Below are 136,404 nucleotides of genomic sequence, written 5' to 3'. Positions count from 1 at the left end.
GACACAATTCAACCCATAGCATGGCTCTTCTCTTGCATCAGTTGTTCTCACATTTGGGGGAGGATCAGAATCAGCATCAAAGAACACAGAGGCTCAAGTTTGTTGACACAGGATGGGGACCAGGTGATTCTGATAGTACCACGTGTGCCACCTCCTCTCCTGGAGCAATTTTAACTGGACCTCAGGTGCAGTGGGCTGAGCTGGTTACACATCTCCCATCACCCCACTGTCAACAGTCCAGGCAAGGCTCATTTCTTATCACCTTTGTCCCTCTGTTCCCTGCCTCCTCCTTCCCCTTCTCCATCAGTGCCCACTCCAATGTGCCACGTAGATATTAATTATACATTAATATATTAAGGTAGGCTTGAAAGTTATATCGTGCTGTTTCATCTATGCAAGTGTTTTAAAATTATACACGTGAATGTGTTCTGTGGATGTTGTCTTTTTCTGTGTCTATTCTTTTAGGCTTTTAAGACCAGTCCACACGAGAGTTTCTCTGGGAGTTGCATTTCTAGGTCATCAGATTTACACATAACTTAGTTTCGCTGCTTTGCCGGATGGCTCTCCCGAATGGCTGTGCCCATGTTTACTCCCACCAGTTCCCATGTCTCCACAGACCTGTCTTTGGATGGGTGCAAAGTTACCAGTGAACATCTTCGAAAATTCTTGCTAGCCATTTAACTTCCATAATCTTTGCCTATTTTTCTTTGGGTGGCTTGTCTTTTAAAAATTGATTTGCAGGGGCTTCCCTGGTGGCACAGTGGTTGAGAATCTGCCTGCCAGTGCAGGGGACACGGGTTCGAGCCCTGGTCTGGGAAGATCCCACATGCCGCGGAGCAACTAGGCCCGTGAGCCACAACTACTGAGCCTGTGCGTCTGGAGCCTGTGCCCCGCAACGAGAGGCCGCGATAGTGAGAGGTCCGCGCACCGCGATGAAGAGTGGCCCCCGCTTGCTGCAACTAGAGAAAGCCCTCTCACGGAAACGAAGACCCACCACAGCCAAAAATATATAAATAAATTAATTAATTTTAAAAAAATGGATGCCATTATTTGGCATCTATATTAAAAAAAATTGATTTGCTGGAATTTATTGGATGTGAATCCCTTGTCAATTTCAGATATTGCAAATATGTCCAGCTGGACACCCATATCTTAATTGTCTCTGCAGTGACCTTTGCTGAACAGAAAAAAATTTTTTTCTTTCCCTTATACGGTTTGTGTTTTAGAGCTCCAGTTCAAAAAGTCTTCCGCTATACAAAAATCTCGAAGATACTCTCCTACATAATCTTCTGTTAGTTTTGTAATCTTATTTTCCACATTTAGGTCTGGGCCTACTGGGAGTTCACCTCTCTATATGGTGAGTCAGGGGTCTGTAGTAGTTTCCCATTGCTGCTGCAACAAATTGCTACAAATTTAGTGACTTAAAAACCACACAAACATGGTGGAGTAGGAGGATGCGGAGTTCACATCTTCTCACAACTAGGGCACCTACCAGGCACTGGTGGGGGACCTCGGACACGTAAAGGGATGGGAGGAAACCCCACGTGACTGGGTAGGATGTGGGGGTGGGGAGGAGGAGAAGTGGAGGCCAGGTGGGACCAGTGCCCCTGAGGGGTGGCTGGGGTAAGGGAAGGGTTCCCACGCTGGGAGAGGCCCACTCACCATGAGGGGATCAGTGGGGATGGGGATAGACCTTCAGGGGATTGGAAGATCGGAGGGGAATGCAGCCAGTGTTTCCCCTGCCCGCTCTGTCTCAGGGGTCAGCCTGCTGGGGTCCCAGGCCTAAACCTCCACCCTCCAAGGCCCCCTCCAGCCGTGCTGAGCCTAAGCCCTGCCCCACCCCTCCCCCCTTCCCCCTCCCCGGACATTTTCCGACGGCTGGTCCTGAGCCTAGGCCCTGCCCCTGCCTAAGCCCCGCCCCCTACAGCCAAGGCCTTTTCTGGCCCCTTTCTTTTCTTTTCTTTTCTTTTTGCTGTTGTGGTTCTGTTTTGCCTTGTTGTTGTTGTTTCATTTATATTTTTATTTTTTCTAATATATTTTTTACTTTTCTAATATTATTATTATATTTTATTCTTTGTTATTGTCCTGCTCTTCTTCTTCTATTTTTTTTTTTTTGCCATGCCACACAGCTTGCGGAATCTTGGTTCCCAGGCTGGGTATCAGGCCTGAGCTCCTGTTCTGGGAGCACTGAGTCCAAACTGCTGGACTAACAGAGAACCTCAGACCCCAGGGAATACTAATTGGAGTGAGGTCTCCCAGAGGTCCTCATCTCAGCACCAAGACCTGGCCCTACCCACTGCCTGCAAACTCCAGTGCTGGATACCTCAGGCCAAACAACCAGTAAGACAGGAACACAGCCCCACCCATCAAAAAAAAAAAAAAAATGAGACGACAAAAAATATGTTACAGACGAAGGAGCAAGGTAAAAACTTACAAGACCAAATAAATGAAGAGGAAATAGGCAACCTACCCGAAAAAGAATTCAGAGTAATGATAGTAAAGATGATCCAAAATCTCAGAAATAGAATGGAGGCACGGAGCAAGAAAATACAAGAAATGTTTAACAAGGACCTAGAAGAACTAACGAATAAACAAACAGTGATGAGCAACACAATAACTGAAATGAAAAATACACTGGAAGGAATCAATAGCAGAAGAACAAATAAGTGAGCTGGAAGATAGAATGGTGGAAATAACTGCCTAGGAGCAGAATGAAGAAAAAAGAATGAAAAGAATTGAGGACAGTCTCAGAAACATCTGGGACAACATTAAACACAGCAACATTTGAATTATAGGGGTCCCAGAAGAAGAAGATAAAGAGGAAGGGTCTGAGAAAATATTTGAAGAGATTGTAGTCAAAAACTTCCCTAACATGGGAAAGGAAATAGCCACCCAAGTCCAGGAAGCACAGAGTCCCATACAGGATAAACCCAAGGAGAAACACACCAAGACACATATTAATCAAACTAACAAAAATTAAATACAAAGAAAAGATATTAAAAACAGCAAGGGAAAAGCAACAAAAAATATACAAGGGAATCCCCATAAGGTTATCAGCTGATTTTTCACCAGAAACTCTGCAGGTCAGAAGGGAGTGGCAGGACATATTTAAAGTAATGAAAGGGTAAAACCCACAACCAAGATTACTCTACCCAGCAAGGGTCTCATTCAGATTTGATGGAGAAATCAAAAGCTTTACAGACAAGCAAAAGCTAAGAGAATTCAGCACCACCAAAACAGCTCTACAACAAATGCTAAAGGAACTTCTCTAAGTGGGAAACACAAGAGAAGAAAAAGACCCACACAAACAAACCCAAAACAATTAAGAAATGGTAATAGGAACATACATATCAATAACTACCTTGAATGTAAATGGATTAAATGCTCCAACCAAAAGACACAGACTGGCTGAATGGATACAAAAACAAGACCCGTATATATGCTGTCTACAAGAGACCCACTTCAGACCTAAGGACACATACAGACTGAAAATGAGGGGATGGAAAAATATATTCCATGCAAATGGAAATCAAAAGAAAGATGAAGGGGACTTCCCAGGTGGCACAGTGGTTAAGAATCCACCTGCCAATGCAGGACACGGGTTCGATCCCTGGTCCAGGAAGATCCCACATGCCACAGAGCAACTAAGCCTGTGTGCCACAACTACTGAGCCTGTGCTCTAGAGCCCGTGAGCCACAACTACTGAGCCCGCATGTCACAACTACTAAGCCCGTGCACCACAACTACTGAGCCTGCACTCTAGAGCCCATGAGACACAACTACTGAGCGCATGTGCCACAACTACTGAAGCCCACGTGCCTAGAACCCATGTTCCACAGCAAGAGAAGCCACCACAATGAGAAGCAATTGCACTGCAACAAAGAATAGCCCCTGCTCACCACAACTAGAGAAAGCCTGTGTGCAGCAACGAAGACCCAACACAGCCAAAAATAAATAAATAAAATAAAATAAATTAATTAAAAAAAAAGAAAGCTGGAGTAGCAAAACTCATATCAGATAAACCAGACTTTAAAATAAAGACTGTTATAAGAGATAAGGAAGGACACTACTAATGATCAAGGGATCAATCCAAGAAGAAGATATAACAATTATAAATATTAATGCACCCAACATAGGAGCATCTCAATACATAAGGCAAATGCTAACAGCCATAAAAGGGGAAACTGACAGTAACACAATAATAGTGGGGGACTTTAACACCCCACTTACACCAATGGGCAGATCATCCAGACAGAAAAGAAATAAGGAAACATGAGCTTTAAATGACACAATAGACCAGATAGATTTAAATGATATTTATAGTTCATTCCCCCAGAAAGAGGCAGAATACACTTTCTTCTCAAGTGCACATGGAACACTCTTCAGGATAGATCACATCTTGGTTCAGAAATCAAGCCTCAGAAAATTGAAATCATATCTAGCATCTTTTCTGACCACAATGCTATGAGATTGGAAATCAGTCACAGGAAAAAAACTGTAATAAACAAACTCATGGAGGCTAAACAGTGCACTGCTAAATAACCAAGAGATCACTGAAGAAATCAAAGAGGAAATTAAAAAATACATAGAAACAAATGACAATGAAAACACGATGACCCGAAACCTATGGGACACAGCAAAAGCAGTTCTAAGAGAGACGTTTATAGCAATACAATCCTACCTCAAGAAACAAGAAAAATCTCAAACAAACAATCTAACCTTATGCCTAAAGCAACTAGAGAAAGAAGAACAAAAACCCCCAAAGTTAGTAGAAGGAAAGAAATCATAAAGATCAGAGCAGAAATAAATTAAGTAGAAACGAAGAAAACAATAGCAAAGATCAATAAAATTAAAAGCTGGTTCTTTGAGAAGATAAACAAAATTGATAAAGCTTTAGCCAGACTCATGAAGAAAAAAAGGGAGAGGACTCACATCAATAAAATTAGAAATGAAAAAGGAGAAATTACAACTGACACTGCAGAAATACAAAGGATCATAAGAGACTACTACAAACAGCTATATGACAATAAAATGGACAACCTGGAAGAAATGGACAAATCCTTGGAAAGGTACAACTTTCCAAGACTGAACCAGGAAAAAATAGAAAATATAAACAAACCAATCACAAGTAAATTGAAACCGTAGTTAAAAATCTTCCAACAAACAAAAGTCCAGAACCAGATGGCTTCACAGGTGAATTCTATCAAACATTTAGAGAAGAGCTAACACGGATCCTTCTTGAACTCTTCCAAAAAATTGCAGAGGGAGGAACACTCCCAAACTCATTCTATGAGGCCACCATCACCCTGATACCAAAACCAGAAAAAGATACTACAAAAAAAGAAAATGCATACCAATATCACTGATAAACGTAGACCCAAAAATCCTCAACAAAATACTAGCAAACAGAATCCAGCAACACATTAAAAGGATCATACACCACGATCAAGTGGGATTTATCCCAGGGATGCAAGGATTCCTCAATGTATGCAAATCAATCAATGTGATACAGCATATTAACAAATTAAAGAATAAAAACCATGCGATCATCTGAAGAGATGCAGAAAAAGCTTTTGATAAAATTCAACACCCATTTATGATTAAAAAAAACTCTCTAGAAAGTGGGCACAGATGGAACCTACCCCAACATAATAAAGGCCATTTATGACTAACGCACAGCAAACATCATCCCCAATGGTGAAAAACTGAAAGCATTTCCTCTAAGATCAGGAACAAGACAAGGATGTCCACTCTCACCACTATTATTCAACATAGTTTTGGAAGTCCTAGCCACAGCAATCGAAGAAGATAAAGAAAAGGAATACAAATTGGAAAAGAAGAAGTAAAACTGTCACTGTTTGCAGATGACATGATATTATACGTAGAAAATCCTAAAGATGCCACCAGAAAACTAATAGAGCTAATCAATGAATTTGGTAAAGTTTCAGGATACAAAATTAATGCACAGAAATCTCTTGCATTCCTATACACTAACAACAAAAGATCACAAAGAGAAATTAAGGAAACAATCCCATTTACCATCACAGCAAAAAGAATAGAATACCTAGGAATGAACCTGCCTTAGGAGGCAAAAGACCTGTACCCAGAAAACTATAAAACACTGATGAAAGAAATCAAAGATGACACAAACAGATGGAGAGATATACCATGCTCTTGGATGGGAAGAATCAATATTGTGAAAATGACTATACTACCCAAAGCAATCTACAGATTCAATGCAATCCCTATCAAATTACCAATGGCATTTTTCACAGAATTAGAACAAAAGATTTTACAATTTGTTTGGAAACACAAAAGACCATGATAGCCAAAGCAATCTTGAGAAAGAAAAACAGAGCTGAAGGAATCAGGCTCCCCAACCTCAGACTATACTACAAAGCTACAGTAATCAAGACAGTATGGTATTGGCACAAAAACAGAAATATAGATCAATAGTACAGGATAGAAAGCCCAGAGATAAACCCATGCACCTATGGTCACCTAATCCATGAAAGGAGGCAAGAACATACAATGGAGAAAAGACAGTCTCTTCAGTAAGTGGTGCTAGGAAAACTGGACGGCTACATGTAAAAGAATGAAATTAGAACACCACCTAACACCATACACAAAAGTAAACTCAAAATGGGTTAAAGACCTAAATGTAAGACTGGACACTATAAAACTCTTAGAGGAAAACATAGGAAAAACACTCTTTGACATAAATCACAGCTAGATCTTTTTTGACCCACCTCCTAGAGTAATGAGAATAAAAACAAAAATAAACAAATGGGACATAATTAAACTTAAAAGCTTTTGCACAGCAAAGGAAGCCATAAACTAGACAAAAAGGCAATCCTCAGAATGGGAGAAAATATTTGCAAACAAAGCAATGGACAAAGGATTAATCTCCAAAATATACAAACAGCTCATGCAGCTCAATATCAAAAAAAACAAACAACCCAATCCAAAAATGGGCAGAAGACCTAAATAGACATTTCTCCAAAGGAAACATACAGATGGTCAAGAGGCACATGAGAAGATGCTCAACATCACTAATTATTAGAGAAATGCAAATCAAAACTACAATGAGGTATCACCTCACATTGGTCAGAATGGCCATCATCAAAACATCTGCAAACAATAAATGCTGGAGAGGATGTGGAGAAAAGGGAACCCTCTTACACTGTTGGTAGGAATGTAAATTGATACAGCCACTATGGGGAACAGTATGGAGGTTCCTTAAAAAACTAAAAATAAAACTACCATATGACCCAGCAATCCCACTATTGGGGATATACCCTGAGAAAACCATAATTCAAAAAGACATATGTATCCCAATGTTCATTGCAGCACTATTTACAATAGCCAGGACATGGAAACAACCTAAGTGTCCATTGACAGATGAATGGATAAAGAAGATGTGGTACATATATACGATGGAATATTACTCAGCCATAAAAAGGAATGAAATTGGGTCATTTGTCGGGATGTGGATGGACCTAGAGTCTGTCATATAGAGTGAAGTAAGCCAGAAAGAGAAAAACAAATATCGTATATTAACACATGTATGTGGAATCTAGAAAAATGGTACAGGTGAACGTAGTTCCAGGGCAGGAATAGAGACGTAGACGTAGAGAATGGACGTGTGGACACAGCAGGGGAAGGGGAGGGTGGGATGATTTGGGAGATTAGGTTTGACAAAAATACACTACCATCTGTAAAATAGATAGCTAGTGGGAACCTGCAGTACAACACAGGGAGCTCAGCTCTGTGCTCTGTGATGACCTAGATGGGTGGGATGGAGGGGAGGGAGGTCCAAGAGGGAGGGGATATATGTATACATAAAGCTGATTCACTTCGTTGTACAGCAGAAACTAACACAGCATTGTAAAGCAATTATACTCCAATTTAAAAAACCCCGCAAACTTATTATTTTACAGTTCTGGAGGTCAGAAGTCCAAAATATATTTTGTGGGGCTAAAACCTAGGTGTTAGCAGGCCTGTTCTCTTCTGGAGGTTCTAGGGAGAATCCATTTCCTTGCATTTTCCAATTTCTAATGGCCACCTACATTCCTTGGCCTGTGGCCCCTTCCTCGATTTAAAAAAAAAAAAAATGATGTGATGCTTCTCTCCCTCCGACCACAGATAAGGTTTTCTACTTTGAAGGATTTATGTGATTAGATTGGACCTACCTGGATAATTCAGGATAATCTCCCCCTTTTGCAACCTCTACTTAATCACCTCTACAAAATCCCATTTGCCATGTAAAGTAACATACTCACAGGTTCTGCAGATTAGGATGTGGACATCTTTGGGGTACCTTTGTTCAGCTGAGCATAGAAACCAACTTGATTTTTGCTCCATATGGTGAGACAGTGTTCCCAGCAGCATTTACCAACAGGTCATTTTCCCCTATCAATTTGTGGTGGTGCCTCTTCCATATGCCAGGTAGCTGCATTCACACAGATCTGATTCTGAGCTCTCACTTCTGTTCCAGTCTCGTTTATCCGTGCCAGCACAAGTATCAGTGCGGTTTTAGTGTTTTTGTTTTTTTTTTATTACCTTGGCTTTATAAAATATTTTTTAAACTAGTAGAGTGAGTCCTCCTTTTCAACATTTTCTTAACTATGTAAGGACTTTATTCTGCCATATAAATTTAGGATTGCGTTTAATAGATTAACTTGGGGAGAGCTGTCATCTTTGCAGTGCTAAGTCATCATATCCATGAAGACAGTATATTCCACCTTTTATTCGGGCCTTCTTTAAAGTGTCTCAAGGGGGTTTAAACTTTTTCTCTGTAAGGGGGTAAGTGTTCAATCATCAACCTCCTATGTGTGTGTGTTGGGTTTTCCCCACATCAACAAGCAATTCTTTGACACCAACTGAGTGTCTTACTATTCAACTCAATTTTGACACTGTCTACCTGAAGACAGAGTCAGATTCCGCAGGTAAAGGGGTCAGTCCTACAAGACTGCCCTCCACTTCAGATGCCAATCCCAAGTCCAGGTTGCTATCTATATTCGTGATCAACAGGCTATAAATCAGAGGTTCCCATGACCTCCTCCTTAGGTTCAATTAATTTGCTAGAGTGGCTCACGGAAGCCAGAAAACTTATTTACTCAATAGATAACCGGTTTATTACAAAGGTTATTAAACAATATGAATCAATAGCCAAATGAAGAGATACATAGGGCAAGTTCCCAAACCAAGGAGCTCCTGTCCCCATGAAGTTTGATGCTGGCACAGTGGCACATGGAAGAGTTCTGGTTCACCAACCTGGAAGCTCCCAAACCGTCCTTCGGGATTTTTATGGAGGCTCCATTACATAGGCATAATTGATTAAATCACTGGCCATTGACAGCTGATTCAACCTCCAGTCCCTTTCCCCTCCCTGGAGGTCAGGGGGATGGGACTGAAAGTTCCAACCCTTTAACCACCTGGTTGGTTCTCCAGGCAACCAGCCCCAAATCTTAGGTGGGGTCCAAAAGTCATCTCATTAACCTAACAAAAGACACCTTTAAGGCTCTCATCACTTAGGAAATTCCAAGGGTTTTAGGAGCTCTGTGCCAGGAACTGTGGACGAAGATCCAATATATTTTTCTTATTCTAAATCACAACATCACAAGAAGTCACATCGATTCCACTGATGGGAACAAGCATTCCCCAATGCTCGTGTTTCCACCAGGTATTTCTCCTGGATCTTACCTCCTTCCTACACTTGGAATGGTGAGTGACAGTTATTTGTCTAAATCTCTTGAATGATTGTGCCAACCATTAAAAGGCTTTAAACATTGGGATTTATGACTCTTTTTCTTCTCCCTTCTGCCCTGGGCAGTGTGAGGGAACGGTCAGTCGTGAGTAAGTGCCTCTGATGTTTAGGGTCAGGAAGATAGGAGAACCCAGAGAAGGCGTGGGCAGGGAGGTAGGAAGAAAGCCAGGAGAGTAGGGAGACCAACACGCCAGGAGGAAAGAGTTTCAAGGAGGGTGGATCTCCTCTGCCAGACGCGGAGTAAGAGGAGCACAGATGAAGTGAAGATCGTTGGTGACCTTGACCAGAGCCGCTTCCCGGGGAGTGTTGAGAACAAAAGCCCAATTATAGTCAGTTCAAGAGAAAAAGGAAAACAAGACAGGAATGATAGGGCGTGCGAAGTCAGGCGGGGGACTGGTTTTCTTTCGTCTTAAGACGGGAAATATGCTAAAGCAGGATCCAGGGGAGAGAAGACAGGTGATGCTGCAGGAGAGAGGCAAATGCAGAAAGCCACGTCCTTGACTAATTGGCAGGGGGTGAAACCCATCAGTGCCGGGCTGAGCCAGATTGAAGCCTGAGGCCAAAGGAAAAAATCAGTAATGCTGATTCTGTCTTGACTTAAAATTTTGATATTTTGTTCATTATGTATTTTTGCATTAATTATAATTATTAAAATATTATTTATGTTGATTAATGGAATTTTTGGTGTTCCTTTAGATTCTGCACCTGAGACACTGTGGAGGGGAATCTTTGAGAGAGATATTCTAGTATAAGAAGGAGGTTGCAGGAAGGGCCCCTGTATAATAAAGGGGCACAGGGCCTCTGATGATTGGCAAGGGTGGCCCACAGGCTGACAGGCACCCCCAAAGCCCAGAAACAAGGAGAGGTTGTTTGTACCCACCGCTTGACAATGGACGGTGTCCCAGAACATAGTCAGCTTCAGCAGGGATAGAGCTCCCCCTGGTGGGCCTGGCTGGGAAAGACAGCTCAGAACGGATGGGGCGGAGAGTCTAGGGCTTGCTTGGGCTGAAAGCTGCAGAGGATGGGAAGCCCGCTGACTGAAGGGAAGTGGTCCCAGAAGGAGGAGGAGGAGCAAGTTTTGAGAAAGGAGTGATCAACAGTCTGAATTGCCAGAGAGGCCTCCATTAATTTCGGCCTGGTTATTTACACAGGTGCCGCAAGAAGTGTCCATTTACGTGTGTCAACCTCTTCAAGCATAGGGTATTATGCAAACTAAGATGAGAAAGTTACCTTTTATGTGGAAATTTTCTAAAGGAATCTTCGTTTGGACCTTTAAAATCTCTATTATTTGCTCTTTTCTCCTGAGTCTAGGATCAAGACCAAAAAAGTCCCTTCACACGTGTCACCTGCAGTGCCTGTTAAGTGGAAGTGAAGTTCTGTCTCAGAGATATTCCCAACACTTTATAAGGGTCTTACTATCAAGGAGTGGTCTTCCTTACCACTGTGAGGCGGGGACCTTACAAAAAGATTTTAAAAATGTCAGCGAAGTCAAGGAATGTAAAAGGTAAAAGGAACCCACTATCAACCTGGGTGGCAAGGCAGATTTTGCTGTCACTGGGCATCTGATCCTGGATCTTTTGCGCTGGGCAACGAGGGCTGGCTGATCAGTGACCAGATGGATTTTGAGTGACTCAGAGCAACTTCAGTTGCTATAAGACTGACTGAATCCCAGACTCACACCAACAAGAAAATCACGACTGAGCTGGCAGCTTTACATACAGAAGGTGAGCAGGAATTTAGAGACTGCAGCCAGACTTGCCTGGACAGTTGGAGGTATGATTCTACTGGAGCAAGAGATAAGTTTCAGTCATGTTTCTTAGCGAAAGTGGACACTTCCAGCCTAATGGGTTTAGGATACACACAGACCTAAAGCAGACATCCAGCCCACGTTGTCGGCTCCGCTGGATGGCAGGAACACAAATGCCAGGGCCCTAGGCTGGGTCTGGCTCTATAATTTTACTTTTAAGTGACTATTATCCAATAATTTCATTTTAAATTATTTTGCAGCATAACTACGTCCAGAATGTAATGGTTCTTTTTAATGATACTTGTCTGGGATGTAAATATTGCTAAGTATCCTGTGAGACTCGCATGTTGGTTTCCTCTGGAAAACTGAGGGAACCCAGCAGAAAGTAAAAGCCAGGGGAGACGTGAGTATAGCTGAACCCCTGATGTGTCCCCCAGCCCACGCACAGGTCACACACATGTCACTTGGCAGAGGGTGGAAGCCTTAAGTGCTCCAGGTATTTGGGCACAACCTCTGCCCAAATCATTGATTGACAAACAACTAAGCTAAGCAGACATGGGGAGATTCCCAAAGTCAGACTAAAAAATAAGAAGAGAAAAACCAAGTGGAGATATCAGTGACCTCACACCATGGAGAAACGAAATCCACAGCTTAAGGCGAGTCTAGTTGCTAAACAGCAGCATCAGCAAAAACCCTCAGCACTTGGGCTTCCCTGGTGGCGCAGTGGTTGAGAGTCTGCCTGCCAATGCAGGGGACACAGGTTCGAGCCCTGGTCTGGGAAGATCCCACATGCCGCGGAGCAACTAGGCCCGTGAGCCACAACTACTGAGCCTGCGCGTCTGGAGCCTGTGCTCCGCAACAGGGGAGGCCGCGATAGTGAGAGGCCCGCGCACCGCGATGAAGAGTGACCCCCACTTGCCGCAATTGGAGAAAGCCCTCGCACAGAAACGAAGACCCAACACAGCCATAAATAAATAAATAAATAAAATTAAAAATTAAAAAAATAAATAAATAAATAAAAAAAGATGGTAACTTTAAAAAACAAAACAAAACAAAACAAAAACAACCCTCAGCACCAAATACTCCAAGATTCGCAGAGAAGCAGGAAAGTGTGACCCATACTCGGGAGAAGAGTAGTCAACAGGAACTGGTTCTGAGCAGGCCCAGGGGTTGCATGTAGCAGACGGATACTTCAAAGCAGCTATTAAGAATATTTGCAAAGAATTAAAGGGAAATATGATGACCATGACCCCCCAAATCTTAGTAGATTAAAAGAGAGAGAGAACCAAACGGAAATTCTGTGGTTGAAAAGTAAAATAACTGGAATGAAAAATTCATCGGAAGGGCTCAACTGCAAATTTGGGATGGCAGAAGAAAGAATCAGTGAACGCAAAGATAGATGAATAAAAAATCCAATCCTAGGAATAGAGAGAAAAAGAAGTGAAGAAGAATGAACAGAGCCTCAGAGACTGTGCGACAGTGTCAGGCACAGCGATGTACATATAATGCAGAACCCAGAAGATGGAGAGAGAGAGAACGAGGCAGGAAAAAAATATTCTTCAAAAATGAACACAAGCCCTCCTACACTGTCGGTGGGAATGTAAGTTGGTGCAGCCACTGTGGAGAACAGTATGGAGGTTCCTCAGAAACCTAAAAATAGAGCTACCGTATGATCCAGCAATCCCACTCCTGGGCATATATGCAGAGAAAACCATAATTCGAAAAGATACATGCACCCCAATGTTCACTGCAACACTATTAACAATAGCCAGGATATGGAAGCAACCTAAATGTCCATCAACAGAGGAATGGATAAAGAAGATGTGGCACATATATACAGTGGAATACTACTCAGCCATAAAAAACTACGATATAATGCCATTTGTAGCAAAGTGGATGGACCTAGAGATTCTTGTACTGAGTGAAGCAAGTCAGACAGAGAAAGACAAATATGATGTGATATCGCTTATATGTGGAATCTTAAAAAGGGGTATGTAGGGCTTCCCTGGTGGCGCAGTGGTTGAGAATCTGCCTGCCAATGCAGGGGACACGGGTTCGAGCCCTGGTCTGGGAGGATCCCACATGCCGCGGAGCAACTAGGTCCGTGAGCCACAACTACTGAGCCTGCGCATCTGGAGCCTGTGCTCCGCAACAAGAGAGGCCGCGATAGTGAGAGGCCCGCGCACCACGATGAAGAGTGGCCCCCGCTTGCCACAGCTAGAGAAAGCCCTCGCACAGAAATGAAGGTCCAACACAGCCAAAAATAAATAAATAAATAAAATTAAAAAAAAAAAAAAAAACCATTCAAAAAAAAAAATTTAAAAAGAGTCTGAGCTCTGGAATCAGAATGCCTGGATTTATATTTTTAAAAAAAGGGGGTACGAATGAACTTATCTACAAAACAGAAATAGAGTTACAGATGTAGAAAACAAACTTATGGTTACCAGGAGGTTGGGGGGGAGGGACAAAATGGGAGATTGGGATTGACATATACATGCTACTATATATAAAATAGATAACTGATAAGGACCTACTGTATAGCACAGGGAACTCTACTCAGTACTCTGTAATGGTCTATATGGGAATAGAATCTAAAAAAGAGTGGATATATGTATACGTATAACTGATTCACTTTGCTGTACAGCAGAAACTAACACAACATTGTAAAGCAACTATACTCCCCCCAGAAAATGAACATGACTTCTTCAGCCACTTCTGGCACTGCTTGTGGCCCATTTGGTGGGGGTCTGGTATCTCTTTTGTAAAAGCAGAAGCTGAGGAAACTTCATTACTACTTGCTATGATGGAAACTTGGTCCAGCTCGAGAACAATGTTGACGTTAATGTGAAGGTAGTTGAAGACTGAGGCATATACCACTTAGTAGACTAATGAAAGCCTATTTTGAATGACAAGGTGGGTCAGTGAGGCAGATCAGATTCTGATCTGATGGGCAGCCAACCAATGAAACAGACACTCCTGCATAGTTGAAACTGGAGGGCAAAGATACAGTTTCTAGGATTCCTAGAGCAGACGGGAAGTACCCACTAAAAAGAGAACCTGCCACTTTGGTCCAGAATTCTGTTTCCACAAGCCAGCAACGTGTTCTCAGTTGGAAAACTGTCATTTTGCCCCACAACATCCTGAATAATTTCTTCTATTCTTTCATTTTTCCCTCCCCATTCCTTCATTGTATATGAAATGACTGGGACGTGTGCACAAGCCTCTTGCTTTTTTTTTTTTTTTTTTAGCTAAATGGCCAATGATATATTTTCATCAACATCAAATGGAGGTGAAGTCAGGAAAAACCCTGTTTCTGTGAAAATACTTCCTTTTTCTGTTAGGAACAGGCTCATTTAACGCCCATCTTCTTATTCCAAAAAGTTATTAGCTCTAACAAAAACCAGTAACAACAACAACAAAAATCCTGCATATCTTGTTTGGAGAATTTCAATGTTTTTCATTTGTCATTAGAAAATCAAGGGCAATTTTGTAACTTTTTTTTTTTAGTATGTAGCTGTTACATGTATGGTAATATGTCTTTAGTGATACATTACTTTTAAGGAAAGGTAGTTTTCTCTTTGAGTCAAGCACATTGTTTAAATAAATTTCTTATTTAAAAAAATTTTTAAATTAAAGCCAAAATATAAGACATTCCCAGATAAATACAAACAGAAATTGTTGCTAGCCAAACTATTTTACAGAACAAAGTCCTTCAGATTGAAAAGGAAGGACCCCAGATGGTAGGTTTAAGTTGCAGGAAGGAAGAATATGGGAAATGGTAAACTTGTGGGTAAATACAAAACACTGATCTATATCTTTCCTTCCCTTAATGTCTTTTAAAAATGAAATTGTTTAAACAATTATTAAAAGGCTGTATTGTTGGGTTTTTAACATATGTAGATGTAATAGATTTGACAAAAATAGAATAAAGAAGGGGAGGGGATAGAGCTATGTGGCTATATTTTATTGGATTTAAGTCAATATTAACCTGAAATAGTTTCTCATAAGTTAAAGATGCATATTATAGTCCCTAGAGCAATCACTAAGAAATGAGTTTAAAAACATAGAAACAGTGGAATTAAAATAATGCAATACAAATATCTTTAACACAAGATAAGGCAATAAAGAAGGAACAGAGTTTCTTTGTGTTTACGGGACAGTTCTGTATCTTGATTATTGTGGTGGTCGCATGGTGGTCATACTTGTGATAAAATTGCATAGAACTATACGCAACACATACACACACACTTGAGTGCACGTAAAAACTGGTGAAATCTGAATAAGGTCTGTAGTTGAGTTCACAGTATTGTGCCAATGTCAATTTCCTTATTTTTATATTGTACTACTGTATAGCATGATTATGTTGATAATTACTTGACTATATACATTGTCAAAACTCATTGAGCTCTACATTTATTATTCTTTTAATAAATTTATTTATTTTGTTTATTATTTTTGGTTGCGTTGGGTCTTCGTTGCTGCACACGGGCTTTCTCTAGTTGGGGAGAGTGGGGGCTACTCTTCGTTGTGCTTCGCGGGCTTCTCACCGCAGTGGCTTCTCTTGTTGCGGAGCATGGGCTCTAGGTGCGCGGGCTTCAGTAGTTGTGGCACGTGGGCTCAGTAGTTGTGGCTCTAGAGCGCAGGCTCAGCAGTTGTGGCTCACTGGCTTAGTTGCTCTGCAGCATGTGGGATCTTCCTGGACCAGGGCTTGAACCCGTGTCCCCTGAATTGGCAGGTGGATTCTTTTTTTTTTATAAATTTATTTATTTTATTTTATTTTTATTTTTGGCTGCGTTGGGTCTTCGTTGCTGCACGTGGGCTTTCTCTAGTTGTGGCGAGCGGGGGCTACTCTTCGTTGCGGTGCGTGGGCTTCTCAATGCGGTGGCTTTTCTTGTTGCAGAGCACGGGCTCTAGGCGTGCGGGCTTCAGTAGTTGTGGCATGTGGGCTCAGTAGTTGCGGCGCACAGGCTTAGTTGTTTTGCAGCATGTGGGATCTTCCCAGACCAGGGCTCAAACCCGTGTCCCCTGCATTGGCGGGCGGATTCTTAACCACTGTGCCACCAGGGAAGCCCAGCTCTACATTTAAATTGGTGATTTTCATTGTATGTAAATTATACCTCAGAAAGCTAATTTTAAAATATAAAACAATTTTAAAAATAAACAAAATAAAACATAAAACAATAAATACTACAGTCATCTAAAGAGGAAGGAAAGGAGGGAAGGAGGGAGGAAGGAAACCATAACTTGGAGGTAACAGATACTGTGCAAGATGAAGAAAACTCACACACACACACACAGACACACACACACACCACCACACCACCACCAACAACAATAACAACACTATCGTTTACATCCTCAGAGAGGTAAGAAGATACTGGTACAAATAGGGTACAAAAAAAAGGAACTCATAAATTAACATTGGGACAGCAGATTTGAAAAAACACAAGGATTGAAAGTTCAAGTTGGAGAAATTTTCCAGAAAGTAGTACAAAAAAGAAAGAAATGAAAAATAAGAGAAAAGGTAAAATCAGAGGACCATCCGGGAGATGCAACCTCTGAATGATGGAAGTTCCAGACAGGGAAACAGAGAAAACGGAGCGGGAGAGAATCAACAAAATACTTTAGGAGAATTTCCCAGTCCTGAAAGGCACATCGACAAGTAGACAAAAAGTATGTGTATACTATAAATACAATATGTCAGATATGTACAAATATATGTATATACATATATATATAGAATTGTGTAAAACATACTCATGTGGACATAGACCAAAGGAAATACACATAGGAAAAAAGTTATTTTGTTTCAATGATGATAAGTGTTTCAAATTTTAAATTATGCTTATTTGTATAAATTAAGATTAAACACCTTTGCTTGTCCCCACTCCCAAGTACCTGCACAACAAAGTCCAAACTTGCCTAATAAAAATTCTATAATGGCTCCCCGTTACCTTAAGGCCTTACAGGATTCTCAACAGGAAATTTTGAAGTTTGTTCTGCCTGCCTGTTCCCATCTCCTGCCACTTCCCTCCACCTGCCTGCCCTCCAGCGGTATCAGAACATCCAGCAGGAGAGGCATCTTGAGGAACCCCCAGCATCTGGCAGGAACTCCTCCTCCTCCCGGGTCTCCAAGGTAACACTTACCACTTGGTTGTAGCTGAGTTATCCCTTGCCTTGGAAGCCTGTTCTCAGGGAGGAGAAACTGCCTTCCTGGGGCCTGCCACACTGTAGGCCCTTTAAGCAATTGTTCAATGTTTGGGGAGGCGGAGTAGGGCAGGCATTGTAATGCCACCCCTTTCATGTGGCCTTTCTGATTCCCACACCACCACAACACCACCATTCCAGGAGAAATCAGACTTTCCCTCTGTGTTGCCGTAGCACTTTATGTGACCTTGGATGAATTATTCTCTCTATAACTCAGTTTCCTCATCTGTAAAATGGGGCAAGAATGGTACCTATCTTACGACGTTACTGTGAGGATTAAATCAGGTTATGTTTACAGCACCCCATGCCAAGCTCATGGTAAACGCCCAGGAAAAGGAAGCCATTGTGATGATTACTTTGACATCTTAATATGACATTTGTCTGTTTCCTATGGCAACATGTACAGATCTCACCTCTCCTATGTGATTATAAACTGCCCGTGGGCGGGGAACCTATCTTGTTGATCTTTGTCTATTGCACAGCACATGGCATGCTGTCTGACTGCAGCAGGCATCCAGAAAATCGTCCTTGGATATGCACAGACAAACACACATGGAGCCTTACACATGTGCAGATGTGTGCACACACTTAGGGACACACATGTGCCAATACATTTTTCTGTGCTCATCTTGGCTGACCGTCAGGTCTGTAGCATTCAACTGCGCTGACCACCTCCTCCTGGAAGTACAGCATTCTCCACTCCTGGCTCCTGGGACCTACTCTTGCCTGGATTTCAATCTACCTCTCTGGAAGTACCTCTCAGCCTCCTTCACGTCCCAGCTCCTCCCCAACTTGCCCTTAAATGTCTATGTTCCGCATAGTGCCATCTCGGCCCTGCTCTTCTCACTTTGGACACTGTTGGGTGACTTCATCAAAACCAAAGATACATTGCAAAAGTCTAGAAAAGTCATAAGCTGGGTTATCAGCAGCCAAGCTCTCCGTCCTGACCTCCAGACCTGCAAAACCTGAAGGACTTCCTACCCTCCTTCCGGCAACTCCCTCCACAGGGACAGTCACAAGACCCACGGCTTCTTTTACCTGCAGCCGCTGCTCACACGTGAGGCTCCCATCCTCCACCCTCCTCTCTGCCCCTAGTGGCGCTGTGTCAGCTCAGACCCCTCCACGTTTCACCTGGACCCATGGTCAGGCCCCCCCTCTATCCTCTTGGCCGCTGCCAGAGTGAATTCTCACCGGTTCTGTTTCCTCCCGAAATCCCATCACTGTGGATAAAGCGATGCATACATGGGTAGCTGTGTGATGAATCAACTACGGCAAGATGTTAACTGTAGAATCTAAGGGGTAGGTACAGGGGTGTTCGTTCCAATCCTTTCAACACCTTTGTGCTTCAAAATTTTCAGAAGATGTTGGGGGAAATATCCTTCAATGGTTTCTTTTGGCTTTTTGGATAAAACTCAGACCCCTTCATGTAGAACATAAGGGCCTCTGTGACCTGGCCGTTGCCTCTCCCTCATCTGCTACCACTCACATGTCCCTTTCCCACAAACCATCCTGAATTACTTGGATCCCCCAGCAGGGTCGTGGTATTTCATTCCTCTGAGCCCTCGGACTTGCTGTTCCCAATTCCTAGAATGCCCTTCCCTGCGTTCTTCTCAGGTGATCCCCAACCCCCATGCACTCTTCTGACTCCTCTCAAGTGACGCCTCCTCCAGGAAGCCTTTGCTGACTCCTCAGTTTGAGGCCCTTTATCTGGTTCCCACAGCCCCTCCCGTATCTCAGCAGAGATTTATGGTACGAAGGGCCTCACCTAAGACTGGATTGGCAGATATGCAGCAGCGCTGGAACCCGGGTCTGAGGACGGGGCTCTAGTTACCCTACGTCTCCGAATCACCTATGATCTCTAATTTCTTCCCTCAGCGGACGCATCCTCAAGCATCTGGCCTGCCTTTGCGACAAACACACTTAGCAGGCTGAGCGAATCCTCGAGCTCAAACTGACAAGCCAACCTCAGCAACTCCAGCCGCGGAGGCTGCCCTGGCCCCGGAGCCCTGGAGCCCTGCAGGCGGGGGCTGTGCCCTGCTGGTGGAGGAGGCCCCAGAGGAAGAGCTCCAGGCAGGGTAGGGAGGAAGGCGGGGCCTGCGGCTGTACAAGTCGGTGTCCCCGGCCTGGGACGGAAGTTGCAGAAGTACAATTAGTTTCAGTTTTGTTTCTCTTTCAGGAGCCCAGCAACAGCAGCGCCAGGGCCTCGGGGGGTCCCCACTCCGGGTCCTGGAGCCCCGGCTAGGTAAGGAGAGGGGCTTGGAGGGCGGTTGAAGGGACAGCTGAACTGGAGGGAGTGGGGGAAGGGAGAGAGCGGGAGGAAGAGGAAGGGAGTGGGGAGAGGGACCCAGAAGGCGGGAGGAGAGGGGAGGCTTCCCCCGCGGGGCCAGAGATCTGAGACTTCCTGGGGAAGACCCCCTCCCACTGTCTGAGGTCTCCTCCCAGCCCCTGCTTTCTGAAAGTTTGGGGGAAATCCCCCAAGTTTCTTGCTCAAGTATTTCACAGCCACTGTGCAGGGAGCTGGGGGCATTCACAGATGATCCTCATGTGACTCTTACCCTCCAGAGGCTTCTAGGAAAGCAGGAGGCCTCTTGCAGCAGGAAAGGCTGAAAGAAAAGGGCTGGAGGAGATGGGGCAAAGGCTACGGTGACCCTGAGTTTGAGGGCTGGAAGGAAAGAGTGAGGCAGCCCCTTTCTCTCAGGCATCCTTCTGCCTGTTCATTTCAGGACAGTTGAGGCAGGAAGAGGGGCCCTCACAACCCGTGATGCCACTGCCAGGGCCTAGGAGGCAGGTGTACGGGGCTGTGGGAATTGGGGTCCCTCATACTCCCCCACCCTCCAGGAGTCAAGGCACGTCTGCCCACCCAGACCCTCAGCTGGTCCTCTCTGCCCTCCCCTCACCTGGCATCCCACCCCCAGCAGGACCCCCAGGATCTATTCACACCAGACTCGAACCCCATGTGCCACAAGGCCTGTCAGTGGGGGGCACCGATCATTACACCAGCAGGTCTCTAAGGCTGGGCTTCTTGGTGTTGTCATATCTCGCAGGGACTGACATGCAAAAGTGCCCTTTACTTTTTCACATTTGCTGAATGTCTGCAGGGAGGAGGGAGGCGGCTCTTTATCTCAAGAGACCAGAAGAAAATTCCTGGCCATTCAGGTGAGACCCCAGACCTGGTGGGGCTTGAGGATGGGGGAGAGGCGAGAGGGCAGGTGGGGGCCACCGTGGAGGTGCCCTCTGTCCTCTGACCCCGACCCCTCGCTTGCAGAATGGTTTCCCAGGGCTCCTCGCCCTCCCTGCTGGAGGCCCTGAGCAGCGACTTCCTAGCCTGTAAAATCTGCCTGGAGCAGCTGCGGGTGCCCAAAACGTTGCCCTGCCTGCATACCTACTGCCAGGACTGCCTGGGCCAGTTGGCCGAGGGCAGCCACGTCCGATGCCCTGAGTGCCGAGAGTCCGTGCCTGTGCCGCCCACGGGCGTGGCTGCCTTCAAGAGCAACTTCTTCGTCAACGGGCTCCTGGATTTGGTGAAGGCCCGAGCCGGTGGAGACCTGCGCGCAGGGAAGCCGGCCTGTGCGCTGTGCCCGCTGATGGGGGGCGCCAGCGCCGGGGGGCCAGCCACAGCCCGGTGCCTGGACTGCGCCGACGACTTGTGCCAGGCCTGTGCCGATGGGCACCGCTGCACCCGGCAGACCCACAGCCACCGCGTGGTGGACCTGGTGGGCTACAGGGCAGGGTGGTACGACGAGGAGGCCCGGGAGCGCCAGGCGGCCCAGTGTCCCCAGCACCCGGGGGAGTCCCTGCGCTTCCTTTGCCAGCCCTGCTCCCAGCTGCTGTGCCGGGAGTGTCGCCTGGACCCCCACCTGGACCACCCCTGCCTGCCCCTGGCCGAGGCTGTGCGTGCCCGGAGGCCCGGCCTCGAGGAGCTCCTGGCGGGCGTGGACAGCAATCTGGCTGAGCTGGAGGCCACCCGGCTGGAGGAAAAGGAAGCCTTGGCCCGTCTGCGGGAGCAGGCGGCCAAGGTGGGCACGCAGGTGGAAGAGGCGGCCGAGGGGGTCCTCCGGGCCCTCCTGGCCCAGAAGCAGGAGGTGCTGGGGCAGCTACGGGCCCACGTGGAGGCTGCCGAGGAGGCTGCTCGGGAGAGGCTGGGGGAGCTGGAGAGCCGCGAACAGGTGGCCAGGGAGGCGGCCGCCTTTGCCCGTCGCGTGCTCAGCCTGGGTCGCGAGGCCGAGATACTCTCGCTGGAGGGGGCGATTGCCCAAAGGCTTCAGCAGCTGCAGCGCTGTCCCTGGATGCCTGGGTCAGCCCCCTGCCTGCTGCCCCGGCTGGAGCTCCATCCTGGACTCCTGGACCAGAAGTGCCACCTGCTGAGGCTCTCCTTTGAGGAACAGCAGCCCCGGAAGGCCAGCGGGAAGGACGGAGCCAGAAGCCAGGGAGGCGACGAAGCCCAGCCCCAGAGCAGGGATGGAGCCCCGACCCCGAAGCAGGACGGAGCGCAGACGCCCCAAGAAGATGGAGCCCAGACCCTAAAGGCGGAGAGAGCCGAGACTCCCCAAGAAGACGGAGCCAAGACCCTGAAAGAGGGCAGAGCCCAGACACCCCAAGAAGATGGAGGAGCCCAGTCCCCAAGGGGTGGCAGATCCAACAAGAAGAGGAAATTCAAAGGCAGGCTCAAGTCCATTTCTCGGGAGCCCAGCCCAGCACCTGGGCCAAACCTGGAGGGCTCGGGCCTCCTCCCCAGGCCCGTCTTTTTCTGCAGCTTCCCCACGCGGATGCCGGGGGACAAGCGGTCTCCCCGGATCACTGGGCTCTGTCCCTTTGGCTCCCGGGAGATCCTGGTGGCAGATGAGCAGAACAGGGCCCTGAAGCGCTTCTCCCTCAATGGCGACTACAAGGGCGCAGTGCCCGTCCCTGAGGGCTGCTCCCCATGCAGCGTGGCCGCCCTGCAGGACGCCGTGGCCTTCTCGGCTGGCGCTCGGCTCTATCTCATCCGCCCCAACGGCGAGGTGCAGTGGCGCCGGGCGCTGAGCCTCTGCCAGGCCAGCCACGCCGTGGCCGCCATGCCGAGCGGGGACCGGGTGGCCGTCAGCGTGTCAGGCCATGTGGAGGTGTACAACATGGAAGGCAGCCTGGCCACCCGGTTTATCCCTGGGGGCAAGGCCAGCCGGGGCCTGCGGGCACTGGTGTTCCTGACCACCAGCCCCCAGGGCAATTTCGTGGGGTCGGATTGGCAGCAGAATAGCTTGGTGGTCTGTGACGGGCTGGGCCAGGTGATTGGGGAGTACCGGGGGCCGGGCCTGCACGGCTGCCAGCCAGGTTCCGTGTCCGTGGATAAGAAGGGCTACATCTTTCTGACCCTTCGAGAGGTCAACAAGGTGGTGATCCTCGATCCGAAGGGGTCGCTGCTCGGGGACTTCCTGACGGCCTATCACGGCCTGGAAAAGCCCCGGGTGACCACCATGGTGGATGGCAGGTACCTGGTCGTGTCCCTCAGTAATGGGACCATCCATGTCTTTCGGGTCCGCCCTCCTGACAGTTAAAGGGCTGGGACTGGGGAGAGACCTCGGGGTGGGGGGACTGGGGGGGTAGAGAGAAGGGAAGCAGGGCGGCCCGAGGGATGTGGGCATTTTCCCAGAGAGCAGGGGTTGGCAACTTTTCAAGGTGAAGTGCCAAACAGCTCTTCAGGTGCGCAGGAATAGGGACCAAGGGGCGTGGCGTGGCGTGGCCATAACCCTCAGAGGCAGAGGAGGAGGGGTTGGAGGGGTGCTGGGCATTAATGCTTCTTGCTTTTGCTGGGGGTGACTGCCGCTGCTGCCACCGTAGAGTCTAGGTTTCCAAGATGTGTAAGCTAGTCCTGATTTGAGTTCTTCTTTAAAACCATTCCTGATGGGGTAGCCCAGGGAGAGTCTTGGGGAAGTGGGTAGAAATAGTCCTTTAAGCCCAGGGCTTGAAGGGTATGTCAGGTATGTACTTTCTGGAAGAGAGCTGAGAACCCCCTCCCCTCCGACTTGAACGGGACGCACCAAGTCAGAAGAGGTCTGGGATTTTGAACCCGGCCATAAATGGCATCTTCCACCAGCCTCGGCTGGGAAGTTGAGGCTCCTCTGATAATGGCGTCCCCCAGTGAAGTGCGGGGTGGACTTCATGGGGGACCAAGTATAGACAAAAGCCGAGGCCAACAGGCGTTTACCTTGAAGTCCGTGAAGAGAATGTGCTACTAGAAAATGGAACCCGGCAGGGTTGGAGTCTAAAACACAGGGTTCTGAGTGTGAGACGAGGGGAGACCCTGGGTCTTACCCCCCAACTTCCACCACCCCTCACCTCCAAGCCAACCTGAGGCCAGACCTATGTAGGATATAAAACCTTTTCTTTTTTGATGTCTTTATACTTCCTGGAGTTTATTTTTAGCCCCCTCTTAGTTTTCTGGCACAATTCCTTTTGAGAAATTTTGGCTGAACTAAGGGGTTGAAGGCATTTGTCCATATTGCCATTATGGGTGGGGAAAAAACCTAAGCCTAGACGCCAGGTGTGGGACTCAGGGGCCAAACCGGTTGGAAGACCTGGGAAGTCGGTAGTGGGGCTGGGATGGGCAGAGGGGTGAAAATCTCATGGAGGGATCCCGTCAGAAGTGAGCCATGACCACCGGCCTTTTGCATAGGCTGTGGCAGCGGTGGAACTGAGGTGGACATGTTTAGCCAGGGGCTGTTGAGAGGTGACCAAAGGGAATAATATGTAAGGATCATGGGCAATGAGTGTTCATGGGAACCAGAGAGATTTTGGACAAGTCCGGATGGAAAGTGCAGGACATTAGGTGTAGGGAAAAGAAAATCTTTTTCCAGGGAGGTCATTGATTGTTTAATGAAGTGAAAGGGGAAATCATCAATGTCAGGTGGACAAATTCAATTATATAAAATTTTGAAATGTATGCACAGGAAAGAAGAACGATGATTAAAGGAAAATCAATGAGATGAGGAAATTACGGAGCATTGATCTGAGGAGTCTCCAGTATATGCAGTGACTAAACAGATCTACTTGGTCAAAGGACCAAATAAGCCGTATACCCAAGAGAACGAATGCACACAGGCCAGGACACATAAAATGAAAAATAAAATAAAATCGACCACTTGCATTCGTCAAAAATACATTAAAAAAAATATGTCGTGGGGAAATAGACCCCTGGCACTATAAATGATGCTTCCTGGTGAACAGTTTGGCAGTTCTTGACAAGAGTCAAAGAAGTGATTATAAGACGAAGTTATCTCACTTTGGGGAGTACATTCTGGGAAAAGGATTCAAAAGGAAAAAAAGTATCTGCACACAGATATTTGTGGCCACCCTATATATTACAGTCTTTGACAGGAAACAGCTCCTGTTCCTGTTTCCAAAAAATTGGCTTCGCTAGCCAATTCTGGCTAGACCAGAATCTAGCCAAGTAGATTGTGGTCTAGCAGGGCAATGAGCTACTGCCTTCATGTATGACAATTATGAGAACTATTTAGAAGAATATGATGCTATATGATGCAATCGTAAGCCAAAAAGAAAAGATTTTGGCTTTCTGATCACGTAATGATAGCAACAAGGTAAAAGCATGTCTGAATAGTTACCGAGTGGAAATAGGTTCAAAATGTGTAAATAGTCAGTGATTGGGGAGATTGGGTTCTTTTTATTTCATGCTGTTATTCATATATGCACATTTCTACTTCAGTTATTATTGTCCATTAAATAACATATATGCTTGACTACTTCAGAAAAATACACTCAAGAATAACTACTGGATTTGTAAATGAATGTGTCAGAATAAGTGAGACTGTCCTATCAGGGGTAGGGGTCGGGGGGTAGGCAGGAGTCAGGAGGAGAATCCCAGCCGGTCAGGACCCAGCAGGGAGGAAGGGTCGTCAGAGCAGGGTCCTGTCTGGTGACTGACCAAGGAATCTGCCCTGGGAAGTTTGCAGAGCTCAGGTGGTCCCCGTGGGTGATCGGTCACTGTGGAGTGTCCAGAGGCAGGGGAAGGTCTTATTGAGTTCACCAACTAATTCAGACCAACTGGAAACCAAGTGGCGGTTCTGCGGAACCAGCTAGTTTAAGATGAGTTGCACGAGTGGGGTGCTGTGTCTGTCTTCTTGTAGCTCTCTCTACTGAGTCAGCACAGTGATGGCTCCTAGTAGGTGCTCTGTAAACGCCTGTGGAGCGAATTGATGTCTGGAAAACGCCAAGTTGTCCAAAACTTTGGCTTGTGGGAAATCTCCAGTAGGGGGCACTGTGGACACAGCCTACCATAAGCCTCCAGGAGACTGGCTCAGCTCTAAGTCACAAAAGAGGTGAAATTCAGGTGTCCTGCTTATACATCCTGGGTGTGGGGCGCGGTCCTGGCCTCTAGGGGATAAATACCTTCAGGTTGGAACAACAGGTTTGCAGAGCTGCATGGGAACCGCGTGCAGAGGGCCCGGCTGGTGGAATGGCTGCAGCCAAGTGGCTCACGCCTGAGGCGGGAATAGAGAATGTCCGGAGGGAAATATCACCTGGATGCAGGAAGAGAACCCCACAGGTGCTCTAAAGATGCAGGGCACATGGGGCTTTCAGGACGCTGTAAGAAGCCTGGGGAGTCGGGCACTGGACGATTGACAGACATACTGAATTTTCCTCGGGAAGGGGTAGGGGTGGGAAGGCACAGAACACGGCAAAATGTGAAACGGATGAGAAGTATAGCACTGAGCATAATTTGGAGGTAAAATCCCCAGTGCCCCAACCGTCACCCGGGAATCCTAACAAATCCCGGCACAGAAAGCACTGCTCAGTGCGGAGAGAGAGTTCTTGGCTCAACTACAGATGTTAAGAAATCAGGAACATTGTGAAAGATCCAACATCCCCACCCTGCATTAGACTATGGCAATTAACTTGATCAATCATTCCTTGTGCTGTCTGGAACTTTCCAGATCGTGTAGGAATGGAGAATGCCGTTCGGGTAGAGAGAAAGGGAGTAGAGAACCTTGTTCATATTCTTTGGGTTTAAAAAAGGAAGGTGAATGAGGCAGCGGAGACCTGGGTTGAGTGCTGGCTCTTCCAACTAAATAGCTGTGTGATGTTGGTCTAGCTCCCTAACCTCTCTGAACCTCAGTTTCTACATCAGTAAAATAGCGATAATAATATCCACCATGCCCACCTCACGGGGTTGTGGTGAGGACTGGCTGAGAGGCATAGAGAAGGATTTTGTACCCCATAAAGCTCAAATCTGCAGTCTTGGTTAGGAAAAATTTTAACCGACTTTAGTACTGACTTATTTTCCATCAGGGTAAGCGTGAATGGGGATGTTGTGTGCATGCCTTGTGAGGGGAAAACTCGAGAACGTCTGGGTAGAGTTGTGACCTGCTTCTCCTTTGGAGGAGACTTATGTTTCGCTTTCCAGCACTTATTTGGAGAAGCCATTTGCTAAGACACAGCAGTGACCATAAGAGCGGAAGGGACCAATGGCCAGCTTGCTAAGACTCAGTGCTACTCCTAAAAGCCAGCTGAGAATCAGGCTGTACTAATGAAGGCCTGATAACCATAGGTATTTAGAAGAAATTCAAAATGGCAAGAGTAGCCCAATTTTTTGGTAATTTAGAGAAAATATAATTTGGGAGAGAATAACTCTTCTTTCGCTGTAGTCTTACTATTACTGTATCTATAAAGCCATGTCATAGAATAATCTACAGAGATAATATTCCAGAGGGGCAGACATTCAAGAGAGAAGTCAGAAGTCTTCCGAGGAAATTGATGAGATTGGTGACCTGAGCTGGGCAAGATGTGATAAGTGGATGCCAAGATCAAGGTACTTGACCATTTCTCCTGGGCAGGTCAGCTGAGAACTAGAGTTATCCTGTAAGTTAAGTGGGAGATTGGATGGGGATGCAGAGTTCTGTTTGGGGGAGAAAGTAGTCTTGGACTAGCTGGGGCAGGGAGCTGCCAGAGAGAGTGCTCAAGAAGACGTTCCCATTAGGAGAAAGGTCAAGTTCAGATGCAGGCTTAGGAAAACAGGTAACTTGACAGAAGGTAACAAAACCAGCCTACCCAACCGATTCATGAATGTAGTTTAATTAAATGAATCTGGATAGGAACAAAAATAGGTCTAGGAACCACAGAGTGACTGGACGTGTGGAGAAGGCTCACCAGGGTCTGGCTGACCTCACCCTCACCTGAAGCCTGGGTGAGGAATCTTTGGGACCGGGTGGAGAGGGGACCGTATGTAAAGAGGCAATTAGGAAGTAGTTTGGGGAGGTTTTGGAAGGCTATCTGACTTGTCTTCAGAGAAAGTTTGAACTGGTTGCATTAGCAGCTAAGAGAAATGGGATTGAAAATGGTGGAATTGGGGCCTCTGTACCCGTGGTGTCAGCCCAGCAAGTATTTCTTTGTTGCCACCAGGTTGAAGAATCTGTGTTGTAAACTCTTTCATTCCTTTATACTTTGTATCTTTTTTCTGTTTCTTAATAAATTCTTTTGAAAAATGTGAACTTTCTCTCAGATGGTTCATGGGTATGGGAAATGATCAACACCCAGGTAACGGACTTCCCTGGCGGTCTAGTGGTTAAGTCTCCGCACTTCCACTGCAGGGGGCGCAGGTTCGATCCCTGGTCGGGGAGCTAAGATCCCACATGCCTCGCGGCACGGTCAAAAAAAATAAAAATTAAAAAACTAAAAAAAACCACAAAACCCTGGTAGTGAAGGGAATCAGATATCATGGCCATTCCCTGCTGTAGCTCCAAAGATGCTACACAGAATCCTTGGGGACATTTCAGGAGCACGGTGATCAACACTGTCATCATCTGTGGTCCCAGCCCTCATCCAGGGCCACTCCCACCTGTAGGACAGAGGGGCCCTCTGGGCAGAAAGCATCTTCCAGGCTCACATTTGGTGGGAGGGAGCCCTCAGGTGATCTGGCCCAGCAGGACCCCGTGGAGGTGTATATGAAGGAGGTGGGCCAGGGGTCCAGGTCAGGATGGCTGTGCCCATCACTGGTCTCTGCTTGTTTTCTGGTTTGTGGGCTCCATCTAACGTGCTGCATTTGTGATCCCACAGTGGCCCCTGCAGGGCTGAAAGGTACCCAGGCTCTAGGAATATCTGCCTACTGGCCAAACCCAACCCCTCTGACCTACTCTCCAAAGCCCCTCCAGGAGCTCCTGACCCTCCCTTCTGAGTCCTGAGCAGGAAGAGAAAAGATCTCAGGTCTTTATTTCTAATTCACTCAGCCTCCGGCCTCCCCATCAAATACAGGAGTCAAACAACAGTTACTGAGTGCCACTTACCTGTGCTTCACATACATCGACTTCCGGGATGGAAGTAGGCACCATCAACGTTATTTTACAGACACGGAAACCTAGGCCTGCGAGGTTTGCTCATTTTAAGTAGATTTCGTTTCTGACTCCAAAAGCTGCCCTTCCGACCAGCTCTGAATCCTGAGCGTCTGAATTCTGAGCCTCATTCATCGATGAGAGAGCTGAACAAAATGAGACCTGAGGTTCTTCCCCGAGCCAACAGGCCAGGACCTATCCCTAAACAGGTCCAGAGTCTAGACCCAGGAAGGGAAGCTCGGTGATGTCCCACGCACCTCCACCACCATCTTCTCAGTGCCAGAGCGGCCCCGCTTCCCCACGGAGCAGGAATGACAAGCCACAAGAGAATGCTCTAAGCGGCTCAGTGGGGAAGCAGAGGGTGGGGATGAGGGCCCACCACTGCTGCGGCGACAGCCTGAATAAGAATTCCGCAATTCGTCATCTAATGACTCAGCCTGGCTTTGGACCAGAGCCTCTGTGAACCCTGGGGAGTGTGACTCAGCAGCTGAGGGGGCCGGGCGCAGGGGAGCCTGCGGGTCCATGTGAGCGGTGACTGTGGGGAGAACGGCCTGTTCTAGCTCCAGACCCCAGGGCGAAGCGTCTGCCCCTGTGGTCAGGCACACGTGTCCTCGGTTCCCAGCCATGCGGCCCAGCCCCCTCCCTCAAACCTGGGTTTGTCTCTCCTCTGCACTGGAGACGTCGCAGCCCCGGAGGCGGCAGGCCCACTGCCTCTGCTGACGGGGTCTGCAGCAAGTTGCCAGGCCACAGACTCTGCAGGCCTCTCTCCTCTTCGCTGCCCTGCTGGGGTCAGGCCACCTTCGAATAAGGGCAGCAGAGGCCACACTGTAGGGGTGGGGAAACAGGGCTATGTCACAGGCTGGGCACACAGCTGGACAGATGTGCACTGCATCCCTCCTCATCACTGGGGTCAGGGGAACGGGCCTCTGGGGTCTTGATTTTGCTCCAGGGTCAACTCAGAAAACGTCTCTTCCCTATCAGAAAGGGCAGCGCCTGTTTCCTCTCCCCTGAATACTAAGTTAGGGACAGTCTCACCAGAAGAAAAGAGCCAGAGCAAGGAGAGACGGAACAGCCCCCCAATCCAGCGAGGGGCCAGGGCACCGAGGCCAGAGGTCAACGTGCAGGGCGGGTGTGCACAGACCCGCTTCTCCCCGCCAGCGCCTGCTTCCCTCCCGTCTCTGACGGCCCTGACTACTTTCTCACCTCGATTATTCACACGCAGCTCTTTCCTCACCTGCAAAACCCTTCAGGACAAGAACTTCTGATTCACACTGAATTTTCCATAACCAGGTGTTCTATAAATACCGGTGAGGGAAAAGAACGAATGAGTGAATTTGGGCTAAAATCTAGTCCCTGTCACTTACATCAGCTAGAACACGGAGAGGAGCTGGAAACATTGCTGGGGCAGGCCCGGAGGCAAAGAGGGTTTATCCCTTTTCCTTAGAAGGGAACATGAGTAAGAGTGAAGTTATCTGGAAAAAAAGATAGTAATCTCACTCCGTTGTACTTCTCCTATGTTCCATGGCACTTTAACCTTCTAACATACTATTCCATTGAATTATTTGTCCTACTTATTGTTATAATTTGTCTCTTCCCCCAAATTCTACCCCAGGTAGAATGCAAGCCCCAGGATGGGGCATTTTGCCTGTTTTGTGCACTAATACCTTCTATGCCTGCAGAATAGTGCCTGGGATACGGTAGATTCGGAATGAATGAATGGTATCTATGAAACATTTACTTGGAGGCAGGTCCCTCTCCGCCCGCTATGCATTTACGTGTACTAAAGTCCAGGAGGTGCATAGTATTATCACCTCTGGTCTAATTATGGGGACAGTGAGGTTAGAAGATTATGTGACATGAACAGGATCACCAGGAGCCGGGAGAGGAGCTGGGCAGAGGTCAACACCAGCCTTGGCTGGCCTGGGGCCAACTCCCCAGCACTCCCTGGCGAGGTGATGCACACGAAGTCTTCCCAGGAGCCACACCCTGGTCCAGCTTTGCTGGGTGAGGCTTTTTTTCTTTTTTTAAAGATTTTTTTTTTTTTTTTTTGGCGTGGACCATTTTAAAAGTCTGTACTGAATTTGTTACAATATTGCTTCTGTTTTATGTTTTGGTTTTTTTGGCCACAAGGCATGTGGGATCTTAGCTACCCGACCAGGGATGGAACCCACACCCCCTGTATTGGAAGGCGAGGTCTTAACCACTGCACGACCAGGGAAGTCCCCAAGGCTTTTTTTTCTTTCTCTTCCTTCCCACCAACTTCCCACACGACCCCATTCTACCCCCCAAAAGTTAGCTCTGCCCCAAAGTACAGCTTCTTGTCAGTTGGAAAGACTTTTCTTGGCAGGAGGACCACGGAGACACGGGAGCAGAGCGCGGGCCGGGGAGCCTGGGCCTGGCTCTCCCTGCCCGGGCCCTGCAGAGCTGGGACAGGGCCGTGCCGTTCCTGCTCCCCACCACCTCCCTCCCCCCACCCCACAGACTGCGTGGGAGGCTCCCAGGCCCAAGCTGAGGGCAGGAGGAACTCCCCAGATCACTTTTCTGTGCGTTTCCTGCTGCTGGGAGCTGAGCTAGGAACTAAGGAGGTCCCTGCCCACCTCAAGGCACGAGGGCTCCAGACACTGTGTCCTCTCCAGGCCAGCCCTGCAGGGCCCAGGCAGGGAGAGCCAGGCCCCCTCACTTTCTGCCTTGCTCCCCAGTTCCCTTCTTGGCTCCCGTGCCTCCGTGGTTCTCTCGCCAGGAAAAGTCTTTCCAGCCGAAGAGAAGCTACACTTTGGGGCAGAGATATCTCTTGGGGGTGGAATGGGGTCGTGTGGGAAGTTGGCGGGAAGGGAGCTATAAAGAAAAACATCACCCAGGAAAGATGAGCTGGGGTGTGGCTCTTGGGAAGGCCTTGTGCGCTTCACCTCCCCAGGGAATGCTGGAGGGTTGGCTCCAGGCTGGCCGCGGCTGGCGTTGGCCTCTGCCTGACCACTCGCTCCTGTGTGATCCTTGGAGAAAAGAATAGAGACCCAAGAACACCAGGAAGCAGGGAGAAGGCTGCAGAGACTTGAGGACACACACATCCAAGCTCAGGGAGACACGACGCCATATATCTCCATCCGAGGCCTCGGGGAGGCAGCAGGAGAGGAAGGGAAGAATGCTGGCGTGTCTGAGCATCGTCTGGAAGTGGTCCATCAGGGGAGGCGGAAGCTGGATTGGGGTTTGTCATCGAGAATCTGCGTCCAGATGTTGAGAAGCAGTGCCACACCCTACGTATGGGTTTGTGGGTGTGGCCAGGGCCAGGCATCTTTGCTGGTGTTTAGATGAGGTGTATCTCTATGCTCTGCAAAGCACACAGGGGTGGGGGACCTGCTGTCAGGGTGTTCCCAGGCAGGGCACCATGTTCCCAGGCAGGGCACCATGCCAACTTTCGCCTCATTAAAGAATCAAGACTGGAATTTCCCTGAAGCTCATTTCCTACCACTTACTACTTAGCGGAGGACCAGAGCTGCCACATCTGTCCTCCGAGGGCAGATGCTGGGCGTGGGCAAGGAGCAGAGCCCTCCAGGAGTGCCTCCATGCCCCGTCCACCTCTCCACCCAGAGGCCCGTCTCCTAACACAGAAGCACACGTGCCTTCCCTCTTGGATTCTTCCTCCCTCTCCTCCAAAAAAGGGAGTCACAGGGAAGAGATCCACATTTAGTCCCAGCTCCACCCCTCGCTAAGCAGTGACCTGTGTGCAGAGGTTCCTTCACCTCTCTGAGCCTCCGTTCCTCATCTGTAAAACAGATGCAGTAAGACAGCACAGAGGTTCCCAGATGAATAAACAAGAGGAAGAACATAAACACAGACGGTGCCTGGCACGTGGAGATGTTCGGTCCATGGCCACCCGTTCACTCCTCCCCTCACCCAGCCCTTGGGACCACAGGCCTTCTCTCCATCCTTTCAGAGGCAAAACACCCCATGCACCCATCACTCACTCCACCATGCAGCACGTATTTATTGGACCCTGCCTCTAAATAACCAATGCAAACAGCAAGTGCAAAAACGTCCAGGGGGAGCTTCCCTGGTGGCGCAGTGGTTAAGAATCCGCCTGCCAACGCAGGGACCCAGATTCGATCCCTGGCCCGGGAAGATCCCACATGCCTCGGAGCAACTAAGCCTGTGCGCCACAACTACTGAGCCTGCGCTCTAGAGCCTACGAGCCACGACTACTGAGCCCGCACACCACAACTACTGAAGCCCGCGCACCTAGAGCCCATGCCCTGCAACAAGAGAAGCCACTGCAATGAGAAGCCCGTGCTCAGTGCAACTAGAGAAGGCCCGCACGCAACAATGAAGACACAACGCAGCCAAAAATAAAATAAATTAATTTAAAAAAAAAGTGTCCAGGGAAGACACGGCCGGGGCGGAAGGTGGCCGGTCTCCCAGACGAGGCAGCTTTATCATGGCACTTCATCACAGCCCAGCACCTCCTTCTTGGCTACATGTGCACACCTTGGACAGAGCAATCTCAGGTCCAATTAACATGAACCGGACGCACAAAGAATAGCTTACAGACCCCAAATGCTGGCTTGTTAATTTACAAGCAGAGTCACATCCCCAGGCACCTGGACACATGTCTCCTGGGGGCCTCAGAATGTGGCTTTAGTGTGGAATCAGAACAAAGTCAGGACATTGGATGATCTTAATGGCAGGATGACAGTCTGAGGCATCCTCTGCACCTCCAGACACACCCGTCCTGGGTCCTAGCCACTGAAGTTTGCGGGACGGGACACCAGTTATCCGGCACAGCCTGGAGCCCCAGCACCAAGTTGGGTCTCCTTGGATCCCCCTTTATGATGAAGAGGAACTTTCCCCTCGTCTTGGCATTTTCCCTCAGACAGAAGACAATGCAGTTACTTCGCTGAAATGCAATCGCAATCTTATCTGCTCCTCTATGTCTCCTTAATTAGATTTGGAATATTCACAGACAGACAGTCTCCTAGGTAATTTCTACAGAGGGCTAATATCCTCTCCTAAACTGAGTTTCTGCTTAATTGAATTCTCAGAAGGCGATGTTAACTTCAAGGTATTTGGCTGTCAGGCCCAAGTCCCGCCCACGTGGGGCAGTATTAAGGGACACAGGAAGAAAGTTTACACCCAAACAGTTCCTACCTCTAAACGATGTACAACCCAGTAGGGAAAACAAAACAAACACATGCAATGCAGTCGATGAATAATCCAGTGCTGAATGTGTGATTGTGTGGGTCTGATTGTAAAAGGGATCAAGTTCAAAGGACAGACAGCTTAGGATGGCCTGGAGGAGGCTGGGAAGGCTTTGGGGAAGAGGCAGAAGCTAAGGCATCTTGGGAGGCTCTGTGGACAGCTGACTTACATAAGAAAAGCAGGGGAGGTGGAACATTCCAAAGGCAAAAAATAGGTGGGAAAAATGGAAATCAGATGGTCTAGATGGAAGGGGGACAGATGTGACCAATTCAGATCCCGCCCCTGTGATGAATGGCTTCCCGGTTCCCTCTTTCACCCCCACTGTTCCTGTTCCTCTTCCCCATCCATGAGCTGGGCTTGCGGAGAAGGTCAGGGAGGCCCATCTCCCCCACCCTCCCCAACATACACAAACACATGCGTGTCCAGACGCAGCAGAACTAACGGTCTGCTGGACAGGAAAGCCCTGTCAGAGTGCAGGGAACCTCCACCCCAGGCCAGGAGGGACAGCCCTGGGCTTTCCACCTGCTGCACTGATCACAACCTGATTCAGCCCGGAAACCAGCCCCAGGTGCTAGACACAACATGACCTCTTCCCCTCTCCTACCAGCCCCTTGGGATTCTCAGAAGTGATAACAGGGAGTTCCCGAGTCAGGGGCTTTCCATCTGGGCTCTGCTGCTGGCTCCCACCTCCACCTCCACTTCCCTGAGTAAGCTACCAGCACAGGCAGGCAAGGGCAAGATGGAGTTTGGCATGCCATTTCCAGAAAGAGGGAGAACTGGAGGAGAAACCCCCTCAGAGCCCCGTTCTGGCGGTTTAGGTTCAGGACCAGACCCTTGAGACATCCAGAGCAGAATGGTTTCCATTAGTGCTAGTCTAAAGCAGGAGCTCAGAATGAGAAGGGGTGCCCCCCAATTTCCTGGTGTCCCCTCTGAAGGAGCTAGACCCTGGAAACAAGACAACGGCCCCTCTGCTTCCCCAGACAGCCTGGTCCTTAGGCAGAGCTGGCCAGTGTGGAACTGAGGACTCAGGAGGGCGAGGTCTCTGCCTGCAGGGCCCGCAGCTCCTTCCAACCCTGGCATGACTGAGGCTGTCTGCGTCTGGGACCAGCCTCGCAGAATGGTGAGCTGGCAGGCCGGGCTGCACCCTGGGAAAGAGGGAGTGGGCCCCAGGGAGCCAGTTGTTGGTCTAGGCTGTGAATAACGGAGGCCTCATCGGCGCCCCAGAGCCCCGGGGCAGAAGCACCCAGCACAGGGACTGACTAAGAGAGCAGGTCCGGGCGGGTGGACGACACAGGTCGGGAGGCTCTGTCAGGCTACACACACACACACAGACAGACACACACACAGACAGACAGACAGACACACACACACACGAGCAAATCTCCCGGCCTGCTCTTTGGGGTCCTTCATTTCCAGGCCCTTCTACCCACACGACTCTCTGCTCCTCCAGGCTGACTCGTCCTCCCTGCATGCCCCTCTGCCCTATCCCAAAGGTTGGGGCCCTGGACTTCTCCCCCCCTGCCCCAGGCCGTGGCTGTATGCCTGATTTCATGTGTCACTCAAGAGGCATTTGACCCAACCTTCCTTGGAACTGCTTATCTTTAGAAATGCCTGTCTTTCTCCGGAACAGAGCCCTGAGTCCCTCCAGGGCTGGAGCCATATCTCCAGTCCCAGCACTTTCATATGCCCAGCGGGCAGAAAACACAATGAAAGCACCTCTGCAGGAATGCCAGCAGATGACAATTATGATAGTGACCTTCATTCTTCACAGGCCCTGCCCCACAGGGAGCTTTCCTGAGCAGTTCACAGCGTGGCTCTTTCAAGGCATTCGAGGCATGTTCTGGCTCCTCCAGCCCTGAACCAGCTTCTCGTCTCCTCTCTCCCTCTCCACCCATCTCAGAGTTGAGCCTGAAGTCCAAGGTCAGCAGAAAACCAGCTCACAGACATGAACAGGGCAGGAAAAGTGCTCACGGAGCAACTGGGTCAAAGTTCAGCATGCCCATCCTCCTCCCCAGCTCACCGCCAGAGGCTGCAGCTCCCTGTCGCCAGGTGACCCAGCCTCCAGGCCTAGGGGAACACTGACCAGCTGTCAGGTAGACTCCTTCAAGTGTGATAAGGGGGCTCTGCCTCCAACAGCCTCCCCAGGGCAGCAAGTGCCTGACATTTCATGTCACTGGCTCATGGGGTCTAAGGTCATAGTCTCAATCCTAGAAGCACCTGAAGAGCTAGTAAAAACAAAACAAACCCCAGAATCCCAGGATTCCAGTTCAAGATTCCAATCATCAGGGGTGAGTCTGGGTCTCAGGACTTTTCAAAAGCTCTTGGCGGGGGTGGGGGATGAATTTGGAGATTGGGACTGAAACATACACACTATTATATATACAATAGATAACTAATAAGAACCTGCCGTACAGCACGGGGAACTCTACTCAATTCTCTGTAATGACCTATATGGGAAAAGAAGCTCAAAAAAAAAAAAAGAGTAGATATATGTATATGTATAACTGATTCACTTTGCTGTACAACTGAAATTAACACAACATTGTAAACCAACTATACTTCAATTAAAATTTAAAAAAAAATTAAAACAAAACAAATGTTCCTGGGTGAGCCTCAGGTGCAGTGGCGGGGCTGAGAACCACTGGATCAAGGCACAGAATATCATAACTCCAAAGTGAGTGTGACTCGGGAGGGTTTAAAATGGTGAATCCTTAAGACCTGAGTTGGAATCAGTTCCTTGCTGGGCAGCAGATCTGGGGGGGTGCGGGGAGGGGAGAGGGGATGCGACCAGGGTCAGAAGAGTTCTGAAGGAAAGAGTCAAGGGTGGTGGGAAGGGGACAGTGGGACATGCAGTGAGGGAGGGGCATGGACCCATCCTGGGTTGGGAAGTTAGGGGGGACAGCTGTACAGCTATGTGGACAGGTGAGGCACTGAAAAACAGAATGGAGTTAAGAGCTGAGGGATCTGGAGCCAGCTCCTCTCATTAGCTGAGTGAGCTTGAGCAAGAAATCCGACTCCTTTGTGTGTCGGTTTCCTCATCTGTAGAATGGGGACATTGCCACTCCCCGACTCTGAGCCACAGGAGAACGAACTAAGGTGATGAGTACCAAAGAGGGCCTGGCAGATGGCAACCACTCAGCATACCGTAGCCATCGTTACTGCTGTAGTTTGGGGAAGAGAGCAACTCCTAAAACCCTAAAGAAAAGGCATGCAGACCCCAACACCTTAGAAAAGAATGGATTTGCAGATCAGAAGCTGCCTCAACATACTAACAGGGGCAGTCACAAATCCAGGCTGCCTGGCACGAGTTTTCAGAGGCTCAGAATCCATCCTTCCTCCAGGCTTACCAGCATGGGAGTCTGGGAGGCTAGGGGCCCTGCAGCCCTGACGTGGGGGTTGCTTCTCCCTGTCCCTTTCGGATGTAGGCTTCTTCTCTAGCTCTGGGACTTGCCACATTCTTGCTCTTTCTAAAGGCCCTGAAAGAGGACGGAACTTTCCCCTCTGGTATTGCACACAGTGTGGGACCCCGGACAGGCCTCCACCCTGTCCCGGCCATGACCTCATTCATCTCTAATGAAGTTCCTGCAGGTTCTAGCTTCTGCAAATCCTGCCCTAGAACCTAGAATTGTCTTACTTGATTTCCAGCAGCCAACTGGCCATTCGGGGGCTGTGACGGTCCCAGCATAGATGGGTTTCTTTACCAGATGCTCCTTTGGTTCTCCTGGGATCTGCCTGACCTTGGCAGGGGACCCTGTTTTCCCCCCTAGGAGCTCATCTGCCTAAGAAGGCCAGCAAAGGGGGGGGGGGCAGGGACCATTTCTCCCAGTCACTACAAAGCGGGACTCAGACCTCCAGCCTTCCACTCCAGAGCCCATTCCTGGAAAACAGTTCACGCTGGGGCATCCCCAGGGTTGTTTACCTGATTGGAGCAGGAAGGCGCAGTCCCTTTCCTTTCCCCCTTGTTCCCTGGTAGGTGACTCTGTCCCTTGTGCATTGTTTTCTTTCCGGTGGAATTTCTGCTCTTGAAGACTCAGCGTTCTGCGTTCCTCCCACGGCTGCCGTTCCTCACATCCTGGTTTCCTCCTGTCCAGACAGCGCTGGCCATCGGCCAGGACCTCGGCCATTCATGGAGAGGGCAAGGGCTGAGGACAGCAAAGGGTGGAGGCGGGAAGTGGGAAGCTGATCATTCCTCCTTCATCGGAGCCTCAGGCCTCTTCTGCAGGGCCTGCAGTGTGTCCTCCATGGGCAGTGTGTCCACAGTGGGTGGCATGTCCATATGGGTGGCGTGTCCACCATGGGCGGTGTGTCCACTATGGGTGGTGTGCCCACCGTGGGTGGTGTGTCCACTGTGGGTGGCGTGTCCACTGTGGGTGGCGTGGCCACGGTGGGTGGCTTGTCCAAAGGTGGGTGGCTTGTCCAAAGGTGGGTGGCGTGTCCACGGTGGGTGGCTTGTCCACGGTGGGTGGCATGGCCACTGTGGGTGGCGTGTCCACGGTGGGTGGCATGTCCACCGTGGGTGGCTTGTCCACGGTGGGTGGCATGTCCACTATGGGTAGTGTGTCCACCATGGGCGGTGTGTCCACAGTGGGTGATGTGTCCACCATGCGCAGGAAACCCCTCCCCCCCTGCAGTGGGCAGTGAGGCCCAGAGAGCAAGCCTGGGGTGGACACATGGGGAGGTTCTACACAGACCGGGACAGACCTTGGACTTCCCACTCCCAAATTAGTTCCTCCCTGGATTGGGTACAAGACCCGCCTGGCACTAAGGCAGGCAGGGAGCCCAGACGGTCAGGCCAAGATTGAGGCTAATCTCCAGTGTGGTCTCAGGACAGCGGTTAAGGGTGGGCGCGGGGTGGCAGGCAGTACTGACCAACTTGTGCCAACTCGCCTGCCCATGGCACTTCCTGTGGGGTTGTGGAAGGTGGGGAGAGGGGGAAGGTGTTTGAGCGGGGGTGGCTCATGCTTCCCCTCTCCTGACCTGGACCCTAGCCCACAGGCCAGTTCCAGGAAAGAGCCCAGGTCTGATTCCTGGGTGTTAAATGCAGCCCAGGTCAACCTGCCCCTCCAGCCATGAAGCAGAAGGGGCCCCAGAGCCTTTGTCAGGTCTGGGCCACCTCACGTCTGCCACTCAGCTCCCCTCTCTCCAGCAGCCCAGCCCCTCCTCCACCCGTCCCCCCAGGCAGAGCTGTGATGTGAATGACAGTTACGCATTTGCCTGCATCAGCCTTTAATCACACAGCCCTGTTAGTTCCTGACACTGATGGGAGTGGGGGGCACAGCAAGGCACCACCAGGCAAGGGACTCAGGACAAAGCCATGTTATAATTCTGGGTCCTGGGAATAAGAGGGACAGCAGGCATTGCCAGCTCTGAGCATCTGCTTTAGATCGAATTTCTTAACTTGGTAATGATGTCTTTTTCAAGCATCTGCAGGAAGCCTGGTCCTGCCCTGCCAGTGCCAGACATGGGCCTTCCTTGCCCCAGTGCCCCGGCCCCACCTGCTGAATTTCTGGGGTTCCTTACCTGAGGACCTGATTAGCTAATCCCTTCTATCACAGGAGTCTTGGTCTCTACCCTCTACCCTCAGGAAACCAATGGGCTCAAGAGAGGACACACACACACACACACACACACACACACACACACATTTTTTTTAAAGTCAGCTGAAGCCTATTGATTGCTTTCTTCCTATGGATAGATACACCTGGTCATTTCATTCAAGCCATCTTTTGAAACCCTAACAAGATAGTTATGGAAGTGACATCATTCTTCCCATTTTGCAGAAGAGAAAAGTAAGGCTGTGGGGAGTAAAAAAGTTACCCAGAGTCTCCTGCTAGTCCTCAGGCCACATCTGCCTCTTTCTACAGAAGACATCTTGTTCATGCCCATGGTGTCTGTCTAGAGAGACTGAAGCATTAGGAAGGGAAGATGATTTGCTCACGACCATGTGGATAACTGGAGCCAGGATGTCTGGTCACAGTGATGACCACCGGGGAATCCTGACGTGTTGAGAGCAAACACATGTGGCCCAGTAAGCAGGTCTGATTGAATACAGTCTTCCCTCGGTATCTGCAGATTGGTTCCAGGACCCCCGCAGGTACCAAAATTCACAAATACTCTAGACCCTTATATAAAATGGTATAGTATACTCTGTCCTCCGTATTCGCACGTTCTGTATCCACAAGTCCTGCATCAGGGGATTCAACCGACTGCGGATATGATTGGTCGGTTGCATCCACGGGTTCGAACCCACAGATGCGGAGGGCTGACAAGAAGGGGAGGGGAACCTTCTGGTGGTGAGTCTCGTTGGGATGCCTTTCCTAATCAGGGTGGGGTCTCTGAGGTCAGGAAGAGGCAGCAACGGGGATCCAGGAGAGAAAAAGCAGGTCTCCGAGGATGACGTAAGGGACAGGAGCGGTTGCAAGGAGGAGCCCGGTGCTCTGGAGAAGGGAGTGGGCCCAGGAAACCAGGGATCAGGAGGCGGGTGTGGACGGAGTCGGGGAAGTGTTTCTATGTGGCCTCCAGCCTGCAGAGGGTAGAGGGTGCTGCTTAGGACGGCGACTGCGGTGCAGTCTCTGAAGGCATCTCTGAATGTCACATCAAACCCATCCCAGAAGAGATTCAGAGAAGCTCCTTTATGAACAACTGAGCTGGCGGATGAGGGGAAGGCAGTCGTCCTGTGACTCCCCGGATCAAGCTAACGCCCTCCTGCTCCCTTTTCTTCACACACTGCACTGCTCTCCCCAGCCCTTTCAGCAGCCAAACGACATGGAGGGGCAGAGGAAGAGTTCTGGGCCCCCCACGGATCCAAGCAAGCCAGCAAGACAGCCACCAACTGCCTTCCTGCTCACCAAGCCAGCTGAGGCAGCCCGGGGTGACTCAGATGAACAGACATGCAGAGAAGGCCTGCTTCCATATGGCGAGGAAGTAAGAGAGAAGGAATAGTCAGTGACTCGGGACGTCCCTGGCTCCCCACTGGCAAATTCCATCTGTGCTGCATCACCAGGCTGCTTCGTTCCTGGGACCTCTGCCCCCCACAGGTTCCCCACTGACCCAGGGTCACTGTTTATCTGGGCTTCTGCCCAGCTCAGTAAACTGGTTGTGTCCAGAGCCAGGATGCAGACTAGAGCAGGAGCCTCTACTTCAAGAACCTGGGAAGAGGCTGCAGTAAGAGTAGACCTAGAACACGAAAGCCCATGAAGAGAGCAAGACGGAGATGGGATGCCTCAGGCAGAAAGGGTTGCTGCCCGGAGATGGAGACAGGTGGAGAGAGGATGGGAGCATTGTCTCCCCTCCCTGTCCTGGGATCTGTGACCCGCACCCCCCACCCCCACCCCGCCCCATCCATGCTGCCCTCTGCTTCTCCCTTGCAACCCAGCATCAGTACCTCTTCCTCCGGGAAGACTTCCCTCCACATTTGGGCCCACACCCTGATAGCCCGAGTCTTACAACTTTGTATACAGAGTTTGACAGATGGTTTTAATCTAATCATTGCATGATGTTAATCTTCTGTCCCAGGACGTGTGTCTGTGCCTTCGGAGAAGGGAGAAGCTTATGTTTCTCTGAATCACACCATCGGGCATTGATTGTCAATAACCATTTGGCCATTTGGGGGAAGAGTCACACAACAGCCAGGGTAAAATGAAAGAGGATGTGTCCAGAGAAAGTGATAAAGGGAGATTCAGGAACGCTGGGAATGAGGAACAAGTTCTGGTAAATAGGAAAGAAGTGAATCAGAGTTAGACAATCTACGTACGTGGAGAGAGAAGTGGAAGGAAGGTTAGGATGGGACTGCGGTAGACCCGGTGGGAGTGGGAGGTTCCCAGGCCTGCGCTACCTCATTCTGGCTGCCACCGGCAGGCTCTGCGGTCACACCTACGCCAGAAATCACACATGCCATCTGCCCCATACTTCCCCCTGTGGCCACACTGGGCCCCGTTCTCTCCCTCTGCCTCTTTCTCCCAAGAGAACAGGCTCTTTCTTGCCTGGGGGCTGTGGGGGGGGTCTCTGGTGCTCACTGAACACTGACAGTATGAGAGGCCACCCCCAAGGGAATACTGCCCCCCAACACCCCCCCTCCGAGAAATAAGGATAAACAAGACATGGCGATGGCCACAGTAAAGTGAAGGATAAGCACAGAAATGACTGTAAGAGAAGGGGATGTTTGTAAAAGTGGTTCAACTGTTAGGGCGTGTTACAGGGGAATCAACAAGACGTAAGGGATGTGGGTGGCGGAGAAGGGGACAAAAGGGCCAAGACCAGAAGAGTAGGTCAAACTCTACTCCATTTTCACCTGCTGATAAAACAAGCCTCCGTCCTTCCTGGTATGCTGGAGGGTTCAAGACACGTGTCAAATGTCAGTGGGGTCCACACGTGACCCCACAGCTCAGAGAGGAAAATCTTCCCAGGATCTAAAGTCTGCAAAGTCGGCCAGTGGGAGCATGTCAGGATCAGGGTGAAATCAAGAAGATCTGGCCTGAAATGGACAGAGGGGCTGACAGCCATTCTCCTGGGTGACCAGCCAGTCTGCTTCCCCAGGCATTTCATCCACTCTGCTAATCACCGAGAGACATCAAAATATATAACAAGGCGCTTGCCTTATGTCAAAATTAACAGCTCAAGTTGTCTGGGTTCCTGTCCTGGTTCTGCCCCAACCGAGAGTGGCTGCCACTTAATGGGAGCCTGGAATATGCCGGATGCTTACAATATTTCATTTAATCCTCACGAAAACCCTGGGAATCAAGGGTGGGAATCAGTGTCCATCTACATACCTACCTCACATACAAAAACTGAGACCCGCAAAGTTTGGTTTTGCCCAAAGACACATAAGTAGCTAAGTGTCAGAGCCCTGACCAGGCCGGCTCAATGGGCACTGTTCTCCCATTTATGGTATGTCGCTGTGTGTTCTCAAACACATCCCATGGCCTCTCTGGGCCTCAGGTCTCTTACCTACAAATTCAAAGGACCGGACCAGATGGTTCTTAGAGCCCTCCTGCTCTGAAACTGAAACATGATTGGAAAAAAAAGCATCCCACGTTGGGGGATGCAGGTTTTACTGTTACGGGAATTTAAGGCGAGATGGCTGGAGGTGGCAGCTGGAGAAGGTGTAAAGGAGAGGGGCTTATGGTGGCAGATTAGGGGGAAGTCAGGCTCGGCACCAGCGTGAGGAGAGACCCTGGACAGGCTGAGGTGGCCCATGTCTGTCGGGCTGTCCCAGGGTCGTGATCTTCAAAGAGAAGAAACTGACACAGAGCCCAGGCCTCGGCTCACTCCTACAAAATGGGGCCAAAAGCCCAGCCCAAACACAGGCTATTTTGGGCGTTGTATTCTTTGGAAAGCCACCAGGCCAGAAATAGCGCTGTGAGTTAGTAGGACCCTGGCCTTCTGCCACCCCCGGCTCTCCCAGTGAAATTACCAAGAATCAGGAGGCCGGCTCTTAACATTCCAGGGAGCCTGTGTAACTGATAGGAGGCAGCCTCTTCTCCCCACAGGAAGGCCTGGAGCAGAGCATTTGACTGTAAAAGGGATTCTGCACAAGGAGAGGAGAGGGAAAGAGGGATTGAGTCACGGAGAGCAGAAAAGAGAGAAGGGGAAAATGGGGAGAGAGCTCACATAGCTGAGACTAGAGGAGACGGGCGAGAGGGGATGGAGATTCCCAGTGGATGGAGGGATGAGTAGAAGAGATAAGAAGAGGGAGTCTAGAGGGAGAAAAGGAAAGAGAAAAAGAGGGTGGGTGCCTGGGGCTTGGAGAGCAAAGGGGAAGCAAAGAGGAAGAACAGAGAGCAAGAGGGCAGCTGGAGGGCAGGAGGTAAAGCGTTGGAGGGAAGACCAGCATAGCTGAGGCCCCAGTGGAACCAGGGCTACTGGGGTGGGTGGGATGGGGACAGGGATGGGGGACAGTCACGGAAAGTGTGAGTCTGATCTCGTCACGAAACACCTGCTCAGGGCAGATGAAAACATCTTTCCCAGTTGGCTAGAACTGGAACTTCCCCCAGAAATCCACAGCCCTGTAACTCATCCTGTTATCTCTGACCCTCCGGGACTCAGAGATCCAGTTATTTCAACAGTAGGGACTTTTGATCCCTTAAAAAAGAGCCAACGCTTGAAAGAGGTGACGGGGTCAAGGCTGTTAGTTTGGTGTTCAGGGAAAGGAGGGAAAGTGACAGCTCCTTGAGTCAGGCTGGATTCTGAGAAGGACGTTGCAGGGAGGTCTGCTTTGGGGCAGCGGGCGAGCGGACTGCACCCTGGTGTGGAGAAGATCTCCTGAGGGCAGACCAGGGGGAGGCAAGGCCATTTCACGGAGAAGAGAGGCGGGGACCACGATCAAGTCTGGGTTTAGATCATCTGGCGGCCCCAAGTGATCAGAAAGTCAAAGGGAGGGTCAGAAAACCCAGCATGGTACAGTTACACTAGGCTTTGCCTCAGTTTCTAATCCACACCCACCAGACACCTACAAGTCTCCTCCAGTTTGGGAAAAGACCCCTTAGTAAGTCAGCCCTTTCTGTTTCCAAGGTAAAGCGTACCCCTTCTCTCCCCAACAGGACATAGAGCTGCTCCCAGGTGCTCCTGTGCCCAGGAACAGAGGGGATTTTCTGGAATGGCATCAGGATCATTCAGGTCCAGGGGTGGAGACAGAAGTGGTCACTGCCCTGGCAGGACCCAGGCGGTCCCAGAAAACAACAGGGCTTTTATGGCTGAGGCTGAGCGAGGAGAGAGACAACAGCTTCTGGAACAGTCCACGGAGGAAGGGATGAGGCTCATCTGAAGTGGCTGGAGAGGCCGGACAGCGGGGCACGTGGAGGGCAGGTCCAGCCACCTCTTGACCCACTGCTCTTCCAACTTGGGGCTTGGCACTCCCAACACAGACTCCCAGGTCCCTGTCCCCCTGTGGCCCCCAAGGGTGAAGGGCAAGGCATTGGGGCCTTTCTGGGGTTAGGAGATGGCTTGGAGGCTTCCCCTTCTCTCCGTGCCACCCCACATCCCCACCTGGTTCCCAGGGGCAACAGGGAAAACAAAGGCGGAGGCAGAGTGAAAATGGGAAAGTCCTCCAGCTGCAGTTGCCCTTGGTATCTGTTTACTTAAAAAATCCAAAACAAACATCCCGACACATCCACCCACTTAAACTTCCTGTGATGCTGCTACCGGCTGTCTCCACGGATGCTCCCAGTTGAACCCCAGCACCTACACAAAACATGACAGTGTGTGGACTCCCCCACCCAAGTCAAGGGCACCATCCCCCCCAGGACCCCTCTGGCACTACCCTGTCCACAACATCAGGCTACACAGCCAAGGGTGCCACCAGACCCCTAAATGCACCAGCACAGTCCTACAAACTAGCCTCTAGCCAACGTCCACCATCTATAGAATTCTTTGGTCACTTTGCCACCCCTAATCCCGGTGCCCTAGAAGCACATCCCGTAAACCCGCCATGAACTGACGCCCTTACTTCCATCCCTACTGCCGCCACTCCAGCCCTCCAAATGTCTGCATCTGGAGGAAAAGGATAAGACGTAATCCTCCCCAGTCACAGCAGGGAGCTCAGAAAAATGAAACCTACACACTGGGCTCCTAATTTCCCGCCGAGGCTTTAGCCCTTTACCCCAGTTACCCACCACCCCGCCCAGCACACCTCAAACCCCAGCCAGACAGGACTGTTGACACAAAGAGAGCCCTGGGGACACCACCAGAGTCTGGACACGTGGGGGAGTCAGCCACGCATCACCCGATGGACGGGCTGGCAGGCGCTTGGCAGGGAAGAGGGAAAGAGGAGAGGGAGTTCTCCACCAGGCTCATGTCCTAGACAGTCAAAACCCAGACAATCACATGGCACGCTCCGTGCCCTCTGGCTGCTGGGATGTGGTCAGGAAGAGGGAGGGGTGTTCTTCCCAGTTTGGCCAGTGCATGGAGCTGGTGGACAAAAGTTTGCAGGATCTTTAGCTTCTTTGATAACTTTGCAGTGATCTGTTTCTCCAAAGGAAAAAGAGGAAGTGTAAATCGTTTCCCTACACTGAGCACCGGGGAAAGTAAGCACTGGGTGTCAGGGGTCAAGCTGGCATAACATCCCGAGGCAGAGGGCAGCAAAATCAAGGGAGGCCCTGGGGTCAGGGCAACCAGGACTTGCTCAATTGTTCCAAGCCCTCTCTCTCACATGTACACAGACAGGACTGCACACTCACACACACAGATGCCTCAGCAAGTCCCACAGAGGGAGGTGCTGAGGGGGCCCGACCGCTGTTCAGACAGACTTCCAGAGCCAGAAAGTGGGCGGGGCCGGACCATGAGGTAATCTACTTCCGGCCCACATCTGGTATAAAGGGAAGCAGCAGCCTCCAGAGGAGCACGGCTGCATCTGGCTGAAGGACCAAGAGCACTGTCCAAAGAGCCACACCCCCTCCCCAGCAGAGGAATAGCCACCACCATCAACACCCGAAGCCCCAACAGCAGCAGGAACGAACTGCCAGTCACAAGGCACCGTGAGAGTTTCAGGTAAGAGAAAAGCAAACTCTCTCCACCTCCGGACCTCGGGCTAAGGCAGGGAGCAGCCCTCTGCAGAATCTCCTCCGTCCATGATCCCCAGTGTTCCTCTTTCTTTCCCGGGAGACCTGCAGCCCTGAGTTGACGCCGTCGTATCAGTGATCCCAGGAGAGCGGGGAAGATGGGCAGGACCCCCCAACAATCCCACCACCCAGAAGCAAGGGCCTCACCTCTCTTGGACCCTCTCCATTGAGACATTCCCCTTTCCCAGCGCGGGAAAGGGGTTTTTCACGCCTGCTAACTTGAATGAAGCAATGATTGTGAAAGCATCATAAGAGAATGAAAAAACATCGTGTAAATCACAGATGTTATTATAATTTCGCCTTTCAGCCTCCTGGAAGGGAAGAGAGATCTCTTGGAGGGTGGTGCCAGCGGGTTCTAAGATTCCCACAGGTGAAAACGCACTTAAGACTCCCTGGGGCTGAGACAAAGGGGAAAAGGCTCAGGATCTGAACTCATCATGGTTTCTGTCTTGCCCTCCTGTTCACGTATCATCTGCCAGCGGCAAACATGGGGAGCCTGGCCATGGCTGGGGTCCCATCACCCCTCCCCACTCACCATCCTTCCAGAACTATGCCCTCATCTGATCCTTTTCCACTGGCTCTAGGATGCAGATGTCTCCTGTCTTTGCCTGCCTCGCCCTGGGCCTGGCCCTCATCTTTGGTGAAGGCTCTGCCTCCTACCATTACCAGTCTCCGGCGGCCCACCTGGCCACAGACTTTGGAGTGAAAGTGTTTCAGCAGGTGGTGCAGGCCTCCAAGGACCTCAACGTGGTTTTCTCACCCTATGGGGTAGCCTCAGTCATGGCCATGTTACAGCTGACCACAGGAGGAGAAACCCAGCGGCAGATCCAAGAGGCAATGCAATTCAAGATTGATGGTGAGAGATGGGGCAGAGTGGGAGGCGGGCATTCACGTGGTCTTCCCAGGACAGGGGTGTAACTGACCAGAAGCAGAGGAAGGGCTGACCCCAGCTTAGCTGAGCCAACTCCTGTCCTCCCATGCCGCAGGGATGGACCACTGCATCTTCTTCTCACCACACCCTGTGTCACTTGGCTCTTGGACAGTCACAAGGTGTACAGGCCAGTGGATCTGGTATAAAACAGCCCTGCCTCACCACTCATATACTGTGTGACCTTAACGCCTCCGAACCTCAGTGTCCTCATCTGCAAAATGGGGACAATAAAAGTATCTACCACGTGGGGCTGTTGTAAGGGTTAACTAGAATGATGCATGTGAAATGCCTAGCATAGCTATTGTTATTATTAAAAGAAAAAAATTAGGGTTTATAACTTAAAAACAGAGAAAAATATTCCAAGCCAAAGAAAGGGTTAGGACCTAAGATTTTTGAGGAAAAGAGGGAAATGCAGGAAAGATTAAGGTTTGGAATGAAATCTCCATCCAGAGACCTCCGGGGGAGCAGAAGAGTCCCGTGCATGTGGACAGGGTTGGGGGAAGTTAGCCCCACTGGGAGCCCTGGGTTTGAGATGAGCTTAACGTGTCCTTTCCTCCCCGCTTTGGCCCAGAGAAGGGCATGGCCCCTGCCCTCCGTCGACTGTACAAGGAGCTCATGGGGCCATGGAATAAGGATGAGATCAGCACGGCTGATGCCATCTTTGTGCAGCGGGATCTGAAGCTGGTCCAGGGTTTCATGCCCCACTTCTTCAGGCTGTTACGGACCACAGTCAAGCAGGTGGACTTCTCAGAGATAGAGAGAGCCAGGTTCATCGTCAACGACTGGGTGAAAAGACACACAAAAGGTGAGCAGGCAGGGAAAGGAGGCCAGTCCCAAGGGCCTGCAGAGAAAGGGGATTCAAATCCCAAATGTCCTAACCTCTCCCTCCCAGCATCTTCTGCTCTGTAGACAGAAGGTCGAGTGCTTTAAGAATCAAAGCATCATGTTTTTCCATAATTAGGCTTTCCCCGTGAGCCAACTCTAAAGTCATCCCTAAAAAAGTATTGCGAGATGTTATAAGAACAGTAATAACCATGACAAGGGGCACACACAACCCGTCAAGACTGCCGCTTAGGGAGCAAAGTAAGGGGAGACTAATGTTTCCAGGTCTGATCCTGGACAGGATCCCAAGACCATGCAAGTGTGGTGAGCTGGAAGGCTTTCTGAGACTCTTAGGAAGATGAAAGGGGTTGAAAGCAGCTAGATAGGTTCACTAAACCTTACCCAGGCTGTCTTCTGACGGAATCCCTTCTGACACACATCCATTTGAGGACTGGGCGCTGAAGAGGACCATCGAAAAGGATTTAAAAATATCTAGCCTCCTGATCACCTCGATCTCCCACAGGCATGATCAGCGACTTACTTGGCGAAGGGGCTGTGGACCAGCTGACACGCCTGGTGCTGGTAAACGCCCTCTACTTCAACGGCCAGTGGAAGATGCCTTTTCTAGAGTCGAGCACCCACCACCGCCTCTTCCACAAGTCCGATGGCAGCACTGTCTCTGTGCCCATGATGGCTCAGACCAACAAGTTCAACTACAGTAAGTGCAAGACCCTCCCTTCCCCAAGTCCCAGAGTGACTGCACCTCATCCCTGGGGGGCATCCCCTCTAAGGGAGGAGAAACCCTAGAATACACCCCAGCTGTGACAAAGACTCCCCAGGTAGGAGACACTGGGATTATCAGAGCAGCAGAAAGTAGCTTTTACCTTGTGCAAGATGAAGCTGAAATCCAGAAATTCCCTCAGGCCCATATTTGACCGCTTTGACCCCATCTCTCATCTTCATGTGGTTCTAGTGTGATAACCTGGGGTTCACAGATCCTTCTGGGGAAGAGTGATGTGAAAGTTGAGATTGAGGAGATGGGGATTGGAATGAATTAGTAGCTGGGTACTGGGGAGAAGGCTGTGAAGGTAAAGAAGGCCAACAAGAGACAGAGAACCCAGAAGACACTGTGATTTGGCAGAAGAGAAGGGAAATGGGAATAAAGACATTGAACAGGGGAGTGGTGGGGTGGGGGAGCCTCAAAAGCTAGGATGGAGAGCTGGCTTCCAGAAAGAGTGGAGGGGACAGGAGGACTAGTTGAAAAGCCAGTGCTGGGTTAGAATCAACAAGAGCTGGAGCCATTGCCAATGCGCCATCTTGGTGTCTTCGCAGCTGAGTTCACCACCCCCGATGGCCATTACTACGACATCCTGGAGTTGCCCTACCACGGGGACACTCTCAGCATGTTCATCGCTGCCCCCTATGAAAAAGAGGTGCCCCTCTCTGCCCTCACCAACATTCTGGATGCCCAGCTCATCAGCCAGTGGAGAGGGAATATGACCAGACTGACCCGCCTCCTGGTTCTGCCCAAGTAAGCCACCCTTTGCTCTTGCCACACTTGCCGATGCTCTAGTGCCCTCTGCCTACCCCCTCCCCTCTCCCCGGGTTCCCTGAAAGGGCCACCCCCATGTGGAGTTTCCCAAACGTGACATTTGCAGGGTAGGGACAGGGACATGTGTGGGTGGCAGATGGGAAACACTCCGGCCTGGGTTTGATTAAGATTCCTCCCATCATCCCTCTTCTGCTGGAGGGCAGCGGGGGAGTTTTCTAGACCGTGCCCCACATTTCCCACCCTCTGAATACCCAGCAAAAGCTAGCCAAAGGAAGAGCCAGAGAGACAGATGATGCAGGGTTGGGGTGGAGGGGAATACATTGATCTACACTCTTTTAGGAAGGCCCCTCACTCCCACCCCCTTCTCTTCAAGTTAGCATCCAAACAATGGAGACAAAAGGAATCACTTCCGCAGATGAAACAGCGGGAACTACAGCTTCTAGCTGGCTTCCAACAAAGCAGAGTTTTAAAAATCCTTCTGCAGAAGCAAAGAGGGTGCCAGAGGCTGAGACTGGATAATTCCAGAATTGTGGGGAAGCTTCCCACCATGCTTACCCCAAATTTCCAGATGCCATAATGCCAGGCTTAGGGAAAGAGGATAATTTAGTTGGTTAGCACGCTCTCACTCTCTCTCTCTCAAAAAAAAAAAAAAAAAAAAAAAAATAGAGGTAATTAGTTGTGCCCTGATGGGAAGCAGAGCGAGAGCCCCAAAGCCTCGCTGCTGGAGTCCTTCTCAGGCTCAGCTCTCAGAACACAATCTACGGACCGGGTTTTTGTTCAAATATCCTTGCAGAAGAATTTGCCCTGCCCCCTCCCTCCCCAGTCAGACTGAACATCATTGTGCTGAAACTACTGCCTTATTTGAGGAAAGTAATTAGTCATAGGTTCAAGGTGGTGGGGAGATTGCAGGAAAATGTTCATTAGTACTAGAATCTCCCAGCAAGGAGGAGACCTTGCAAACGGATTTGAAAAAAACAAGCTTCCCACTTCTACTTTTTTTTTTTTTTAAATAAATTTATTTATTTATTTGTTTTTGGCTGCGTTGGGTCTTCGTTGCTGCACACGGGCTTTCTCCAGTTGCGGCAAGCGGGGGCTACTCCTCGTTGCGGTGCGTGGGCTTCTCATTGCGGTGGCTTCTCTTGTTGTGGAGCACCGGCTCTAGGCGTGCGGGCTCAGTAGTTGTGGCTCGCGGGCTCTAGACCACAGGCTCAGTAGTTGTGGCACATGGGCTTAGTTGCTCCGCGGCATGTGGGATCTTCCCGGACCAGGGCTCGAACCCGTGTCCCCTGCATTGGCAGGCGGATTCTTAACCACTGCGCCACCAGGGAAGCCCCCCACTTCTACTTTCACATCAGTCCCCATCCTGTTGGTCTGTGGGGACGGGGATACCTGGTAAGGTTAGAGCTGGCCTGAGCTTGAGCTGTGTCCTGCTCCTGTCTGCAGGTTCTCCCTGGAGAGTGAAGTTGACCTCAGGAGGCCCCTAGAGAACTTGGGAATGACTGACATGTTTAGGCCAAACCAGGCGGACTTCTCAAGACTTTCAGGTAAGAGGTTTTCCTTTCACTTTCTTCCCCTGGTGGACATTGGGGTCCCTAAGAGGACTAAGGAGCTTCTCACTGAGAACCAAAGCTGATGTGTTTTGGTATCCACCTCTGTTTCAGATCAAGAGCTTCTGTACGTGTCGCAGGCGCTGCAGAAAGTGAAGATTGAGGTGAATGAGAGCGGCACGGTGGCGTCCTCCTCCACAGGTGAGTCAGGCTCAGGTGAGGCCTGGCAAGTCTCAGCCCCAGGCTTCCAGGAGGGGCCACGGTCTGGCACGCAGACCCTGGGTGAACCGGGAAGACCCCACTGCCCACGTCAACCAGGTCTCTCCTGGTAGAGCTTCGCTTCCTGTGTGGAGAGCATCACCCCGATCCTACTAGAATACAGGCCTGCTTTCCCTGGCACCCCGTTCCCTCCCCACTGGCTCTGAGGTCCTCTGAGTGTGAGGTCCTGGCTTGCTCTCAGAGTGGTCAGTCAACTTAAAGGCACTTGCTTCCAATACACCCTAAAAGGGTTTAGATAAACGTGCCTGCGAGTGACTACCTGAGAGATCTCTACCCGATTCCTGGAGGAAACCAGGCCTCAGAGGACATCCCAACACTTTTAGGGTTCACATCCAGGAAACAACTGAGCCTCCTAAACCCCCCCCCATCCCAGTGCCGCTGTCACTGGATCACCTGTGACCAATCCAGGCTCCCGTGCCCACGTCCCTCTGCTCTAAGACATGGTCCCTTCTCTTCCAGCCCTTATAGTCTCAGCCCGAATGGCCCCCGAGGAGATCATCATGGACAGACCATTCCTCTTCGTGGTGCGGCACAACCCCACAGGTGAGCCGGGGCCCCGGGAGACCCCCCCCACTCCCCTGCTCTCCTGGACTCGGGCACTAGTCCGGGCAGGTGTAGACGCCCCCACTCCCCCCAGGAGGACTCCAGGCAAGGAATCACAGCTCTGTTCCCCTTCCCCTCCTCGGAGGCAGTGTTCTCTCAAGACGGGGTGCTCATTCTGTCCCCCAGTCCCAGCTTAGTCACTAGAGCGGCTGCGCCTCCAGACACTCACTCATCTCCCCGTATCTCAGTTCATCCGTAAACACCGAGCTGGGTGAGCTGTGCCGTTCCCCTTCCCCCGACTTCTCATCGCCCATGATTCTTCCGTCCTCAGGAACTGTCCTTTTCATGGGCCAAGTGATGGAACCCTGACCATGGGAAATGCAGCCCTCATCTGGGACGGAACTGGAGATGTCCAAGAAGAAGAAACTCCGGAGCAAAGAATTTTTATTTTAATTCATTTTTCTGGAGAAAGAGAAGATATTTACCTTTTTTTTTTTTTTTTTTTTAAATGGTAAATCTTTCGAATCTGCCTCTTAGACCTCCGGCTCTCCCAGGAGGGGGAAAGAGGACCTTTGAGTTAAACTCCCCAGTGGAGACCCTGGGAGAGACCTCGGAAGCACAATGCCCCGAAGGTCTCCCAACAAGACTGCAGAACTCCCAGGATGATTTGCGCAGCTGCTTCTGCCCATCGCTCTGCCCGTTCGGGTCTTCGGACCTGGATCGCACTGAGGCCCTGGCAGGATGGCACCGCAAGGCTTACAGGAAGGAGCTTTTGTGTGTTTGCTAGAAATAATTTATGTTCCGGTCACGTTGCCATCACTCTTGCAGTGTCTTGCCACTGCTGAGAAAGCTGGCTGCAGGCCAAAGAAGGCCAATGGGAGAAACACTCTTTCATGTCAAGGTCCGTCCTCCCCCAGCTCAGAGGCGCGAGACCCACCCAGGCCTGGCTGCCCCCTCCCCAGAAACAGTGTGCATATATTATTTTGGAGTGTAGGTGACTTGTTTACTCAGAGAAGCAGGTTTCTGCTTCCCACAAACTTTATGTTGCAGAAATAGAGGGAGAGAGATGAGATGTATGCTTGGTTCTTGGCTCCAATATCCTGGTGGGGAGGGTGGGATGCCAGGGGTGTCCTTGAGTATTTATCACATCCTTGTCCTTGTGTGCTTGTGAGAGAGAAAGGACTATGGAGAAAACATATTATTTAAACTTGTTCATAGTGTTCCTTTGTGGTCTGTGTCATTGCACCTCAGGAGTGGCCACTTGCCTGTCATTCCCCTCCTGGCAGCAGGCGTGATAGGGCCCACACTGCCACCTGGTGGCTGCCTGAACCCCATCGCTTGTCTCCTGGCCTTTCCACTCCATGGAGCAGGGCCCCTGCCAGGACTGTCCAACTTCAGCCCACTTTAGGGACCAAAAGGATGTGGTGGGTCAAGGCAGACAGAGTTGTTGTTTCAAAATTTTCCAATATATTTAGGAGCGGGAGTGCAAGAGGCTACACGACCTAGCAGGACAGAACTTTCCCCAATTACAGGGTGACTCACAGCCGCACTGGTGACTCACTTCAGTGTGTCATTTCCGGCTGCTGTGTGTGAGCTGTGGACACGTGAGAGAGAGAGAGAGAGAGACAGAGAGAGACAGAGAGACAGAGAGAGCGAGAGAGCGAGAGCGAGAGAGTGAGAGAGAGAATGAGAGACACAGCAAGAAGCTCGGGCTCAATTACCCCCGTTAGATAATCTTTCTGAAAGCCAACTAGCTGGTGGGTAAGGCATGAAGACCAATTTATTGAAGAATTGCACATAGATGTCGAATGAATGTAACCTAATAGAACCCTAATCATCCCACTGCGCCCTTCAGTGAAAAATCTTCGTTCTTTGTGTGTTCTTTTTTTTCTTTTTCCATGATGCACTGGACAATGACAGCCACACAGTACCCTCAAGGATACCCAGATGTGGGGTCCAACGTTCTTGAAAGTGTGTTGAATTCTATGCTTTTTCACTTTTGATATAGAAGCAACTAAAAAATGTTTTTTTAAAACAATAAATAAATAAAAAGAATATTCCAAAAGCGTCCCTGGCCTTGACTTTCCATGTTTCACACGGTACAAAATCCAAACGCTGTCAGTTCACAGACCTCTAGGGGGAAAGGGATCTTTATGAAACACACACCCACAAGTTCAAGGCACACTGACCTGTCGTGGGCGAATCCACAGGGCTGGCCACCGGGGCTCTGCAAGAAGACCCCCAGGGATACATCGTGCAGGACATGATTCTCCCTTTGGGTGCCATCCTCAAAAAGGAAAGAGGGTTCCCCAGACACCCGCCACCTGCCCAGACACACCTGCTCACTGCTCTGTCACTTCCCATCTCTGTTCATGCCATTTCCTTCCCCACCAAATGTCCCCACCCTCCCCCATGCCTACCCCACTCCCCAGTTCTCAAAACCCAGACCAAATCCATTTCCCCCACCATGGATAACCCATGGATCCAGTCAACATCATCGCTCTCTGCTTGGCATGTACCCGTCTTTCTCTTTCCTGGTGTGTAACAGTGCGTGCATGTGTGTGTGCTCTGTGAGTGTGCATGTTGTCCTCCCCACCCCCATTGACATATCAGGTTCCTTGAAAACAAGGCTCTTTTGTTGCATAGATTCTTTTTTTTTTTAACATCTTTATTGGAGTATAATTGCTTTACAATGGTGTGTTAGTTTCCGCTGTATAACAAAGTGAATCAGCCATACGTATACATATATCATCCCCATATCCCCTCCCTCTTGCGTCTCCCTCGCACCCTCCCTATCCCACCCCTCTAGGTGGTCACAAAGCACCGAGCTGATCTCCCTGTGCTATGCGGCTGCTTCCCACTAGCTATCTATTTTACATTGGGTAGTGTATATATGTCCATGCCACTCTCTCACTTCATCCCAGCTTACCCTTCCCCCTCCCCGTGTCCTCAAGTCCATTTTCTATGTCTGCATCTTTATTCCTGTCTTGCCCCTAGGTTACATAGATTCTTTTTTTTTAAATTTTATTTATTTATTTTTTATTTTGGCTGCGTTGGGTCTTCGTTGCTGCGCACGGGCTTTCTCTAGTTGCGGCGAGCGGGGTCTGCTCTTTGTTGCGGTGCGCAGGCTTCTCATTGCAGTGGCTTCTCTTGTTGCGGAGCACAGGTTCTAGGCGCACAGGCTCAGTAGTTGTGGTTCGTGGGCTCTAGAGCGCAGGCTCAGTAGTTGTGGCACATGGGCTTAGTCTCTCCGTGGCATGTGGGATCTTCCCAGACCAGGGCTCGAACCTGTGTCCCTTGCATTGGCAGACGGATTCTTAACCACTGTGCCACCAGGGAAGCCCCTACATAGATTTTTAATATCCTCCTTAAAATGTTATCCTGAACAGTCCTTTATTGTCTTCTTCCAGTATCTTGAAGGCTTTTGCCAGAGGACATACTTCCCCCAATTATTTTCCATTCGTATATTCAAAAATAATTTTTAAATGGAAAAAATACCAAGAAGTAGCTGTCAAAATTGCGTGCTATCCAGCTCCAGAGCCCTGAAGATGGGACTGAGAGACGCAGCCCCCCACCCCTGGAAACCTAGATCATGTCTTAATAGGAACTAATTATTGTCCAGAGGCTCTTGATCAAAACATTGTCTGATAGTTAAGCGGTAGTGAGTTCTCCATCACTGGAAGTGTTCAAGGACAGCCAGGATGACCTCTTGGTGGGGATGAGTCAGCAGTCAGGGAGAGGTGATTTTTTTAAATGACAAGGAACATCTGCTCATACTAAGACATTCAAACAGTTTGAAAGGGTAAAAGTGGATCACTGATTGACGTTTTGGTTGTTTCATGGCTTTTAAAAAATGTCATTGTTGTTACCAACAATGCTGAGACGGACATCCTTGCGCATTTATCCCAGTGCACACGTGCTCGTATATGCATGAGATAACTTCCTAGCACTGGGACTAAGTATCTTTTAAGAATCTCCTAATCCCGCAAGAATGTGATTACGGTAACACCAACATTTTCAAATGGTACAAAACAATCAAAGGTGATCATCTTGCCTGGTAAGAATCCTACCTTTTCTGAAGCTTAAAAAAGCCTTCACAACTTCCCTGAATAATCCCACTGCCATGAATAAAGATAGATTTTTAGACCTTGAACTGAAAGAAGCTTCACATTATAATTTTCCCTAAAATTATGTTAGACTTCCTTGGAGCAAATTTTGATTATAATGTTTTGGAGAGTAAATCTAGAAAGGGTCTCCATTCACTGACTCCCTCCTCAGTCATTCAACACGTACTAAGGCCTTCTCACCGCCCTTCCCCTCCTGTATCCCTCTCAAGGGTCAGTCCAGGGGCATTCTTGGGGCCTCCAACACGATGCACTAGGATGTTCCAAGGAGATGTGGTTATTACACCTTCCCCTTATGGTTTCCTCTCTTTACATTCAGGATTTCTTGTCTCCCACGAGACTGATGTAGTAAGAGGGGCCCCAAAGTGCAATCAAGCCTGGAAGGAAGGTCCTCCTCTCCCCTTAGAAAGCCAGTGGGAACCAGGGCAAGACCCAGAGGAACAAGGCCTAGAATGAGTAGCTGCCCAAAGCTACTCTCAGCTTTAGAGAGAGATGCTCTCCTTTAACCTCGATGACTTCTCCGTCTTTCCTTTCCTATTCTCACTGTGCAACTGGCAAGCCTTGAAGGACTAAGATATGGTTGTAGAACTACGGGGAAAAAGGCCAGAGAGGCCACTTTGCCTCTTCCTAGCTGGCTTAGAGCCCATACACAAAAACTAGATGTAGCCTGAGCCAGTTCACAAGATACTTCTACGCTGAGATTTATGGCCAAAACTTCAGCTGGGGCTAAAGGATTCCTCTTCCTGCAGGAATACTTCCTTCCTCTCATACAGGTCCCGCTTCGGGCTCATAAAGGGTAGCTGGCTCATGAAGGCAAAAGTCCAAGAATTTAGGACACCAGCATCCAGATTTAACTTTTGTCCTCCTTATACCCTGAAAATGTGACCAAAGCCAGGCACTGGGCTAGTTGTTGAGGAGCTACCCATCTGTGACAGATTTGCTTAGAGACCAAAAGAGCCTCCTTTTTGCACAAGATGCTTCCAAAAGCAGAACACATTATAGCCTTAATTCTGCAGGATGTAATTCAAACACTGTCCATACATGCTGAGAAGGCTCAGAAGAAAAGAGTTCTTCAGAAGGCCTCTTCGCCACCAAGGGAGTTTGCCCCAGGAAGTGCCCCATTTAACACTACCTTCTTTTCTTCTCAGATATTTTGAGGACAAAGACGGTGATGCAGCCTCACAGTGTGAAACCCACCCAGCCCTCCTTGGCCACTCTTCCTCTCTCTATTTCTAGGGATGAAAACTCCACAAGATCTGCCTGCATCTATCATAACTGCAGATTTCTTGTTCACCTCACCCATTGGACTTATTTATCTGCCCAGGTGTGGGCAATGAGTATGGATTTTGTAAATCCCTCAAGGGTAAAAAGATTCTATCAGAATGAAACTTGTCAAGGAGACACCATCTGTTTTCCAAATCATTTTTTTTCCCAGGTGGTTCCTCAAGTAAGTTTCATTGTACTAATCATGGCATGCACTTCTGTAGAGATGAGGAAAGTAAGACACAGGAAGGTTGAATCACTTGCCCCAGCCATGCCTGTGCTCCTGGCCACTACACTGTACCACCCTCTCTGTGGCATTTGTGAACACAGGTCTCCCTGAACACAGAGGAGGCCTCAGACGCAGTCAGGAGCAAAGGTGCTGCCCTCACGTGCCCGTCACCAGGGCGTCCTGTGTGCACACCTGTGCCTTACCAGCTTGAACACCAGCATCCTGAATGCAGCCTTTTCTCCCCTGGCCACCAGAGGTCGCTTTGGCGCCAGTGGAAAGCTTCTGAAGCAAAGCAGCTATGCCTTCAACCAAAATCTTGCCAAGTCTGAACTCCAATTTAACAAGTTTTTCTTTAAACGTGTAACTGTATACTGGGGGCGGTGAAGCACTTTTAAAACAGAGTAAGTGAGGGACTTCCCTGGCGGTCCAGTGGTTAAGACTCTGCAGGGGGTGCGGGTTCCCTCTCTGGTCAGGGAACTAAGATCCCTCATGCTGCTCAGCGCAGGCCAAAAAAACAACAATAATGTAAGTGATTGATGTTTCTTACTCTCAAGTACAGGCATACCTCGGAGATACAATTAATTTATAAATACTTTATTGCTAAAAAATGCTAACCATCATCTGAGCCCGTAATTGTAATCTTTTGCTGGCGGAGGGTCCTGTCTTGATGTGGATGGCTGCTGACTGATCAGGGTCGTGGTTGCTGAAGGTTGGGATGGCTGTGTCAATTTCTTAAAATAAGACAACAGTGATTGACTGCATTGATTGACTCTTCCTTTCACAAACAATTTCTCTGTAGCCTGCAATGCTGTTGGATAGCATTTTACCCAGAGTAGAACTTCCTTCAAAATCGGAGTCAATTCCCTCAAATCCTGCCGCTGCTTTATCAACTAAGTTTATGTAATACTCTCATTCCTTTCTTGTCATTTCAAGAGTCTTCACAGCATCTTCACCAGGAGTAGATCCCACCTCAAGAAACCACTTTCTTTGCTCATCCAGAAGAAACAACTCCTCACCACGAAAGTTTTCTCGCGAGATGGCAGCAGTTCAGTCACATCTTCAGGCTCCCCTTCTGATTCTAGTTCTCTTGCCATTTCTACCACATCTGCAGTTACCACAGTAGTCACAAAGATCACTGATCACAGGTCACCATAACAAAGATAATAATAATGAAAAAGTTTGAAATATTGCAAGAATTACCAAAATGTGACACAGAGGCATGAAGTGAACAAATGCTGTTGGAAAAATGGCGCCAGTAGACTTGCTCAGTGCAGGGTTGCTACAGTACAAACCTTCAATTTGTAAAATACTCAGTATCTGCAAAGCACAATAAAGCAAAGCGCAGTTAAATGAGGTCTGCCAGCATCTACGGAGAATACTCACCAAAAAGCTGAAATGTTACGGGAATCACTGCAAAAATGGTTGAAAGGAACATTCTAGAAATGATCACTGGAGTGTAAAGGGTCATCAGGACCGGGTACTTTGTTCAAACTTAAAGGATGACTAAGATGGATTTGGGTCTGTGGGGAGGGAATGGCAGGGCATTCCAGAAAACAATATGAACAAAATCACAAAGGAAAAATAATAGCAAGGCAGGTTCCAGGGACACGCCTGAGAATGAAGTCCCAAGTCATCAAGTTGGTTTTTAGACTGCTGCCTCCCTCCTCTGATAACCCAGCCAGTCTCCCCTTTTTCCATACGCTCTCCTAGTCTATCAGGCAGGTCTGATCTATGTCCCCTGAATAAGCCATGCTTTTTGTGATCCTTCATGTCCCAGGCTGATAGTGTGCAAACTTAGGAAAAGGTGGCGATGTTGACCACAATGGGAAACCAAGAAATGGGATGGTTTCAGGGGAAGGCGGAAGGAAGTTACTCATTTTGGGCAAGTGAAGTTTGAGAGGACAATGAAATTTTCAAGTGGAGGATCCAGTGTACCTTTCTTCAACAACTCTTGGGTACCTGCTGTGTGCCGGGCACTGTGCTAGGCACAGGAGAAACAGCAAAAGAAGGCAGTTTATCCTCCAGCAGGAATAATAGATATTAAATATGTACTATTATATAGAAAATTAGAATTTAGCATATTTGGGGTGAGATGTAAGATTTAAATATCTCGATTAGGTAACCATGTATACCAATCATAATTGAAGCCAATCAACAAGCACTGTGCTAGGTGCTGTAAAGAAATAAAACATGAGTAAGACACTGTCCCAAGGGGAGCTTACAACTCACATGTGCCATCAACAGACAGTGTGGCGTGATTACCTAGTTTAGCACTCAGAGTCCTTTGTTACCAGGAACTGAAACCAACTCTGGCTAAATGAAGCAGAAAAGGAAACTGGGGAGCTCAGGGAACTGCCAGGAGGGCCAGAGAACCAGCAGGAGGTCTCACACTGGAGACAGAGCCCCAAATTACAAATCACCAGGTACCCCCACCCTACCTCTTACTGGTACGGGACACTGCCATTGGCGCCACTCCACCTGCGCCCTAGGTTTTGTCCTCTACCCTCATCACCCCATCCCCCTTCATTCCCTCCTGGACCAAAGTCCAGGTGAGAGTAAAGACTGGCCGAGTCCAGCAGACATGCCCATGCTGTAGGCACAAAGAGGGCTGCCAAAGGGAATATCTGGGAAATTCGAATGCTACACTGGGAGGCTGCTCTGTCTCCCCCTAGACTCGTAAGGTGGGGATTCCGAAACCCTAGGAAGGGGGTTTAGAGCCAGCGAAGTGAAAAAGAATGGCAAACATCTACCACAGAAAGTATTCAGGACCCTTAGGAATAGCATATGATAAGGTCCCAACTGCTTAGGTAAAAAAAGAAGTTAAAAAAAACCCCAGAGATGACTGCAAATGACATCATCAGGGAACAATGAGTACTTAAAGAATACACCAAAAATGGTGGTGGGGGGCTTCCCCGGTGGCGCAGTGGTTGGGAATCCGCCTGCCGATGCAGGGGACACGGGTTCAAGCCCTGGTCCGGGCGGATCCCACGTGCCGCGGAGCAGCTGGGCCCGTGCGCCACAGCTGCTGAGCCTGCACTCTGGAGCCCGCGAGCCACAACCACTGAGCCTGCGTGCTGCGGCTGCTGGAGCCCGTGCTTGACAACGGGAGAGGCCACCCAATGAGAAGCCCGCCCACTGCCGCGAGGGCAACGAAGACCCAACGCAGCCAAAAATAAAGAAATAAAAAATAAAGAAAAAAAAAAAAGAAAAAAAAAGGTGGCAGGGAGCGTCATTACAAGAGAAACACAGATCATAGACTCAGAAATGAAAGGCTTCGGAGGCCATGTGGATCACCCTTCCACCCACCGCAGGAACCACCTCTCCAACCGGATGAGGGAAGAGGGAAGGCTTGGGGAGGTGTCAGCGTGGGGTTTGCAGGGTAACAATAAAGACGCCATCCATACCAATGAAGGAGAATCTCACCTCTCCTATTTTTCCATTTATACAAACGGCACCACTAATTCTCCAGACTCATCTTTGATTCTTCTTCCTTCTCTACTTAGATGAGTTCTAAATTCAGGTGATTGGCCCATTACAGGTATCTCTCCAATTTGTTCCTCTCCATTTCATTTTTGTGCCTAGATTCCCAAAACTGCCTCCTAGATGATCTTCCAGCCTTCCATTTGTCCTTTCAAATCATCCCCCATATTACTATAAGATTAACTTTTTCAAAGCTGTTTTCACCAAGTTATTCAGCAGCTCAGACAACTATAATGACTCCCAACTGCCCACTGCATCAAATCCGAACTCATCTGCAGACACAAGCTTATTGCACCCACTAACTCATAGATTCTCTACGTGTATCATTCACTAAACATGAAGAGATAAATGCGGTCCACTATCTTCTAGTTAGTTTAAACCACTTGAGTCTATGATTCTTCGTGAGCAAAACCCCTATTTCTCACAATTCTCTCATGGATCTTATCTTCTCTGCAGCTAGGCATGGCACGTTGAGACAAGGAATTCTAGAAAGTGTCATCTTTCCAAGGAGTGTAGGAGTTTACATCTCTAGATCTTCCGCACTTCCTCGGGCTGTTGCCTAGATCTCTGCTTTACATCTTTACCTCACTGCTCATTACTTCTTTATATACAACCTTCTCCTCTCCCTTATGAGCACATTTTATTATTTTGCCTTCTGCCCTTCTCACACACTCCCACTCCTTCTTTTCACTCCATGATGACAACTTGCTTTATTGATATGATTCTTGACCTAAAAAATAACACCAAGATAGTTCAGCCAATGTCTATGCCATTGGCAAGCCTATGATATAGGCAGAGGAGAAAGGGAGATGAAAAACAAAGGAATAAGAAAAAGAAGTAGACCAAAGAAGTTGGGAAAGGCAAATAGTAGTAATCGCTACCAATATCAAGTGTTTACAGTGTGTCAGATACTTTCTATACAGTCTCAAATCGGACTTGCAAGGTAGGTATTGCTATCTTCATTTTTTAAATGAGTAAATGGAAGGTTAAAGGACGCACCTGAGACTATACATCAAGTAGAGATCAGAGACCAGATTGCATCCCAGGTGATTAGGCCCACCCCCTTGCAACTAAAGCATATGACCTCCATAACAAAGAGTAAGAAGAAAAGAACGCAAAGTGGAGACAGGTAGAGCCTTACCAACATTTGCTTCAAGTGCTACTCAAAAACAATAGCATCATTAGTTACCAACAATTATCTAGAAATATGCCATTAAGTTTTCGGCATGACAAAATTTAAGATTTTTCTCTTATCCATTTATATGCAAACTCCTTTACTATGTGGACACACACACACAAGTATACACACTCACACGTGCACATCCTCAGTCAAAAAGCTTGTATTACAATTTACATCCTTCTCATCTTGACACTTGTGTCTGGGTTACGACTGTCCCTTTTTAGCTTTGACCCGTGCCAACTTTTTAAGATTCTCTTTATTTCTTCCTCTTTTGCCTTAATCATGCTTCTCCCCCTCTTCCTTACATCACTTTTCTATCAGCCCCTCCTTTTCTCTTTTTATTTCTCATCTGCCTCATTACCTACACCTTTCTCTTACTTTGAGTGTTGTTGCATCTAGCAGGTTCCCAGTAGATATCTATTTTGAGCTCCATACTTCTCTCATGCTTGCCCCACCACCACCCTTTGTCTTTGCCTTCCTCGTCATTCCTCCTTCCCTACAGACAATTCCCACCCTGCTCCCTCTCAATCGCCCACGCCCCTTCCATTAAACCACCCTACTTCCTCACAAACTCCGGCGGTCATCTCATCCACCTCTCACCCCTTTACCCGCCTTTCTCCCCCAAGGTTCCAAAGCGCGAGGACCTCATTGTCCTCCTCCCCCATTCTCCAACCAGCCCACAAGACAGCCTTGTTACCATGACGACAGGGCTACTCAAAGCTGAAGTCAAGGACCTGGTTGCCATGGCTTCCGCTTCTCCACCTCCAGCCCCGCCCGCGCGCCCCGCAGCGTTGGCGCCTGCGCAGTACGCAAAGCCTTGGTTCTCTGAACCGCGGCGGACAGGGCGGGGCTTCAAGCGAGAGGGAGGGAAGGAGGCGAAAGGATAAGAAAGGGAGTGGAGCTGGCGCCTACGGTGGCCGAAGAGGGACGCGCAGGGCCGGAGGCTGCAGGATGGTAGGCTGTGCAAAGAGGGAGGGGAGGGGGAACCGAGGGGCGTGGGCTGCACCTGCAGGGGTCCTTGGGGCCGCCCTCGGTGTGAGCCGCTCTTTCTCCCTCCGGTCCTCAGAGGCCCTCACTTACCTGGGCGGGTGGGCTAGCCGGCCTCGGAAGGAAGAGCAGCTGGAAATGGCTTTAGGGAGAAGGCGCGGAGAGGGGGCGCATTTGTGGGGAGAGAGGGAGGTGACTAGGGGGCGGCGGGACCGTCCGGAGCCAGGGGGAGCGCGCGGGTCGCGATCCAAGGGGTCCCAACCACTGCTGCAGGGAAGTCGCCCGAGGAATGGGGGCTCCGGGGCCTGTTGGCGGAGGGAGGCAGCGGGGGTCGCGAGTCACCGAGACCCTCTGTCCACGTGCAGCCCAGAGCGGCGGCGGCCGGCGGGAAGGGCGGTGTGTGCGAGGGGATAGTTTCCGGGTCCGAGGAGTGGACGTCCTGCCTCACCTAGAGGCGGGGGTGAGGTGGGGAAGCCAAGTGGGCTCGAGGTTTTGCTCTCGGGGACCCAGGCTTTGGCTTCCCGGTTCCGGTGCTCTTGGCTCGCCGCCCCCCACCCCATCCTCTTTCCGGAACTCGGGCCTTCCGTCTTCCTGCTCCCGGCCCACCTCCCATCGTAGCCGCACACGGCTCCCTTGCGCCCCTCTGTTGACCACCCGCCGCGCTAGCAGCGCTTCGCCTTCCCCGCCACCAAAAACACCCCAGTTCTCTCGAATTCTGATCCTTAGCCGTCTAAACTAGTACTGTTCCGCACACCCAGGGCTCCAGCCCTGGTAATGTACACGGAGAGAAGAGCTACAGGGAGAGGGAGATGACTCCAGGATGTGGCCCGGACCCGCCCACCCCCCGAACTGGGAAGCTGTGGTTGCACGGGGTAGTGAGGGCTCTGCACTCCCCAGTCCACCCGCCTGCGCTTGTTCCACAAACATTCCCTAGGCGAGCCACCCTGAATGGCTGTGTCCAAACTGAGGGACTGAAAGGGAAATTGGTCACCTGGTATCTGGGGAGGTGTGGGCGTTCAGCAGGAGGCACCCTAAAAGGAGGAAAAGAGGAATATGGCTGGCCAAATGCCTGGAGGGCCGAGGAGAGCAGAGGGTGGAATCCGGGGCTCCCAATACCATGTGCTAACGTGAAGGATACCCCTGGGCACAGGACTGGCATGGGAGGGCAGTGCATTGGGGACATCAGCAAGGGTGTATGGCTAGGATGGGGTGGAGAATTGAGGTAGCTTCTTGAGAACAAAATACCTGATTTCAGCGTGGTGGTGGATAGAAAGAGCAGGAAAGAAAGCAGACATCTCTGACATCAGCTATGGGCTGCTTGTCACCGTGATAGCATTTTACCCACCTTTGGAAAACAGGATTAAGAAACAGGAGGTCAGGAAGTAATAATAGCGATACCTAATGTGTTATACTGCTTACTACGTGCCAGGCACTGTTTCACGTATCAACTCCTTCAATCCCACCTAACAACTTGGGAAAGTAGGTACTTTTATTATTTCCATCTTACACACCAAGAAACTGAAGCCCAGAGACATAAAGTAATTGCCCAAGGCAAATTGCTCAACTACTAGAGCCAGGATTTGAACCCAAATGACAGACTCAGAAGCTCTGACACCCCCTACAAGGAAAGGCACCTGCTGGTGGGAATAGCCAGAGTTGACAGCAAGGGCTGATGTTTTGAAGAAAGTAGAAGCCGTGAGTAGAGAAGAGTTAGATGGGATGAGTTTGGGGCTGTGTATTTCTGGAGGAAACCAGCTCAGAGAACCAAATCTCTGACCCTTGGCTCTGACTGCCCCCCACCCCCAGATGCGATTCATGCTGCTGTTCAGCCGGCAGGGGAAGCTGCGGCTACAAAAATGGTACCTGGCCACCTCAGACAAGGAGCGAAAGAAGATGGTTCGGGAGCTTATGCAGGTCGTTCTGGCTCGCAAGCCCAAGATGTGCAGCTTCCTGGAGTGGAGGGACCTCAAAGTTGTCTATAAGAGGTGACTCCCCACCTACTTTCAGACCTGCCTGGATCCTGCTTGATTGGGGTCTGGGATGGGTTCACCTGGCCAAGAAATAGGCAGTCCCTTAGGTCAGGGAGAGCTTAGAGCTAAGGACATCTGGAGGGCAGTGATGAACTCCAGCCACCTTTACTTTCCAAATTAACCTTGAAGAAAGTCTTGTTCCCTTTTGGTTTTGCTCAAGCCTGACACCTACTTCATGCACCTACCTCTGTCCCAAAGGCCCCATCTTGTCTATTGCACACATCCCTGGCAGCCTCATTCAACAATCATAGATCCTGCACCACTTTCCTAACACACACACACACACACACACACACACGTGCACCAACCCTTTCCAGTTCCTCCTCTGAGCAGGTGAATTCGTGGCTCAGGTTTTTGCTGAGTCAAACTGAACAGGTCAGAGGTCGACAGGGAAAGAGCTTGCGTCCCTGCCTGCATTTGTGAGAGGCAGAGTGAGTTACTGTTTGCATACCCTGGGGCCACCCCGCCTGTGTCCAGTAGGGGCACAGACTGGGAATGGGGGGAAATGAGAGGTTTGGGCACAAAATGCCTGGGTCCCAAAGCAGCCCCAGCAGCCCCAGCAGCCGTCCCAGCCATTCCTCCTGTGCCCCTGTCCTCAGATATGCCAGCCTCTACTTCTGCTGTGCCATCGAGGGCCAAGACAATGAGCTTATCACGCTGGAGCTGATCCACCGGTATGTGGAGCTCCTGGACAAATACTTCGGCAGCGTAAGTCTCCCCATCCACCCATTTCCATACACAGCAATCCCCTCTTTTTACCAAACTCTGGGATCCTTCCGGTCTCTGCCCTGGAAGACTCAGGAGAGGGGAAGTTGGAACAGTGAGAACAGTAGTTAATCTCCCTCTTTAAGCCTTAAGCCTATTAGCCATGCCCCTTAATCAGCTCAGGGGGGAGGAGGGTGGGGACCAGAATCTGCCACTTAGTCAGTCCATCTAGAGCTCAGCTCCAACTTCTCACACAAGGACAGAGGCCTTGTTCAGAGTTTTATCAGTGGTTCCTGACCTTGACTTTGCTTTGGAATCTTCTGGAGAGTTTTTTTAAAAATAGCGATGCCTGTGTCTCAACCCCGGAGATTCTGAATTAACTGATCTGGGCTATAGTCTGGGCACTGGCAGTGAGCTCAGATTTTAGGTGGGGAATAGTGATAACTCCATAATTTGTATTCCACTTAATAATTTACAAGGTGCTTTCAGGTTCTCCTGTTTGCTCCTCATTCCATCCTATGAGTAGGTGTTGGTGTCTCCATTTTCAGATGAGAAAACTGAGACTCAGAGAAATTAAATGACATGTAGAGTTAGCTGGTTAGTGTCAAAGTGCTGCTTGGAACTGAAGTCATTTACCCCATGATCCAGAATCTCCTTCCCTGCCCTGCCTCAGTGCCTAGGGAGGGAAGCTAGCCCAGCCTCTGGTAGGAACTGTGTCGCAGATTTGGGGGGAAGGCAACAGGAGTCAAGGTCAAGGGTAGACTAGAGCAACTAATATTTCATGATCACAGAGAAAGAAGCAAGAGAAGGAGAAGGAAAAGCCGAACCAAGGACTAAGGCCTAGGGGTTGGGAGGACAGAGACCTGGGGCAAGAACCCAAGGTGGGGAGGAGTGGTCACGAAGGCCATGGAACCGTGACGAGAAAAAACGGGGGTGGAGATGCACCTTGACACTCAGCTCCGCCTCCCTGCCCACCCCCAGGTTTGCGAGCTGGACATCATCTTCAACTTTGAGAAGGCCTACTTCATCTTGGATGAGTTTTTGATGGGGGGCGACGTCCAGGACACCTCCAAGAAGAGCGTGCTGAAGGCTATCGAGCAGGCGGACCTGCTGCAGGAGGTGCGGGCCGGGGCGGTGAGGAGGAGGGGGAAGAGGGCCAAGGCCAAGGGCGCCCTCCCTACCCTGGACTCCTTGCCTGCGGGCCCCAGCTGCCCGTTCTCGCCCTCCCTGTGGCGTCTGGCCCCCAAGGCGCCTGGTTGGCCAGCTGGCCCTCAAGCCCTAACTGCTCAGGGTGGGAGGTAGTGGGGGTGGCAGACGGCCGCCTGTGCCAGTTCCCCCCTCCTTCTCCCAAGACCCAGGGTATCTCATCCCAGCCAAATCGCCTTTGTCCCACGCTTCTCTTGGCATTTAGGGTTGCTCAGAGAATTGGAGAAGGGGGCACATGATAGGTCATTCTTTCTTTCTTTTTTTTAAACACACACATACTCAAAGCCTCTGCTCCTCAGAAGCAAAATTTTGCTATGGGGATTTGGGGGTTGGGGTTGAGGGCGCCTGGTTGTTGATTCTCCCTTCTATCCGGCACCCCCGCCCTCACGCCATTACTGCCTGCCCCCTCTCTGCTGTGCCACTGCTGAGCCTTGGTGCAGGGAGATGAGTCACCGGAACCTGCAATGATGAGCAAGCCGGCCTGAGCTGGCTCTGAGGAGGGGGAGAGATGGGGGGCGGGGGGGGGGGGGGCTCATCCCTGCAGAAGGAGAAAGGGCAGAATCCAACTTGCCACCTCACTGGTCCAGCTCCCCCATCTCACACACACACGCACACGCACACTCATACACACGTGCCCTGGCACTCACACACCCACCCTGTTGCTAGTGCTCTGCTCAGACCCTAGTGACTCATCTCTCTGCAGTCTGGTCCACCTTTCCTCGGGGACCTGATGCCAACTTCTTACTCCCTCCCCGCACCCAACCATCTGCCACCCCCAGCCCTGGGAAAGCCAGTTTCCCAGCCCCCAGTCCCAGTTTTACTCCCTCCCCTTCAGATACTAAGGCCGAGCCCCCTTCTTGCCAAGCTCCTGGCTTTGGGTTCTCTGGGTGGTGGTGGACTCAACCTGGACCCCACTCCTTGCCATGGCTGGCTCTGGGGGGGGTGCACCTGGGAGGCGCTCCTGGGAGGCTGGAGAGCTCCCCTGAAGGGTCCCCAGCTGCTCCAGCCTTGGGCTCACGTTGGCTTCTCTCTTCCCTCCCTGTGTCTCTCTGTGCTTTCCCCCCTCTGTCTGTCCTTACGATTGCTGTCTTGCCCACCCTCCGCTCCCTCACCCCGTCTGCCTCTCCTGGTGTCTCCACATCACCCTCTGTCTGTCTCTGCCTTAGGAGGATGAGTCGCCGCGCAGTGTGCTGGAGGAGATGGGTCTGGCCTAGCCTCTGCCCGGGGCCGCGTGGAGATGTGGGGAGCTGGTGGAGAGGCAGGGCATCGGTGGCCCTTTTCTTGGTGGGACCCAGCTGCCCCTCCCCTGCTGCCTCACCTTCTTTTGCAGTGAGCTGTGGGCTCAGGGCCCTCAAACATTCCCTCCCTCCACCCCCTACCTCCTGTTTCCCCTTTTCCCACTGAAGGTTTTAGGAGCTAGGAGGCAGGAAAATGTGACCAAGTCGGGGGTGCTATTTGGCTTTCATCCCCTGCCTTTGAAGAACTAATGTCACCCCAAACTCCCCCCCCTGCTCTTATAACTGTAAATATATAAATATGTCAGGTTAAAGGGAAAAGGTTTTCAGGGCTCTTCTCTTCTCCCTGCCCCATAACCTACCTCCAGCCCTCCCCGCAGCCAGCCAGGGCAGCTTCTCTGCCTGGGAGGGGGACCTCCGTGTCTCCAGAGGGAAGTCCTTTTCCCTCATCTGTCTCCTCCCCTTCCTTCTTGGCTGCAGTGGGGCCTCTCTTGGCTGCAGTGGGGCCTCCGTTCAGTTCCAGCAGAGGAGCAACATAGTTAATGTTTTTCTAACCTTGCTACTTTGAGGGAAGGGAGGGCTGGGGGAAGGGTAGGCCTTACAGAAGACTGGGCCCTGTCCCTCCTTCACTCCGAGTTCCGGGTGAGGCAGGAGCTAAGCGGGTGGGGTGGGGAAAGTGTCTGATTTTTTTTTCGTTTCCTCCGAAATAAAAGGAAAAGCATTTCTGGACTTTGCCTGGCTTAGGCTCTGTGAAGGAAGGCAGGGCTGCTGCGACTGCCCGTTCCACTCATCCCTGGAACTAGAGTTGCCAGATTTAAGGCCAAAAAAAAAAAAAAAAAAGGAAGATACCCAGTTCAATTTGTTATGATAATGATAATGTTTTTAGAATAAGTGTGTCCTGTGCAAATGTATTCATTGTTTATCTGGAATGCAAATTTGACTGAGTGTCCTGTATTTTACCTGGCACCGCCCTCCCCCCAAACAGATTTGTGAGCTCAGTGTCTTTGACCTCAGTGGCCACTGACCAAGGTGCCTCCAGCTCCCTGAGCTGCCTTCAGACAGGGAGGAGCAACTCCTGGGGATGTGGTTTCACTCCTCTGAGGTTTCTTTGTGGTCATTCACCTGGTTTAGTTTCATTTGGGGAGGAGACTCAAGAGTTCAAGGATATATCCCATCCTCTATGCTTAGAAAAGGCTTGAGAAGCAGTTAAAAGCAGGATGTTTCCATGGCCGCCAACCCCTCCTCCCCATATGTCTTGTGAGGTACATAGGACCAGGGAATTTAGGGAGCAGTTAAGGGAGGTGGGTGGGTAAGGTGGAGCAGGGGCGGTGGGAGCCACCAGCACTGCCTAAGTGGCCCTGAGATCGTGCAAAGAAGAATTTACTAGGTGGCTCAGAGCTGCGGCACCTTATCCGCTCTGCATCTCTCTGCCAGGGCCTCGGGACCTGTGACTTTAACCCCCAAGCTGGAAGTGGAATTTAGGGTTTCCTAAAGGATGTGAGCCTATTCTACGCAACCCCCCCCCCCGCCCCGCGAATACGGTTGAAAGAGGTTCTATCACTCAACCTTGGCTTTTGAGCAGGAGGAGATGGGTGTTGTGGATGGCGCTTCCCTCACCGCCCCTTGGGAAGGACCACGCAGGCCCAAGGGGACGGGTGAATAACCGAGAACAAAGTCCTAATAAAATAGTCACTTTTATTTCTTAGCAAAACTATTTCCTCCGTGAGGGGTATTTACAACAGAGTAGGGAAAGAAGGGGTAAATTCACAGCGATCCGGAGAGGGTGGAGAGGCTCTTGGGAGGCCCAAAGGGCGGGAGACAGACACTTCTTCACACAGTTAACTGGAAATCCTTTTTCCGGTTTCAGACCGGGACATCCCGAGAGGGACTAGGTGGGGACGGGGCCCCGCGGGGGCAGGGAACTCTTACAAACTACCCGGCCCCCTGTGCTGTTCCCGAGACACCCGTGAGTGAGTTTGGGATTTCGGGCTTCCGACGCACGAAGAGGTCTGACAGGTCCCGGCGTAGCCCGGGGGCGGGGCGGCCCGCGGGCGGAGGGGTGGGCGGGGGCGGGGCTGGGCGGCGGCCGAGGGCGGGGCCGGGCGCATGCAAAACACTGAGAGGGGAAAGGAGCGACACGGAGGGGGGGTGGCGGCGCGCGCGGCGGCGCGCGGGGGCGGGGCCGGGGCCGGTCACGGGCGCCTGAGCAGCACGTGCTCGATGTAATTCTCCAGCTCCTCCTGCTCCTGCAGCCGGCGCTCCTCTGCCTCCGCCTGCTCCTGAGCGCGCCGCGCCTGGGCCTCCCTGTCGGGATAGTGGCTCGAAGGCGGCAGGGCGTGGTGGTAGTGGCGGCGGCGCGAGGCAGCGGGTGGCTGCAGTGTTCGCGGCCGGATGTAGTTGGGAAAAGGGTGGTAGGGCCCCGGGGGAAACACCTCGTCCTCCTCCCGATCCCAGGGCGGGAGCACCTCGTTCCAGTCGGGCAGCTCGTCCCGAGCCGGGGCGGGGGAGAGGGGCTGGGGCTGCGGGGAGCGGGCGTGAGTGGGGACGGGGGCGGCCCGGGGGGGCGGCACAGGCTCGGGAGGGGCGTTCTTCTTCCGCTTCCGCTTCTCTTCCACCTCCTCGATGATGCTGACCACGTCGTCCGCTGGCAGGTGGAGTTTGGTGGACAGCTCAATGAGGCTATCGATTGTCTGCGGGTCCATCTCTTCGTCGTCGTCGTCCTCCTCCCCGCCCTCCTCTGCCCCCTCGGCCTCCTTTCGTCGGTGGCCGGGCGTCTCCTCCTGGGAGCGCTTGTCTTCGGCTCCGGCTTCCCCGTCCTCCTCCTCAGCGAACAGTAAAGCGTTCTGTCGCGCCCTCTCCGCCTCCTCCGCCTCCGCCTCCGCCTCCGCCGCCTCCTCATCCTCTTCCCCCACCCCCTCTTCCCCGCCGCGTCTCTCCTGCTCCGCCTCCTCCTGCAGCCCCCGACCCCCCAGGCCGCGCTGCCGAGCCCCGCCCTGCAGCAAATACTGGAGCAGCAGGTCGGAGGCGAGGTCGGCCAGCCGCTCTTCCTGGGCCGCGGCCTGCCGTGTGGCCTCCGCCTGCCGCCTCCCGGCTTCCACCTGCGCCAGCCCTTGCTGTAGAAGGCGCTCTCCCGCCTCAGAGCCGCCCAGGAGTGAGGTCTCCGGCCGGCGCGCCTTGGTAAAGGGAGCGCCCAGGCCTTGGTACGCCTTGGACAAGGGTGCCAATGCCTCACCTAGGTGTGTTTTGGGGGAGGACACTCCTTCCCCGAACTGGTGGGCTTCGGGAAGGGGCCCGCTCTCGGGCATACGCGCCTGGAATTGCGGGGGAGCAGGCGGCGGCAGGGCCGCGCGCTCCGGGACGCGCGCCTGGAACTCTCCCCAGGAAGCCCGCCACACGCGCTCCGGCCCGGGGCTCTCCAGGTTGACTCGGGTCAGCGTGTGCGTGCGGGTTTCCGTCTCTGCTGCCGCCGTCTCTTGCTGGCGCTTGGCACTGCTCGGACTGAAATCTCGCAGTTCCTGAAGCAGGGAAGCTAGCGCCTCGAGCTCCTCGGAGGGGTCGGCCGCCTCGGGACCATTCTCCTGAGTCTGAGGGCGAGGCGGGGCCGCGGGCGCCTGGGTCTCTGGCGCTGGGAGACTGTGGGTCTGGCTGCGCACGGTCTCGGTCAGCAGAGCTTCTGCTGCTTCTTCCTCTGGCCGCTGCTGGGAGCCGCCAGGCGCTGGGGGCGAGGCCGGGCGGTCGAGTGCCTGCAGCAGCACCGCGGCCAGCGCCCGGGGATCCACGCCCTGGAAAAGCTCTCCCTCGTCCTGCGGCTCTGAATTTCTAGCGGCTCGGACCTCTGGGGCGCTAACACCCTTCGGCCCGAGCACTGCGTCCCCAGCTACCGGCTCTTCATGCTCAGAGCTGGGGGGAGGTGGCTGAGCCTCAGGGTGCCCCGGGGGCGCTGCTCCCAACCCCTTGGTCAGTAGAAGGAAGCAGAGGAGGACAGGAGCCGGCAACCTGAGCGATTTCATGACCGAAGGGCTGCCGGAGACTGTGAAAAAATAGAAGTGACCAAAGAAAGAGAGGGTTTCTGTAAGAATTTTCCGCTCTCTGATTTTATATTCCCTTCCCCCACCTTTAATCAGGAAAGCCGGGGCTTCCCTTATCCCCCTAACCTTACCCTGAAAAGGGACGTTTAGGAGCAAAGGAGGAAGATGTTGTGCCGATCTCTGGAGTCGTGTAAATGGGAAAACGCCTGCAACCCTTGCTCCCCCAGTGCCTCCTCGCCCCCTTCCCTGAGCCAGCTCACTGCCAGCGCCCACGTACTAAGCAGCAAGGATACGGGGAAAAAAAAAAATCTCTGCTCCCTCCCCACAGGACTCCCCGGATGGTGCGTGGGCGACTTCAGCAGCAAGAGAAAAACGGCGACTCCCCCATTTACCAGGGACCCTTCCCGGGGGCTCCCCGCTGTGTTTTCAACACTCCCAACTGGGGGAGAGAGAACCCTCCCTCACGCCCACGGCTGCTGAGGGTTTGAGGGACGGACAGCAGAGTATTTACCAGCTGGTGCCACGACGCGGGAGGTGGAGAGGAGGGTCGGGGCGGGGTTGGGACAGGGGAAGATCGGGACTCGTCCGCCTCGGCTCCGAGCGGTGGCTAGGATACGAGCGATGGTCGAGGTCTGGCGTCCAGTGGGCTGGGCTCAGCTGGGTCCGCGCGGCTCCGGGAGACTCGCTCGCTCAGGCTTCAGCACGCTGGACAGCGCCCGCGCCGTTACCGCCTTATAAAGAGGAGCGCGCGGGGTCACGTGGGAATCGCCCCGCCCCATTGACGTCAATGTTCATTCATGGGGAAGCGGGCGGGCGCCTAGAGGCGGGAGGCCGCCCAGCGATTGGAGGATGCGTGCCTCTCCCGGCCCGCGCCTGCGCGCTGCAGGCCTCTGTTGGAGGGGTGTGCGCTAGCCTGGCACCAGGGAAATGAATGAATGAAGGAATGAATGAATGAAATGCTGAGGCGGGCGGGGCAGGGGGGCTATGAATGAATGAAGGAGGGACGAGGAGAAAAGGATGAATGAATGAATGGCAGAATGAATGGAAGGGTGGATTCAGAGACGCTGCAAGGCGGGAGGGTGGGTTACAGAGCAACTTGCAGCGGCGGGAGCCCGACGAGCGGAATAGGGTGGGGGCTCTCCCAGCGTCTGACTGGGTCCCATAGGAGATCCACACTGGGAAGGGGGAAGATAAGGATTGCAAAACTGAGGAGGGGGCCAGACTCCCCATTCCCCGACTGCACGGTGCGTGGGGAACACGCCCAAGGACGGCGTGAACCTGAGAGAAGAGGGATGGTTCTGCGCGCCTGCGGGCGCTGTCCGCGGATCTGCGGTGCAGGGTGCGGGCCCTGGGCCGGGGCACATGGGTGGATCTTGAGGCTTGGGTGATCCTGTCGGAAAGGATCCGAGTTGGAAGAGATAGGGAAAAGACTGAGGATGTGTGTGCCTCTGTGTCGTGTCTGTGCATGGTCTGTGCGTGTCTCGAGAAAAAATGTGTGTCTGTCCTTCTGTCCAGCTGACTCTATTGGCCCCTTTTCAGGCCACCTCTCCCCACCACCCTCCTGCTTCTTCCCCTCTCGCTGCTACCCCCCAAAGGACGTTTGGAGGACGAGAGCAGACCAGGTGGGGAGGGGGGTGCGCAGGTGGGGGGTGACTCAACTCCATCTCTCTCCATTGCTTAAAGGGAAGATTTAAACGCGATGTGGGGGGGGGGGGAGTGGAGGGTGGGAGTGCAACGTCAGAGATCGCCCCTCTCTGCCACCAGACCCCTCGTCCGCATCTCCTGCCAGAGGGGTTGGGATTGGGGGCTTGGACAGTTAGAGGTTCCGGGGGGATGGGGGGCGATGACGCACAGATTGCGCAAAGAGAATCCATCAGCGAGCCGGGTCCAGTGAAGGGAGACCAGCCGTGGGCGGGGGTGGGGGAGGACGGAAATGAGGAGGGGGGCAGGGGAGAGGAGAGGGAGGCAAGGGGAGCAGCCACTGCAGGAATGAACGGGAGGGAGGGAGGCTGGAGGGGGGCTGCGGCGCAGGCAGAGAGCTGTGCGGGGGCGTGGGCAGGGAAAGGGGGGAGTGGAATGACACATGCCAGACACACAAGGACTGCGGACACGGGTGCCTGTGGGCACACACAGGGCACCCGCGCCCTAAGACTCTGGAAACCGGGATCAGAGCTGTCTGTCAGGAGCTCCGAGACTCTTTCAGAGCCAGTCCTCAACCCCTTCCTCATCTCTTCCTAGCACTGACCCTCATCCTCTCCTCTTTCTCTCTCTCTCAAACTCTCTCTCTCTCTCTCTCTCTCTCTCTCTCTCACACACACACACACACACACACACACACACACAAACACACGCTCACGTGCTTTCCCTCTATAGCCAGCAGTGGCTTCTCGGTTCCATCAGTGGCTCCACTTTCCCAGAAGAAAGCCCATCAGCTCTGCGGGGAAAGAGGTGGGGAGAAGTAGAGAGAGAGGAAGGAGAGAAGAGATGGGGGCAGGAGAGGGAGGAAGGCAGGCAGGTATCTGGAACAGGTAAAGGATCAGGCTAAAGAAAAAAAAAAGGAGAACCAAGGTGACTGTGAAGATGCCAAAGATGGAGAGGAGGGGGCAACAGACCTGAGACTGTGCCTTATCCCCCTCCCCCAAACTATCTAGGACATCCCTCTTCCCCTATGGGTTCCCCTCATTCCTCTTCCTCCTCATCCCACTCCCCTTTATCCTCCCTGCCTGGTTACCGAGAGCAGTGGAATGGGGAGGGGGGGGTCACGTTACCTTCCTGAGGAGGATGAATCAGAGAGAGATGGCTCAGACATCTGGTGGGGGGAGGGGAAGCCATCCAAGAGGGAAGGAAAGAGGGAGGGAGGGAGGGAGGCGAGGTGGGGGGGCAGCCTGAGAGGCTGATGGGGCTAAGAGACCAAGTATGAGATGAGGGAGATGGGCATCTAGAGAAACTGTTTGTGTTCCTGTGGGCTTGTATATGTGCACATGCATGTACATACGTGTGCATTGCATTTGTGTGTGTCCAGAGATTAATGAAACATACGGGGAAAGAAAAAGAAAGGGAATGGGGGGGACCAATTGTGTATTTAATCAGCTAGAGAGTGGATAGGCATGGTAATGTTCCAATTTAAATATGTAATTTTCTCTTCCAATCTGTGGAGCTGTGTTTTTGCCTATTTCCAGGTGTCTCTGTAAGTGTGAGTGTGTGTGGGTCCTGATCCCTCTGAGTGCCTGTATACCTGTGCGGTTGGGAGTTTGAGTGCATCCAGTCTGGGTACCTGCTGGTGTCTGAAAATTGTGCCTGGCTTGGTGTGTCAATAATATGTGTGTACCCGTGTGTCTTTGTGCATTTATCTGGGTCCTTCCATGTCTGTTGATATACGTTACAGGTTATGTGGACTGCTATGGGCTTTTGATCTTTCCTGCCCCTCCCCCATTTACCTTCATCTCTAGATTTCTGTGCAGAAAAGCCTCAGTATCCTAGCCAGTCATCTGCAGCCTCCAAGTTCAAGTCTTGCCCCGCGTTTTTTAGAGTGTTCCCTCATTCCTCCATTCTTCCCCAACGCTTTCCTCCTCCACTCCGCCCAGAAGTCCAGGGGAGCTTCTCAGAAATCGACATCCTAAGAGTCTCAGTCATTATGACATGGGGGAGGGGGCAGTGAGATGGAAGCCAGGGCAATAGGTTTGGTGATTCCACAATCTGGATTGTGTCTGCATGGACTCTGAATCTCTGGGTCTGTTTCTGCCTCTCTCTATCCCAGTTCCCTTCCAGGGTCAGCTCGTTCACATGCACCCCACCTCTCAAAAATGTGCTGTGCCCTTCACACCTGGCTGCCTCTAAGGGCTTCTGGAAAAGAGCTGGACTGGGGACAGGTTCCTGGGGTTTGGGAGAGGAGGGAGATGGCAGGAAAGAAAGAGGAATGACAGACAGAGCTGGGAAAGGCAAAGCTGAGATGGGGACCAGGAGGGGATGCCTGGTGTTTGCTCTGAGATGTTTGTATAAATCCGTCTCTTTGTCTTTGTTTCTGAATCTCTCATACTCTCCAGGAGGGTAGTAAGAGAAGATGGGGTCCAACCAAGTAGTGATCCAAGCTGAAGATTTGGAAAACCAAGGGAGGGGGCAGAGCACTGGGTCTTTTCCCTGAGAAGGTTTGGGAAAGAAAAAGAGAGCAGGGGCTTGGGGGTCCCCGCAGCTCACCTCCCCTCTCTTCCTCCCTTCCCCCAAACCGGTGACTCACCTCTGCAGCCTTTCAATGCGTCAGCTATGGGGGGGACAGGCAGGGAGGGGCACTTTATGAGAAAGGCAGGGGTCTCCACCTTGAATTGAAAGAAGGTGCTGAAGAACCCCGTGGAAATGGCCCCATTAGAACACATCATTGCCTAGCCCCTGCCCACCCCAGTTCAGGTGGGTGGGGAGTCCTGGGAAGGGGACTGGGAGAGGGCTACGGGCCACTGGTGGATCTGGGAATGATGAGTAATAAAGGGGGGCTCACCCTGATTTTTAGTCCCAGGGTCCCATTCCTTCATACCCCCACCCACTCCTGGGTGGGGGAGGGGAGACCCAGCAAGCTGGGGGAAGGCAAAGCCGCAGAGATGAGTCACCAAGAAAGGAAAAGAGGAAGAGGGAAAGAGACAGAGATGAGGAGAGACACAGAGACAGCCACTGGAAAGACTGAGAAAGGAACACACACACACACACACACACACACACACACACACACATGCACACACCATGAAGGTGGTATCCACAAACTAACAGGAGGAAGGAAATTTTGTACTTCCATAATCCTGAACCAGCCTCCTCCAGCATCCACCTGTCACACAAATACACACACAACACTATCATTCAGAGTTACACTGATATCCTGAGACACACCCACTTACACAAGCACAATGTCACACCTAGTCCAGCAGAGTCACCTGTCCAGGCACATGCTGAAGATGTGACCAGTGTAATGGAGGTTCAGGTTGAGAGCCCTCGATTCCTTTTACACAGGATGGTGGGAGGGCATAAGAGCCCTAAAGGAATGTAACTTCAAAAATCCAAGACTCACAGGCTATGCCTTGCACACGCGACGATACACACAGTCCCCTGCTTCCCCATCCACACGTACATAGTAACCTATCAAGCGCCTCCTCGTCAAGAAGCCACTTGGAGTACCTGATTCTGGGGTACGCCAGGCCCGTAGCCCCGAATATATCCCACCCAGACACCCCCTGAGTCGTACACACATGTACAGAAACACAGACACACAAAGACGCCCATGGCCACACTCACACGGACGGAAACCACCTTGCGCTGCCTTGCCCGCGTCCGCACACGTCCTGGCGCCCCCGCGTGGTACTTTTCGGGATCGCAGTCTCCGCCGCTTCGGAGCTCGGCTCCCGCGGGGCGGCGCCCAGGCTCCCTCCACCTCTTCCCCCTCCGTGCGGTGCCCACCCAGGAATGGGGAGAGAGCAAGGGCGCTGGCCACGAGAGAGCCGAGAGCTGGGAGTTAGACGCCTGGATCGTGGGAATGAGGCAGGCTGGTTCCGGATGCCAAGGGGAACTTGCGAGAGAGCAAGAATTTGGAGCAGCAGCGGACTCCCAGGTCCAGGGGAAAGCGAGGCCCGGGGCTAGTCCAAGCGCCGCGCCGCTGCCCGCCTCGGTTCTGAGCAATCAATTCTTTCTGCCGCTTGGCTGGTGTGGGGGGTAGGGGCGCGCAACGGCCAGCAGCCCTCCCCAGCTCCCCTCCAGGAAGTCATTAGCCCCAGTGGCACAGGGCTTAGAGATCCTCTCTGATACAGGCTGCTGGGGAAGGGGGAGAGGACAATGCAGCTCATCCCTCCCCACCGAGAAGAAGTGAAACAGACACAGAAGGTGGGCCAAGGGCCCGTTTTATTGAAATACAGCCATGGCTGAAGTGACAGGGAGGAGGGCAGCTTGGTCAGGTGCAGGAGGCAGCCAAGCAAGGCACAGCAGCACAGCCGGAACGGGGGGAAAGAGGGGAGCAACGGCTGTCTTCTTTGTCCACCTTCTTCCACCTCCTGGCGCCCTCCTCTGTCCATGTCTTTGATTCCATCCCCAGCGAACCCTGTGCTCGCTGTCCATTGTCCAACAAGAAGGTCCAGCTACAGTGAGGTTCTGAGGTATGCTCTGGGCTGGGGACACCTGGTTTCTAGTCTCTGCCAGACTCCCAGCTATTGTGAGCCACTTGGAAGGCACTTGAGTCTTTCTGAGCCTGTGTCCTCCCTCTGCGGGAGATGTGAGGATCCCGTGTAGGAGACATCGCTGTGCAAATGCAGCTGTTACTACTTGCATTTAAATAGAAGACCGTCAAAGTCCAGAAAAAGCATAAAGGAACAAGAGGATGGGAGGGGTGTCCAGAAATATCTGGAGGAGGGGGTTCCAGTCGCGCTAGAAGGCAGCCCGGGTAGAAGCAGGAGACAGCCTCGCACCAGGCTGAGGGACCTGCCCTCCACTACACCAGGCTCTCCACCCAGAACCCTCTGGTTCACGGGCCTGCTTCGGGCCCCTGGTTGGGGGCATAGGGAAGGGAGCCTGCAAAATAGCACCATTGTGCAAAGTTGGAGGAAACCCCAGTCAGAGGAGGCAGCCTCAGAAAGGTGCATCACCAGAGCGTAAGCAGGGGCCAAGTGGGGGTGGGGCATTATAAATCTATTTCCTTTACAGGGTCCTTCTCCATACTACACACAGGGCGGGGGATGAAGAGATCATGGGGAAGGGGAATGGAGGGGCAGACAAATGGACAACGGAGAACTGAGAGAGGTCCAGGCACAGGAGACTGAGAGGGCGGTGAGGAGAGAAGCAGAGGGTAAGCTCTGGGGGCCTGAGAAAGATGGGGTGGAAGAAGAGTAATACGTATTGGGCAACTGTGCTCCTGGCCGGGTACTGGGCGTTGCACACACTTCTGCCAGCTCCCATCCACGAGGGGGCAGAAGGGAGAAGCCACAAAGGGCAGAGTACACTCCCAGGCTGGGGCACGGACAGGGAAAGGCTCTGAAGCTGTGAAGGAACCCATTCTTTGGCGGGGAAAGGGAATGGGTGGACAACAGAAGCGCGAGTGGCTCCCCCAAACCCGGCGGTTCAGATCAGGGTGTGGGCAACTGCGTTTGGGGGCGCTAGAGTCAAGATGGCAGACAGATGTAAGGGGAAAAGGGAAGGGAAGGATGGACAGCGGGTGAGTGTAGGAGGCAGAGCCGATGACCGAGGGCAGGGGGAGGGGGCGGAGCTTGAAAACAGCAGGGGCGGGGCTTTGGGGGGATCCGAGGAAGGAGGTGGGTCTAAAGTGCATCTTCTCTCCCCTCCGACTGGAGAGGCCTTAGATGTCGGCCTCCAGCAGGTATTGTTGGGTATAACCCTTGACCAGCTCGAGCCCCAAGCCAGCCTGGCAGAAATCAGCCAGCCTGGCAGAAATCAACCAGATGTAACCGCAGCTGGGGCGCCAGGAAGAGCTGGCACATGACGTTGAGGCCGACGAGACGCGGGGCCTGGCGCTGCAGATGCCACAGAAGCTGGCTCTGAACCTGCGCGCCGTCGCTGCCGAAGGCGTAGATGTTGAGGTAGCGCCACGTGCCGTTGCCGCCAGGTGGGATGGGGAAGGGGCGCGTGCACAGCGTGAGCACGCGCGGGCGCGCGCGGCTCTCCACGCGCCACTCCAGGCCCTTGGCCGCCAGCAGGCTCAAGTTACTCTCGCTCGGCCGGTAGGGCTGCCAGTCCTGGATGATGGTCCCGCCCGGAAGCACGTCGCGCTGCACAGAGGGCGACAGCAGGGGAGGCGTGCCACGTCGCCGCCAGCCTCCGACACGGCCTCCGTGGGCAGCGGCGAGAAGGTGCCGGAGGCCCGCAGAGCCGCCAGCCGCGCGCCCAGCCCCTCCAGCAGGGCCGACACGTTGAACTGGACCAAAAAGATGCCCTGCGGGGGGCACGAGTGAGCGCGGGGCGGGCGGCGGGAGGGCTGCGAGTCCGGCGCCTCTTGGCATCGTCACTCCCACATTCACACCCACGGGCTCCCACCTGGGCCCCTCGGGAGGGCCGACCGTGCGGGGCCGGGTGGAGTTGGGTATGTGAGAGCATGCAGGAACCAGGGGCAAGGCCTCCGAAAACCTGGATCCCCAAGGAGAGTGGAGATCAATGTGGAGTAGTCAGAGACACGGGGATGTGTGCCCCAAGAGTGGAAGCGAGGGAAGCTTATCAGTCGGTAGGATGGGGGAGGCAGAGGGGAAGGACAAAGGCTCAGATTAGGATGTTTGGGTCCCTGAAGAGAGGCGGGATCGATGTAGGGGAGGCAGGGACACGAAGTCCGGACGCCTGGGCTCCAGCCTCCTGGAGTAAGGATGGAGGGTTTAAAGATTGAAAGTCGGGAGCTGTTTGACTTTCCCTGGGCAAAAGGGCCTGGGTAAGGACTGGGAGTCCCAGGGCAGGGCTCATGGGCGCCCCCACTCGGCCGAGTCGGCAGCAAAGGAAAAGCCGGTGACTGGCTGCATGTGGGGTGACAACGCCCGGAGGCCCCTCGGGGACAGGCCCGCCCATCCGAGCTCCCTTGTCCTTCTCACCTGCTTGGTGATTAGGTGGTATTTCTTCAGCTCCCGGGACGCCAGCTGGTCGTCCCGGGTGAGTCGTGCCACCTTGATCCCCGGGTGCCTTCGCTTGACCAGCTGCGAGCAGAAGCGCTGCAGCATCCCAGCCGCGCCCTTGCCGCACTCCCAGGGCGCCGCGCGCAGCCCCTCCACCAGCGCCGTCTCCCGGGCGTCGATCACGTGCACCGACCCCAGGGCGATCAGCGGACCGAGGCCGTTAGGGGGCCCCCGCCCCCGCCCCGCCTTCGCCCCTGCCAGGGCTCTCCGTTCAAAGGGCTCGCCTCTTCCCACACGCTGAGCACTCCGTCGTCACCACCCCGGGCGCTGGGCCAGACCCGGGGCCTGCCCAGGGAGCTCTCCTCAGCACGTGGGTCTTGGATTCAAGAGCCCGCGGAAAGATCATTCGCGGGCGTCTCTTCCACCTCTTGAGATACTCCAGACCCCTGAGCATCAGGTCCTTGCCCAATCGCCACGCCCCCTTTCTTTGGCTCCACTCCCAGGAGCCTGCTACTCCCAGCTTCCTCTTAGCTCCGCCCCGGAGCCCATCTCTTAGCTGCTCCTGCATTCAGGTCCTCTTGGTGCGAGAGTTCAGTCTACTCAGGGGTCCAGACCCCTTTCTAGCTGCTCCCACCCCCAGACTACCCCCTCTTGTCTGCTCCCCTACTTTCTGTGCTCCTTCCCCCAGAAACTCGTCAAAGGAATCCTAAATTACCGAAGCTGTCAGGTTCCTCCGCTATTCCGAGTTCTACACATCCGCCACGCACCCTCACTGGCTGGGCCCCTGGATCCACACGCCCTTCTCTCTCTCTCCTTTTCTTCTTTTTGGGAAATTTCTTCCTGTAATCCATGCTTCATCTCCCACTCAGGCTACCCCTGCTCTTCCCATTCCTCAGAGTTTCCTTTTTGGGTCAATGGCTTGTGGATGTGGTACCCCTTTGGCATCCAGCTCTTCTTTTTCCCCTGCCCAGAGACAGGACGAAAGAGAAAGGCCCGTCCCCAAGTCCGGATGACTCCTCATTTCCAGATGTCTCTCCTCCAGACCAACCAAATCAACCAATCAAATCCCCTCTTCTCTCTTTCAGCCAATTAGAATTGTCCACTCACATAACCTACATAAGCCTCAGTAACCAACATCCCAGGGGACACGCATACCAGCTACTTTGAGGAGGGTGATTTTGGGATGATTAGACTTTTTTTTTTTTTTTTTTAATAAGAACATGACCTAGGTTTAGGAGATGGGACCAGCAGGGGCACCAAGGGGTGGGTTAGGGATAATTTTAGCTTCCATATCACAAACATGGCTTATGTAAGCACAGTGTGGTTCCAATACAAACAAGCTTCAAAACAAGGGCTCCATCTCCCTCTTTCTTTTCCGTCTAATTCTTAGGCTTAAGGCTCTCCCAGGTAAGCTGGGGTGAGGTAAGACAGCTCAGGCCAGTATCATCAGAGGGCAGGGAGAAGCACAGGCTCAGAGGATCTTAGAGCCCCTGCTATGGCCACTAGGGACCATCAGGTTCAACCCATTCCTTTCACAAAGAGGAAATCAATCAAGGCCCAAGATGGTTAAGATCTTGCCTAAGGTGAGTCAGCTTGGACAAAGCCGCGCTAAAAGTTAAAATTTCCTGGATCTCAGGCCAGTGGGGAGATCTCCGACCCCAGCCTGAAGAGCAAGGATAGGCATGACTGGGTCCTTGGCAGGAGTCAAAGTTTCCAAGTGCTAAGGGTTAAGCTGACTCAGAAGCAGAGATGAGATTGCGGGAGGAACCCCCACTGCCCTCTCCCCACCGTCAATAATTTCTATGCCAACAGTGAGCTCAATCAGATTCCTTGCACCAGGCGCTGGGGATGATGAGTCCGGAGAAGGAGCAGGTTAGCTTGTGGCTCCCATCTGGATCTCCAGACAACCTCATCAGCTGTTCATGGGTCCCTGGAACATACAAGCTGGTGCTTCAGGGATATTCCAGCAATTCCCCACTGACCCCATAAGGGGGCAGAATGTGAGCAACTTGTAGACCGGAACACAGCCAACTAGGTGCAAACATTAGGCTCCAGTTTCCCTCTTACTTTCAAGATGGGGAGACTACTGCCAAAGAGTGTGTCTGCATCTCAGATAAAGATGTGTGTAAGGGGAGGGGATTCCCAGGGTCACAGGAAAGAACGGGGAACTTGCTAATTCACCCTGCATCTTTTCTTCCCCGGCACTCTACTCCTATTCCCTTTGGGGGAGATGTAAATGTTCCAAGGTCCTTCAACCCTGGAGGAGGTGGGAGCTGGGAACAAAGCAGGTCAGGGGTAACAGGCCAAGCGAAAGCAGCCAGCTGGCCCCACAACCCTTACTCCACACTCTGATCCCTTCCCACCCTCCAACGTGGCTCCTTGAATTCTAACTCCCATTAGGTGTCTAGACAGAGACAGAGGCAGCCCTGTGCCCCTGGGCACTATGGGAGATGTAGTCCAAGCACCCCCTGGACCAGGCTCCAGGAAAGCGGGCAGCATTTCCTTATCATCCTTGTATCCTTTCTCTCAATCTCATAAATATGAATGATCCACTCTGGCGAGAGGATGATTGGAGTCATCGCTGGGCATGCCGGGAGCCCACCCCCCACCCCATCTCTCTCCCACCAAACACACCTGAAATATTGATGGCCCTGAGGTCGCAGCTTCTCTGAGCTGGAACACGGAACAGAGGAAGCAGAGAGAGGAGGGGCGGAGTCAAAGAGACCGCAGCTACACAAAGCGCCCAAAGAAGAGAGCGAAAAGGACTGGAGCCGAGGCAGAAAGGAGACCAAGGCAACCTGGAGATGATGGGGGGTGGGGGAGAGGCACGGATACCGAGTCACAGACATGACACCTCGTGACTCAGGGCACAGCAGATGCCAAACAAGTCCTAGCACGCGCCCCCTCCCCAAGGAGACCAGAAATAGAAAGCAGCTTGACACACCCCCTTCTCCCCGCGGTGTGTGGTGGGGAAAGGGGTCACGGGCAGGAGAAAATCAGCAGAGGCTGGAAGAGAACAGAGACTTGAGAGCAGAGGCAGGGGAGGCAAGATGAAGTGAGGCAGGGGCAGGGGATGAGGAAGATGGGCCAACGAACTGGGGAGAGGGGGTGCCTCAGAGGGCCACAATCATGGAGAAGGGGCGGCTGTACTGGAGGGTGGTCCCCGGTCTTTTGGGGAAGCAGGCGGGAGGGAGATCCCGAAGGAAGCTGTCTACTAGGCAGGGGTCCCCCTGGGCACCAGACTCTGGGGACAGGTGGGAGCCAAATGATGATGGGAGGCGGAGGGAAAGCGCCTCCGAACACCTGGGCGAAGTCGGGTCTCAAGTTATCTGGGACGCGGGACCGGGATGGGTTGGGCGGTAGGAGGCGCAGAGGCTCTCTTCCCCCTGAGGGGCGTGGCCTTCTGCTGACCCCATTCCGCGGGGGAGGAGCACGCCAGCCCCCCGCCCCCAGGCCTGGCTGCCCCCCTACCTCTCTCAAGCCAGGGCCAGGGACCGGGTGCCGAGAAGCCGATCGGGGCCGGCCGCGCAGACAGCGAACGGTACCTAGAGCGGGGTCACCTCGGAGCTCCGAGGGTCAAATTCCGATGACGCGCGGGGACCCGGCCGCCGCCGTCCGGTCCCGACTCGGAGTTCCGATGCGAAGGCCGGGTCTGCTCAGTCCTGCACGCGGGCTCGGGCGCCCAGAGCTTCGGGATTCGGGCGGTACGCGCGGCCGCTGCTCTGCTCGGGCTCGGCCGAGGGGAGGAAACCCCAGTGATGCAGAGGAAACATGGCGCGGATCTGGAGCGGACTCGGTTGCGCCCGGGGGCAGGCGGTGGGGTGGCGGGGCGCCTGGGAAAGCGGAGTTGCCCCTGGGCGGTGAGGTGGGCGCTGCTGGGTGGCCTCTAGCCTTGCAGACGAGAATCCGCCCCTTGTCCCGGTGGGGGGCGGGACTGAGGGTGGGGAGGCGTCTCGAGGGTCGGTGGAGGGGCCTGATTGCTGGCTTAGTTATGGCCCCATGCCCGCAGCATCTCTATGTTGGGTCCGGGAATACCCCCCACGCCCAGTCCCCCTTCTCCGGGGGCCACGCTCCTACTCCCCGCAACGTCAGCCCCATTCTCCGACCTCCGGCTGCTAGACAAGTAACAGCGGCGGGAAAGGGGACGCGGAGCCGGACACCCTGGGGACCTGGTCGGAGAAACTGATAGAGGAAATTGGAAACCCATGAAGATCAGGAAGGGTAGAGACACCAAGTGGCAGAAGCCAAGAGCTGAAAGGAGCAGAGCGAGGCCAAGACGGGTCAGACGGGCCACCACTCCCCGGGGGTCGCCGAGCAGCCTCACGCCCCCCTCCCCGCCCTCCGCAATGGCAGGCTCAGCTCCACTGAGCCGCGGGCATCTCAGCCGCGGGCATCTCAGCCGCCGTCAGGCAGCAAGGCCCCCGCGGGGCAGCACGCAGAGAGAAAGGCTTCAGTGTACACCTGGGGACACCCGAGTACAAGAACACAGACCTCTGTGCACACGGCTGGGCACCCGTGCTAACCCGGTGGGTGGACGAAGGGTGGGAGGGAGAGCGCAGTGCAGACCCGGAACCGGAGTGGCTGCAGCGCTGCTGTTGACTCTGAACAAGCTGGTGACCCGGGCTCTTAACTCCTGGGGCCTCCCCACCGCATAAAGTGAAATTAAAACACCTGCAGTTCTACCTGCAAGGAACCAGGAAAGGGATGGATGTGAATGTCCTTTAAAACCTGTAAAGTGCTGCGGAGGATGGGACACCACCCCCTTGTCTCCACTCTCGTTCCTGCCCAGCTCCCATACGCCCCCCCAGCCCCCAGGCAAAAGCAGACAGTACTTTTGTGTGTCTGGGTAGGGCTCTGTTTGTGGGGTGCCTCAAATGCTGTGCTGAGGAGTTCACACATTCTGACAATGAGGATCCAGTCCCAGTGAATAGGAGGAATGACATGATGAAAAGTTTCCCAAAGTTCCCACTGAAGTTGACCTCTCACCTACTTCATCCCAGTTTTATACTTTCCAAGGTAATCACTCCATAACCTGGTAATCCCATTGGCTGTGCTAATGTGAGAAGATGGAGGATCGTGTTCCTGGACTTCCACACACAAAGCCACCCCAAGAGTTAAAGGGATCAGAGTCATCTCTTGGCTTCAAGGCCAACAGGCCAATAAGTAAGTCACTCAACCTTTTTTTAAAAATAAGACTTCCCCCCATTTCTGATTTTTTGAAACTGCCAACACACTGTGCATTTCACAAAGCTGCAGTCAAGGTGGAATACATTCCAGTGTGGGAAAGGACCTCCAAAAGTTAAAGGTGTTGGAGCAAAAAGTCACTAGTGGCCGAAAGGAGATGCGATCACACTCTAATTCCTTCCCTTTCACCAGAAGACTCCCCTCTGCCACCAGAAACGCTTGGATTGGTCCAACATTCACCCACCTCTAGTTTCCTCAACCAATCAGAATTGAAAGTTTCCCAAAGTTCCAGTTCTTTCATGTCCAAGCTATAGGTGGTGTTGCATTCTTCCATCAAAGGCTCAAATACGGTTGTCTTACTGAAATTTTATCAAATATTGATGTTCGACCTAAATCCAATCATTTATTAGGGGTTACAAAACGGTGATATTCTTAATCTGTCATTCTGGTTTTTTTCCCCCCTAGCTGGAATATGCCTATAAAAGGAAACTTGTTCTCTTCTACTATGATTACCCTTAGAGATAGTTTGTTGAAGGAAAGACCAGATAAATGCTTACATTTTTCCCTTTATTTGTTAACTATTCAAATAATGTGGTGGTTCCTCAGCATCCTTCAGTGGTGATCGATTATTACTTTCAGACCGTTATGAACTCATTGATTTTAAACAGGCTTAATGTGGTGCAATCCAATGCTGTTATTGTCCTTATTAATGTTGAAGATGGCCAACTTTTTGGATAAATTGATGTTTTAAAGCGACACAGAGGATCGTGCTAGATCTTCAGGAAGCACTACGTGGATGCAGAGGAGAGGATGCCCTGGACCAGCCTGGCACGTTGGCTGGTCAAGGGAAGTGAGACCCCAACTGCGTCTTAGAAATTCCCCTCTGGGGACTTTCCTGGCGGTCCAGTGGTTAAAACTCCGCATTTCCAATTCCCGGGGCGGGGGAGCTGGTTCGATCCCTGGTCTGGGAATTCATGCCACGGGTGAGGCAAGAAAAAAAAAATCCCCTCCAGATGACAAAGAAGGGCAGGGTCCCTCCTGCACAAGGGGAAGCCTGAGCAAAGCCCAGAGCTGAGAAACAGCCTGCTTTGCAAGAACAAGCAATTCTGGGTTGCACCCATCCTGTAGGCGGGGGCTGGCCAGCCAGGGGAGGGCTTTAAACAGGAGAGTGACAGATTTGCCTTGTGAGTAGAGGTTGCCCTCTGGTGGCCACATGGACAATGGCAGGGAAGGAAGAAGGCCTGCCAGGAGGCAATTAGCTGTGCTCCTAAGGCATATATTCATATATTTGCAAGTTAGACGCTTCCAGATAGGAGGAGAAACCACACAGTGTTGGGGGTTATTATCCAGATACACGGCAGGAGAAATGGGACTGGGAACCTTGACGGCTCTGTACTGTGGAGTCCAGAGCTCTTGAAAATACAATAGATCCTTTAGGCAGTTTAGTGATCCATCTTCTCTCTGGGCACGTGGCACCTGCACTTCCCCGAAGAGAAGATCCCATAGCAAATGTTTGTCACCGCCCAACCTGGAACATTCTTTGTCTAATTTGCACAAAGACCACGTCTCGGTGGATGCAGCCCCCAGGCAAAAGCAGACAGTACTTTTGTGTGTCTGGTACCCTGTGTGTCTACAGGGTAGGGCTCTGTTTGTGGGGTGCCTCAAATGCTCTGCTGAGGAGTTCACACCTTCTGACAATGAGGATCCAGTCCCATTGAATAGGAGGAATGACATGATGAAAACAGTGTTTTAGGGAGAGCATCTTGCCAGCGTGAGAAAGTGTTAGATGGGAGATGAGAGGCAAGACCCCTGCTCTCTGAGGAGTGGTCCCAGAGGAAGTCCACGGGAGGGATGGGAGCCTGGAGTAAGAGAAGAAGCTAAGAAGCACTTAGAAGAAGACAGGAGGTGAAGGTGATTCTGGCATCCCTAGCATGTTACCGGGGAATGATAACGTCTGGTGGCAGCGGGCAGTGCAGGATACTAAGCTCCTTGGATACGCAGATGCTATGTTTTGTCTACAGATGGGTTGGCTTTTCAGGGCTGCAGAGACTAGCAGTAGGGGAGGACCCACTGGGGCTGGAGCTCTGGAAGAATGACCAGAAATAGGTCTGTAGAAGAGCCCACATTAGGGTCTACATGGGTGGCGGGTGAGTGGGGATAGCCCCGGGCGCAGGGCTGAAGTCTGACCCAGTGGGATTCTCACCGTCTGGGGCTGGAGCTTCCGAAACAGCTGTAATTATTCTCTAACCGACCCTAACCTCCTCCAGCCTGCTGGGTCGACTCCTCTACCCATTCAAAAGGCTCGTCCCCAGCCCAGCCCATCCCAGTGCTGACCCCTCTCTTCTTTCTCTGAAAAGGCTTCCAGATGTTTCCTCCTGGCTCCATCCTGGGTGAGTGGGCACCCACCCAGCAGAGAAATCCAAGGGTAGAGATGGGTGGGAAGATGATGGCTGACAGTTCTCCTCAATCCACACCCAAGGACGCCAGTGCAGCTGTCCCACGAGCCTGAGTACATCTCATTCACTTCCCAGGACAACCCCGTGTATGTTCAGCGGAAGAAAAATCAAGCCGTGCCCTTGTGATCTGTGCACTTCTCTGTGTTGTATTTCAATAAAAATTAGAAACCCTGCAACTCTGAAGTACGTAGCCCCGTGTTATAAGGAGGAAACTGAGGTTTGAAAAGCTTAAGTGACTTGGATAAGGCCACGGTCAGTTGCTCGTGGAGCTGAGAATCCGATGGCAGGCGTCCGATTCTACGAAGTAGTGGTGCGAGAGAACTACCTTTTATTGGCGCAGTAGCATGGCAGTAGGTGGGGGTCTCAGGGCACTGGGATCAGGGGCTGGGGGGGCTGGTGGGTGCGGGGGGAGGGCTAAGGCTGGGGCTAGATGAAGGTGGGGCGAGTGGAAGCTGGGACACCGCAGCTTTCCTTGTTCTCATCAAACAGTTGCTCCAGAGCCTTCATGTAGAGCATGTGAGAGTGGTCAACCTGCTCCTAGGTGGGCCAGAGACACTGGGACACTGGGACGGGGCAGCCCACTGAGGGGAGAGGGGAGACACGGGTGAGGCGCTGCTCATGAAGCTGATGGCAGCCTCCTTCCCTGGAGATGGGCACTCACCCGCAGTGGTCATGGGCCTGGAGAAGGGCACCAGGCCCCAGGAGTTGGCTGAGAAGAGACCACAGCCCCAGAAGAGGCAAGGAGAAAAGCCCAGGAGCTTCTTGAAGCCCAGCATCTTCTAGCACAGATGCTGCCACGAGTCTGGGGCAAAAGCCTTAACTCTGAAGATATCATTCTCCCCAAAGGATTACATGGGCACCAGAGAAGCACTGGGAAGGGGCGGCAAGAGAGAAGACGGGTGGTCAGATCAGTGTCTCAAGGAGTGCCCCAAATTCCTCCCTCGCATGATTCCACTTCCCCAGGCCATTTGAAGCAAATGACAGTGGCTACAAAAGAGATCTGAAAGAGGGATTTACATTTCTTGAGGAAAGACTGTGTATTGGGCCTTCCTATATACATCTTCTCATACAGTCTACAACTGCAACATGGTGGCCAGGTAGGTATTAACCCTATTTCACAAGTAAGGAAGCGTGCAAGGACTTGCCTTTGAGAGGGTGTCATAAAAGAATTTGAACCAAGGGCATCTGAGCCCCGGGGTCCTGTGACTTGCACTGTGATCCTGTCTCTCTCCGCCTGGGAGGAAGCCTGGGGAACTGGCACCTGTGCTTGGCACAGAGGAAACACTCAAGGGGCAAGAGCGCCCTCTAGGTGTGGTCACAGTGTAAGCTCTGGGGATACACAGGCCCACCTACAGGGGTGCGGGTGTATAGGGACAGAGGGTGTAGACCCCCAGACACACTGTGACTTCTGAGCATTCAAGGCAGCGCCCCTGGGCACCCACTCACCCGTGCCTCAGTGCCAGGCGGACAAAGCCTTTCCGATTCTGGACAGTGAGGCAGTGCTCCCCTCGGATGGCATACAGGGACTCGTGGGCCCCCTAACCAGGACGACCACAGCCTGCCCGACCTGAGGCTGTGAAAGAATAAAATCCAGGCTCTGGCGGTTCACGGAACATCCTCCTGCAGGCACGAGGAGGTGTGGGAACAGTCACTACCCCGTCCTTGGCTCCCTAGTCCCTTACCCCACCCTTTAGCCTAGGAAGGGTGAGCCCCCCATCCCTTTCCTTCCAAGCTCCCCTACCCCTGTGCCCATGTCAGTGTGCCCTACAGCACCTCTCCCGGCAAGGATGCAGGACGCTTGCTCCAAAGCCATTCACTGACGCCCACTGTGAGCCTGGCCAATGTTCAAGCCAGGTCCCTGGGCTGAATGGTGGGTGGGGGCCACTGTGGGGGGGGTGGGTGGGGGGTGGCTGCCTCCTCCCCTCAGCTCAAGACTCACCAAAGGACAGAAGGTAGTCTCGGTAGGCTGGGATATGGAAGAGGCCATTCAGCATGGCCGTCAAGGGCTGGAGCCTGGGGAACTGCTGGGAGAAGCCGGAGCTCTCAGTGGAGAAGTTACAGAGGATTCCCATGGCCATGATCCCATGTGGGTGAGCGACCAGCAGGTAGCTCCGGTCAGGGGGCAGCTCTACTGTTTTCACCAGTTTTGGGGGCAGTGGGCAGGATGAGGGGAAGAAAGCATAGACAGGAGGATACCAGCTGAACAGAATTCCCTCCACACCAACAGACTTAACTTAGGGTTAGAGTTCAAGGTCCTACGATGGGGTCAAGGGCACAAGGGGCCCCCTCTGGTACACCATCCCACCCCTCCCCCATTGCCTGAACTTAGGCAGCTGGGGGGCTCAGACTCCAGCATAGGGAGGGGTGAGTAGGTGGGGTTCATAGAGGGAAAGGGAGGAAGCAGAGCATCTCCTTGTAGGGTCACCTGTTGCCTTAATGGGAAAATAATCCCTTAGGTGCTTCCAAACAGTCCAGTTCCTCATCCACTCAGAACGCCTTCCGCCTTGGGCAGACAGATAAGGGTGGGAGAATTCCTGGAGGCACCATTTATCACCTCTCACTACTTGTTTAGTCCTCACCTGGGGGGCGGGGTGTGTGTCCCGGTCCAGGAAGAACCGTACCAAGTAGAGAACAGAGAAATACCGGAGCGACGTGAAGAGGAGGAAGAGCAGGAGAAGGGAACAGAAGGGCCCTGGGGGAAAGATGAGAAAGAAAAATGAACTAGCTTTTGAAACTCCAGTGGCTCTTCCCCTCCACCCTCACCAATGAGATCACTGGCCATCTCCCAGCTGGACCTCTGGCCCCTCCCCCCTCCCTTGGCCCTCGGACATCCTGGCAGGTGGGGCTCCAGCCTTTCTCCCCCCACCCTCCCCCTTGCCTCCTTCCCCAGTGGACCCCGGGCACCACTCACCCGTGAAGAGGAAAGTGAGCAGGTAGCAGTAGGCGCTGAGTACTTCTAGCCGCTGCTTCTTCAGGGTTTTCATACTGCGCGAGGGCGGCGGGGCTGTGGAGACTCCCACTCGCTCCCCTTCTGCCAGCAGGGCTCCAGGACTCGGAGGACAAACGGTGAAGATTTCGGTACGAGCCGGGGAAGCCTTTCTCGTCTGAGTGGCCACGCCCCTGGGGCCTCCCGGGGTTGCTTGTAGAGGGCTGTGTGGATGGGGAGACCTTGGGATCCGGAGCGCCACAGGTCTTCACACACTGATCTTTGAACTCCAGACGGTAGGTCTGGGCTGGCCGCTGGGCGGGGCTGGGAGGCGGGGTAGGGGCCGTGCGATGGAGGTCCACCCCCGCGTGCATTAGGAATCGTTGTGGGGAGCGGTCGCAGAAGAAGCCGCAGAGCCTACCGACTGGGTCCCAGCCGAGACTCTTTGATCTCGAGTGCGGCCGGCAGATCCTGGACGCGCGCCCCGGGTGTGTCTGCGGGTCTCCGGGAGTGTCTGGTCCCCTCCGAGGCCCGGCCAGGCGCGCGGACTTCCCCCGCCAAGTACAAACACACACACACCGCAGGTCTGTACCCACCTTTAATTTCAGTGCCCACCCACAGTCACCGAGGGCACCGGTGGGGGCCGGCGGCGCGTCTAGGTGGGGGGAGGTGCCCGTCGGCGGGGACGCCAGAGCGCGCCTTGTGCTCTTTCAACAGCTGCTCGAGCCGCTCCAAGTAGACCTCGTGCTGCGCGTCCACCCGCGCCCGGCTGGGCCGCGGGGTTCGCTGCGCCGGGATCGGGGCCCCCACTGTGGGCGGAACAGGAGGCCAGAGGGGTGGTCGCTAGCAGCCACCCGCAGGTCACCTTCTCGCTCGCCGCGATTAACTGGGACAGAGTTCAGGGCTGGCGCGGTTGCCAGAGGCAGCCTGGGGGCGTGGCCGGAGTCCAGGATGTCAGGCCCCAACCGGGGGGGCCTTCACCTCCCGGCGCGGGGAGGGTGCAGGGGCCTTCAGCCCGGGAGGAGCAGGCGGGCGGGCCGGATAGCGGAGCGGGTAGAGGCCGGGGCTCGCCGACGGTGTGGATGGGCGTGCGGAAGGGCAGGAGGAGGCCCCCGGGGGCCGTGGAACAGCGGCAGGGCCACTCTCAGCAGTGGCTGCAGCGCTTCCTGTGTCCTTCGCACCCATGAGCCCGGCGGGTTCGGAAACTGCTGGATGAGCTAGTTCTCCCCGAAAGAGAAGACTGGCACCAGGGAGGTCCTGGGGGAGCAGGGGAGCAACTGACTCCGGACCCCGCCCGGGGCGCGCTGCGCTCCTCCCCGGCAGCGCTGCCCTCTTCCGGCGCCAACTTGACAAATCTCTTCTGATTCCGAATTCGAAAGCTCAGCGCTCCGGGCTTTGCCTCCCACGCCTCCAGGGGCCCTCCCACTCCCAGGAGGCCCCCCGGGGCCGGGACAAGAGATAGGAGGCGCTGGTCTTGTCCCAGGACACTGATCCTGCGAGAGAGGGCGGAGGCGGGGGGACCTGACTCCTGATTCTTCCAGAAAAGAGGGCGCAGGGCTCTGGGGAAGTAAGTAGAGGTGGGATCAAGTGCCCGCATTCGAGAGGAGGGCAGGTAGGAGGTGACAGCAGGGACTGGGGCTCCTGAGACCCAGCGCTCTCCTCACCAGCACACATGATGTAGTCCTGGAAGACAGGGAGCTGGAACCAACAGGGCAGCGTGAGCAGGTGGGGCTGGAGGTGAGGGAAGAGGTGGGAGAAGCCAGTGGCCTCTGTGCAGAAGTTGCTGCAGGCCCCGCTGACCAGGACCCGGTGAGGGTGGAAGCCAAAGAGGTAGTTCCAGGAGGGATCCAGATCTGCGGTTTTAACCAGCTGGGGGACAGAGGGTGCACACCCTACTGGGGAGCTGACATTGGACTTCGGGGGTGAAGGTCCCGAGAGTCCATTCTGAAGCCCTGCTCCCAGCCAGCGCACCGTTCCCGAGTGCCTCGCCGAGATGGGGAGGTAGTCACGGATATGTCTGCGAATGGCCCGGTTGCGGACGCAGGCAGAGCAGTGGCCTCCTGCCCCAGGTGTGTTTCTATTTCCATGGAGCCAGACCAGGTCGAGGACCACTAGGATCCAGGCCCGGCCCAGGAATACAAGGAGCAAGGCAGCCAGGCACACCTGGGCGGGAGGTGGTAGTGGTGCATGGGGGGTTGTGGGGACTCAGGATCCGGAGGTTCGAGTCCCAGGTCCCCTGTTTGCCCCCTTCCCTGTTCCATGGCTTCAGGCCCACCTGTCCTATCTGCATCTTTCTCCCTCATTGAAGGACCCCACCCCACAAACCCCTGCCCTGCCTCCCTCCCTCCCGTGCTGGAATGGGGAAGCAGAGTGCCAGGCGCAGGGTTCCTCAGGTCTTCAGGGACTCAGTGAGCCCCCAAAAGGGGAAGACCCATTGCAGGACGGCAAACACTTGGAGGCCCCGGAAGAGGTGGCTGGAGGAGGATGCAGAGGGGAGTCACCCAGGGGCCACCATGGCTGTGAAGCGTACCTTCTTTGACCCAACCCACTGGTCCTGACCCCTGGCCTGGATTCTGCCCTCGCTTCCGCCCCCGCTGCTGACCTGCACATTGGAGCATTGTGAACCCTGGCACGGAAGGGTTAACCACTACTTGGGCTCACAGGGCAGTGACCGGCAGGACCAAAAGGAAAGACCAGGGCTGTGGCTTGGAGCCTGGGGGTGAGGAAGGCGTTTGACTTTGTAGAGGTCAGGACTGGCTCCCTGTGAGGAGCAGGGCTGGGAGAGGTCTGGGTCAGCAGGGGTTGCCATGTGTGTGTACCCTGAAGAGCAGGGCTCCCCATTTGTCACCCGGGCCTGGCCCCTGAACGGTAGGTGACCTGCAGGAGGATATATTCCCTAAGGAGTAGCTTAGGCCTCTGTGGGGAGACCTCCAGAGGGAAGGGTTTTATGGGAAAGGCTAAGGATTGGGGAACCCCTCCAAGAGAGAGCCCACTGGTCTGTCGGCACACCTTCCAGTGGGCTGGGGCCAGTCCTCACTGTGACCGTGGCCCTGTTTAACATTGACCAGAGGCCTGCAGAGCCAGCACTTTTTCCAGGTCAGGGAACGTCAGTTGTTTTTGGTTTTTTTTGGCTGCACCTTGCCTTGTGGGATCTTAGTTCCCTCACCAGGGATGGAACCCATGGTCCCTGCAGTGCAAGCCAGGAGTCCTAACCACTGGACCACCAGAAGTCTCAGTAAAAAAAAAAAAAAGTCCCGGTCTTGTCTTTTTCAAGGCTGCTTCCCATCCCCCCTCTTCCAGGAAGCTTTCCTGGGCTGACCCTCAGGATTCCCCTCTCCTGATTCCACCTAACTAACAGCTTAGACGCAAGAAGCCACAGTAAGGTTCCAGCCTGTCTTCCCTCAAAGAACACATGCCCCCAGGGGGACTTACTTCCCCAGCAATGTCCCTGGAGCCCAGCTTAGGGCTGTGCCACCCCACACTTCATGCACTGGAGAAGATGCTATCAGGTGAGGAGAGAATCAGGGAGGAGAGCTTGCGGGCTTTGCAGGGGTGGGGATGGGGGGTTCTCACCTCAGCCCAACAAGGGAAGTCCTTCTTTCGGTCTGGCCCTCCTCACGTCCTCCCCCAGCTCTGGCAATGACGGGAGTTAGACATGGGAGCCAGGGAAGCTTCCAGGCTCCCACTCTGCTCTAAAATCATGTTTCCGCCTTTTCTTCTTCTCTGTTCTTTTCCTCTGGAAAACCCCGGGTCTCCCCTCTACACTGGGTGGCGGGAGAGATATGGGGTCCACAGGTAGATGAAAGAATAAATGGACTCGAGAATTACAAATCCTCTTTTATTGAGAGGGAGACTGAAAAACAATAATTTATCACGTGGTGAACACCCAGAATCCCTCTCCCCGGGAACCCTTGGGGGCTGAGGGGAGGAGCAAGGGGGCTCCCTGAGCTTCCTGAGGGCCGTGTGGTGGGGAGCGAGGCGACACATTCAGTCCCAGGCACACGGAACGTACACCCAGGAGGCGAGGAGCCGGACAGACCCCCTCCGAGGAGAGGGGCACAAGAAGGCACAATGGCAGGGAAGCTTGGGCAGAGTGGTGGAGCGTCAGGGGTCGACAAAGGACACCATGATGTAGCGAGTGCCCCGAGTGGTGGGCAGCCCCTCGTGGTAGTGGGTGAGGCGGCCAGGGTGCAGGAGCCCCCAGCCCTTCCGGGGGGATGACACCACGCAGTCGTAGCGCAGGAAGCGGCAGCCACCTCCCTGGGAAGATGAGAAGGGGCAGGAGTGCAGGGTGAGCGGAACTGGGGACTGGGCGGCGGGCTGAGAGCGGGGAGAGCCCGACAGGGGGAATCAGGGAGGGAGGACACAGGAGGTTTGGGCATCAGCAGATGGGAGACCCAGGAGAAAGGGTGAGGCTGCCAGCGCGGAAGGGGTCCAGAGGAGGATACCCACGAAGTCACTGAGAAATACAAAGAAGGCAGACCAGAGGGAGGGAGGTGACTGAGGGGTGTGTGTAGGGATTGTAAGGGGGCGGGACACAGGGTCCTGCGTGTGGGGAGGGGCCCTGGGGGCGCCCTGAAGCGGAGGGCGGTAGGGACTCACCTCATAATCCAGGCCCTTGTGGTTGAGGGCGACATTGAGGGTGAAGGTGGATGAGTCGTGATGTGGCCGCAGAGAGGGCTGCTCGTCTGGCCGGTAGCGGACCACAAAGTTCATCACCGCCCGGGTCTGTGGGGACATGGGAGGAGAGGCTGGAGGGATGGCCCTCAGGTCCGGGGAGGGGGAGGGGTTCTCACTGGTACCTGCGGGCTGCCTCCCCCAGGGCTGCCCTCCTGTAGGATCTCATTTTATGGGGCCCCAAACACCACGGGGGCCAAAAAGGCATCGTGTGGAGACGTCCCACCGGGACGGGGTGTGGGAAGCGGGAGGAGCGGGGGTGGCGAGTGCAGCGGCCCACCTTGGTGTGGTAGCCTGGGAACAGGCTCTCGGTCATGGGCCCCACGTACGTCCTCAGCAGCTGCAGCCACTGGTCCTCATAGCCCACCTGCTTCATGTGGATGTCCACGGTGGGCACGTTCTCGTAGCCTCCAGCCAGCCTTGAGTCCTGTGGGCAGTGGGCACTGAGCCGAGAGGGCAGTGCCAGCCTCCCCCTCCTCTTGCTCCCAGGCCTTAAAGCCTGTATTCCCTCCGTCTGGAAGTCTCGACCACTTCTTAGCTTGACTCACTCCTCCTGTCCTCTAAGTGTCAGCTAAGATGTCACCCCTCCTGTGAAGCCCCTCGGTCCCCCCACGTCTGGGTCAAGGGTCCCTCCGGAGACTCCTGCAGCACCTGGGCTGCCCATCACAGCCTTTAGAAGCTGCGTTGCTGCTGCTACTGACAGCAGGTGAGACCCAGGAGGGCAGAGCTCGACCTGCACCACCCGGGTCAGGGGCTGGCGTCTAGGACCCACCCGGTAAGTATTTCTTGAACGAATGGATGAATGAATGAATACAGTTGTGCCTCCTGTGGGCCCCTCCCCCTTGGGGACCCCTCTTTGCTCCCACTCTCTGGATTCCATTTTCCCTCAATCAGGGAAATTTCACCTCCCTCCTCCTGGGGTCCCCCCTCCTCCCCTGCCCCAGCCCCTCACCTCATGCCGGCCTCCTGACCATTGGCCGTAGTGCTCCATTTCCTCCACCAGCTCATCACACATTTGCTCAGACAACAGAGGGAACCAGTACACGTCCGGGCAGGGCTGAGGACGGACGGGGCAGGGCAAGAACAGCAGGGCCGGGTCATGCTCGGGGAGCGGACAGGCAGCCAAAGGAAGGGAGAGAAAGCAGGGAGCAGAAAGGGAAGCCAGGAGATGAGAGAATCTGCAGGAACGGGGATCTGAGTGTGGGGACAGGTCAGGAGGCGCCGGGCCAGAGAAGGTGGGAGCAGTGCTGAAAACATGGCGCAAACGGCACGGGGGTCCTGGAGCCCCGGGTTCTGGCATAGTGGTTTTCAAACTCATCTTAAGAAGTATCATTTCACCCATACACCAATATACCCAACAGACAAGAGAGGACCACCCTGATTAATGCCAGGATGGGGGCGGCAGGCCTATCTGCTCAGCCTCTGCCCTCATCTTGCCTGAGCAGAAAACCCTAAGGCACCACTAATCCAGGCGGTGGGCCCAGGGGGTGATGGCCGTGTGACGGGTCGGGGTCCTGCGTGGGGCTCACCTGTTCCACGAACCCCTCCCCTTCCAGTGCGCGGCTGTAGTTCTCGTGAATGTACTGCTCCTTCCAGTCCTGGGGGTGGGGGGAGGCGCACCTTGACCCGGGCCCTCTTCATTCCATCTGCTCCCCCCCAGGAAGCCCCCTCCCCAGGCAACAGGAGAGCCTGCACAGCGCGCATGCGCGTGCGGTGGGTCTGGGGCATCCTCCTTTACGGAAGGAGGGGAAACTACCTTCTGAGCGAGGGGCCGCCTACTCACCAGGGGGTTGTCGAAGATCTGCCAGAGGTCAGGGTGCAGGTGGTCTGTGTCATACCGGGAAGTGGCCAGGAGGCGCCCAAATTCGTGCTGATTGCTGAGGTGGAGAAAGATGCCCTGGCGTGGGGGGAGGGTGTGAGAAGGGTGACAGGGAGCAAGCGCCTTGCCCCGCCTCGAGCCCCAGGCCCACTCACCTTATCCCGCAGGCTCTTGCAGAAGGCCATGTCTGGGTCAGTGTCACTGCCCGAGAACACCTCCCTCTGGGGCAGCTCCGTCCTCAGGGTCTCCCCGCGGATCACATAGGCCTGGGATATGTAGGGCACATTCCACACGCCCCTGGAGGCACCCACACCGGGGTCAGCTAGGTGGGCGACCCCCACAATCCTGCCCTGTTCCTCCCAGGAGCCCCTTCCCTCGAGGGCTGTGAGCTGCTAGGTCCCACTGGCTTCCCCCGTCAAGCCCTGCTGGTCGCAACCCTCTCATGCCCCCCTGCACGGTCAGTCCCTGCCCACAACCCCCAGCACGTCTTATGGGTGGCCACTGGAGCCCCGAGACTGGGGCTTTGGGGCAGGATGCAGGGGTCTCCGAGGGCCCAGCTCGGGGGAGGGGAGGGGCTGCAGGACGCACACTCGCTTCCGCTGCACCAGCTCCACGTAGTCCTCGGAGCGCGCGTAGTACTCATCGGGGCTCAGGGCTCCCCAGAAATTGGACCACAGCTTCCCGTGGCGGGACAGCATGGGCGCTATCACCTTCCTGTGGACGAGCAGAGGTGAGGGCCAGGCGGAGTTGTGTCCCGCGCCCAGGGGAGGAGTTGGGGGTTCCCTGGGGACTACTTGGGGGCCCTCTGGCTGAACCAGGCGAGCGACCTGTTCTCTTCAATGAGGATGCGCAGGGTCTGCGGGTTGCTGATGACCGCGTCTGCGTCCAGGCTGAAGTAGAATTCACACTTGGGGTCCTGCCGGCAAATGTCCCTGGAGGTGACAGACCAACAGACAGATGAGCTGAAACGGGAGCAGGTGGGGGGGAGAGGGGACTGTAGAGTGGGTGGAACTCCCCCTACCCGCTGAGGAGAAGAGGAGGAAAGTGGGTAGAAGCACCAGCAAGAGGACAGGAGGGAGAAAAAGACTGGGGGGGAGGGGAGGGCGGGAAAGGGGGAGGCCGAGGCCTGTGTGCCTCCTCCCCCAGGACCCCAGATTCTTCCGTCTGTGCGGGGCAAGGGAGGGACAGCACGCGTAGTGGCTGGGAGTGCGCCACTGTGGAGGCCAAGGAGAGGCTGGATGGGGAACGGAGAGGGAAGGGGGCGTGCAGTGGGTGGCAGCCCCTCGCCCACTGCTTTCACCGCCCCCCCCCCCCCCCGGCAACACCCGCCCGAGGCTCACTCACATGGCCATGTCCCTGGCCTCGCCTGGCGTCAGGCCCTCCTCGGGCCCCACCAGCTTCACAGCTGAGAAGTGGTCCTGCAGCTGGGGCCAGGAGTCAGCAATGTGGGGCTCGTGGTACACCTCCTGGAGATGGTGGGGGGAGAAGGGGGAGATGGGGAGACTGAGAGGGCAGAAAAGATGGTGCCTGACGGACAGGAGCGGGGAAGGAGGTGAGCGGAAGGGTGCAGGAAGGAGTCTGGGCTAGGGAGTGGGAGTTCTGACGAGGGCAGGGGCGGGGTCCCTTGGGAGCGAGAGGCTGTCAGTCGGGGTGTCTCACGTTGTTGTGCAGAAAGAGGGTGACCCTGTCGGGGGGATAGTCCAGGAGCAGCAGCCTCTGGAGGAAGCGGGGCAGGAACGGGCTAGGTTGTTCCACAAACACTGCGAGAAGCACCCGGGGGGGAGTCTGGAAGATACAACGTGATGGGGCTCAGAGGAAAGCCCGCCAGTCTGTCCTCCACAACCCTGGCAGGTTTGGGGGTCTCCAGGGGCTTTGCCCCCACCCACTGCTGCCTGGAATGCCCTCCCTGCACCCCCTGCTTCCAAGCGCTCTCCCACCCACGCTGGCACCCCCTCCTCACCTGCCCCCCCGGGAGTGGCCTCCGGTCCTGGTCGCAGAACCCACAGCCTCCCTCAGGAGTCCAGCCATTGGGGACGTAGTTTCCCAGGTAATTCAGCTGGAGCTGTTGGGAGAGACGGTGAGAGGCTGAGGCTGACGAGTCCAGGGCCAGAGGTGGGGGAGGTGGGGAAGACAGGCAGGGGACAGGGCAGGATGGGGAGCGGTGGCCACTGAGAAACTCTCCCAGCACCGGTGCTTCTGGGGCTGGGGAGGACTCACTACTTGGAAGGGCTGGAGGAACCTGGGGGCTGGGGCGAGGTCTGGGGCAGGGGCTGTGCGGCCAGGACTGACTGGGGCTGGGGCTGAGGGTATAAGCAACTGGGCTACCTTAGTGGGGCCGTTCCCATGGACCACAACAGGAAGTGTGTCATAGGCCACATTCCGGATACGCACGCGATTCCGACCAAACTTTAAAACCACCTCATCTGGGGAAGAAAGGCCAGGCTTCAGACTCCCTTTCCCCAAAAGCTGCCAAACAGCACGTGCTTCTAAATATAGGGGGGCGGGGGCTGCCCAGCTTCTCTAGAGGATGAAGGACTGTGACCCATGGGGCGGGGACGGGATACCTTCTCTCTCCGAGGGCACTGACCAGGCTGCTGCCACCCTGGGGCACCCCACCACTTACTACCTGTGCGACCTGGGCAAGTCACTGGCCCCTCAAAGACGCAGTTTCCCCATCTGAGACAGGTGGATAACCACAGACCCGCCCTTTGTAGAATTGTTGTGTTAAATAAAATTACAGAAGTAAAACCCTGGCCCAGAGCCTTGCCACATAGTATGTCAAACAGACATTAGGTACGACCATTGTTGCTTCTGTTACTATTAGCACAGTGCAACTAACTCTATCAGCCATTCTGACGTTTGATGAAGTTAACATCGAGGTGAGTTGAAGATCACCCCAGTTCTACCAGGAGCCCCTCCCACATTCAGGACCCCCAGCAGCCTCTCATCACCCCTTCTGATTGCCTTTTCCTCACCTAAAGCCCCGTTGAGGTTCTGAAAGATCTGCGATTTATGATCCAGATTAAGGCTGAGTTTCTCCTGGATGGGATGAGATGGGGCAGTTAATTAAAGAGGGGGTGGGACATCATTTCCCACTCTTTTCTCTTTATGTCTTTCAAGAAGCCTCTTTACCCCTTCCCTCCCATTCAGCCTGAGAGGCCTGCCACCTCCAGAGCTTCAAGTCGGGACCCCTCCTCTGCCCCTCCCTACCCTCAGTCCTGGGTCCAAATAGAGCCGAGTGTAGAACAGCTGATCGTCATCGTCATCTTTGTACTTCCACTGGCGGACGATTTGGTGGATAGCGGGGGCGAAGCCAATGAATCCTGGGTGGGGGGAGGGGAGGTGCTGACTCCAAGATTCCCAGGGTCCCAGGACCTGTCCCCACTCCCTCTCCAGCCCTCAGGCACCTGGAACACTCCATGCCCCACCACTTTTGGACACTCTGCCACTCACCACCAGAGTTGAGGAAGCGCTTCCCCGTGCCCACCTCAGGGTACTGCTCCGCCAGCCCCCACTCGGGCCAGCAGAAGCCCTCTGCAGAGAAGAGCAGGCGGCTGCCACTCTGGACAAACTTCTTCAGCAGCTCCGAGGGGCTGCCAGCCAGAATCACATCGTAGCTGGGGGAGGAAGGGGAGGATGAGCAGGACAGCCACTAGGAACCTCAGTATCCTCACCCCCTCTTTCTGTCCACCCCTCTTCTTTCTCCCCAGCCCCAGCCCCTTTACCTGTCCACAAACATGATGACCGTATCTTCCCTGTCTGCATATTTCTCCATTTCCTTCTTTAGCCACCTGACCTTCTGTCCTCCACCAACCGTTCGGGCTACATCGCCCCCTCGCCACTCCTGTCCCAGGCCCAGGGTCTGTGGAGGAGACCCAGAATGCCAGGGAGGGGCTCAGGCGGCCAGGTGGTGCCACCGCCCTGACCAGGCTCACCGTGGGGTCCCAGGCATCCAGCCCTCAGCCCACTCCTAGGCTAGACCCCACCCCCACCCTTTCTAGAAGCCACGAGGGTGTTCCTCTCCTCACCCGCACAGTGTAGTTGAAAAACTCCGCTGACCGAAGGAAACGCCGGTATCCTTCTGTCTCGCCTGTGGCCACGGTGATCACCAGCAGCTTCTCTGTCACCAGCCAGGAACTGGCACTCAAGACCCACTCGCCCAGCTCGCTGCCCCACGCGCTCCACTCACCGCAGGCCCCCTTCCCCTCCCTCTGACTCTGCTCCTGTTCCTCACCTCCTTTCCGCATTCCCTCTTAAACTCTTCCAACCCAGGGAAACCTGACCCCAGTGAAAGCGGGATGGGAGTAACACCCAGAAATTCGGGGTCAGTTTCCATGCGGAGGGTGGAAACAGTTCAGAGCGAGGAGTGGGCAAGGGGCCGTGTGGTTCGGCCCTAGGGAGCCCGCTGGGCGTGGGAGAGGCCGGCCTCGACCCTCTCCCCGGGGTCAGTCTGGCGCCACTCGCCCCTCCCGGGGTTCTCACCTGGGTTGACAGGGTCGCTGCCCCGGGGACGATTTGAAGCCGAGGCCTCAGGAGGCGGCGACAGCAGTAGCAGCAGTAGCAGCAGGAGCCGGAGTCCCGGGCCCGAGGCCATGACGGGGAGCTGGCCGAGCGGCACACAGGCCCGCACCGGGCTCTGGTTGTGCGCCTGGACCCCAGCTCCGGAGAGGAACTCTGGGAAAAAGGATGCGGGCTGCTGTGCGGCCCGCAGCTAGGAGGAGCCGGGTTGGGGCTCCGCCCTGGGGGGAAAAAAAAGCGTACCCGGAGGTTACAGAAAACTCGAGATGCCGGGCCTTAGACAAGGCGAGGATTGTCCCGGGCGGCGGGCAGAACTGAACCAGCGGAGAGGGCGCCCAGCCCGGAGGCGGGGGAGGGGCGGGGACTAGGGCTGGCGATCCCGAGCCGAGGACATTTAGAGCCAGCCCGGCCCACAGCCAGCCTAACACTTGAGAAAAGTGAAACGCGGAGAGGGGAAGTGACCCCTTGCGGGTCCGGCGGGATGCGGAGGCGGGTCTTTGCCACAGCCCTGCATCGAGCAGCCGGGCGGAAGACCCAGAAAGAGAGGCGGTGGGGACGCGCGGAGCGGGTTTGACGGCAGGGAGGGAGAAGGCCGAGGAGTCTGCGGCCCCAAGGGGTCTGGGGGTTGAGGTTTTGGCAGAGGGTCACCGGGGACCTCTGGGATTGCCCACTCAAGCCAAGTTCTTTGGTACTCCGGACCATCATATTCACCGCCCAGGGGAGAAGCTCCAGGGGATGCCTTTGTGATGATTGTATCTTCAGACGGACCAAAGGAAAATGACGTTTCTTGAAAGATCACTGGCAACACCTCTTTAAAATGACCCATTTCGAGGGTCCCGCAAAATACACAACTACACCGAGGTCGGAAGTACTTTTGCCCGTATAAAATATGGCGGAAAGCTTTCTGGTCTCTAAGGGAACATTACGCAGTTAAAGCGGTGGATTGCACTGCGCACGCGTAGAGGCACGCGCCACAGGAAGTCGTCATGCCCCTACCACAGCGCGTGATTTAGAACGCGTGCGCAGTAGGCTCATCTGGCGGCTGTGTTGTGAAAATGGTGGAGAAGAAAACTTCGGGTATGTGAGCCCTCGGCTGTTGGCCCCCTATCCTCCTCTAAAACCGAACCTGGCCTAGGATTCCCTCAACCAGTTATTAGTCTTAAATCCCTACCCCGGGCCTCGGGTCCTGACGTCGGGGCAGACCCCCAAACCATCCGTTCACGTTTTATTCATGCCTGCTGCAACCCGGGCCCTGGGGATGGAGAAAGAAAAAAGATCCTTAGCATCCAAGAACTGGCTTTCCGGGAGCTGGGCAGAGGCGCAGACTTACCACTGCATTTCAGAGTGATACGTGCTAGGGTAGAGGGATGCAGAGTGCCTGGGCTCGGGGAGGAGTGGCATCCAACCCAGCTTCTGGGAAGGAGGGGACTGGAGGGAAAGAAAACGCTTGGATTGAGTCCTGAAAGTCACAGTTTAGCTCAGTGCAGTTGCGTGGGGACTCCTTCCCTGCAGCGGGAACCGCACGTGCCAAGGTAGGAGAGCAAGAAAAAGCAAATCGCTTAGGAAGCCAAGTTCACAGTTCTGGGGCTTGCAGAGGAGAGAGGCTGGAGAGCTAGGAAAAGGTATCCTTGAAAGGCATTGTATACGCTGCCGAAGAGTTTGAACTCTCTGGAGAGGGCGGTGGAGAGCCGTCAAGGGCTTTTAAGGCAGGGGAGTGGCCCAGACAAATTTATCTCTTAGAAAGGGAGTTTAGCTTCAATGCGGAGGATGGATTGGAGCGACTAGAGCTGCGCCGTCCGGTAGAAATTTCAGGGATGATGGAAATGTTCGTAATCAGCACTATTCAGTATGGCAGCCGGTAGCCACATGTGGCTATTGAGCACTTGAAATGTGGCAAGATTGAGAAACTGAATTTAAAAATTTATGTGTCTTAATTAATTACAGCTTAATTAATCTACATCTAAATTTCAGTAGCCTCATGTGACTAGTGGCTGCTCTATTGTGTAGTGCAGGTTCAGAGATTGGAAGGCCAGTTAGGAAGCTGTTGAGGAATCCAGATAAAAAGAGATGAGGGTCAGAACACTCTGCCAGATTGACTTGTAATAAATCCAGTCATGTCATCTTTAAACCCCTCACTGGATCTCCAACACCCTCACCATAAAATCCCCAAATCCAAATTCCTTTATTTTGTTATTTTTTAAAATTTTTAATTTATTTGGTTGCGCTGGGTCTTAGTTGCAGCAGGCGGGCCCCTTAGTTGTGGCATGTGAACTCTTAGTTGCAGCATGCATGTGGGATCTAGTTCCCTGACCAGGGATCGAACCCGGGCTCCCTGCATTGGGAGCTCGGAGTCTTATCCAGTGGACCACCAGGGAAGTCCCAAAGCCAAATTCCTTTAGATACTTAAAGGTAAGATTCTTAATGGTCTGCCTGACTTCCTATCCCCATCCTCCCCCCGCCCACCACACACACATACTTTATATACCAGCCATACCGAACTTTAAAAAATTTATTGAAGGCACTGCAGTCTTTCATCCAGGCCTTCTCTCATGCTGGTACCAAGGCCTAAGACACCCCACCCCCGTCCCAATCAGGCTAACTTCTATTCATCAGTCAGGCCTCCACCTAGACTTACTTTGCTCTGGAAAATCTTCCTGACTACCCCAAGCCCCGGTTATGTGTTTCTGTCATGTGCTTTGTAGTACTTTGTACTTCCCTGTCCTAGCATGTACTGTCCTGTACTGGGCTTGTTTATTTGATCATTTATATTCCCCACCTGACTGTAAGCTCTGGTTGTATTCCCAGAACCGCCTGGTACTTGGAAGGGAGGCAGTATAGTACAGCGATCAAGAGGATCTTTTTTGATGCTGGGCAGTTCTGGGTTTGAATTCTGACCCAGGTGCTTATTAGCTGTGTAAACTTTGGACAGGTTTCTTAACCTCTGAACTCCAGTAAACTGGGGATGATAATGATACCTATCTCATAGGGTTGATGTAAAGATTAAAGGATTCCATTTATGCAAAGAGCTTAGTACAGGCAGATCTCAGAGATATGCAGGTTCGGTTCTAAACCACTGCAATAAAGCGAATATCGCAATAAAGTGAGTCACACAAATTTTTTTATTTCCCAGTGCATATAAAAATTATGTTTAGGGACTTCCCTGGCTATCCGGTGGTTAAGACTCCACGCTTCTACTGCAGGGGGCACGGGTTCAATCCCTGGTCGGGGAACTAAGATTCCACATGCTGCTTGGCGCGGCCAAAAAGAAATCTTTTTTTATTTTTACGTGATAGTCAGTTAAGTGTGCAATAGCATTATGTCTTTTTAAAATGTACATGCGTTAATTTAAAAATACTTTATTGCTAAGAAATGCTAGCCATCGTGTGAGTCTTCAGCGCGTTGTAACCTTTTTTCCTGGTGGAATGTCTTGCCTCGATGTGGATGGCTGCTGACTGATCAGGGTGATGGTTACTGAAGGCTGGGGTGGCCGTGGCAGTTGCTTAAAGTAAGACAGCAGTGACGTTTGCCACATTGATTGACTCTTCCTTTCGTGAAGGATTTCTCTGTAGCCTGCAATGCTGTTTGATGGCGTTTTACCCAGAGTAGAACTTTCAAAATTGGAGTTAATCCTCTCAAGCCTGTCACTGCTTTATCAAGTAAGTTATATAGTATTCTATTTTTTAAAGGTCTTTGTTTTTTCCTTTCCTTTCTTTTCCCTTTCTTTCTCCACCCTCCCTCCCTCCCTCCCTTCTGTCCCCACACAGCTTGCAGAATCTTAGTTCCTCAACCAGGGATCGAACCCTGGCCCACTGCAGTGGGAGCTCGTAGTCCTAACCACTGGACTGCCAGGGAATTCCCTGTTATGTGATACTGTGAATCATTTGTTGTTGTTTCAACAGTCTTCACAACATCTTCACCACGAGTAGATTTTATCTCAAGAAACCACTTTCTTGGCTCATCCAGAAGAAGCAACTCCTCATCCGTGAGTTTTATCGTGAGATTTCAGCAATTCAGTCACATCTTCAGGCTCCCCTTCTAATTATAGTTCTCTTGCTGTTTCCACCACATCTGCAGTTACTTCCTCCACTGAAGTCTTGAATCCCTCAAAGTCATCCATGAGGGTCGGAATCAACTTCTTCCAAACTCCTGTTAATGTTGACATTTTGACCTCTTCCCATGAATCACAAATGTTCTCCATGGCATCTAGAATGGTGAATCCTTTCCAGAAGGTTTTCAATTGACTCTGCCCAGCTCCATCAGAGGAATCATGATCTATGGCAGCTATAGCCTTATGAAATATATTTCTTAAATAATAAGACTTGAAAGTCAAAATTACTCCTTAATCCACGGGCTGCAGAATGGATATTTTGTTAGCAGGCGTGAAAACAACATTGATCTTGTTGTACATCTCCATTAGAGCTCTTGGGTGAGCAGGTGCATTGTCAATGAGCAGTAATATTTTGAAAAGTATCTTTTTTTTCTGAGAAGTAGGTGTCAACAGTGGGCTTCAAATATTCGGTAAACTATGTTGTAAACAAATGTGCTGTCATCCAGGCTTTGTTGTTCCATTTATAGAGCACAGGCAGAATAGATCTAGCCTAATTCTTAAGGGCCCTAGGATGTTCAGAAGGGTAAATGAGCGTTGGCTTCAACTTAAAGTTACCAGCTAGCTGCTTTAGCCCCTAACAAGAGAGTCATCCTATCCTTTGAAGCTTTGAAGCCAGGCATTGACTTCTCCTCTCTAGCTATGAAAGTCCTGGATGGCTTCTTCTTCTAATAGAAGGCAGTTTTGTCTACATTGGAAGTCTGTTGTTTAGTGTTGCCACCTTCATTAATTATCTTAGCTAGATCCTCTGATTTTTTTTTTTGGCCGTGCTGCGCAGCTTGCGGGATCTTGGTTCCCCAGTCAGGGATCGAACCCGGGCCCACAGCAGTGAAAGCGCACAGTCCTAACCACTGGCCCACCAGGGAATTCCCTTAGTTTGAGCTTCTGAATAACTTACTGTAGCTTCTACAACAGCACTTTTAAAAAATATATTTATTTATTTATTTGGCTGTGCCGGGTCTTTAGTTGCGGCATGCGAACTCTTAGTTGCAGCATGTGGGATCTAGTTCCCTGACCAGGGATCGAACCCAGGCTCCCTGCATTGGGAGTGTGGAGTCTTAGCCACAGGACACCAGGGAAGTCCCTCTACATCAGCACTTGCTGCTTCAGCTTGCACTTTTATGTTATGGAGACGGCTTCTTTCCTTTTTTTAAAAAAAATAAATTTACTTATTTATTTATTTATTTTTGGCTGCGTTGGGTCTTCGTTGCTGCGCGCGGGCTTTCTCTGGTTGCAGCGGGTGGGGGCTACTCTTCGTTGCGGTGCGCAGGCTTCTCATTGAGGTGGCTTCACTTGTTGTGGAGCACCGGCTCTAGACTCGCGGGCTTCAGTAGTTGTGGCATGCAGGCTCAGTAGTTGTGGCTTGCAGGCTCTAGAGCGCAAGTGCACGGGCTTTAGTTGCGGTGCACGGGCTTAGTTGCTCCGCGGCATGTGGGATCTTCCCGGACCAGGGATCGAACCCATGTCCCCTGCACTGGCAGGTGGATTCTTAACCACTGCGCCACCAGGGAAGTCCCTGGCTTCTTTCCTTAAACCTCATGAACCAACCTCTGCTCGTTTCACACTTTGTTTCTGCTGCTTCCTCACCTCTCTCAGCCCTTGTAGAATTGAAGAGAGTTAGGGCCTTGCTCTTTATTAGGCTTTGGATTAAGGGAATGTCATGGCTGGTTTGATCTTCTATCTAGACCACTAAATCTTTCTCCATATGAGCAGTAAGGCTGTTTTGCTTTCTTGTCATTCAGGTGTTGACTGAACTAGCACTTTTAATTTTCTTCAAGAACTTTGCCTTTGCATTCACAGCTTAGCTAACTGTTTGGTGCAAGAGGCCTAGCTTTTGGCCTGTCTCAGCTTCTGACATGCCTTCCTCACTAAGCATAATCATTTCTAGCTTTTGATTTAAAGTGAGAGACATGTAGCTCTTCCTTTCACTTGAACACTTAGAGGCCACTGTAAGGTTATTAATTGGCCTAATTTCAATATTGTTGTGTCTCAGGGAATCGGGAAGCCCGAGGACAGGGAGAGAGACTTGGGACAGCTGACTGCTAGAGCAGTCGGAACACACACACATTTATCAATCAAGTTTGCCGTCTTGTATGGGCGCGATTTGTGATGCCCGAAAACAATTACAATAGTAACATCAAAGATGACTGGTCACAGATCACCATAACAAAGATAATAATAATGAAAACGTGTGCAAGAATTACTAAAATGTGACATATAGACACAGTCTCAGGCTATGGAGAGCTCAAGCAAACACACTGGATTTGGCCCTAGATGGTCACTGGTGTCCTGAGCGTGAGTGGTTCCCATTGAATGGAAGTTGGTTTGCCGGGGGTTGGTTAGGAGTGGATGGGAGGTAAGGAAATAAAACTTACCGTGGACTGCACTCTCAAAGCAGAGTAGGTATGAAGTTGGGTGGACACGTGAGAGTTTAGCAGGTTTTTCTATGGCGGGGAAAGTACCAGTTGAGTGGGAGGGGTTGAAGATGCGAGAGGCGGGGAGGACTCGAGCTAGAGGCAAAGGGTTTGGGTTTAGCAGTGGGACTTGGGGGTGCATCCACTTGGAATGGAGGGACGGGGGTACCCATGCAGTTATGATTGAGGGTAGGCTGATAGATGAACATCTCTCCATGGTGGCTCATGTCCTTTTAGGTGGGAGAGGAGATTGCTGAGTGTAAAGGCTGAGTGCATCAAGGTCCCAGTGGAGCCTGGAAGCCCCGAGTGTACTGTGGTCTCCGTCAGCATGGTTGTGTGATTTCGGCCAGCAGTGAGAGGTCTCCAGGAGGCATTTCATTGGCTGTGTCTGGGATTGGGAGGGAAGGCTGGGGCCAAAAGGATAGAAAACAGGCATGAATGGGGACTTAACCTGGTAGTCCAGTGGCTAAGACTCCGCGCTCCCAGTTCAGGGGGCCCGGGTTCGTTCCCGGGTCAGGGAACTGGATCCTGCGTGCCGCAACTAAGAGTTAACGTGCCGCAACTAAGAATCCCGCATGCCACAAATAAAGATCCCACATGCAACAACGAAGATCCTGCGTGCCGCAACTAAGACCCAGCGCAGCCGAATAAATAAATAAGTAAATATTTTTAAAAAAAGAAAAGAAAACAGGCATGAGTGACTGAAACGGCAGTCTTAGGTAGCTGGGGAGGAAGCAGCCAGAGTGGGTGATATATTGGGAGAAGATACAGGGGCCAAGGGCTTGGGGACTAGGATGAGATCAGAGAACTGTGCCTCCCCAACCCCTGGACGTCTTCCACACACGGCTCAGAGCCAAGGCCGCCCCAGCTTCTCTCTTCTCTGACCCCATAACTCTTCTGGCCCTGTCCCATCTAGTTCGCTCCCAGGACCCTGGACAGCGGCGGGTGCTGGACCGGGCGGCCCGGCAACGCCGCATCAACAGGCAGCTCGAGGCCTTGGAGAATGACAACTTCCAGGACGACCCCCACGCAGGGCTCCCCCAGCTCGGCAAGCGGCTGCCTCAGTTTGATGATGATGCAGACACTGGTGAGTCGGGTGGAGGAGGGAGCGGGCGCCGGGTGCCAGGAGACAAGGCTGCAGGAAGAGGGAAGAGCCTGCCCGGGTCAGGGTGCGTAAGGACATCGGGCTGGGGGATGGATGATCCAGGAGCTCCTCTGGCTCCTTTGAGTCAACTGCTCTCCCTTTCTGTGCTTCCATTTCCTTTCCTGTATGTATCAATAGAATAAAGAAGCTGGAGCCGATGAGCTCTGAGATCCCTTGAGCTCGGACACAAAGCTCTAGATGTAGGGAGGGTGGAGATAGAGGAAGGCTTGGCTTGGAGAAGTCGGGGGTGGGGAAGGGTGGTAGAGAGAGGCCGGCTTAGAACCCAGGTGGGCACCTGGGCAATGAATGGACACGGGGGATCGGAACGGTGAAGCAAAGAACCAGTGTCTTCCTTGGCACGTGCCAAGTAACTCATTGCTCTTGACCTCTAGGAAAGAAAAAGAAGAAAACTCGGGGTGATCATTTTAAACTTCGCTTCCGAAAAAACTTTCAGGCCTTGCTGGAGGAGCAGGTGAGAGGAGCTGGCTGGGGAGGACCCCACAGGGCAGGGATGCACCTGTAGAGATCCTTGGCCCCGGCGGGTGTTCCTGGGAGGGGACAGAGGGGTCACAGGGCCAGCCCCCTTGTCTCTGCAGAACCTGAGTGTGGCTGAGGGCCCCAACTACCTGACGGCCTGCGCAGGACCCCCATCCCGGCCCCAGCGCCCCTTCTGTGCTGTCTGTGGCTTCCCCTCCCCCTACACCTGTGTCAGCTGCGGCGCCCGGTACTGTACTGTGCGCTGCCTGGGCACCCACCAGGAGACCAGGTGAGAGGGGCCTCCCCCGGGTCCACACCCTCCCCCTCCTCCCCCCACAGCCTCCTGGACCCTCTGCTCATCCTGGGCTTCCTCTGCCTTGCAGGTGCCTGAAGTGGACTGTATGACCCTAGGCGTCCCCAGAGAGGAAGGCCTTCCGTGCATCACCTGGCCTCGGAGAGGGCATCACCGAAAGGAAAGGCGCTCCCCCTGGACCAAGAGAGGAGCCCAACAAAGCTCGTGTCCTGTCCTCCAGGGAAGACCAGTCTTACTCCCAGGGACTGTGGCAGGGCAGTGGGCCGAGCCCTCAGCGTGCTGTTGTAATAAAAGGTCTCATGCGAGGAGGAGCCTGCCTGTTTGGTCCTGTGGTGTTTTGGGGGTGAGGCTGAGGGGTCTCCTGTCTCTCGAACTCACTGCTCTGTGTCTTTTCCTACTCCCGCTGTCTGCCCCTCATGGTCCCTGACCGTGAAAGATTTTGTCCCATTCTCCTGCCATCCCCAGGTCTTTGCATTTCTTGGCCGCTGCTTTTTTTTTTTTTTTTTTTTTTAATATTTATTTACTTATTTATTTTTGGCCGCGTTGGGTCTTCATTGCTGTGCACAGGCTTTCTGTAGTTGCAGTGAGCAGGGGTTATTCTTCGTTGCGGTGGCTTCTCTTATTGCAGAGTACGGGCTCTAGGCGCGCAGGCTCAGTAGTTGTGGCTCGCGGGCTCGGGAGCGCAGGCTCAGTAGTTGTGGTGCACAGGCTTAGTTGCTCTGCAGCATGTGGGATCTTCCCGGACCAGGGTTTGAACTTGTGTCCCTTGCGTTGGCAGGCGGATTCTTAACCACTGCACCATCAGGGAAGTCCCTTGGCTGCTTTATGTCGCTATTTGGGTTATCGATCTAGTTCTTTTTTTTTTCTTAATTTTGTTTCTCTAGTTCCTCTGGGTATCTTTTGAGTACCGCTGGCTCCCAGGACTGGTGATGGGGAAGTGGAGCGAGGGGAGGGGTGGGGACGGGGGTATAGAAGGGTACCACAGAAGGCACCAGCCCTGTCTTTGTCCTCTGGTTCTTCACCAAATGGGAGAGCCTGGGACCTCGTTCTTGGTGCTGCCCGTCTGAGGGAGCACTTGTCCTTAGGAAGCCCCTCTTACCAGGGGCTGTGGTGTGTGAAATTATTAGCAGCAGAGAGAACCCAGAAATTTCTGGGATGCGTCAGGAAGTTCACGGTATAGAGGTTCCTGTTCTTGGTGGCCCTGGATGCTGTAACTTCTGTGGTACTAGAGCTTCTTACGCCCACACCTTCTCTAAGTGGATTGCAAGCTGTGAGCTCTTAAGTGCCTTGGAGTTGCTGTCTTAAGGCCCCGTACCCTGTTGCAACTTAGCAAACCAGGTGCTTAGGAAATACTTGTTGCACAAATTACTTCAGTAGGATATTAATGGGATCCAGCCAAGCTGGTGTCAGGGAACTTCTTAGGCTCTTCTCCCCACTCTTGGGGACTTTCTTGGGGTTGGCCCAAATATTCCCAGTGTCTTCCTGAGGAGCTTCCTGCCCTTCCTCTGGAGACTTGGTTGGGCAGGTGGTGTTGGTGACGTCTTCATGTTCGGTGGTGGCGAGGACAGGGTTTAGAGACAGTCCTCAGTGTGGTGGTTTTGAAAAACGGCTGTAAAATTTTTTACTATCCTTTCATCAAAAGGTGGTGCTTGGTCCCCTTCCCCTGGGATCTGGGCAGGCTTATGACTGCTTGGACCAGTAGAAAATGGTAGAAGAGCGATCACATGACACTCAAGGCGAGGTGGTAAAAGGCAGTGCAGCTTCTGCCTTGTCCCTAGGACACTTGCTTTTGGAGCCTTCAGCTACCATGTAAGAAATCCAAGCATCCTGAAGCTGCCATGCTGCGAGGAAGCCCAGGCTACACCCAGAGGCCATGTGCAGGTCCTCCCACTGACAGGTCCGGCTGAGCCAAGCCTTCAAGCCATCCCAGCCCAGGCTTCCATCATAGGAGTGAAGATGCTTCCTGATGATTCCAACCCCCAGACATCAAGTTACCCTCAGCCATTTGAGTCTTCCTAGCTGTGTCCTCAACATCGTGGAGCAGACGCCGTCTCTGCTGTGTCCTGTCTAAATTCCTGACCTGCAGAATCTCTGTGTATAATAAAATGGTTTATGCCTTTGAGTCTTGGGTTGGTTGGCTATACAGCAGTAGTAACTGGGACATGAGGAATTCAGTCTGCTGGCTGCTAACTCTTGGCCTAGATTAATTATCTTGCTCTCAGGAAGGGAAACTTTCCTAGATCCTAACCTTTCTGTTTTTCTGTCCTGCAAGAATTATACTCAAGAAAGTAAATAGAATTCCCTGGTGGTGCCATGGTTAGGACTCGGTGCTTTTACTGCCGGGGCCCTGGGTTCGATCCCTGGTTGGGGAACTAAGATCCCACAAGCCGCAGGCATGGCAAAAAAAAAAAAAAAAAGACCATTTCTGGGCTGAGAAACACCTTCTGTGCTTCACTGTGATCACCTGCGTCGGAATTCCTGTCAGATTTCCACTGAGTCAGCACAATCTCTTTGGTTTATTTCCTAAATTTACTGACTTTGTTTCATATTTTGTTGCTATAAAAAGAATCACATAGGTTCCGCTTGCTGTAAGATTTGTCTACTCAGTGACACACTCAGTCTTCCCCAACTGCCCTTGATAGGACAGAGCCAGACCCCAGGGGCTCCCGATGCTCTGATGCTGATTAGGTCCCCAAGTCATTCATTGATCTTCTCTAGGAAGGATCTCCAGACCCGCATTTGAAACCTTAACTCCTCAAGGAAAACCTTGAGCAATTTTTGCCAGCTTCCTGTGTACTAGTGGAGACTTGGTCCCCACCTTGGGAAACACCTTGGTCTTCGGGAAATCTACACTATGCCAAAGCTTCTAGAGGCTAGAAGCTTCTAGATCCAGTGTCATGTGATAGGGCAGCACAGACCCTTCCTGGGCCCGCAGGGGCAGAAGAGGTTAATGCTAGGATCTGGAAGGCTGAAGACTGGGGCGCTCCCACCTAAAGACCTCAATGAGCTTTAAATTTAATTGACATGGATCAGGGACTTCCCTGGTGGCGCGGTGGTTAAGACTCTGCACTCCCCTCAATAACAAAAAAACAACCCAATCCAAAAATGGGCAGAAGACCTAAACAGACATTTCTCCAAAGAAGATATACAGATTGCCAACAGACACGTGAAAGAATGCTCAACATCATTAATAATTAGAGAAATGCAAATCAAAACTACAATGAGATATCATCTTAACACTGGTCAGAATGGCCATCATCAAAAAATCTAGAAACAATAAATGCTGGAGAGGGTGTGGAGAAAAGGGAACCCTCTTGCACTGTTGGTGGGAATGTAAATTGGTACAGCCACTATGGAGAACAGTATGGAGGTTCCTTAAAAAACTAAAAATAGAACTACCATACGACCCAGCAATCCCACTACTGGGCATATACCCTGAGAAAACCATAATTCAAAAAGAGTCATGTACCAAAATGTTCATTGCAGCTCTATTTACAATAGCCAGGACATGGAAGCAACCTAAGTGTCCATCATCAGATGAATGGATAAAGAAGATGTGGCACATATATACAATGGAATATTACTCAGCCATAAAAAGAAACGAAATGGAGGTATTTGTAGTGAGGTGGATGGAGTTAGAGTCTGTCATACAGAGTGAATAAGTCAGAAAGAGAAAAACAAATACAGTATGCTAACACATATATATGGAATCTAAGGAAAAAAAAAAAAAAAAAAGGTCATGAAGACCCTAGTGGCAAGACGGGAATAAAGACACAGACCTACTAGAGAATGGACTTGAGGATATGGGGAGGGGGAAGGGTAAGATGTGACAGGGTGAGAGAGTGGCATGGACGTATATACACTACCAAATGTAAAATAGATAGCTAGTGGGAAGCAGCCGCATAGCACAGGGAGATCAGCTCAGTGCTTTGTGACCACCTGGAGGGTTGGGATAGGGAGGGTGGGAGGGAGGGAGACGCAAGAGGGAAGAGATATGGGAACATATGTATATGTATAACTGATTCACTTTGTTATAAAGCAGAAACTAACACACCATTGTAAAGCAATTATACTCCAATAAAGATGTTAAAAAAGAAAAAAAAAGACTCTGCACTCCCAATGCAGGGGGCCTGGGTTCAGTCCCTGGTTAGGGAACTAGATCCCACATGCATGCCACAACTAAGAGTTTGCATGCCACAACTAAGGAGCCCACGTGCCGCAACTAAGGAGCCCACTTGCTGCAACTAAGACCTGGCACAACTAACTAACTAAATAAATAAAATATTGATAATAATAATAATTGACATGGATTAGTTTGGAGAGCCAGGAATTCTGGGAAACAGGCCATTTGGGTCTTCAGTCTCAGACAAATCTTGGGCCCACTACTTACTAATTACTGTACTACCAATTATGACTAGCTTGAACAGGTCACTTTGCCTCTTTGACTCTGTTACAGCCACCTCCCAGAAACTGTGAGGATTAAATGAGACTGTACCAAGCCCAGTGCCTGGCGTCTGGTAAGTACTCAGCTGTTGACATCATTGCCCAAGACCTAAAGCAGTTTGTTGCTGAGCTTTCTCATAGCTAGTTCCTCAAAAACTGGAGGATTCCTGGAGTAGCCTTAGCACCTTGCCTATTACACGGTAACTAGCTGTCTGCATTTCTGTCTGCTCCCAGCCTGTGAGTTCTCTGAGGGCAGGGGCCCGGTCTTGCTGCTGTAGCTTCTAGCAAAGAAGAAAATAGTGTTGAAAAGGGTACATGTGTCTATGAGTCTGTTTCTGTTTTGTAGATAGTTCATTTGTGCCTTATTTTAGATTCCTCATAGTTGGTAGGTGCAAACTATTACATTTAGAATGGGTAAACAACAAGGTCCTAATGTATAGCACAGGGAACTATATTCAATATCCTGTGATAAACCATAATGGAAAAGGATATAAAGAATGTATATATGTGTATAACTGAGTCACTTTGCTATACAGCAGAGATTGACACAACATTGTAAATCAACTATACTTCAATTTAAAAAAAACTACAAAAAAAAGGTACATGTGTCGCTAGCTCTTTATAGCCATGTGACCCTCGCACAATGGACAAAGAAATCAAAATTTAACCCCATGGTCATATTAAGGCACATAGTAAATGCTCGAATGTGAAACTCGGCTCCGGTTTGTTTTCCTGAAAGGGGGAAGGGACGAGAAGAGGCAGGTCAGCATCACGTGGCCCAGGGCCTGTCCTGGTAGATTGTTACACTAAGGGCCTGCATGAAATACGCTTCCCAGTGTCTATGCTCCTGGACAGTCCCTTCCACGTGGACTTTGGACTTGGCCAGGGGACATCCGCAAATGGTACGAAAGCAGAGTATTGGTGGTGGAGGGGCAGGGATAGGCCATGGAACCCTTTATGTAGGGAACAGCGCAAAAAGCATAATTGTTTCTGGGTGGAGCCCAGTAGGAAGCCCTGACTCAAATGTGTGTCCAAGTGAGCAGTCCAGCTCGCTGAGAGAGCACGGTTGCATGGAGGAATAGTAAGAAATGGGGACAGAAAGGCAGGCTAGGGCCAGGTAGTGTGTCAAGGTGTAACTGTCTTTTTTTTTTTTTTAATTAATAGCTACTTTATTTATTTATTTATTTATTTGTAGCTGTGTTGGGTCTTCGTTTCATGCGAGGGCTTTCTCTAGTTGTGGCAAGCGGGGGCCACTCTTCATCGCGGTGCGCGGGCCTCTCACTATCGTGGCCCCTCCCGTTGCGGGGCACAGGCTCCAGACGTGCAGGCTCAGCAGTTGTGGCTCACGGGCCCAGTTGCTCCGCGGCATGTGGGATCTTCCCAGACCAGGGCCTGAACCCGTGTCCCCTGCATTAGCAGGCAGATTCTCAACCACTGCGCCACCAGGGAAGCCCTGTAACTGTCTTTTTTGTTTTGTTTTTTCTGAGGCACCGGGGAGCTGCCAGGGCAGGACAATGAACAGTGCTCCAGTAGAGGAATGGGGACTGAGTCACAAAGATGGGATGAGAAGCTTACTTAGGGGAATTCTGTAATGAGTTCAGGCAAGAGAGGTGAGGGCCGGACCCAACACCAGGCGGTCAACGGGGAGAACTAGGGGGATGTGGAAAAACTCTGTGGAAGGAGAGTTGATAGGATTTGGCAGCCAACTGAGGGGAGGTGGTGAAGAGGAAGTGAAGGGAGAAGCCAGAGATGACTGAGGATGTCAGTCTGTGAGACTCAGAGCTTGGCATGACAGGAACTGTGGCTTTGGGGAAAAGTGATGAATTTACTGAGCCTGGTGAAAACACACAGGGGGTGCATGACTTCTGAAGCTCCGGAGAGAGGGCCCAGTTAGCATGCAGATGTGGGAGGTCCCTACAACCCAGGAGAATGTTGGTGCAGGTGAGCAGATGGGATGAAAGAGAAAGGGGAGGGGGCCAAGGTCAGAACCCAAGCCACCCCGAAGTGTCTGGTCGCTGTATTCAGCACGGCAGGGGATAGGTGCCAGGACAGGGCCCTGGTCCCCCCTCCTTCCACCAGATGCCAGGCTTCTTTCTCACGGCCTCAGTTTCCTGTCTCAAGTGTGTACTGGCCGCTCTGTTCAGTACTCACTGGGCCTGTGCCAGGCATGCCCATGACCCCGTGCCACACCCGAGCTGGATACTGAGTCACACACACACCATCAACACGCAAGCCTCTCTGAACAGACCTCCAGTGCCTTTTCTGGAAGTTATTATTTTTTAAAATAAATTTATTTATTTATTTATTTTTGGCTGCGTTGGGTCTTCGTTGCTGCCCACGAGCTTTCTCTAGTTGTGGCGAGTGGGGGCTACTCTTCGTTGCGGTGCGCGGGCTTCTCATTGCGGTGGCTTCTCTTGTTGCGGAGCATGGGCTCTAGGTGCGTGGGCTTCAGTAGTTGTGGCACTCGGGCTCAGTAGTTGTGGCTTGCGGGCTGTCGAGCGCAGGCTTAGTAGTTGTGGTGCACAGGCTTAGCTGCTCCGCGGCATGTGGGATCTTCCCGGACCAGGGCTCGAACCCGTGTCCCCTGCATTGGCAGGCGGATTCTTAACTGCACCACCAGGGAAGTCCCTCTGGAAGTTATTGAACCGTCCCCAGAAAACTGTACTTGCACCAGGCCTGGCTGATTTGACACAGTTTCAAAGGGCTTGTCAATTTCTGACATCCACTCTCAGGCCCAGGTAAAGAAACTCTGCTCTAGACCAACTGTCTCCTTGTACAGCTGTGAGAAAGGTCCAGAGTAAAAGGAGTGATCTGTTATCAGTCTGGCCAGAGGGTATCTCTGCTATTCCGGTTCCTAGAGCTGGATATTCCTTATCTGCTCCTTGATGGCCCTTATCGGTAGTTGTAACAGTGCCACACTCTAGAAATCACCTGCCACTCCTCTTCTCTTCTGCTGGATGGGACAGTCCAAAGGCGATGGAGAGGAGAACAGGTGACAGCCTGGGGTCCAGGAACTGAGGCGACCCTGGGTGCTGCCTCAGCCACCCCTTGCTGGGCCAACTGCCTCATGACACCTTCAACCCCTGAACAGTTCCCAATACAAATTTATTTATGCAAGTATTTATACAGACCACAAACACTCGGGGACGCCTCCGCCCCCTTAACGGCCCAGAACCCAGACTCAGAAGGTTAAGAGGGGTCCAGCCTCAGGGGCCAGAGGTGAGTTCTCAGGAAGCGGGTTCTTGGCCTGAGAGGATCCAGGGAGCCAGACGAAAGAGGCGTGACCGGGGCGGAGCTCCGACGGGGAAGGCGGGGCCTGAGGTCAGAGCTGGGCGCGGCTTCTGGGCACGGGGCGGAGCCTGAAGCGTGGCTTGGCCCTGAGCTTGTTACCGCGAGCAGGGGCCTGCGCCTGCAGCCCTGGGTTTACGGGGACCCCTCTCCACTGGGGGCAGTGGGAAGGGAATGGGAGGCCAGGCCTCCTACACGTAAGCGTTTTTCCCGTACTTGCCAAAGCTGCTGTCGCCTTCTTCTTCCGAGGCCGAGGTGGGCAGGCGGGCAGCGACGCTTTTGGCGGGCGTCACTGGGGCCTTGTAGGGAGGCCGGATGCTGGCAGGGGAGAGAACCCGGGTCAGAGGGAGATGCGGCCCTCGCCCCGCGCCCCGCGCCCCGCCCCTCGCGGCACGCCCTCCCTTACCTGGCGCCGTGGTCCTCGTCCCGAGAGCGGCAGCAGTTGGAGAAGAGGCAGATGCCACCCAGGATGGCGAGCAGGGAGGCGCTCCAGCCCAGGTAGAGGGCGGGGCCCAGCTCGTACCTGGGGACAAGGACGACGAGCAGGTGGTGCTAGCTCGGGGCGGGGGGGGGCGGGGGGCAGAGGCCCACCCATTACTCCCGTGGGTGGGGGTCCCACACTCACTTGGTTCCAGGGTACAAGGGGTCGAAGAAGTCCTGGGTGATGCTGAAGGCGTACCAGGAGATGGCCACAATCCCGCAGACACCTGGGGGAGGGAGAGGAGAACCGCACTAGGCCCTGTGGAGGAAGGGCGGCCCAGAGAGCAGGACGTGGGCATCAAGTCCAAGAGCAAGTTTCATTGGATCCCTTTCATTCCCCCTCTCCAGCTCATGACTCTTCTGTTTCCTAGGTCAACTGCAGGCTGCTCGATCCAGCCCCCAGGACCCTACCACAGCCCACCTCTCTTGTGGTCTCCCACTCTGCTCCTTAGACCCTCTTCCCACTGTTTATCCCCGACCTGCCCTGGCATTCCTACCTCTAGCGCCTGGACCACATAGCTTCCTCGCTGGGAATCTGCTCATCCAAGTCCTACCCATCCTCAGAAGCCCAAGCAGTCTTCCCCATCAGCCCTGCCTGCCCCGACTCCCCTTTCCTTGGCCTCCTAGAGCCCTCAGCGCTGTGCCAGGTCTTCACCACTCGGTGCATGAAGGCCTGAAGCCAGCCGGGCCCCCGGACTACAGGTCCAGCCTGGCCGCCCCCTGGGGGCTTGTCTTCCAGCAAGCCACCTGGCCTTTCTGAGCCTGTTTCCACATCTGGAGAACAGGACAAGACCTGCCCCCCCTCACAGGCTTGTTGTGAGGTGATGTGTGCAGAAATGTTTTGCAAATTGAAAAGGGATGGCGAGTCACATGGTACTGTTATTGTGTACAGTGTGTGTGAGTGTGTGTGTGTGTGCATGTCCTAACTCTTCCCATCCAGGCTGTAAGCTCTGGAGGGCAGAAACTCTCACCTTTGGAGTCCCTCCCACACCTCACTCCTACCTGGCTCCTAGTGTGGGCTCAAGAAACATTGCTGATGGACTGATTTGATGGACTCACCAAGGGATTTGGTGAGTATGGGTGAGAGTGGGGTGAGCAGGGAGAGAGGGCAGGTGTCAATGCAAAGGGGAAGGTGAGGCAACCGTGCAGTCTGGGCCAAGGGCCACCCCACCCCCACCGCGGCACAGCCTCCCCCCATAACTTTCCCCCAATTACCAGCCAGTATGTGTAGGGCCCCTGCGGTGGCCGCCAGCTTGGTTTTCCTGTAGGGCTCCAGGCCACCAATGTTCGTGCAGCGCAGCCCCACCATGCCTAGGAAGAGGCCCAGGAAGCCCAGGAGGATGGCGGTGATCATGAGCGCCCGGCAGGCCTGGATGTACCCTAGGGAGGTGGGGCGCAGCCATGGGTCCCAGAGCCGGCCCCTTCCCCTCCATCTACTCTCCCGGCTATGACAGTCAGCCCCTTATACAACCTGCTCAGGTCTCAGTCCCTAAAAGCCGTCAAGTCCTCTCCCTGTCCTTCAGGCCCCATCCAGCCTAAGGGGTCAGGCTGAGGGGTCACACCCCCCTCCATCCCAGGAGCTCACCTCAGTGCCAACGAGGCTTAGCGCCGCCTGACCCTCCCGCCTGCGCAGGCGCACTTCGCCTCTACCGCCGTTACAGGGCTTCTCCTCGGCGCCACTGACACTTTGGCCGGATAATGCTTTGTTCTGGGGGGCATTCTCTGCATTGTAGGATGTTTAGCAGCATCCTTGGCCTCTGCCCACTAGACCTCAGCAGCAGTCCCCCCAAACAGGACAATCAAAATGTTTAGACATCGTCAAAAAATCACCCCTGGTTGAGAACCGCCGTGTTCTGCTGGGTATTACAGACACTGCACCCAAGCACCCACTCCCTTTCCCCACATCTACTAGGTCCCATTTAGTGCCCAGCGCAGTGCCCGACATCCTGAACTGAGCCTCTTCCTGGAGTGACCGATAGGGGGCAGCAGTGGCCTATGGGTCACTGGGTAAAGGGCAGCTTCTTATCTGGAACGTGGGATACCTGGGCCTAGGACCAATCCACGGCAGTCTAGCTCATATGCTTTCAGTGCCTGTTTCCCCTTTCTCAAACTCGAAGAAAAAGGCTGCTCCCTTTCTGGCCCCCCTTCCTCCTTCTCTGTCTTTGGTAGTTGCCAAGCACTCCCAAGGACCTTGCACCCCTTTACCGGGTGGGGCAGTGCCACCTGTGTTGAAGGGGAAAGGCTGGGTCCCTGCCAGGAGGATGTGAAGCGGCCCAGAGTTGGGGAGCAGGGAAGAGCGACAAAGTTCTCTGGGAGCATTTTCTTATTCCCAGCCACTCCTTCCGGAGTTCCTACCCTCTCCCCATCCATCCATCCACCCATCCCCACCTGGGGCAGACCAGCTCCGGATCCTCAGGTAGCTCTCGTAGACAAAGAGAGATTATTGAAGGGCCCATAAGAGCATGGGCTGGGTGGCTGTGAGGTGAATAATTGATAGGAACCTTCCCAGGACCAGAACCAGCCTGGGAAGGAAGTATCAGCTGGCTCGTGATACACACGAGTCTGGATTCCAGCCCCCCTACACCTGTGTGGCCCTGGGCAGGCCACCTTGCAGTTTTCCAGCTTCTGGAAGATGAGGTTACTAACACCGCCAACAGCGGGGCTGTTATCAGCACTGAAATGGTGCATGTGAAGCATGCAGCACGATGCCTGGAACCTCAACCTGGGCAGCTGCGCTCTCTGCTCTCCCCCTCAGCACGCCCTCGCACCCCTGTCTTTCATTGTCTTTCGTGCACACTCACGAGAGGTTTCAAGCAGCCGTCCAAGTTGGGGCCCCTCCTTACACCATGGTGTGGTTGAAGGGTAAGTCAGAAGCGGGTGGCCAGGGCTGCTGAGTGGCTGCCGCCAATGTCCGTTCTGGCCACCCAGCATTCTGGGTGTCTGGCCCAGACTGTACTCAACTTTTACAGAGGGCTTTTTTTCGGGGAGGGGCATCCTGGATGGGATGAGAGCATGAAGCCCCTGCAGCTGCCTCAGGAGATTCTGGGAATAGTGGGGGCACGAGAGACCCACCTGGACTCCCTAACGGCGCAGAGCATCTTTGACATACACGGGGGCGATTTCGTGGCATGCTGACCTCGGCTCTTTCCCCTACCACCTGGCCCCTGCAGCAGGGGGCCTGGAAGAGCATGACGGCTCCATGAGCACCCAGTGAGGGCATGGGAGCTGCACTGCATAGGGTTCCTCGTCATCCCCTCTTGGCCTGGCGAGAGGCCGACTGAAGGACTCTCCTGGGGAATGATGGGGGTGCTACTCATAGGTGAGCAGGGAGCAGGAAGATGGTCCAGCCACCAGGGAGGAACTTTCTGGGCCAAAAGAGCTGTAGGCTCCAGCCCGCCAAGAACCTCAAAAAAGTACGTTGACCCGAGAACCCCAAACACATATACACACACACCCCTGCTTCCAGTGGACACTGAGATGTGCAAGAGGACTCCCTTTAACACAGTCCTTTAGAACTCACCATGGCAGTGAGACCAATGCCCCAGTGGAAGCCTGGCGAAGCTACTGAGACTTTTAAGTATCTCAACCCCCAAGAATCCAAGATGAGGTTTCCTCTTCACCCCATGAGCCCCAGCACTCCCACCCTGAAACTAAAATGCTGAATTTGATTGAGCAAATATAGATGCTCACATCACATTAACATTTTGCACATCTTATCTCATAAAATCCTCACGACCACCCGGTGAACCAGTGCTATTATGACCGTAATCTTACAGATGGGTCAAATGCAGCTCATTTTGTCACCTGCCCGGGGCACAGAGCTAGCCAAAGGCAGGTGCTGAAGCCAGCACTCTGGCCCCAGTGCCTGCGCTTGTAGCCACAAAGACAGAGGGTCAAGTCAGAGCAGGGGGCCACGTGTTGGTGAGGCCTCCACCGCAGTTCCAGAGGGCTGCCCCCAGCACTCCCGGCTTCAGGAACCCAGGTCTCCCAGCTGGATTGGGCCTCCCGGATCTGTATGGCGCCCAAGGTCAGACCGCAGGCAGCACCCACCCTTGCCGGGGTCTCTCCAACCTCCCGCCTCCCTCTGCTCCCCTCAGCTCTCCCCACCCCGTACCAGAGAGGGCCAGCATGGACGGGAACTCCCAGCAGTTGTAGACTCCGAGGGAGTCGGTGGCACAGCTATGCCAGAGGTTCTCGAAGATGGTGCTGGTGGTGATGACATTCCCGTGCACGGTGGACACTCGCCAGCTGCTGTGTGTCAGGGTCACCCCGAGCATCAGCAGCCCCAGGGCTGCCATGAAGAAGCCGAAGATCTCCACAGCCACCGACATGGTGGGACACAGGCCCCGAGGGGAGCCTGGGGCCCCAGAGAAGGGGAGGGACTGAGCCCCAGGGGAACTTGGAGGGGCTTTGGCTAAGGAGGGCGGTTAAGGCAGGCTGGGGAGAGAGAGGGAGGCAGGCTGCAGCCTCTGCCTCTTCCTTGGCCCAGGTCTGTCTCTGGTTGGTCTCTTCCCTCTCTCCGGGTCTCTCCGCTTCCCTGCAGGTCGGTCAGAGGAGTGAGACAAGATTGCACGGCAGCTGTTGAAGAGGAGATGGACGGAATAAACGAAACGGGCCAAAAGTCCACCCCCTCCCCCCCAGTCTCTGGGCTGCCCTGGGCTCCCCGCCCCGCGAGGGTGTGGGGAGAGGACTTACCGGGGAGGGACTAACGGATGCCGCCAAGGAAGGGCTCCCACGGGAGGCACTGGGAGCCGAGGGGAAGCGTCCGCCTCTGACTCAGCTTTAATCGGGGGCCAGAGAATGGAGTAAGGGGGACAAGAGACAGAGACGGAGACTGACCACAGATGGGTCCCCTGCACCTTTCAGTGGGGAAGGATCAAGGGAGCGGAGCCACCCTCTCTGAATGTTGGTGAGAACAAGTCAAGAAACTCAAAGACCTAGGGGTTGAGGCATTGAGTCTCCAAGGAAGATGAAGGTTGAAAAAGGGAATGGGGAATCTGGGAGAAACCCTTGGCTCTGGAATCCAACCAACCTGGATTCAAACCAGGTCCCATCATTTACCCAAGGGATGTGGGCATGAAGTTTGAGCCCCTTGAGCCTGTTTCTGATTCTGTGAACTAGAACTACTCCTCCTCACTTCATAGGTTGTATTAAGAATTGTGACTACAGATCAAAGCTCCCCGCAAGTATGAATTGCTTGATACTTGGTGAACGCACTGGGTCTGGGCGCCCAAGGGCCAGGGTGAGGCCACCAGGAGGTTGCTCTCCCCCAAACTTCAACTTCCTGAACTTGAATCTCCCGCCTTGTTGGGATGATCTTTGACTCTCGGCAAAAAGCTTGATCTTGCTGCTAAGGGGCCTCAAGGGGGCTAAATCACAAGCCCAGGACATGATCCTCTGATAAGCTAAGAAGCAAAGAGTTAATCAGAACTCTCACCAGCTCTATTAATTATGAGAGATCAGAAACCTCTGGGTCCCCACCCCAAACCGAGGCTGGGCACCTGTCCCAGCACAGACGGTCTCAGTTCCCGCCCCAAGGCCACGGCTGGGGCAGCTCTGGTTCTCTTCTGGCAGGTGAGGCTGGGACTCAGTCCAAGGGGCCCGTCCTACACCCAGGCGGTCCCATGGGCATCACTGCTCTGAGGTGTAGTCCCCCATCCCCTCCTCCCCGTGTCAGGCTCCTCTGTGCTCCCCCAGGTGCCTCCGCCCCAATCCCCCCCAAGCTGGGCTGAGGAACGAGAAGTATGCAGTGAAGCAAGGCAGGCCCATGCTGAGCCTGGCACGGGGCGGGTGTTGGGCAAAGCAGGCTGTGTGGGGACTGGGTCCCGATGTTCCTTCTGCAACTGGGATGTCCTGGGTTCCTGACCTCTCCCAAGACCTCTGCCGACTCCATGCCAAATGCCCATTTCCTTCCCCCCACCAGTGGCCCCCCTCCCCTAAGGAGTGGGATGGGGAGGAGGAAGGGGAGGACGCAGGAAAACAAAGGGAGGGAAGGGTGGAGGTTTTGGAGGAAACTGAGTGGGGGCCCCCCTGGTGTGGAAAACTCCACACGCTGAGAGGCAGCTGAGTGGGTCAGAGGAGATGGGAGACGTAAATTCTTGCCTGTCCCTTCAGCTCTGCCCTTTCCACCTCTGGTCACTGCTTTTTCTCAGGATTCTACGGCCGTGCAAAGGGCACGTCCCTATGCTGCCTGCCACTGCTCAAGGATGTGGCTGGGCTGAGGCGGGGGAGGAAGGAAGGGTGTAGGGTCTGGGCAGCTCAGCGGACAAAGGAGAACCCCACACCAGCCTGGGGGGCAGGAGTAGGAGGGCACAGAGCAGGGAAAGCCCATGCATGACCCCCACCCCTGGGCCCAACAGAACCTGCCCCTTCCTCAACACAGACACAGAGGTTCCCAAGCCAAAGCCCAATTTTATTTACACTCATCCCAAAACACATGATTTGGGGCTAGGGGACAGGTCCCAGGGGAGAGGAGGTTGAAGGTCACAGAGGACAGTGACAGGTGCAGAAGAAGAAAGGGACGGCGAGGATGGGTGGGCCTCTCTTCCAGTGTCCTCCACGGGCTCCCATGTACCCCCACGCAGAGGCAGAGATGCCGTCTCGTTCAGGATTTGGACTTGGATACAGCAAGTCCGATGAGCCCAGCCAGTCCCGCCACGCCCAGGGCCATGCCTCCGACAATGGCCATGCCCACTAGACCATCTGGGGAGAGGAAAAGGGAGACCGTCACGAGTCCAGAAACCTAGTCCCTGCAGGGACCTCGGCCACCATCTTGCCGCCCGCTGCTCCTCGACAGAGGACGTGCCTCTCTCTCTGGAGTCACGGGGTGAGGGACCCCTGAGAGATGGAGAAAGAAGGGGGTTTGGGGAGGAACTGCTTGGAGGGCACCATCTGAAGAGAGCCCAGAGGGCCCAGGCACGAGGGAAGGAGGAGGACTTAACAGAGTTGAGAGGGACCTGGGGATGCTGGGGGCCAGGGAGACACGAGGGTGGGGAGTGGACGGAGACGGAGGGAGAAGGGCAGAGAGGACGGCCTTCACCTTTCTTCATGGCCTTGTCAATGAGCCGTTCCAGTTCCTTGGCCTGGCTGTTCTGCGGCTCTGTCTGCAGCAGCCCCCGCACGTACTTCAGGGCCTTTTCATATTCCTACGCTCGGGGAGAGTGACACACCCCCTCAGAATTCTATCCCTCCTTCTCCCCATCAGAAGGGCCTTCCCTCCGCTGGCCCCAGGGCTCTTCCCTCTACCTCCTCCCCTCCCTCCCCCCCCGCCCCACCCAGTGGAGTAGAGTCCACAAACCACCCCAACTGTGTGGGGTTGATAAGCCGAGGGAGATAACAGCCCAAGGCTTGGGGCTGCACCCCACTGCTGACATCACACTGCTCCCCACACCCTCGGCACCTGGATCCTCTGTCTCTCACCTTCCCTCAGCGTCCTGCTATCACCCTGCGCCTCTGTACCCAACACCACCCCCTGCCTACCGCCCTCTTCAGCCTTCCAGAGGGCCTGGGCTCTGTGATGGAGGAGAGGGACGAGAGGGAGCTTGGCCACCCAGGCCGGGTGGAGGGGGAGAAGGAGCTCTCTGCCTTACCTTGAGCCGGTAGTTCCCCACGGCCAGGTAGAAGACATAATCCCGCTGCTCCTCTTTGCTCCCTTTGGGCAGCAGCTCTAGGGAGGGAGGGAGGGAGGGAAGAGGGTAAAAACCCCTTCTCTCCCTTCCTAGTGCCTGTGTCCCAGAGGCCCCCTCCACTCCCTGAATACCTATAAGATCCTGGGAGAAAGTCACTGTCCTGAGCCTCCATTTCAGCTCCGGTCACTCCGGGCTTCCCAGCCAGAGTTCTGGGGCAGCATGAACCCCAGCTGCCCCAATGCCCCAGTGATCCACACCCCGGTATCAACACTACAGTCAGCTTTGGTTCATCCAAGTGAACTGAAAGGAAATCAAGGCACCGGAGAAGCCAAAAGGCATCTCTACTCAGCTGTGGCATCTGCTGTGTATTTTAACTACAGCCGCTTGCTGACCAGAATAGTGTTCAAAACCAGTTTGCACTCCTTCCCCCTTTAAAAAAACAGCTCCAAACTCACCTTCAGTTACCCCTCCCTGAAAGACCCCACCTGACTTTCTTAGTTCAGTGACTTCCCAGAGGCTCATGTGTTCAGTTGTACTCTGCATTAGAATTTGCTGCTAAGTGGTTTTGCAGGTGTTTACACATCTTCCCAAGTGTCTGTACTGCCTCCTCAACTAGACTGGCCATGTTTAGAGACCAATTCTACAGCTGTGCCCTGCTGTAGAGGAAACCTGAGAAATAGACAAATGGAGGCGGAGATGATTTGCATTAAGGAAGAGTCTTACTTTTATGGATTTACAACAGGCATCCTTGGCTAGTACAGTGATTGCTTATACACCATTACTTGACCAAGAGAAAGGGGGTACAGAGAAATTTAAAGGTCAAGTATTGTGGCCTCTGACAAATGGTGACCCATCCAAAACCAGCAGGAAATAGGATTCTGATCAAAAAAGCACCATGTGCTCACAGGTTTTGGGAACTGTCTTCTGTACTTCTTCCACACCGCCCCCCCAAAAGGTTTTCAACAACAGCTGCTAAATAAGCAACACGGTGGGGGTGGGGGGCAAAGAGCATGGGACTGGGACACACAAGCAGGAGCTTCTAGTCCCAATTCAGCCATAAATCAACCAGCTGTGTGACCCGAGACAAGCCACTTTCCTTATGTCTAGACTACGGGATCACCAAAGTCCTGTGGGGACCGACATGCTATGACTCTGTCTGGCAAAACCACCATCGATGAGGTGGCAAGTAGCCAAAAGCACAGTGGGAGAAGTCAGGCTAAGTAGAGCCCTTATTTTGCAGTGCGTTTACTGGTAAATAACTGCGAAGTGACTGCACTATGAGGTCCCATGTTGAAAAAGGATCCCCGAACTTGAGATGGAGGGAGTGAACCAGGCCAACGGTGGTTGAGGACGATGGCAGTTGGGAAGGGGAGAGCTGGGGAGCCAGCCTAGCACCTCACCCTCCAGCAGAGCAAGGCCTTTACGGATGTCATCGTTGTATTTGCTTCGCACCAGGCACCAGGCATATTCAAACTGCGTGCTCTTGGACACTGAGCCTGCTGCCTTCTCAGACTGAAATTTCCTTTCAAACTTCTGCCATAGGAGAGGAGAGGAGTCATTTAGAGGTGAAGGGGCAAGCCACACTGTAGCAGGACCTGGGTGTCCCTTTCCCTGTTACTCTCCATCTTCCCCTCTGCCACATTTCCCTTGCGGGTCTTGGGGCCTGGTACCCCAGGTTCTGCCATCTCCATCCCTGGGACCCAGGCATTCTGCTTCTTAGTGGCGGGCTGTCTTGGCCCCCCTCTGCTTCCCTCCCCCTAGTGGTACCGACTGGAGATGCCACCTGCTGGCGGCTCCAGGCACCGCTCCCGGAGCAGCTGACCCCGAGAGGCTGAACAGTAAACACGCTGTCAGAACTGCTCAACAACAGCCCACGCGGTCCCTCGTCGGAGACTGCTTCTCCCATCCCCACCCTGCCGGTCTGGACCCTTTCTTATCTGAAAAACGGGAATAAAAATAGTGCCTACCTCCTACTAGAGCTACAAAGATTGAGATCTCCCCTGAAAGGTACTCAGCACCGTGCCGGATTGTGACTAATATATGAAAGTTTAAGGTGGTCACTGTGTTCCCCCTGCCACTGAAGGAGCACTCAAAATCGGGTGCCCGCACCCTGACCTCCTAGCTCCTGCATGCACTCAGCACCCGTCAAACTCCAGGCCCCCAGGCTGAGGCGTGGTGGCGCAGGAAACTACATCTCCCATTAGCCTTTGGGGCAAAGTGGACCCTCTGGGCAGGAGCTGGACGCTGCAGGGGCTGCCGGGAGCCGTAGTTCGACTTCCCTAGGCAAAGCTGATGCTGGGAAGAGGGTTTGGCCCCTACCCGGGCTCTCCTCAGGGCCCGCCCTTCCGAATCTTCCTTTTCCCTCCCTCAGGGCCGGGCCTCACCAGCAGGTCCTCCACAGACACCAACTCGTTCAGCACGGCCTCCATGGCCGCCGGCCCCGCAATGCTCACAACTCAGACGCTACTGTGCCACCTTCTCCATGGCCCACTGACCGGGGTGGAGAGTCACTTCCGGCGTCCGACGGAAGCGGGATCGCCCTCCGCTACGCAGAGCCAATCGCTTCACGTAGCCGCCGCGAGCCCGCCCCCCCGTCCCCCCCCGCCGCCGTCGCGGAGCAGCTGGGATCAGTGATGCGCATGCTCCAACAGGTCCTTCTCCTTCCCCCACGACTCGTATGCCGCAGGCGGTGCCGGACCTGTCCTCAAGCCAGTCTTCCCGGGTACCCTGCGTGTGCCTCCGTCTACGGAGGCTACCTCACTAAACTCTGAGACTATGTCTTGGTGGTTAGCCCCCAGACTGAAAACAGTGGAAAGAGAAGGTGGGGAACTGGGCGTGAATCACATAATTTTAGGGACCAGTGTAACCCTCCTTCGCTCCTCCCCGCCCCCCCCCCCCCACCCCAGTTCTCCCCTCCCAGATATCTAGGACCCTAGAGGCTACGTGACTTCTCAGTGCCGGCAAGAAAATCATAACTAGTACCAGGGTTTCCAGGGCCCCGGCTGACTCTTATAATGCAAGAGGAAAGAAAACTGATCTGTTAACCATACACCCAGGACTGGAATACATAATAATGGGGGACGCTATCCATGGGAATTTAAAGAAAAGCTGTTGCCACTGCTTGCAGAGAGGGTCCAGTCTTCTAAATATTATTTAATAAAGCATCCTCTGGGTGTACCCAAGGGGGAAAGGCCTGCCGTGTGGGGTCATGGACAATAAGGAGCTTGGCAGTGAGAAGCAACAAAGCATGGAAAGGGGAAATGCTGCATGCCACTCTGGCATCTGTGTTCTGTGCAGTGATGGGACTGGGTAGGCAGTCATTTTCAAATTTCTTTTTACCTTGACCCACAGTGCTCCAGTACACATGTGAATGTAAGTTCCACGAGAGCAGAGACTGTATCTTGTTTATCCATGCATCTCCAGCTCCGAGCACAAGGTAAATGTTCAAGAAATATTCGTTGAATAAACAGGAAATGAAGCCGACAGTAGTAATGACGGCCGTGCAAGTGCAAAGGATTATCATCCAAACACCTTTTACATTTGCAAGGCCCCTTGATTTTTTTTTTTTTTTTCTTTCCTCATAATAGCCTTGTGAGTTAAGTTGGCAAGTTATTCTTCTCTATTTGGCTTGGAGAGTTGAAATGATTGTGATATGAGCTCAGTAAACTTTGAGAGAAACCTCAGTTTAGGGAACTGGTTCCGTAATAGTCAAGGAGAAAAATTCACATTCATTCAAAGATGTATTGAGCTTCTAATTTTGGCTGGGCTTTGAGGTAAGCAGAGAGGGTAAAAAGATGTAGGGAATACGAAGCAGATGGGTGAAAACAGGACCGAGCACAAAGGGCAACTACTAGCAAGGCAGGGAATATAAGAAAGCCAAAAGGGCATTATTTCTATCAGGATGTTACTTCCTTTGGGTGGCCTGCTGCCCCTTATGCATGTTTGTATCTGTTGCAGCTCTTGGCACGGGCCTGGCATGTGGCAAAAGCTCCATCAGGGTTTGTTAAATGTATATTTGTGGGGGGGAAAGGAATGCCTTACTCACATGGCTCAATTCTGTGCCAGTGAAGAGATCCTAAGTCTGAGTTTGTGTTTCTCTGGTCTAGTTAGCATAGCCATCCACCCTGGATCACAGGGATAAGAAGTAGTGCCTGTTAATTTTACATCCAAATTATGTTTCTCCGTCTTCTTCAACCAGCATCCAAATGCAAACCATTGTCATCTCTGCCTTGGGAGACACTGACAGCCAGTTCACTGGTGCCCTGCATCCATTCTTGCCCTGTTACTGTCAGTTTACCACCCAGCAGTCAGAGGGACCTTATAAAAACACAATTCTCAATTTATCTGGAACCCTTTAATGGCTTCTCATTGTCCTTCTCATTGTCTGGTCTGTGCTTACCTCTCTGCCTCATCTCTCCATCACTGCCTCTCCCTGTTAGGCCTTCTTTCAGGTCTGAAACCCCCAGTGGCCACAGGCCCTCTGCACATGCAGTCCCCTCTATCTGGAACATCTTTCCCCTCCCCCTTTGTTTATATGGCTCATTCATTCATTCATTCATGATTTAATTCGTTCAACAAATACTCATTGAGCACCTGCTATGTGCCAGGCACTGTTTAAGTGCTAGGGATCAGTGCTGAATAAAGTTCTTGTTCTCATGGAACTTGCATTTTAGTGGGGAAAACAGAAAAAATACTTGAACAAGTAAATAACTAAAAACACAATAATGGCAGGAGTTGAAAATGCTTTGAAAACAAATAAAGCAGGGGAAAGGGATTGAGAGAAGGGATTGAGAGAAGAGGATACTATTGGAGGAGAGCTCAAAGAAGCCCACCCTGGAGAGGTGACACCTGGGCAGAGAACTGAAGGGCGTGAATGAGCCATGCAGGTAAATGGCGGAAGAACATTCCAAGCAGACAAATGGGCAGGTGCAAAAGCCTTAAGGAAGGAATGCACAAGAGTTGTTTAGAAAGTGAGGGCAGAGGGGTAGCCAGGGGCAGATCATGTAGGGCCTTGTAGACTCTGGGAAGGAATCTGGATTTAATTTGATGAGTGATGGGAAGGCACTGGAGGGTTTTGGGCAACAGAGTGAAATGATCCATCGTAAAGGAATTCCTCTGGTGGCTGCTGTGGTGGCCCAGGCAAGAGGCAGCGGTGACCTGGTCTACCGTGGCAGCGGTGGGGGTGAAGGGGTTAAAGGGTATATGGTCAGAAGGGAGAGTCAGCAGGGTCTGCTGATGGATCGGATGTGTGAGAGGGAGGTACGGTGACAGATAGGTTTGTGCGCTGAGTGACCTGGTGAGCTCCTACTGACCCTCAGTTCTAAGCTCTAAGGCTCTTCCTTAGGGAAGGCCTTCCCTGGCATCCAGACTAGGTGAGGTCTCCTGTAGAGAGGCAGAGCATTACCAGTGCTACATTTTAATAATACAAAACTATAACCCGCTCATTCCTTTCTTAGTTCGCCCTGTGTTTTTGTGAGCCACACAAGTATTGGTTTGGGTATGGTAATAACATCTGCCAGGAGCCAGAGACTTTATTCTGCTCTCGTCTCTTTTTTTCCCCCGTAAAGGAATGCTCACACATGACCTGTGGTCCAAAATCATACCAGGAAGGTATGAGCTCCATTTGATCCATGAGGAAACAGAGGCTCAAAAAGCTTAAGTCATCTGCCCAAGGTCACAGAGCTAGAAGTGGAGGAGCTGGGATTCAAACCCGAGTCCTGCTTCAGCTTCAGAGATGAAGAGTCAGTTAAAGAATAAATAGAAAGAAAGGATATGACAGGTTTGTAAGTACTCTCTAGTTTTTCATCTTTAAAAAATGTAGGTGTAAATTTGTAATTTTTTGGTTTTGCACGGTAGAGGACTTCCCTTTAGCAGCAGATGAACGAGGAAGGAAAAATTCAGATTAATTCAAAATCAAAACAGGCAAAGCAATCCTGACAAACCATTTTTTTAGTAAAACACGGTAGTAAAATTGAAAACAAAACCCCCCAAACCACCACCAGTGCTGCTGAGATTGTTGTAAAACTGGTTTCTGCCTCTTGGCAAGCGGCCTGTATTTTTAGTTCACACTATGTGTTAGTTTCTAATTATTGTGTGATGAGCTGATAAATGCCACCCTCCTGTACTAGACTGGAAGCGACAGGAGGGCAGGGTCTGTCTATCTTGCTCATCTTATGCTCCTAGAGCTCAGTGCCTAGCGTGAGTAGATACTGAATTTGTAACTGTTGCATAAATGGATATTGCTGTTGCCATGATTAACTTTTTGGAAGAGAATCAGGCAATATATAGTAAGAGCTATAAGATAAAATATTATTTAACTAGTAATCTACTCCTGTGAGGAAAAAGTATTCAACAAAAGCCAAAAAAAAAAAAAAAAAAGAAGAAAGAAAGAAAGAAAAGACATGAAGATATTCATTCCTTAAAGAAGATGTGGTACATATATACGACGGAATATTACTCAGCCATAAAAACGAACGAAATTGGGTCATTTGTAGTGACGTGGATGGACCTGGAGACTGTCATATAGAGTGAAGTAAGTCAGAAAGAGAAAAACAAATATCGTATATTAACGCATATATGTGGAATCTAGAAAAATGGTACAGATGAACTGGTTTGCAAGGCAGAAATAGAGACACAGATGTAGAGAACAAACGTATGGACACCAAGGGGGGAAAGTGGGGGGGTGGGGGTGTGATGGTGTGATGAATTGGGAGATTGGGATTGACATGTGTACACTAATATGTGTAAAACAGATAACTAATAAGAACCCGCTGTATAAAAGAATAAAATAAAATTCAAAAAAAAAAGATATGAATACCTCTGATCTAGGAATTCCACTGCCAGCTATTCATTAGTGAGAAACTTGCACATGGGCAAAACATGTCTAAGAAAGTTTATAGCATCATTTTTAGTAACAGAAAAAAAACCCTCAAACTGGAAACAACCCAAATACCTTTTATATGAATTTAAGAATGAGTACTTTATGGTATATACACATAGAATTGAATATAGAACATTGAAAATGAAGTACAGACACATTTGTCAACGTGGTAAATCTAAAAAATTGTAATGCTGAATAAAGAAAATTTATTGAAAAAAAAGATATTCATTCCTGCATATCTTCGAAGGTAAACAAACAAAAAAAGCACCAGGGAATGGTTTTATTAAATGATGGCACATCAACATTACGTTACATCAATATAATAATAAACAGCCTTAAAGTTATAGTCATTTGGATTCTAGGCATGTGGCTGATAATACTCAAAACAAAACAAAAAGTGTGTACTTCTCAAATTCAGTCCTGTGAGTGGGCAGAAAAGAAACGGACATTTTTTGTTGGTGGAACTAAAACCTAGAAGTGGTACTTGGTGGCAGATTCCCTCCCTTGACTACACCAGAAATTGGAGCCTGTTCTGGACTTCTGCCTTACAGCATCTTGTCAGTGGTCAGCCCAGGAGAAGTTCTCAGCAAACACCCACTAAACAGGGTTCCACTACTTGTGTTCTTCCAATCTTCAGTGATCTGTCTCCTCTACTTCCCACTTTCATCTACTATTTAATTAGTTAGGAAGTCCGATCAACCGCAAATGGATTCATTCATCCATCCAACCAACATTTGTTAAGGGTCTACTGTGTACCAGGCACCCTTCTAAGTGCTGGGTAAGAGAAATGAACTAAACAGACATAGTCCTTCCCCCTTGTAAGTTACATCTTAGTGGAAGAGAAAAGACAGCTAACGAATAAGTACATGACGTCAGATACCTCTGCCTCCGTTCTGTCGCCATTCTCTAACAGCCTTCACGTGTTTTCCTCCTCCAACCCAGCCTGGCTGCCAGCTGCGTTTTAAAGTGCAAATCAGACTTCACGTCTCCTGTTTAAAATACCGTCTAGACTACTCAGGACATTGTTTAAATTTCTTATGCATACGAAGCCCTTCAGGATCGCCTCTGCTTACCTCTACAGCTTCATTTCCAGGCACCCACGCGCCCTGCACACGGAGAGTTTTCGTGGGACGGCCACCTTTCTTCCACCCGGAATGTTCTCCAACCGGAGATCTCCATCCACCAAACACCTGAGTCCCTACATGGCCCGCAACTAGCAGCCGGGCTCAGGGCCGTTACCCTCCGGGACATCTTTCTTCTATCCGGCCCCCGCGCCTTCAGCCCCTAGGAGGTACAGCATTTATCACCCAGTCCTACAATCCTTTATGTGGACAGGGGCCGTGTCTTGTTCATCTCTCTGCCAAAGGGCAGGCACCTAAGAATCGTTCGTGGGGTGAATGAAAAAGTAACGGCCGGCGTTCTAAAAAAGACGCTAAAAACCTCGGAGACGTTTGCACTTCCGGGTGGCGGTTCGGTCGGCACCCGAAGATGGGAGAAGTGGGTACAGGTACCTCCTCAGGGGCTGCTCTAGGAGAAGTGCTCGGTGATCCGGAGGACCCGGGGAGCCTCGAGGGGGAAGAGCGCGGCGTCTGCCTCTGCGCAGTAGTCGCCCTCCGCAGGGAGGCGGAGCCGAGAGAAGCCTGGGGCGGGGCGCGGAGGGGGCGCGGCGCGGCGCGACTGAGAGGTGGAGGGGGTGGTGCCGAGGTCTGGGAGCCCCGAACCTCACAACTCGCCCTTGTGCCCGGGGGTGAATGAAGTCCTACTTGCTAACCCATGCCCCAGCGAGGCTCACTGTAAATTAAAATTTACCTGTTGCTTCCTTTAGAGTCTGTCTTGGCTCGACAGTATGTGATGAGTGCACACAACGTGCCCATGAATCACCTGGGATCTTGTTAAAAGTGCAGAGTCTGATTCAGGAGGTCTAGGGTAAGGCCCAAGATGTTGCGTTTCTAATAAGCTCCCAGAGGACGCCGTTGCTGTGGATTCTCCAACACACTTTGAGGAGCAAAGGTGTGAAACAGTGGGTTTTTTTGGCTGCATTGGGTCTTCGTTGCTGCGCGTGGGCTTTCTCTAGTTGCTGCGAGCAGGTGCTACTCTTCCTTGCGGTGCGTGGGCTTCTCATTGCGGTGGCTTCTCTTGTTGCGGAGCACGGG

General features: G+C 52.6%; 11 protein-coding genes and 3 long non-coding RNA genes across 17 annotated transcripts; 6 read left to right on the top strand and 8 right to left on the bottom strand.

Moving 5' to 3' along the window:
• Window positions 1-19,813: 19,813 nt before the first annotated feature.
• TRIM56 (tripartite motif containing 56) lies at window positions 19,814-23,293 on the top strand. Of its 3 annotated transcripts, none has more exons than XM_068565519.1 (3): window positions 19,814-19,965; window positions 20,822-20,879; window positions 20,989-23,293. In XM_068565519.1, the coding sequence occupies exon 3, from the start codon at window positions 20,990-20,992 to the stop codon at window positions 23,255-23,257; it is 2,268 nt and encodes a 755-aa protein (XP_068421620.1). In that variant the 5' UTR covers window positions 19,814-19,965; window positions 20,822-20,879; window position 20,989; the 3' UTR covers window positions 23,258-23,293. The 3 variants fall into 3 exon arrangements, with proteins under 3 accessions (XP_068421620.1, XP_068421619.1, XP_068421621.1); XM_068565518.1 differs by having other exon boundaries at window positions 20,768-20,879; XM_068565520.1 differs by lacking the exon at window positions 20,822-20,879.
• A 23,263-nt stretch (window positions 23,294-46,556) lies between these two features.
• Window positions 46,557-52,984, top strand: SERPINE1 (serpin family E member 1). The gene is made up of 9 exons (XM_068565508.1): window positions 46,557-46,714; window positions 47,370-47,641; window positions 48,288-48,521; window positions 49,062-49,256; window positions 49,871-50,069; window positions 51,534-51,634; window positions 51,752-51,838; window positions 52,376-52,459; window positions 52,791-52,984. Exons 2-9 carry the CDS (start codon window positions 47,371-47,373, stop codon window positions 52,826-52,828), a joined length of 1,209 nt encoding a protein of 402 aa, XP_068421609.1. The 5' UTR covers window positions 46,557-46,714; window position 47,370; the 3' UTR covers window positions 52,829-52,984.
• Window positions 52,985-58,680: 5,696 nt separating this feature from the next.
• On the bottom strand, window positions 58,681-64,487 carry LOC137749897 (uncharacterized). The gene is made up of 3 exons (XR_011070315.1): window positions 63,816-64,487; window positions 59,276-59,392; window positions 58,681-59,180 (listed from the first exon to the last, which is right to left on the bottom strand). It is a non-coding gene; the product is annotated as an uncharacterized lncRNA (long non-coding RNA).
• On the top strand, window positions 63,588-69,627 carry AP1S1 (adaptor related protein complex 1 subunit sigma 1). Its single transcript, XM_068524164.1, has 5 exons — window positions 63,588-63,689; window positions 65,529-65,707; window positions 66,352-66,460; window positions 67,439-67,576; window positions 68,830-69,627. The coding sequence occupies exons 1-5, from the start codon at window positions 63,687-63,689 to the stop codon at window positions 68,875-68,877; spliced, it is 477 nt and encodes a 158-aa protein (XP_068380265.1). The 5' UTR covers window positions 63,588-63,686; the 3' UTR covers window positions 68,878-69,627.
• Window positions 69,628-71,082: 1,455 nt separating this feature from the next.
• On the bottom strand, window positions 71,083-78,233 carry VGF (VGF nerve growth factor inducible). Its single transcript, XM_068524341.1, has 3 exons — window positions 78,201-78,233; window positions 73,438-73,657; window positions 71,083-72,928 (listed from the first exon to the last, which is right to left on the bottom strand). The coding sequence occupies exon 3, from the start codon at window positions 72,906-72,908 to the stop codon at window positions 71,091-71,093; it is 1,818 nt and encodes a 605-aa protein (XP_068380442.1). The 5' UTR covers window positions 72,909-72,928; window positions 73,438-73,657; window positions 78,201-78,233; the 3' UTR covers window positions 71,083-71,090.
• A 577-nt stretch (window positions 78,234-78,810) lies between these two features.
• Window positions 78,811-82,350, bottom strand: NAT16 (N-acetyltransferase 16 (putative)). The gene is given in 5 exon segments (XM_068524794.1): window positions 78,811-80,355; window positions 80,357-80,695; window positions 80,698-80,838; window positions 81,479-81,796; window positions 82,267-82,350. Coding segments are annotated over 5 exon segments (993 nt in total). The 3' UTR covers window positions 78,811-80,244.
• Window positions 82,351-84,965: 2,615 nt separating this feature from the next.
• On the top strand, window positions 84,966-89,215 carry LOC137749777 (uncharacterized). The gene is made up of 3 exons (XR_011070280.1): window positions 84,966-85,040; window positions 86,516-86,662; window positions 89,041-89,215. It is a non-coding gene; the product is annotated as an uncharacterized lncRNA (long non-coding RNA).
• Window positions 89,216-89,271: 56 nt separating this feature from the next.
• Window positions 89,272-92,702, bottom strand: MOGAT3 (monoacylglycerol O-acyltransferase 3). Its single transcript, XM_068524017.1, is given in 8 exon segments — window positions 89,272-89,720; window positions 89,801-90,009; window positions 90,586-90,679; window positions 90,682-90,759; window positions 91,079-91,270; window positions 91,565-91,831; window positions 92,051-92,289; window positions 92,662-92,702. Coding segments are annotated over 7 exon segments (1,068 nt in total). The 5' UTR covers window positions 92,124-92,289; window positions 92,662-92,702; the 3' UTR covers window positions 89,272-89,565.
• On the bottom strand, window positions 92,687-94,355 carry LOC137750449 (putative diacylglycerol O-acyltransferase 2-like protein DGAT2L7P). Its single transcript, XM_068524793.1, is given in 7 exon segments — window positions 92,687-92,874; window positions 93,137-93,167; window positions 93,169-93,322; window positions 93,412-93,558; window positions 93,738-93,934; window positions 94,037-94,228; window positions 94,341-94,355. Coding segments are annotated over 7 exon segments (924 nt in total).
• Window positions 94,356-95,889: 1,534 nt separating this feature from the next.
• On the bottom strand, window positions 95,890-103,483 carry PLOD3 (procollagen-lysine,2-oxoglutarate 5-dioxygenase 3). Its single transcript, XM_068524016.1, has 19 exons — window positions 103,044-103,483; window positions 102,590-102,681; window positions 102,287-102,423; window positions 102,015-102,178; window positions 101,772-101,884; window positions 101,537-101,600; window positions 100,887-100,984; window positions 100,522-100,623; window positions 100,221-100,346; window positions 99,906-100,027; window positions 99,389-99,493; window positions 99,150-99,275; window positions 98,717-98,858; window positions 98,526-98,639; window positions 98,272-98,340; window positions 97,695-97,799; window positions 97,023-97,169; window positions 96,668-96,793; window positions 95,890-96,325 (listed from the first exon to the last, which is right to left on the bottom strand). Exons 1-19 carry the CDS (start codon window positions 103,153-103,155, stop codon window positions 96,170-96,172), a joined length of 2,220 nt encoding a protein of 739 aa, XP_068380117.1. The 5' UTR covers window positions 103,156-103,483; the 3' UTR covers window positions 95,890-96,169.
• A 25-nt stretch (window positions 103,484-103,508) lies between these two features.
• Window positions 103,509-111,843, top strand: ZNHIT1 (zinc finger HIT-type containing 1). Its single transcript, XM_068524018.1, has 5 exons — window positions 103,509-104,156; window positions 110,515-110,685; window positions 111,135-111,214; window positions 111,339-111,508; window positions 111,603-111,843. Exons 1-5 carry the CDS (start codon window positions 104,135-104,137, stop codon window positions 111,622-111,624), a joined length of 465 nt encoding a protein of 154 aa, XP_068380119.1. The 5' UTR covers window positions 103,509-104,134; the 3' UTR covers window positions 111,625-111,843.
• A 6,854-nt stretch (window positions 111,844-118,697) lies between these two features.
• CLDN15 (claudin 15) lies at window positions 118,698-125,355 on the bottom strand. Of its 2 annotated transcripts, none has more exons than XM_068566094.1 (6): window positions 124,439-125,355; window positions 123,858-124,321; window positions 120,959-121,123; window positions 119,889-119,970; window positions 119,670-119,786; window positions 118,698-119,581 (listed from the first exon to the last, which is right to left on the bottom strand). In XM_068566094.1, the coding sequence occupies exons 2-6, from the start codon at window positions 124,072-124,074 to the stop codon at window positions 119,455-119,457; spliced, it is 708 nt and encodes a 235-aa protein (XP_068422195.1). In that variant the 5' UTR covers window positions 124,075-124,321; window positions 124,439-125,355; the 3' UTR covers window positions 118,698-119,454. The 2 variants fall into 2 exon arrangements, with proteins under 2 accessions (XP_068422195.1, XP_068422196.1); XM_068566095.1 differs by having other exon boundaries at window positions 120,959-121,054.
• A 779-nt stretch (window positions 125,356-126,134) lies between these two features.
• FIS1 (fission, mitochondrial 1) lies at window positions 126,135-129,899 on the bottom strand. The gene is made up of 5 exons (XM_068524495.1): window positions 129,756-129,899; window positions 128,772-128,904; window positions 127,333-127,409; window positions 126,783-126,888; window positions 126,135-126,445 (listed from the first exon to the last, which is right to left on the bottom strand). The coding sequence occupies exons 1-5, from the start codon at window positions 129,798-129,800 to the stop codon at window positions 126,348-126,350; spliced, it is 459 nt and encodes a 152-aa protein (XP_068380596.1). The 5' UTR covers window positions 129,801-129,899; the 3' UTR covers window positions 126,135-126,347.
• A 170-nt stretch (window positions 129,900-130,069) lies between these two features.
• On the top strand, window positions 130,070-132,975 carry LOC137750284 (uncharacterized). Its single transcript, XR_011070414.1, has 3 exons — window positions 130,070-130,192; window positions 130,723-130,807; window positions 132,939-132,975. It is a non-coding gene; the product is annotated as an uncharacterized lncRNA (long non-coding RNA).
• Window positions 132,976-136,404: the final 3,429 nt, after the last annotated feature.

This window comes from Eschrichtius robustus, chromosome 16 (genome assembly GCF_028021215.1).
Source record: "Eschrichtius robustus isolate mEscRob2 chromosome 16, mEscRob2.pri, whole genome shotgun sequence".
Lineage (NCBI taxonomy): Eukaryota > Metazoa > Chordata > Mammalia > Artiodactyla > Eschrichtiidae > Eschrichtius > Eschrichtius robustus.
Note: the sequence above shows the minus strand (reverse complement) of the source record. Positions and strands in the feature narration are given on the sequence as shown.

Excerpts from the sequence above, each read along its gene's own strand:
- PLOD3 (XM_068524016.1), bottom strand. The coding sequence starts at position 103,155 with ATGGCCTCGGGCCCGGGACTCCGGCTCCTGCTGCTACTGCTGCTACTG. Across the intron at positions 98,859-99,149 it reads CTGGTGCAGCGGAAGCGAGT|GGGCGTGTGGAATGTGCCCT; the intron begins GTGCGTCCTGCA and ends GGGTGCCTCCAG. Across the intron at positions 97,170-97,694 it reads GGTCAGGAGGCCGGCATGAG|GACTCAAGGCTGGCTGGAGG; the intron begins GTGAGGGGCTGG and ends CACTGCCCACAG.
- AP1S1 (XM_068524164.1), top strand. Across the intron at positions 65,708-66,351 it reads CTCAAAGTTGTCTATAAGAG|ATATGCCAGCCTCTACTTCT; the intron begins GTGACTCCCCAC and ends CCCTGTCCTCAG. Across the intron at positions 67,577-68,829 it reads AGGCGGACCTGCTGCAGGAG|GAGGATGAGTCGCCGCGCAG; the intron begins GTGCGGGCCGGG and ends TCTCTGCCTTAG.
- VGF (XM_068524341.1), bottom strand. The coding sequence starts at position 72,908 with ATGAAATCGCTCAGGTTGCCGGCTCCTGTCCTCCTCTGCTTCCTTCTA.
- FIS1 (XM_068524495.1), bottom strand. The coding sequence starts at position 129,800 with ATGGAGGCCGTGCTGAACGAGTTGGTGTCTGTGGAGGACCTGCTG. Across the intron at positions 126,889-127,332 it reads TGGGGAACTACCGGCTCAAG|GAATATGAAAAGGCCCTGAA; the intron begins GTAAGGCAGAGA and ends CCCCGAGCGTAG. Across the intron at positions 126,446-126,782 it reads TGACAAGGCCATGAAGAAAG|ATGGTCTAGTGGGCATGGCC; the intron begins GTGAAGGCCGTC and ends TCCTCTCCCCAG.
- TRIM56 (XM_068565518.1), top strand. The coding sequence starts at position 20,812 with ATGTCTGCAGGGAGGAGGGAGGCGGCTCTTTATCTCAAGAGACCAGAA. Across the intron at positions 20,880-20,988 it reads GAAAATTCCTGGCCATTCAG|AATGGTTTCCCAGGGCTCCT; the intron begins GTGAGACCCCAG and ends CCTCGCTTGCAG.
- SERPINE1 (XM_068565508.1), top strand. The coding sequence starts at position 47,371 with ATGCAGATGTCTCCTGTCTTTGCCTGCCTCGCCCTGGGCCTGGCCCTC. Across the intron at positions 48,522-49,061 it reads GGTGAAAAGACACACAAAAG|GCATGATCAGCGACTTACTT; the intron begins GTGAGCAGGCAG and ends GATCTCCCACAG. Across the intron at positions 51,839-52,375 it reads GGTGGCGTCCTCCTCCACAG|CCCTTATAGTCTCAGCCCGA; the intron begins GTGAGTCAGGCT and ends CTTCTCTTCCAG.
- ZNHIT1 (XM_068524018.1), top strand. The coding sequence starts at position 104,135 with ATGGTGGAGAAGAAAACTTCGG. Across the intron at positions 110,686-111,134 it reads TGATGATGATGCAGACACTG|GAAAGAAAAAGAAGAAAACT; the intron begins GTGAGTCGGGTG and ends CTTGACCTCTAG. Across the intron at positions 111,509-111,602 it reads GGCACCCACCAGGAGACCAG|GTGCCTGAAGTGGACTGTAT; the intron begins GTGAGAGGGGCC and ends TCTGCCTTGCAG.
- CLDN15 (XM_068566094.1), bottom strand. The coding sequence starts at position 124,074 with ATGTCGGTGGCTGTGGAGATCTTCGGCTTCTTCATGGCAGCCCTGGGG. Across the intron at positions 121,124-123,857 it reads GTCCATGCTGGCCCTCTCTG|GGTACATCCAGGCCTGCCGG; the intron begins GTACGGGGTGGG and ends CCACCTCCCTAG. Across the intron at positions 119,971-120,958 it reads GGCCCTACACATACTGGCTG|GTGTCTGCGGGATTGTGGCC; the intron begins GTAATTGGGGGA and ends TCCCTCCCCCAG.